The sequence below is a fragment of the Bicyclus anynana genome, chromosome 4 (assembly GCF_947172395.1).
Source record: "Bicyclus anynana chromosome 4, ilBicAnyn1.1, whole genome shotgun sequence".
Classification (NCBI taxonomy): domain Eukaryota; kingdom Metazoa; phylum Arthropoda; class Insecta; order Lepidoptera; family Nymphalidae; genus Bicyclus; species Bicyclus anynana.
In genome coordinates, this window is record NC_069086.1 from 12,239,709 (window position 1) to 12,370,183 (window position 130,475).

At 35.8% G+C, this 130,475-nt stretch overlaps 6 protein-coding genes across 10 annotated transcripts; 3 read left to right on the forward strand and 3 right to left on the reverse strand.

Moving 5' to 3' along the window:
* Nucleotides 1-19,462: 19,462 nt before the first annotated feature.
* On the forward strand, nt 19,463-26,884 carry LOC112046599 (1-acyl-sn-glycerol-3-phosphate acyltransferase alpha). Its single transcript, XM_024083292.2, has 5 exons — nt 19,463-19,745; nt 20,350-20,483; nt 21,358-21,539; nt 22,654-22,825; nt 24,805-26,884. The coding sequence occupies exons 1-5, from the start codon at nt 19,555-19,557 to the stop codon at nt 24,981-24,983; spliced, it is 858 nt and encodes a 285-aa protein (XP_023939060.1). The 5' UTR covers nt 19,463-19,554; the 3' UTR covers nt 24,984-26,884.
* A 1,880-nt stretch (nt 26,885-28,764) lies between these two features.
* On the forward strand, nt 28,765-45,289 carry LOC112046600 (1-acyl-sn-glycerol-3-phosphate acyltransferase alpha). The gene is made up of 5 exons (XM_024083293.2): nt 28,765-29,384; nt 29,517-29,650; nt 34,519-34,700; nt 35,582-35,750; nt 37,572-45,289. The coding sequence occupies exons 1-5, from the start codon at nt 29,194-29,196 to the stop codon at nt 37,742-37,744; spliced, it is 849 nt and encodes a 282-aa protein (XP_023939061.1). The 5' UTR covers nt 28,765-29,193; the 3' UTR covers nt 37,745-45,289.
* A 1,121-nt stretch (nt 45,290-46,410) lies between these two features.
* On the reverse strand, nt 46,411-73,182 carry LOC112046601 (1-acyl-sn-glycerol-3-phosphate acyltransferase alpha). Of its 2 annotated transcripts, none has more exons than XM_024083294.2 (8): nt 72,950-73,182; nt 65,309-65,418; nt 64,268-64,356; nt 63,768-63,901; nt 59,875-60,053; nt 50,801-50,966; nt 48,398-48,561; nt 46,411-46,542 (listed from the first exon to the last, which is right to left on the reverse strand). In XM_024083294.2, the coding sequence occupies exons 2-7, from the start codon at nt 65,396-65,398 to the stop codon at nt 48,410-48,412; spliced, it is 810 nt and encodes a 269-aa protein (XP_023939062.1). In that variant the 5' UTR covers nt 65,399-65,418; nt 72,950-73,182; the 3' UTR covers nt 46,411-46,542; nt 48,398-48,409. The 2 variants fall into 2 exon arrangements, with proteins under 2 accessions (XP_023939062.1, XP_052737198.1); XM_052881238.1 differs by lacking the exon at nt 72,950-73,182 and adding an exon at nt 65,926-65,944.
* Nucleotides 73,183-74,558: 1,376 nt separating this feature from the next.
* LOC112046597 (leucine-rich repeat-containing protein 57) lies at nt 74,559-75,798 on the reverse strand. The gene has a single exon (XM_024083290.2). The coding sequence runs from the start codon at nt 75,625-75,627 to the stop codon at nt 74,914-74,916; it is 714 nt and encodes a 237-aa protein (XP_023939058.1). The 5' UTR covers nt 75,628-75,798; the 3' UTR covers nt 74,559-74,913.
* Nucleotides 75,799-76,880: 1,082 nt separating this feature from the next.
* LOC112046596 (uncharacterized) lies at nt 76,881-91,059 on the forward strand. The gene is made up of 11 exons (XM_024083288.2): nt 76,881-77,222; nt 79,050-79,262; nt 80,903-81,196; nt 82,645-82,790; nt 83,537-83,629; nt 84,658-84,740; nt 85,580-85,775; nt 87,289-87,456; nt 87,945-88,054; nt 88,969-89,827; nt 90,539-91,059. Exons 1-11 carry the CDS (start codon nt 77,207-77,209, stop codon nt 90,929-90,931), a joined length of 2,571 nt encoding a protein of 856 aa, XP_023939056.1. The 5' UTR covers nt 76,881-77,206; the 3' UTR covers nt 90,932-91,059.
* Nucleotides 91,060-94,118: 3,059 nt separating this feature from the next.
* LOC112046598 (bromodomain-containing protein 3-like) lies at nt 94,119-121,224 on the reverse strand. 4 transcript variants are annotated; one of them, XM_052881241.1, is made up of 21 exons: nt 120,728-121,224; nt 116,473-116,550; nt 116,231-116,377; nt 115,464-115,520; nt 114,792-114,962; nt 114,156-114,350; nt 113,044-113,313; nt 111,967-112,065; nt 111,356-111,505; nt 110,284-110,460; nt 108,990-109,237; nt 108,025-108,359; nt 107,367-107,636; nt 106,749-106,907; nt 106,259-106,381; nt 105,622-105,738; nt 99,045-99,112; nt 97,932-98,969; nt 97,713-97,855; nt 96,857-97,040; nt 94,119-95,456 (listed from the first exon to the last, which is right to left on the reverse strand). In XM_052881241.1, the coding sequence occupies exons 3-21, from the start codon at nt 116,273-116,275 to the stop codon at nt 95,391-95,393; spliced, it is 3,915 nt and encodes a 1,304-aa protein (XP_052737201.1). In that variant the 5' UTR covers nt 116,276-116,377; nt 116,473-116,550; nt 120,728-121,224; the 3' UTR covers nt 94,119-95,390. The 4 variants fall into 4 exon arrangements, with proteins under 4 accessions (XP_052737201.1, XP_052737200.1, XP_052737199.1 ...); XM_052881240.1 differs by having other exon boundaries at nt 105,622-105,735; nt 111,350-111,505; XM_052881239.1 differs by having other exon boundaries at nt 111,350-111,505.
* Nucleotides 121,225-130,475: the final 9,251 nt, after the last annotated feature.

Below are 130,475 nucleotides of genomic sequence, written 5' to 3' on the forward strand. Positions count from 1 at the left end.
GGTGGCCTGGCTTGGTGGGCCATAATAATAGGCGGATAATGATGAACTTCATCTTCTCTATGTGGAGACGTGTTAGTAAAACTCAAGTATTGTGTTGAAAAGTTGAAGTCTTCATAGATTATCGATTTTCTGCTATCGGAATTGGTTGGACGGGTATAGAGTAATATTTTTATAATATCCCCATCCATTAGACAGGGAGGGCCCGCACCGCACGTGAGTGAAATTTGCGAATAGAGGGAAAATATCGCGTTATCGTGGTCCGCTGTCAAAACAACGCTATAAATATTATGTACACGGCTTTTCCCGTTTTCCCCTTTCTTAAGACGGTTTTACTTTACATTTTTGCAGCCTGTAGCCTTAGTGCGAGTTCATGTATTGGCGATAACGATCACCGTAACCGTGAGTTTCGTTCTTCAATATAAAGATATTTTTTATTTTAAAATAAACAGACTGATACTTGAAAATTGTAAACAGTAATCTTTGTGATCGCGCATATTGTAGGTATAAGTCTAGAGCCATATCCACCACAGATTGCTTAAGCCCTCAAATTGAGGCCGTAGCTGCGACCAAAGTCACAAATTACAACAAAACTTTAAAATAATTTAAGCTGGGACTTAGTCCTAGGACCTTGTCCCGAGAAATAATAAAGCTTTATTAGATTCCATAAAAAACTAAAAACATCGTAAATACTAAGTACATTTACGTATAAGTATAATTGTTTTTTATATTTTAAATTTTTAATTTTAACGTGTTTTTTTAAGCTTTTTAAGGGCACTATATGTACCTAGTGCCCTTAAAAAGCCTCTTCGAAAGATTTCCACTTTTTCCTGTCTTTAGCTGCATTTCACTTATGTTGTCGCAGCTTATCATTTTACTTATGTTGTTTCTCTATTTAATTTGCCCATCTAGCAGCTGGACGGCCTCTCGCTTTTTTGCCTATTGGACCAGGCTATTTCAGTACTCTTTCGGTCCATCTTCTGTCTGTACATCTGACAGGTGACCTTGACTACTCAGTAATAAATGATATCGTAGAGTAATCTTAATTCGATTTCGATATCATCGACGTGACTAATTCGTACTAAATGTAGGTGTTATTGAAGGTAGAAACTGCAAACAATACGATAATAACATTTTCGCAAACACTATCCAATGTGGAAATAAAAGCAATCATAGCGAAACGTTAAATCCCTTGAAAGTATTACTTGACTGGATATTACTGGATAATAAAGGCCGAATGCTCACGAACGTAAGCCTTCCCGGGCCATAGAGAAGACCGTTTTACAAAACTACCTAACTAGAACCCGCAACGAAGGCGTCGCTAGATACTCAGAGACGAGTGTTATTACAAAACTGACTATTACTGACGTGGGAAATATTATTTTTTATAGTAGAGGAAACTAGATCGTACAATAAAAATTTCATTAGATTTTCAAACCGATATCAACCGTATTTTTACGATAAAATCGCCTGAGCCTAATAATAGAGCAACATCAAATAATATGTGAATTGTACCTCCGCTGTCTTTTATAATAAGTGTTATACTTTGCAGTCATACCCACAGAATATAAAAAACGCTTTAGCAAATCATGCCCTTTTATCATCATCATTACAACCCGTATTCGGCTCACTATTGAACACGAGTCCTCAGAATAAGAGGGATTAGGCCTCAGTCCACCACGCTGGCCCAATGCGAATTGGCAGACTTCACACACGTAGAGAACTAACAAAATGCGCAGGTATGCAGGTTTCCTGACAATGTTTTTCCTTCACCGTTTGAGACAAGTGATATTTAATTTCTTAAAAAAATGCACATAATTGAAAAGTGCATGCCCCAGACCGGATTCGTACCAACCGAACCAAACCAAAAAATCATATCCACTGTTAATAATGTTATTATTTGAATTAATAATAGGTATTTGGGATAGCTTGGTTGACTGACATATCTCGAGAAATTTCATAGCTTGCCATCGAATCAATGTTCCGGACGGACATCAGCCGTATTTTACCAGACGCCTGCGGTTTTACTCGCGTAGTTGTCGCCCCGAGGGAACACGGGAATAAAATATAGCCTAGGATACTGGAAAGTCATAAATAAAAATTTCAAAATCGTTTCAGTAAATCCAAATCTCTAGAACATCACAAACTCACTAACACCTTCTTTCCTCCGTGAAACGAGGTAAAGATCACGCGCTTGAAATGTATGTAATTTATCTTAGTTTCTTGTAATATAAAGAGATAACTGAATAATAAAGAAATTTCTGGACTTTCTGTGTGAGTCGTTATTATTTAATTCAAATAACTAGCTTTACAGTCTCAATTAGGATAAGTTAGGTTAGTTTATTAATAGCGTACTAAGACCAGGTGAACTGGCACCCAGGACTTCCGGAACTGGACGCAAAAGATAAGTTACGACAGATTTCTTTTGTGACGTTCGTGATCGGTCGTAGATAATTTTGCAAACAATTTTAAAATATATGTTTAACTCGTATCAGACTTCTTATTGTTATGTCAATTTAATTAATTACGTAGAAAAATACGAACATAAATTGTTTCAAAACTTTGCAATGGCATTTTAACAGAATTTTTTGTGTAACAGCTTTATCTCACACGAATGCCAACGTTTTAAGCGTGGAAAATATTTTGTTACTTTCTTTTACACTGAAAGCTTCCACGAAGCTTGATACGTGATCCCTGGAGAATATAACATAATGGATAATGGACTTAGCTACGTCACTCGTGTTAGTATTTACGCATTAGGTTATACGAGTATCGACGTCAGTCATATTTCGCGAGACCATTCTACGAGTATGCCTCTATCATCATCAACCCATATTCGGCTCACTGCTGAGCTCGAGTCTCCTCTCCGAATGAGAGGGGTTAGGCCAATAGCCCACCACGCTGGCCCAATGCGGATTGGCAGTCTTAACACATGCAAAGAATTAAGAAAATTCTCTGGTATGCAGGTTTCCTCACGATGTTTTTCCTTCACCGTTTGAGACACGGTCTTAAAATGCACATAACTGAAAAGTTGGAGGTGCGTGCCCCAGACCACGGACCGGAGGCAGAGATCACATCCACTAGGCTATCACGGCTCTAAAAACAGATAAGATAGAAGTATATCGTGGTAAGTATCAAGTTTAACACAATACCGTACAAAGGAGTAACTTTTAATAGCGGTGCGGTAATGATCGTTAATGTGCTAAAGCGGGAAATGGTTTCGCGTATAATTAATACTCATTTCATTAAAACCCGCCATTAAACGGAAGTTAGTGTATAATAATAATAAAGATTCATCCGTTACTGATTTACTTTAATTCAGCTACGTCTTTTACGATCGTAATCTGCCTTCTTTACGATCTTATGTTACGTAAAAGTAGTATGAAAATCTGAAAATGATTTTTTCAACTGAAAATTTCATTCATTTTAAACTGTCTCGTTAGTACAGTGGTTAACCTATGTGGCTTCGGAAACCTAGGTCGTGGGTTCGTTCTGGTCATATGTGGCTTCGGAAGCCGAGGTCGTGGGTTCGAGTAATTGGTCAGGTTGTAATATATTGAGCTTTTCTTTTATAATTTAATCCTATTATTATTATAAAAGTTTGTGTGTTTGTGTTTGTTATTCTTTAACGCTGCAAATACGAAAACCTTATGATTTTGATGGTATGAGTGTTTGTTACTCTTTTACGCCTCGGCTACTGAACTGAATCGCCTGAAATTTGAAGTAGAGATAGATTATAGTCTAGATTAATAAGACATTTTTTCGGGATAAAAAGTAGCCTATGACTTTTTATCCCGAAAAAATCCACGGATCCCGAGGGATTAGTGAAAAAGTAAATTCCACGCGGACGAAGTCCCGGGCGTCCGCTAGTAATAATAATAATAATAGATAGTAACTCGCCGGTCCCGGTGATTATCATTAAGATCTGAGATGATAGTCATTATCGCCCTAAGCCCGCCAACCCTCATTGAAGCAACGTGGTGGGTTTAAACTCTATATCTCGTCTTATATAAAGAGCAAGGCTTTTGGCCCTTTATTAACTGATAACGATGATATCAATTATAACTATTCATCGTTTTTATAGCATTGGTCCACTGTTGGTCTCTTATTAGAATTATACATACAGCTAATTAATGATATAGTATTCTACATCTCGTTATTAGAAATAAAAACCATCGAGCTCATATGATCTAGTATATTATAATAGTAGTTTTCTAGAAATAAAAGCATGTATGAATTCAATAAAATTTCTAATGGGTGAATTACTGCCTGACCTACACATGAGAATACTTATCGTAAATCAAAGAAGACCTTATCTTGAATGCGGATCTTATCATAATACAAATTTGGTTGAATTTAATGAAGTACCTTTGTAGGTAGGTACGTAATTAGAGATTAAGTTCAAAGTTCGTATAAATAACTAATAAATCTTTACTAATTGTTGATAATGATGGTTCATTATCAACAGTGACTTACCATAGTTAAGTTAATAGCAACAACAGGCTTATATACCTACTTTGAAACGAGTTTCTCAGGGATCAATCTTTAACTACCTTAGTATAGTTTTTAACACATTCGCGTACGAGGTCAATTGACCTCGTACGTCTAGCGTCTTTAATAGTTAGGAGGTCAATGGACCTCGTGCCGGACCACATAAAGTTCTAGTATGAGGTCAAAAAACCTCGTTTCGCACCAGAGGAAAGTACAGAAAAATCAGTGCTGCAGCGAACGTGTTAAGGGTCCAGCAAGACCTGCACTCGTGCAGATGTACCTAACAGAGGCGTAGCTACCGCCGTATCAGCCGTATCAATGATACGGGGCCGCCGGTCTGCAGGGGCCCCTTACGTGTGAAAGTTAAAATTAGTAAAACTAGTGCCTGTAATTTTGATACAGGGCCTCTTCAAGGCACGCTACGCCACTAGTACCTAAAGCGTTTTTTTTAAATATTTTCTTTTGAAGAGTCATCATCATCAACATTATCAGCCGACGGACGTCCACTGCCGGACATAGGCCTCTTGCATAGACTTTCAAACAAAACGGTTTCGTGCCGCCAGCATCCAGCGGCCCCCTGCAACCCGCTTGATGTCTTCTGTCCACCTAGTTGGGGGTCGACCAACACTGCGCTTTCCAGCACCTTGGGACCCCAACGTCAATCGGCTCTTCGAACTATGTGGCCTGCCCACTGCCACTTCAGCTTCGTGACCCGCTCAGCTATGTCAGTGACTTTGGTTCGTCTGCGGATCTCCTCATTTCTGATTCGATCACGCAGAGAAACCCCAAGCATAGCTCGCTCCATCACCCGCTGAGTGACTTTGAGCCTTCTAATAAGCGAAGCCTCTTTTGAAGAGTATAAGAACTCACATCCCTAGATGCCAGTCACTTAACTTCGTGTCAACCCCTCGAAGACCAACGTTAAAGATTAGACATGACAGTCTCTACCACAGAACAGAAAACCTTAAAGCCTCTACTAAGTACGTATGAATTGCAGCAATGTCCCCCGGTCCAGAACATCGCCTTGAAGAAAATCTCCAAAAGTATCAAATAAATATTCTGTAGATACCTCTTTATGTATTCACACAAAAGATTTATCATAGGTCTTATTCCTAGTGTGGGCTCACTACGTGGGATCCGCTTTCCCGCATAGTCTCGCCCACTTTACCCGATGCTGGGCATCCGACTACTTGATTTTATTAGCTCTCAAGTCGATGTTTACAATGTCAAACATGCACTTTTACGGCCTTGGGGTTAAGCACCAGGGACTGCGATAAGAGGAGATGGGCCTAAGAATAATTATTATAGACTAGCGGACGCCCGCGACTTCGTCCGCATGAAAATCAATGTAAACTTCAACCCCTATTTCACCACTATAGAAGCAGAATTTTAAATTTTTTTTAAATTACATTATATTTTGTATTTTTTTCATAATTTATAACCAAATTTTTTAAAACTATAACTCTAAAAATGAAGGACTTTCCATACAAACTTTCAACCCCTATTTCACCCCCTTCTCATTTTATTCTCGCAATAAAAAGTATTCTATAACCTTCTCCTTATTATGGTCTTAAACCTTGCCAAGTTTCATTTGAATTCATTCAGTAGTTTCAGCATGATGAGCAATAATAAAAAAACTCAGACAGACAAAAAATCGAAAAAGAATATTTTAAGCTTCAGTGTCGATATATATAAGGCCCCTAACAAAAATTTTCGTATTATAAGTATAGGTTCTAGATGGCGTTATCCCACGCTAACGTTTGTTGTTACAAATTGTATAATAAAATCTCAAATTGCGAAGAAATGTTTAGAATTCGACCAATTTTATTATAAGTATAGATAGATATAGATATAGATAGAATAGATATACATAGATAGATTATTTAAAATGGCTGAAAGAGAGTTCCGTCATGACCATCTGTCAAACTAAAAGGGTAAATATCTACCCAAGCAACTTTGATTGGAAAAAGTTTTCGAATCGAACTTTCGATTGCATCAAATGGGATCCGGCGGCTATAGGTAAGTAATTGTTCTCTCTGCTCTAACTGAGCTCTTCCGAATAAAAACTTGGATATTTTATTGTAAAAAATTGTAAAGTCTTTTAGAAGCTTTTTTTAAATTGCGAATAGTGTTTCTCTAAATTGGAATTTTAGTTGTGTCCCTGGATGTACAAATGTCAATGAAATGTTGACGGCTCGAACGCCACGAGCACACTGAAGCCAACCGCACGACGAGCGCCTTATATCGCAAGTCGTTATTGCCAACCGATCGGTACCCCTCTCCAACTCCCCACTCTTTACGGAAACACATCGCGCCACCTGACGTCATATTTGTCTCAGACTACTATTTCCTACGTTATTGATATTCAGATATTCACTAATTTATTACTCTTAGGTACTTAGCTGTGATTTTCTATGATTGTAAACACTTACTACTCGGGTTTAATCTCAAGCATCACGGCATCAATGTGTTCAGAACTTTATAAAAAGCGATAATACCTACAGTATAATGCCGTAAGGAAATTGAGAATTATATCAGTCGGGGGCTATATTGCAGATGGCACATTCCCATGGGTATTACTGCTAGTAATACCTATAGCACTACAGGGACGTCTGCTGCAAAATATTGCTCCTTTGTAAGCCAATATTCATTCGTAACGCTAGAGTAAACTATATTTTATTTTGACACAGTACTGGAGTACTGTGGTCCGATGGCGTAGTGCCAGGATTAATGCAAACTTGTATATACGGTAACTGACTGACTCAATTAGCTATAGGTAAGATTTACACATGAAATTCCAATAGGTATTGCTCAATTGAAATACAATTAATTACCTGTAACTATAAGCCCTACAAAATCTATGTGACTATCATGGAAATACGGAAAACATTGTCATTAAAATAATGTACATCATTGTTCGTCGTTATTAACTCATATTCGGCTCACTGCTGAGCTCGAGTCTCCTCTCAGAATGAGAGGGGTTAGGCCAATAGTCCACCACGCTGGCCCAATACGGATTGGCAGACTTCACACACGCAGTCTCTGATATGCAGATTTCCTCACGATGTTTTCCGTTTGAGATACGTGATATTCAATTTCTTAAAATGCACACAACTGAAAAGTTGGAGGTGCATGCCCCGGACCGAATTCGAACCCGCAACCTCCGGAATCGGAGGCAAAGGGCATATCCACTGAGCTATCACGGTTCCATCATTTCATTATTCCATCATTGTTCACATCATGTTAAACATTCTCTTTTGTGTATTTATTGCGATTGATAAAATTATTTAATTATAATGAGAATCATTTTATCAATAATTATTATTGACAGTATTTATATCTGACTTCCTTCAATATCTCAGGATGCAGACAAATCGTACATAATAATTTGTATATACCAACATAATCATTACATGTAGAAATTTAATACAATGAAAATGTCCTTTTTAGGGTTCAACTTTTCAGGGTCAACACGGAACCTTAATTTCTTCATTTCCATGCGTCCATAAGTCCGGCTGGTTTAGATCAGAAACTATAAATACTATAAAGCTCCAATTTACGAGTAGTATGGATATGCACATTGAACGCCGACAAAGTTGTACATAAAATAAAATTTTAAGAGTGTGCAATATGTAATTTGGTGGTTACAAATGGTTTTGGATCTCAGATTCTGGAAAAGTTAGGAGCCTGATATTTGGGTAAATGATATTTCAAAGTGTTAGCTTCGTTATGACTATACAAAATAAAATTTGTAAAACTTTTCTCGATAGTTTATATTTTTGAAAAATACATGTTTTTATTTTTTATTTTATTTTTAATACACTTTATTTGTACACCACAAAAATAAAAGAAAACAAGCAAAACAGAAACACAAGAAAAAGTAGAATACAAAAGGCGGCCTTATCGCTTAGTAGCGATCTCTTCCAGGCAACCTTAGGCTTAGGAACTTATTAGGACAACTGTAGGTGGTGTGTACATTTGTATGTATGTACATATACATACATACAAATAACTACACACTAATACATAAACCATAATACACAAATTATATAATAATTATAAATATCATAAAATAAACTAATATATAAATATATCATTATGTCGTATGATAAATATTCTAATAAAATAAAATATGTAACTAGTGACTAAGATAATATGTCTTAACGGATTTTTTAAACATGTCAAGGGATTTGGATTTCCGAATGTCGACTGGGAGTGCATTCCATAGCTTAATAGCACGAACAACAAATGAACACTTATAAAATTTACTCCTATGGAAAGGCATACACAGAGTAAGAGCACGACATGTTCTTAGCTCTGATTGCACTCCCAGAAATGTGAATTTCTCCTTAAGATAAGGAGGATATTTTGGATTAAAGAGCACACAGTACAGAAGAGAAAGTACATGCAGATCCCGGCGACGGCGAATAGGAAGCCACTTGAGTTTCTGACGAAATTCAGATATATGGTCATATTTGCGAAGGCTAAATATAAACCGAATTGCAACATTTTGAAGTCGCTCAAGTTTATTAAGATAGTCCTCAGTCAAACTGGGATAGCTTGCGTCCGCATAATCGAGAACAGAGAGTAGGAGAGAATTTGCTAACATAACTTTGGTAGGAATTGGAAGAAGAGAACGTAGGCGTCGTAACGAACTCAACGTCGCAAACGTCCTCCTACTCAACTCCTTGATATGCATGCACCACGATAATTCCTTGTCCATAACAACTCCAAGGTTTTTAACCGAATCACAATACGGTATCATGACACCGTTGTAAATAATAGGTGGTACGTCGCCCCAAACAACTCTTGAGATTAGACTAGGACTGCCAATAATAATTGTTTTTGATTTAATAGGGTTAACCTTAAGCCCATACTGTTTGCTCCATACTGAAATTGCATTTAGATCTTTATTAATAGCAGACACAGCAGAGCCAAGGTTCTCAAGAGTTGACGAGCGATATATTTGCACATCATCTGCATACATATGGTAGAGAGAAGTGAAACATTGAGTGATAGAATTAATGAATATGGAAAAGAGTAAAGGAGATAACACGCCACCCTGAGGTACCCCGGCCGAAACATCGCACCAAGATGAGAAAGAATCGTGAACGCGAATACGCTGTTTACGGCCATTGAGGTAACTCCGAAACCAGTCAACCACCGATGGAGATATGTTAAGAGAGCATAATAAACCCAACAAAATGTCATAGTCAACAGTGTTAAAAGCATTACTAAAATCTAGCAGAACTAAGACTGTGAGTTGTCTATTATCCATCGCCCAGCGGATATCATCAGTAACTTTTGCTAAAGTTTTTACTCATATTTTGCTTTCAATCTCAGGTAAAGCAAACTTATTTTCTTAAATTTTTGTTTTGTATAGAAAATTAGGTATATATCTTGGACATGGCCATTTTGTTTTTCGTTATGTTGTTGAATTTACTTGCAATTAGGTAAAAATGGTTTTGGCGCTCACGTCATAAAATTTGCGTCGCGCGTCAATCGCTCCGTGCTTTTCACTCACGTGAAAGTCATAATTCGGCGTCTCGTTTGCGATTCGAATTTTATCCATATCGTACCGACATTCTGCGCGCTCATAAGGCTCGTGCCCTACATATTATGTGCAAAAGTTTGAGTCATGTATTGGTCTCTATCTCTCTCTTTCTAACATGATATCGTTCATAGAGAGAGAGTTAGAGACGAATTCGAAACTCACATAGATCATAGATTTAAGAGTCGGTACGGAGTAACTAACGAGATAAAGTACATAAATTTGCAGAATAGCGCTACAGAGCTTCAACAATGCTGTTTTCCGAAAAAATATAAGAATGACAGAATTAGGTACTTCCCTGGACAAACTTTGGCCAAAATAGAGAGCTTGTATAAAGATTCCAAGATTTTATATAAAAGCAATATTATGTTGTGCAACTTCATTGTAAGAGTTTATTTATTTATTTATTTATTTATTTATTTATCTTGTAAGAGTCTATCTTGTGTAATGCAAAAGCCCGCAATTCCATTCGCATTAGATTCTGTTTTTCACAAGTTTACTAGAATTGTGGATTTATTCAGGAAAAAAGTATGTTTTACTCCAACGTCTGATTTATTTCTATACCAATATTCATGCGGCTTAGTCGTGAAAAGATACTAAAAAGACAAACGGACGTATTTATAATATTCCGATGGTTTTCCTATCTCATATTTTATCCTAAAGAATATTACTCGCAGTAACTACACGAACTTTTGATGGGGCTTCAAATATTCCTTTTAAAAACGATTTGTTCTCGCTTATTATGTTACCTGCAATAAAATAGTTTTGTAGTAAAACTGCACAGAATAGAAATGCGAAGAAAAACTTCGCTACCGTCCAACTTTCTGATCCCAAAGGGGGCAGAAAAATTGCAGATTGGGAGGAGTTATTGGTCTTTGGAGTTTAATTCCTTTAAAAAACCGTCCTGAAACCTGGATTTCTAATGTTTATACGCTAGAGCATACAAAGATGTTTCTTTAAAGAAAGGAAAGTCAATGTTTCAAGTTTTTCGTTATAACTTCAATGTTCATATAATAGCATTGTCGTGGCTAGAAATAAAGCAATTTGCAGAGATGCACCTAAGTGTTGTGAAATGGTATTAAAATGCAGACTGTAAGCGAAAACAATCAATTGCTATTCGCGAAAACTTGTAGGTACGTTTTACATTACTATTCTTGCATATGCAAATTCTTACACTGCATGCAAATAAACCATAAAACAGATAGGAAAACATCAATTTCATTCAAACTTTCATTATTTCAAAACAGAGTAGTGAACCTTAAATAAAATAATAGTTGTTTATGAGTATATAATACATGTTGACGTAAAAACATCGTGAGAAATCTTGCATACCTGAGAATTTTCTCAATTCTCTACGCGTGTGAAATCTGCCAATTCTCATTGGGCCAGCGTGGTGCAGATTGGAACCTCTTATTTTGAGAGGAGAATCGTAGCACGAAATTCAGTTTGTCATAAATCCTGCGGGAAACGTGGACTTTTCCGGGATAAAAAGTAGCCTATATGTTGCTCTATAATCTTCTCCATCTACCAGTAAAAGTCCCGTTTAAATCAGTTTAGCTGTTCCAGAGATTAGCCCGGACGAAGCCAGATAAAGATTAGGTAAAACTTATTTCTCCTTGTCTCGAATCCTGAACAACGAGAACGTATTTTCTATCTCTTAAAGTTTTGCTTTTCAACTCAACATACGTTACACGATCAATACGAATGACGTGACGTCACACAGAAGAATAACTGAAAATTACATCTTGCTGTCATTCATAACTAACTTACTCGTATGAATGTGTTGAAGTGCAGGAAAAATGTAGATATAAGGTCTTACATAAATTAGGTATATGTGTGTACAATGTCATGATCATCATTATCAACCCATATTCGGCTCACTGCTGAGCTTGGGTCTCCTCTTAGAATGAGAGGGGTTAGGCCAATAATAGTCCACCACGATGATCCAATGTGGATTGGCACACTTCACGCACAGAATTAAGAAAATTCTCTGGCATGCAGGTTTCCTCACTATGTTTTTCCTTCACCGTTTGAGACACGTATTTAATTTCTTAAAACGCACAGCTAAAAAGTTGAAAGTGCATGCCCCGGACCTGATTCGAACGTACACCCTCCGGAATTGGAGGCAGAGGTCTTATCCACTGGGCTATCACGGCTCTCAGTGTACATACATATAATATACGGATTTTCATGCTAATACTTCTGAAAAAAAATGTCAGAGGTCACAAATGTTTGAAATGTCAGGATTGTGAATTTATTTGTTTGCTTGGATGCGGGCAAACCGGATGTCATTTGGCGTGAGCGCTGACAGCGTTGTTTTTTTCATATTTCACAGTTTTTCCTGTACGAAATTCCGTTATAGTTGTTTTAAAACAATACATAAATGGACGATATTCTAAATTGGGACAGACTAATGTAATGAATCTAGTTATTATGCATAAGTAATCCGTTACAGCTGATTAAAATAAAATTCTAAATATATATTTTGTTAATTAATCTTTTCTAACGCATTGCAAACATTTGTTCTTGGAAAGAAAACAAGAGTATTAGGTACTATAAAACCTCCTATGTAATTAAATCAATCTAAGCATGATCTTGATGATGGGCAGGACACATAGTTCGAAGAGCCGATAGACGTTGAAGTCCCAAGGTGCTGGAATGGCGACCCCGCACCGGAAAGCGCAGTGTTAGTCGACTTCCCACTAGGTGGACAGAGGATATCAAGCGGGTTGCAGAGAACTGCTGGATGCAGCTCGAGAGCGTTGTGCTTGGAGGTCCATGCAAGAGACCTATGTCCAGCAGTGGACGTCTATCGGCTGATAAGGTAAGCATGATCTAAACCAGTGATTCCCAAAGTGGTCTATATCGACCCCTAGGGGTCTTGACAACCTGCAAGGGGTTTATGTCAGCAAAAAAAAAGTTTGGGGTCTACGACAACCTGCAAGGGGTCAACGTCAGCGAAAAAAAAGTTTGGGGTCCATGAAATGAAAATGGGGGTCCACGATAGCGGATCTCAACACATACACTGATCGTACCTATTTACTTAGATCATACTATCTTATATCTTTATTATTAAAGCATCAGGTACATCCTTCTCACTAAAAATATTGACTTATTGCTTATTATTATTTTGTTTATAGTTTATTTTATGTTTATTTAATGTTACTTATATTTTACATACCAGATACAAAATTTGATTTTGAGTAGTTTTAATTTAAATTTAATTAATAAACGTATAAACTAACATGTGCTTTTATTTTAAGTTTTTAACACTAAACTTCACTATAGTTAGAAATTTACAGGAAATCAATATCAGGTAAGTAGGGGGTCTACTAGTAGGGGGTACCCAACACGGAAAAACATGGCAAGGGGTCTACGACACAAAAAAGTTTGGGGAACTCTGATCTAAACCTTAGATTTCAAATCTCAAGTTGGATCAACAATCACATCCCTTATACATAGGGCTGCCAACCGTATATCTCGTTGGTCGCATGTAAGCGACACATCGAGCTATTGAGGTCTCATACTTTACATACCAAATGCAAAAACAAAACCAACAATACAGCATTTATCACAAAATGTACATGAGATATTATTTTAAATCAACCGTTATTTTTCCTCTTACCCGCGAGATTAATTTTTGCGATTGTTTGTTTTTCATTACCTACGCATGTGCTATCGACAATTTTCTGGGTGGCTTCATCGGTCGTTATTAAAATTTTATTGGTGTCAATGTAATTAAAAATACTTACCATTTGTTAAATATTTATAAGGTTCAAATTAGCTAGGATCGAAAATTTAAACAGAACATATTACACGAGTAATTTTCAATTGTGGGAATCAACGAAGTTCATACCCACTGGGCCAATTTTCAGTTCAGTTAATTTTAGTATTGTGATCCGAGACTTGGTCGCTGACAGGGCCTTATTAGAAGGCTCAAAGTCTCGAGACCGTTGTGCTTGGAGGTCCATGCTTGAGGCAGTCCAGCAGTGGACGTCTAACTATCTAGGAGGAGGACGAGGAGGACTGTTTGTGGAGTTGACCTAGTAGGAAAACGGTGACCATATAACCACGCAACCAAACGACATATCTCGCGAAGAGAAATAGACAAATGTCAACCAATAGGCCGCAACGTAGGGCAAGGGGTGGAAACTCATTGCGTTGGAACAAAAGACATAGGACTGGGATTACTCCACCATTGGTCTACCATTGGTCAATATTGTCTATTTCTCTTCACGACAAATGCCATTGGTCACATGCTAGGCCCGGATGACATCGGGTAACGTTATTCTTATCAACTATCATTTATTGAGTACTTTTCTTTATTCTGATTTTAAGGAACACCTATGCGCTTGATTCAAAGAGGAATGCCTACCGGCTCATATAAAGTCGGCTCAGGGAACCCAAGTATACCCCCGTATACCCGGATCTGGTTAATTTTTTTATCATCACGAGCAAGATGTTCGCTGGTGTACCAAAGCAATGTATTTGAAGCTGTATTATTATTTTTTCTGTACCAACAAGCTTAAAAAACAAGAAAACAAACAAACAAACCAATCATAAGTCTTCAAAAATACTCGCCGGTAAGTAAATTGCTGGATGGTTAAAGTAGTTCTAGGCCTTATAATTCACACAACGTATTCAAATAACATATACAATAACAACATATATTTTAAATAGGCTCAGTATATATGCACTTTTGCAATGTCAATTACATACTCTAGGTTCTACTGAAAAGAGCCAGCAAAAACCTCAATGTACGAGCAAACAAGGAACAAAGTATTACATTTGTACCAATTAGCAACCAAAGTAACCTTCAATCATAAGCTAATAAATTATTTATCACTCAAAAAAACAAATATCTATCATTGTTAAATAAATGTACTTAACTGATAATTTCAAGTAATCTGTACAGATAAAATGTATACAGTCTACTGTACAATAATAATTCTGATGTCATAAATCACTCATTGTTATCAGCCTATTTTAATCGGCCCAATACACATTAGGGCCAGGCCTCCCTCCTTAAAGGGGATATGGAGCTAAACACCACCACGCTGCTCCGATGAGGTTTAACGGGCATAGGGATAATGTTAAATTCTTTAACCATTATCAGATGTTAAATATAATGACCGGGGCTGCTTAATATCCTTGCTGAGGGAGAGTAAGACCAGCAACTAGGTGTGGAGAATTTTAACTGAAAAAGAGAATGTCCACTGGTCAATACAACGTGGGAACCCAGCAAAACATGACGACATCCGTGGCGCAGTGGTATGCGCGGTGGATTTACAAAACGGAGGTCCTGGGTTCGATCCCCAGCTGGGCCGGTTGAGGTTTTCTTAATTGGTCCAGGTCTGGCTGGTGGGAGGCTTTGGCCGTGGCTAGTTACCACCCTACCGACAAAGACGTACTGCCAAGCAATTTAGCGTTCCGGTACGATGTCGTGTAGAAACCGAAAGGGTTGTGGATTTTCATCCTCAAACAAACTCTCAAAAAAACTCCTTGATCAAACAAACATATTATGTGTTCAAAAAATATCGTAAAACTCGGGCTGTATGGTCATCGATCTTTGCCGTTGGAAATAAATTAAAAATGAATAAAAGAGGACGTAAAACGTTGTAGCAAATTTATTTTCCATAAAGTAAAGATTTCATTATTAAAATAGAACTATGTATTATGATTTTTTTAAATAAAGTAAATTGTAGGGTTAATATAGGTCAGGGCGGGGATGGGCATTCCCTTTTCTTAGTAGAAAAAACCTAGGATCGGACCCAGGACCTCCTTATCCGAACCCAGATAACCTAACCACTGGACCAGCGAGGTAAAGCTTTTAGCGATGGCTGTTCTGTGCCTGCAATAATAATTGGGATGTCATAAATCACTCGTAACATTCTAATTTTAAGGAATTCTCGCAATTGTAATCGTCTTTTATCGAATACACCGCTTGGGCTTGATAATACCTACCAGTGATAAGTCTTATCAATCAAAGCTGTCGTGACCGACACGTAATGAATCAGGAAGCGTTTAGCGTATAATAATACTAGACAACGTAAATTCCTCACTAAAATATTTACAGGCGGAAGCTAGCAAATAATGAATAGCGGTCGCCCGCAACATGATAATAGTAAAGCAATTTAATAGAGCTAGTTTTTCAATGAGACCTGGACGATCAAGTCAGCTGATCGGCATCGCATAGACGCTTTCGAGATGTGGTGCTGGAGAAGAATGCTCCATATTCCGTGGACAGCTACGTGCTATATATCGGTATATCCAATCCATCCAATATATACCAATGTATCGGTGCTAACACAACTTAACATCTCGAAGAGGCTGTCCACCACCTGTCTTCAGAGGATCCTCGATTCACTGATCACTGACAAAATGGAAGGAAAGAGACCTCGAGGACGTAGCCCGATGCGTTGGTCAGACCAAATCCGCGCCACTCTCGACACCAAAGTACACGAGGCTCTGCAAGTCGCGAAAAGCCGAGACACATGGTGCGACGTCGTCAAGAAACAAGCTTGGGTTAGGAGTCACGACCCTCAGTAATAAGGAATACGACGCAAGGAGGAGTTTTTTAATTGTGGTTCTTGCTTTACTATTATCATATACTGGCTGCATTTCCCACGCTGGAAAGCCAGGTCTTGTCGCAAATAATGAGCCAGTCCTTCTGTCACCAGTCGAGGCAACTAGCTGCGGTGAAATGATTCGGAGTAATGGGCGTTTATAATTTTACTAGCGACCCGCGAATATAGTAAAAAGCCTTTTAATTCTTTAATTTTAATAATTTTGACAATAAATGTCAACCATTTATCTGTATCAGAAACACAAAAATATTAATTTACTTATTTATTTAGTAATATTGGCTTATTTTGGTGCATTTGTCAAAAAAAACGCTGGTTTGCGCACTTCATTATCTGTGCAAAAAATGAAAAGCGTATCAAAATGTCTTCAGGACATAGAGTCTAAAATTATCATCATAAGCCAGCCTACCAGCATTGAAGCAGCATGGTGCATTCAAGCTCCAAATCCCCTCATAATAGACTGCAAGCCCTTGGACAAAAATTACCTGTGAAATGAACCAACGTGAATAACGCTTAGAAGGCTGTTACTATAATATCAGAAAATAACTCTAAGCACTATGCCGTCATTTCTGAGCGGTACAGTGGTGAGTACGCGAGTGAATGGAATTTCTTAGGTACAAATGATGAATTACTACTAATTATTAATGTACGGCTTTGTTATAGTGTTAAAGATTAAAAATAAATGTCGAAAATCCTAGTGCCGTACTAAAATGGTGGTGCTGGAAATCAGAACAAATGTTAATTCGTCGACAACTGCAGAAGCAAAATAGATCAGTTATTACTGTACGGCATTTGTGCAATTCCTTTTGTACACATATACAGATACTTTACCCGTAAACGCCGTTTGCTTTTAATATAGGTTTATGTTGCCTGTTTTCGTGGTGGCACTTAGAACTGGGTCCTAGCTGAAAATCAGCGCTGTATGTTCTTTGTTTATGGGGAGCATACAGCAATATGCTGAGCTAGGACCTTTTTCTAGGTTATGCCACATATCGCAGGGTATTATTCTTAAATAATTGTGATGTGTGGCATAATGTAGTAATAAATATATTTTCTTTCTTTCTTTCTTTCTTTCTTTCTTTCTTTCTTTCTTTCTTTCTTTCTTTCTTTCCGTACATATTTCCAGCGCAGGAGTCGAAAGATAAGGGTCACAAGCCTTACTCTTCACTCGCGTACTCACCTGTACCGCTCACAAATGACGGCATAGTGTTCAGAGTTATTTTCTAATATAGTAACAGCCTTCTAAGCGTTATTTATGTTGGTTCATTTCACATCTAATTTGTTCAAGGGCTTGTAGTCTATAAGCCATGGCTCCTAGGCTAATAATGACAGTTTACATGACCTTAGTCGGTATATAATACGTGAACACAATATACCTATTTATATTAGCGCCAAAACTGACTGGTGTTAATTGATTTATGCGTATGTGTACACGCATTAATAATTAGCACAATTTCATATTTATTTTTCATGTTATGGCCAATACCTACTAGTAGTAGTATGAAATCGTAGTTGACAAAATAATTAATATCACAGTTTCAATCGATTTGATTATCTATAAATATTTTAGATTGGTTCCGTGGTACAGTGCCTATGTTTTATGCATCATCATCATTATCAACCCATATTCGGCTCACTGCTGAACTCGAGTCTCCTCTCAGAATGGGAGGGGTTAGGCCAATCCACCACGCAGGCCCAATGCGGATTGGCAGACTTCACACCGCAGAGAATTAAGAAAACTCTCTGGTGTGCAGATTTCCTCACGATGTTTTCCCTCACAGTTTGAGATACGTGATATTTAATTTCTTAAAATGCACACATCTGAAAAGTTGGAAGTGCATGCCACGGACCGGATTCTAACCTACGCCCTAAATCGGATGCAGAGGTCATATCCACTGGGCTATCACGACAAAAGCCTAGATATAATAATAAAGCCATAAATTAAAAAATTAAATGTTACCAAAAATAAATCACAATTGTATTTTCAATTTCATATTGTAATGTCCATTACCACTTTATTCGCCGTACAGTCTAACCGGAATCCAATATTGTACCTACTCTACACTTACCGTTTTTATCTGTAGGTTAAAAAACCTACAGAATAAAACGGTAAGTGCAAGTGATGATGAATTACGCGCAGCGACCGAAAAATTTTGAACGAGAATAAAATGGTAACTGGTCTTATTATAATCAAGTCTTAAATTTTGACCAACAGAAGATAATTGTTATGGCTGCTTACAGTACTAAGAAGTAGGAATACATCATGGTGATATGTATTATATTACCATTTTATTCTCATACCTTTCTGCCAGTGACTATAACTTGGAAAACTATTGTAATATTTTGTAACTTCGTTAATAACTGCAGAAAAATTACGAAAAAAATTGAGCAGATGTATTATTACCTATTGATTCCAGTAATGAAATAACACTAAATAACCATTTTATTTTCCGGGAACGGCGATATTATCCACCACGCTAGTATTATAAACGCTAAAATTGTAGTAATTGTATATATTATGGATGTATATTACTCTTTTACGCCAAGTTACTGAACAAATTTTGCTGAAATTTGGAATGTACATAGCTCATACTCTGGATTAACACACATACTACTTTTAATCCCGGAAAAAGTCATGATTCCTGTCATGAATAACAGAATTACAAGCTTAGGAATGCAAGGGTGTCTGCTAGGTACTTTAACAATTTAATTAAGTAGTTGGCAAAAATATAGATAAAGGTAGGTTGAATCATCAATGACAAAGATTGTTGCAGTATCGATTATTTCCTTTTTGATAATATAACAGGCCAATGGAACCCAAACGTTTTTACTACAGATAGGATATCACAAGCAGTGCGTATACAAACAACCAGTTATGCGTGTAGATCGGTAGTGTTATAAATTGTTATTATTTACCTTGAAACATTCACAATGTGGGATACAGTGTGTTTTTTTGTCGCTATATTATTATTTACATATTTGTTAAAACAAATCACTAGCAGTGAACCAAATAAAATAAAATTCCATTCTTATTTCATCGTCTATTATTTGTATGGATGTTTCTTCGCGGCTTTCCTTTGGCCCGTTTTTTTGTTTAGACCAAAAGACATTAGGAATGCAAGGTAAGTGCTTAAAGCGTCAACTTTAGTGCTTTATACCATCATTCATCATTATCAGCCGATGGACGTCCTATGCTGGACAGGCCTCTTGCAATGTACTTCCAAGCACAACAGTTTTGAGCTACTAGTATCCAACTCCCTGCAACCCATTTGATGTCCTCGGTCCCCCAAGTGGGGACACCTTGCACCTTGGGACTCTAACGTCCATCGGCTCTTTGAACTAGGTGACCTGTCCATTACCACTTCAGATTCGCAACTCGCTGAGCTACATCAATGACCAAGTCAAGTGTTTTATATACAATGTGGTTTTCAATAATTTATCGATGAAAATGGAATCATGTTTTAACTTTACGTCATGTAATCCAATGCAAATATTGTGATCAAACGCAGCATTTGAGAATGACAGACTTACTACTCACATATTTTTTTAATACATAGATACATTCGTACGTTACAATATCCATAACTATAAAATTGCTAATACATCATCCATGTACAGTTTATTTATACAGTTTCTTTATCAATTGACTGCATATATCTACGAGTATAATAATCAAACAGTTTAATCATTATTTTCAAAAAACAGACTTTAATTTAAATTTTTCAGATTTGGAGCGTCTCTTTTTATGCCAATAAACAAACTCTATAATTTGAAATGGGAACTACGAAATGGTGAAATTCTATCGGAAGACCGTGGCGCTGTTATCGTCTCGAACCACCAATCATCATTAGACATCTTAGGTGTGTTATCTATGTGTATTTAATCTTCTTTTTATCTATTAAAATACTCAGACTAATTACATAAGGACCTGCCCCGCTAGACATTACTCTTCAGTCAAAGTACATGATCAACGATCTAATGCGATTATAAAAACTGTCTCTATAGATTCGATGTTTCGATGTTGTGGAGTTGAATGGATACCTAAACTAAGCTTTGACAAAAACTCTAAAAATCACAGACAATTTTGTTCGTTAATTTGGGTGCGATCTTTATGTAATTAGTCTCAGATTAAAATATTATTTATCTATAACAATTGCACAAAGAGAAATATAAATACAAAAGAAAGTGGGACTTCTATACAAATACGTTGATATTGCGATCTCTATTCTCTTGTGTAATTTTTATTAAAGGAATTTATTATTAGGAGAAGAATACCTCTCCTTTAAGGAGGGAGGCCTAATTCTGTAGTGCGACGTTAAAATAGACTAAATAGAAAAAGTGATAGGAAAATATACAAAAATTTAAATCGGTTAAGTATTTTATTTATACCTATAGATAATAAATGACCTCAACGTAAACCTTGATTTTGAACATTCAGCCGTTGATTAATTAGATTAAAGATAGTAATTAAGATATTATCTGTAGGTATATTATCTTTTAATTGTTTGGATTTAGTGGGGTTTTAATACTGTTATTTAGAAACTGTTTTTAACTATTTTTGAGTAATTTTAAGTTTTTTTGGCGCTTGGCGATTGGCGCCAAAAATAAATATTATATCACGTTTACATTATAAATAAACGTGATATTATTGTTATACTATTATATAATATTTATTTTTGAAGTGTTTTATATTACTTTTTATTTGTGATCATAAAGTATATTAATTATTTTTAGGAATGTTTACTATTTGGGATGTCATTGGTAAGTTGGCGCCCATAGCAAAGAAGGAAATATTTTATGTGTGGCCATTTGGGCTGGCAGCATACCTGGCGGGGGTTGTATTCATTGACAGAAATAACGCGAAAGCTGCATACAAAACACTACAACTTACTTCAGAGGTTATGGTCAAAAAAAAGGTAGCCTACTTAGTACCTATCTTTGGCGATATCTTAAAGCTCCTGCAGACATGCGATTGCAAGTTAGTCGATTGAGGGACCTCACGCACTAGACGACGCGACCACGAGTCTTGGCGGTAGTCGCAGATGCTACCGTTTCGCTGCAGCGAAATTGGCAGCCACGACCACGATCGGTCGCGTAATACTGACTGGTATTACGCGACCGATCCGAAGCCCGCAGTTAACGTCACTGAATTACTACATGAACACTAATAGCAAACTATACGTAGCTTGGGGGCAATTATAAGTCGTGACGGCCCAGCCTGCAGTCAATTGGCCATTCAGGCCAATGATCATAATATGGTTTCTTTGGTTAATCTGGTCGTTGCGCAATTGGTCGTGGGCGTCGCCGCCTGGTGAGTTGTTCAAATCGCAGAGTATACTAATAAGTATAGTGACATATTTATGCTATAGCCCGCAAATCTTTATTGTCTTACTTATTAAGTGGACACCAATTGTTTCAGAATCTAGATTAACATGCGACTACGTAGGTACAATTAAAAATAGTTCTCCAATTAACTTATAAAAGTGCGGAATTTATTAGTTCGATAGTTAACCATCTTACAATTGTATGTCTGCTGGAGCTCTTATAATAATTTTACAACAACAATTTATTGTGCTTCCTGTATTTGCGTACGATCATTAAATGTAGATATCCCCAGTCATTGACTATACATTCTGCTTAATTGCTAAAATTGGATCTCATCATCATTGGCAATCCATTTTCGGCTCACGAGTTTCCTCTCAGAATGAGAGGGGTTAGGTCAATAGTTCACCACACTGGTCCAATGCGGATTGGCAGACTTCACACACACAATAGATAATTTAAAAAAATTCTCAGCTATGCAGGTTTCCTCGCCATTTTTTTTCCTTCACCGTTTGAGACACGTAATGTTAAATTTCTTAAAATGCATATAACTGAAAAGTTGGGAGGTGCATGCTCCAGACCGTGCATGCTTTAAGAATCCACCTCAAGCTTTTAACTCTCGATATGTCATTATCCACAGCTGTATTACTTATATGGAGAAAGTTCAATGACGAAGGTATTCTTACAAACGCACACATTTCGTTGCAGGCAAAAATATGGATATTTCCTGAAGGCACTAGAAAGAAAGACAGCGGTACGAAACTTTTACCTTTCAAGAAAGGAGCGTTTGCTATAGCAGTGGCTGCGCAGAAGCCTGTGATACCTTTAGTGTACTCACCTTACTACTTCATAGATGAAAAGAAATACGTATTCGATAAAGGTAGATATGTCATAAACAAGTCATACAGTCAATGATTTTATATTATTAGATTTGGCATTTTTTGGAAAGTTTGTCAGCCCATGCTGCTACCAGGTTAGGTAGGCAACTACTTACTTGTTTGTTGTTCACCAACATGATTTTCGGGGATACCAGGAGTCTAGACTCTCAACCGTCCAAATCTAAAGCATATTTTGCCCGACATACTGTTGAACACGAAGGCTTAGGCATTACGAGCTCAAAGCGAATTAACAGACTTCGCACTCGTAGAGAATGGGGATGATGACTAGGTTTGAATATATTGATTTTTATGATACATTCGGGTAAATAAGGTCAATGTTAACTAATTTATACATGAAAAGCAAAGATTGTCTGGATATTTGCATAATAAATAAGATTATAAAATTTCAGAGAGAGTGAGACGAATATCTTAGCATTCCATGGATTCACCGTGCAGGTGCCGGGTCCATCGCGTGGTAGAGAGAAAAAATCTATTGAAAATCTTTTATCGTAATTAGTTGCTAATTCATACAGTTTTAGCTTCCTTACATTAAATGTGACATTTTTAATATATGAACTATAAACATAAACGCACAAATAACAAAGATATTAGTAATTTGAACGCCCATACAAATCTAACGATCATTATGTACCCCACCTACGACGTCATTAATTTATACCGTTTTGCATGGGACGTTTTTCAGAGAGCGGCAGCGCCGCAAATCTGACCCTTTAAATCCCTGTAGCTCCGAAAGTAATGAACGCAGATACCCTGTTACTTTTACAAAATTGCTTTACTATTAGCATACTCTTAAATATACAATTTAAAAAACTGTCATCATCCCTAAGTTGTACCTACATAATGTGAGAAATAATTTGTTACGCCAATCACTTAGCTTCATGGTAACCTTTCAAGAACACTGTTGAAGATCATGATTTTTCGTATTATCCAGTGAGTTTTCCCGGCAAATATAATAATTATGTATATTGTATATCCACGTGGATAGTTCACACATCACATATATCCGTATTGATAACTCCAGAACCTTTAACATCAATTTACATTCGAATTATCACTTAGGTAATACCTTCCTACGCAATTTATTACATGCATCAATCAACCGAGATCTATAATTAAAACCGGAGTAGGCACTTACAATAAGTAAATCCTGTAATGTAGATACATGATTATCTATATTATTAAAAGTATTATTAATGTTATAAGCATCACAATGCACCTAGGAATGCTTTATAGAAAATTGATCTACTCAGTTGCCAATTATGACAATTTCTAGGGTTATTATACTATTTATTTATTTGGTCCACCAGCGACTGTTGCAGCATTTAGACAACTACAATCTAAAAAAAACACACAAACACAAGGCTCTGCACAATCAAATGAAGGTAGACACACACACTATATCTAGATATATGTGAAACCGGAGTTTGTATCACGCAATATTTTTTTTTTTGAGATTTTCTTTGGGACGGCTTACCTTCATCTAAATTCCTTGCTTCGCCACTAGTAGGTAGGTACGAGTATACCTAATAATATGTTTCTGGGGAAGTATAACAGCCTTTAAAGTAGCTATAAAACTAGGTACCATGAAATGCATCTAAATAAACGAAATAAATAACAAAAACCCCCATTAAATCGCAGCTGTAGTTTTTGGCGAAAAATCGGACATAGATACATTATAATTATTATCGATCACAGAACCTCCTATTTTAGGACTCCGTACTCAAAGGATAAAACGAACCCTAATACTACGACTCCGCTGACTGTCCGTCTGTCACCAGACTGTATCTCATAAAGCATAATTAGACAGTTGAAATTTTCACAGGTTTAGAATGTATTTCTGTTTCCGCTATATACAAATGGTACGGAACCCTTCGTGCGCGAGTCCAACTCGAACTTAGCCGGTTATTATTTATTAACTTCATTCCGTCTTTACAGCTATACCAATTTTTACCACTTTCAGGACATGTCGTAATCCAATGCTTGGAACCTGTCAAAACTGAAGGCTTGACGATGGAGGATGTGCCAGAACTAGTAGAACGCATACGAAACCAAATGGAGAAGGCATACAAAGAACTTACAAAAGAAATTTTGACCACCTTACCGCCAGAATACTCACATTCATTAGCCATTACTACGTAAATTAATTAATAAGTTATAATTACTTGTAAAACAAATGGATATTTTTATAACATGCATATAATATAATTGTTAGTTGAGACTACCTCATATAATTTAAATAACAATAATTTATAATAATAAAATTAATTCTGAATCCAAAAACCTGTTTAATAATAATTAATAATTTGTCTGAAATGATTAGTTATAGTATTAAAAATCACCTGACGCCAAAGCATAATAATGCTTCCGACCGAATTGAGATTAACTATGTACGTAGGAGGTATTATAGTGCACAAGTGTGTGTTCAAGAACAGGTGCACTCTCATAGTCCGATGGGACGGCAGACCAACACGACCAGTAAAAGATCAGGCGCTGGACTGACTTTGTTGGCCTGACCCGGGATTCGAATCCTGGACAACAATGTCGGTAGCTGAACCGTGGGACCAATGAGGCAATTGCTTGCGATGATATGCAAAAACATATTAAATGCATGTCAGACTACCTAAAAGCAACGAATTTTATATAATTTTTTTTTAATGAGCCTTTTCTGAAATAATCACGGGAAAGAACTGTCTGAAAATCCTAAAACTGTATGATTTAAACGGCTTGAGTTAATGCATCACTGTGTTGGCACCGCCTTCAAAGTGATTAGTAGATAGGTAGATGTTATTTTTCGCTTTTTAGTTTTTATTTGTGATTTTGAAGTCTGTTGATTTTTTTTTGTAAAAAAGATTATATTTTTCTGTTTTAAGTGTCCTAGCATAGTGAACGAAAGCGCCACAGTACGGGAAATTTCGTTATTTTCATTTTTACACAAAATTACTGATCCGATTTTTATGAAACTTAAATGGGACCAATCTTTAAGTATTATACTCTTTCAAACAAAAAAGAATTTTCAAATTTGTTTAATAAATGATGAAGTTATGAGGTAACAAACATTTAGAAAAAAACATACGCGCCGAATTGAGAACAAAAACATCTAATTTTAATATGTAGGTATGTTTACTTGGTATGTATGTATATAATATATTTTCCTTTCGTATTAATTAATAGTCCAGTCATTTTAGGCATTTTATACCCCAATCTGGGGAAAAATTCCTAGTGAGCTGAATTTTTGTATACACCTTTATTACGGCGTTATTATGAAGTTGTGAAAAATCGACATCGATATCGTGTCGGCTAAAAAAATTACAGAGGTCAAAAGGTCACGAAAATCAGTTTTTGCAAATATTTTGCGACCTATTGCTCGGACGTCAATAGAGGTCATTATAAAAATTGTTTCTCATAAAATTGTCTACAAAAAATGTCTCTTATAGTTTTTCTGTAAAATTAACGGTTTTCCGATCATAGTGCTGAGAAAGCGGCAAGAATGCACTCACATACGGTATCGTACACCAAGGCGTAAACTCTATTGCTTTTTAGTAATGTTTGTAAATGTCTCTAAATCTTTTATTTTACATTTAGATGTTTCCAGAAAGATATATTTATCGTATAGGGGTTTATGTTTTTAGTAAGACGTACTATATCTCATTCTAATGACCTTCAAAGGCAGATGTTTCGTATTTCATTGTTCCGAGACCCGTCCCTTTATACCTGCTACTGCCAGTCAGACTGAGTATACTCATAGCACGCACTCAAATACTTGATCAATCTACATAAATTTTTTTCAAAAAACTAGGAAAAAACAATGCTGAAACAAAAATATACTGATAGCCTCAACAAGTATCCACATTGCAAAAAAAATATTCTGTTTCTGCATGCCATGACCGGATGCGATACAACTTCAGCACTTTTTGGGAAAGGAAAATTGAAAGTCATGAAGATGTTTGAAAAAAGACCCGATTTAAACAATTGTACAGAAATATTCCAACAAGAAAATTGCTCTCGAGATGTCATTGTCAATACTGGAATACATTTTCTACTAGCTGTATACGGTGCTCCAAAATCAGAAAATTCAATCGATAATTACAGATAAAAGCTACAGCTTTGCTAAATTAACAAGACAAAGTACAGCTGTAAAATTTCCTTCATTACCACCTACTTCTTCAGCTCAACAGCATATTTTTCGAGCATATTACCAAATACAAACCTGGCTAGGAAGAGACATCGATCCAGAACAGTGGGGTTGGGAGTTAAAAATGATATGCTGCATCCAATAATGACTTTATTACCACCAGCACCCGATGAACTACTGAATACAATCTTTTGTAATTGTACAAAAGGTTGTGGCGGCAAATGTGGATGCAAAAAAATTGGATTGAGATGCTCAAAAGTTTGTGGGCATTGCCACGGCCAGTCATGCTTAAACGCAGAGTCAACGAATGATGAAAATGATGAAGATGTAGATTTAAATCAAGAAATAACTCCACTTGACATTTTGTCAGTAGCCAATAACGATAGTGAAGCTGAAAATATTGACAATGAATAAAAAAAAAAAAATTCGCAAAAATTTATTTTTTTCGGTATTTTTCAAAATTTTGATAAAAAAATATTAATTGTTAATTAAAATAAACTTTCATTATATATCATGGATTATGCCTACGGGGGAAACCATGTAAAAAACGCGCCTTGCATTCTACCTCGAAGGTGGTGAGGAAACGAGTGCATCGTCACAATATAGTCGCTTTCTCAGCGCTATGATCGGAAAACCGTTAATTTTACAGAAAATCTATAAGAGACATTTTTTGTAGACAATTTTATGAGGAACAATTTTTATAATGACCTCTATTGACGTCCGAGCAATAGGTCGCGAAATATTTGCAGAAAACTGATTTTCGTGACCTTTTGACCTCTGTAATTTTTTTAGCCGACACGATATGGATGTCGATTTTTCACAACTTCATAATAACGCCGTAATAAAGGTGTATACAAAAATTCAGCTCACTAGGAATTTTTCCCCAGATGAAACCTAAAATAACTGGACTATAACGTAAGCTATAATATGTCTGGAGTTTATTGAATGGGTTCCAGAGGACAGATTGTAGTTGTAAAAATATTTCGAAGCTAATATGATTTTCTTACTACACGTGTAGGTACACAATAAAAAAACCATTACCTACCGCAATATATCGGTTCTGTAAATATAATAGATAATATTAATAAATATAAAAAGGGTAGCACATATAAAAAAAAAACAATTATATCGTCATCATCAACTTTTACTACTAATTTTAACGGTCCATTAAAGCAAAGAATATATTATGCTCTCTACGAGCAATCACTAGAGGGAAAGTAAGCGTAAGCGTAGAGTGTGTTTGGGTAATATGGTAGCTGATTTTATCTATACTTTTATATACTACTTAGAAATACTTATATAATAATAAATAGACACACCCAAACACTGGAAAACACCCATGTTCATCACACGTCACACGAGTATTTTTCAGTTGTGGAAATCGAACCCACGTCCGTGGATACAGAACGTAAGGCCACTACACTCTACACTACTACACACTACACTACGTCACGCATTCATGCGGCCGTTGGATAAAAACCATGATTAATGTAGTTCTTAATAACAAGGTGAGGCTTTGCAATATTCGATTACCTTCCGGTAATGATAGCCTACTCCTTTGACAACCTACTCTAATGACAGGATTAGACCGCGACAATTCTATAAATTATCGGGTATTCGTAGGTAATTTGTTAGTTAATAAAATTATGCAATCTCCTATAAGAGAATATAAAAATCAACAATGAATTTTAAATCCTCCAAGCTCAGAGAGGTTCGGTCTCTTTGAGACTAATATCTTCTGTCGCATTCTCGTTTATTATCTATTGGTTTGTCAATGTCAGTGTCTAGTGTTTACTTACATTTTGCTTTTAGTCTGTGATACGACTTACAAGACGCGCTCGCGGGAACGTTTTGCTCTTGTTTGATTATTATTTTGATTGCTCAAATTAAAGATCCGTAAAATATTATTCTTACTGAATACAGACATAAAAATATCAAGTCGCTTTTTAAATAAATATATGTGTAAAGTGAATCGTATTCGTAGTAGTGAAAAATCAATGAAGTTTACGAAAGAGCATATTTTTATTGATTTCAAAATAAATTTACGACAAAAGTTAAACATATAGCATATCGAATCAATTGCGGCTACAAATTGAATTAATTGAGCAGATTAGACCATAAAATTGAAGCGGGCAGTTGAGTCATGCAGCATTCGATATAATTTAGATCATTGTTTGAAGAAAAGACCCGGAGACTGCCCGCCAGCCCGCAAACATCATGTGGGACGTAATTGTTTACGTTTGTGTTATAACAATGGCAACGTATATTTTAAAACAACTGTTTTCAGAAACGCCCAACAATGTGAAATTTCAGTCAAAGTTTCTAGTCTTTTATATTTGGACATCAGTCGTTGCTTTAGTGATGTTACCATTCTTTGTATTCAATCAAAAAAACGTGAAGAACTCTCTGTAAGTGTTACGTAGCGTATGATTATTTAATAAGTACTCAAAGCATATTGCTACTTGAACAATGTTATTGTACAATATTTTCTTTTACTACAGTTGATAGTGTTTTGTCTATAAAACTGCTGTTGTTTACAGGTACGGAGCACAAATAATCAAACATATTACTAAACTAATAGAAATTAAGTGGCATTTAAGAAATGGGCAAATTCTGGCAGAAGACAGGGGAGCTGTTATTGTATCAAACCATCAATCTACAATCGACATTTTAGGTAAAATCTTAATTAAGTAAAGTTATTCATAAACTAGCAGAAGTCTGCGGTTTCACTCTTGTAATTCCCATTCCGGTGGGAATACGGGGATAAAATATGGCATATCTTATAACCTGATAATTTAGCTTTCCCTTGGTGAAAAAATTTTTCAAATTAGTTCAGTAGTTTCAATGTATACAAACAAACAAATCTTTCCACTTAATAGTAAACTTAAATAAATGAAAAAATATTTTTTTATTGGCCACAGCTTATATTCCCTGTTTCCCTATCACTAACAAACTCCCTGCGCTAGGAGTTGATACCACATAATATTGCAACAGGTGAAAATCAAACCCGAGACCTTCAGTTCAGAGTCAGGCTTCTTAATCATAGAACTATTGACTGAAACATGTTAATATGTAATAAATCATTCAGTATATAAAATGTCTAATTGAGTAAAATATATTTACACTAGCTGAGGCCGCACTGTTTCGCCTGCGTGGTTCCAGTTCCCGTAGCAATACGGGGATAATATATAGCATATAGCCTTCCTTTATAAATGGGCTAACTAACACTGAAATGTTTTTGTTCAATTGGACCAGTAGTTCCTGAGATTAGCACGTTCAACCAAACAAACAAACTCTTCAGCTTTATAATATTAGTATAGATATGTAATAAATCATTCAACATTTAAAATGTCTAATTGATTAAAATATATTTACACTAGCTGACGAGTTTTACCCCTGTGGTTCCTGTACGAATATGGGGATAATATATAGCCTTCCTCGATAAATGAGCTATCTAACACTGAAATAATTTTTCAAATCAGTATTTCCTGCCTGAGATTAACGCATTCAACCAAACAAACTCTTCAGCTTTATATTAGTATAGATAATGTTATTAAGTTTGTATAAAAGAACAATTTTTTTAATCTCTGTAGATAAAGATAATCTCATTATTACACTAATAAAATTCAAGTTAATGGTCCTGTTAAATATTATAGTTGTAATCAACATCTTCAATTAATTATCTTATACTGGTAGATTAATTAGCAAATCTGAGTTACGTCATAAAAAACTTAATTACATATGAAATTTTCTAGGATCGAAAGATATACTTTTTTTAGAAAAAGTAGTGACTACACAATATCTAACTTTTTTTTTTGTTTAGTTAGGTCCATCAGTTATCAGTCAATCGACTATAAACTGATTTTTTGATAGAAGAGGATTTTTTTTAGGTTGGAGGTCCCTACATTAAGCGCCTCTTTGTGTTATGGTCATACATTGGTTAGTCCATCACTCTTTTGACGACCTCCGTGGCGCAGTGGTATGTGCGGTGGATTTACAAGACGGAGGTCCTGGGTTCAATCCCCAGCGGGGCCGATTAAGATTTTCTTAATTGGTCCGGGTCTCGCTGGTGGGAGGCTTCGGCCGTGGCTAGTTACCACCCTACCGGCAAAGACGTACCGCCAAGCGATTTAGCGTTCCGGTACGACGTCGTGTAGAAACCGAAAAGGGGTGTGGATTTTCATCCTTCTCCTAACAAGTTAGCCTGCTTCCATCTTAGACTGCATCATCACTTACCATCAGGTGAGATTGTAGTCAAGGGCTAACTTGAAAAAAAAAAAAAAAACTCAACTCTTCCACAGTGGATCGCTTTAGCCTTTTCATCTTACCAGGCGTTTTGGCAAGACTGTTTGTGTGCTCTAACATTCTGCTTTTGTGTTTTATTGCGTTTTTTGTTATTTCTTCCATGACTGTCGGCATTTCAAGATATTCATGCATGTCTGCTGTTTTAGTGAACCAAGGAGCGTTTAGTATTGTGCATAATACTAGATACTGGTATCTCTGGGGTATTTCTATATTGGAATGACTGGCTGTGCAATATCTAACTTAAATATTAACATTCTTATAGGCTCTATAATAGGGAAGTTGACTCATATCAAATTTAATAAAAACAATATTAATTTCGTGTAGCACATGGAATAAGGGTCTGAAATATATTGATATCAATTAATAAATATAAAGTTGATGTACTAAACTTCAAACTAATTGTTAACTAATAATTTTGTCAAACACTCTGTTAGATATAGGATTTGTTAAAGTGACGTCATGAAACAAATAAAATGTAAACCATCAAGCATTTGTATTTTGGCTTGTATTGACAAAAAATATTTAAAAATTTAAATTTTCATGTAATCACATCTCGAAAAAATTTTATATATCTTTTTCAATCTAGTAGAATGATAAGGAACAATTTAAGACCATTTAAAAAAAAGTGTCAACTAGCCTATTATACGGAAATTGTAAATCCTAAGTGGTAAACAATATCAAAGGTCAGATAAGCTACTTAAGGTTATAGCCCCATTTATCTAAATTAAAACAATAAACATGTTTGAATTGACCCACCCATAGTTCATTTATTGTCATCAATATGCTTTGAAAATCAAAATATTTATGTTTATATAAGGAAAAATAGATTAGACTAACAATGGAATAGTCTTGTAAATATGTAAATCATCTGATATAAAACTCATGATTAATGTTTGGGTTTGCACGCTTCTGAAACAGAATTTTGGCATAAAAAAAAGATGTGGCAGAACATGGTTGGGTCCTAGTATCTTTACAATCTTGATCAATTTATCCACCACCACATCACCACAATGTGGACATAGCCATGTTCAGAATTGATCTTACTTGGCCCATAAAGTCAAATTCTCAGGAAACACCCCTTCTTCTGTCCCCCTAAATTCTTTTTTTTTAATACCTGTGCAATTAAAACTCTGTTCTTGCCCAAACCCCACAATGAAGATTCTGTACCATTACATAGCAAACAAAAATTTAGATAAAACTGTTTTTGTATTTTAAACATAATTATAAACTTGTATTATACACTTAATTATAAACTTGTAAAAGATGATTAAAACAATGTTGTTGCTATTAAAAGCCCATGTATATTATAATCACAAATTAAAATTTATGAGCTGTAATGCATAAGAGTATTAAAAAAATTAACTGTGAATCTGCTTCTAATCAAATAGGTATATAATTAAGACTTTTATTAATTAGCAAAGTAATATAATACTTTACTACAATCTCACCTGATGCTAAGTGATGATGCAGTTTACGATGGTGTATCATTAACTTGGCGGGGTACGGTTTATTTATAACCCTAACTAGTCAGTGTATTCATGGGATTGTGTTGAAACACTACATCATTGAGGGTATGTTTTTGCCAATAGCCAAGCCAATTTAGCCAATTTAAAATTGCAAAATCCTATGCCATGCTGAAACCAAACCCAGGATCTCTAGATTTCATGTTTAGACTGTTTATTGGGCGATTTCAAAAAGACTTCTTTTCTGGTGGAATATTAATTTGTTGATCATTTAATTATGCATATCTTTGTATGTTCACAATTTTCTTAAAACTAATTATCCAATTTAATATAAGCCATTTGTTTTTTGGTACATGAATAAATATTTAATCAGAAGATATGTGTACATCATTTTATTTTAATACTAGCGGACGCCTGCGACTTCGTCCGCGTCGAATTCACTTTTCACGAATCGCGCGGGAACCCTGGATTTTTCTAGGATGCAAAGTAGACATAGGCTACTTTGCATCCTAATTTTTGTTAATTCAAGGTATTATCTATCTTCGTTTTAAATTTCGTCAAAATCGGTTAAGTAGTTGCGGCGTTAACAAACATCCATACCAACTTTCGCGTTTATAATATTAGTAGGATGTAAATGCTAAAATTAACACTAAATTGTTTTTATATCATTGTCCTTGTTTTTTTTGCATTTCAATGAATTTTATATTACTAGCTGTGGCTTGTTATTTCATACACCATTAATTTGAAATAAACATTAAAATTAAAAACAAATAAATAATTGTTAATCGGCTGTTAAATTTAACGATTGATTAGTGAAATACAAAAATACTTTTTTAAATCTGACTAAGTAAGAGTCAGTGTCTTGTGGTGTTAAGATTCTGCAAACTAAAGTGTTTTCAGACAGCTTGGCTACGGTGACTGTTGCCTTATGACGTCCATATTACGTACCATTATCGCGAAACGCGGCCAACTGTCAAGAGCGAAACGAACTGTCACCCGCTCCATGCTATCTGAAAAATACTTTACCCTTTGTGCTATACCAGAATACAATCTAAGAGACTAATTTCATAATTTGACGGCCTCGGTGGCGCAGTGGTATGCGCGGTGGATTTACAAGACGGAGGTCCTGGGTTCGATCCCCGGCTGGGCAGATTGAGATTTTCTTAATTAGTCCCTACCGGCAAAGACGTACCGCCAACCAACCCGACTTTGTTTTATATTTACCTTATGTAATAGCGACCAGCCTCGGTTTCGCAAAGATATGAAAATTTTTGGCTAAATAAAACAATATTTGAATTACTTATTAGACTAACAAAGTACAATGATCCTCCTATTTTTTATTAAACTACGGCAAACTCTGATGTCAAACGGTTTAATGTTTAACACACATGTTGCACATCTTACGTCAGACACTGACGATCAAGTAAGCTCACATGTCTGTAGCGGTATAAAACTGATCGTGTGTTGGTCGCAACCGACGCATAATCAGTTTTATCGGCTGTCAATCGTCAGTGGCTGATGATTTGAGCCAGTGGATATGACTTCTACCTTCGATAGCGAGGGCGGGGCATGTACCTCTAACTTTTCAGTTATGTGCATTTTTAGAGACTACATATCACGTGTCTCAAACGGTGAAGGAAATCTGCAATCTGCATACCTGAGAATTTTCGAAAAGTCTGTCAATCCGCATTGGGCAGCGTGTTAGACTATTAGCCTATATGATGATGATGATGATACGATGATGATGATGATGATGATGATGATGAATTTTCAGGCCTCTTCAATATATGGCACGTAGCGGTCAAAGTAGCAGCGGTCGCGCGAAAGGAGCTCTTCTACGTGTGGCCGTTCGGTCTGTCCGCGTACCTCGCGGGGGTCGTTTTTATAGACAGGAACAACTCTAAAGACGCATACAAAACCTTAGAGGCGACTTCCGAGGTCATGATCAAGAACAAGGTGAATATTTTCCTGTCTTTTTTTTTTGCGAGAGGTTAAAACCACGGTCTCTTGGTAATGGGTCCGACCCCTTCACCATTGAGCTGTTGAGGATTTAACTATATTTATTAAGACCCCAGACTACCAGATCCCACAATTTCACGTGTAGTTTCAAATCCCGTGCATAGGCGTATATGGGGGCAGGGGATCCTAGAATGGTCCATTGCCCACCCTGAACTCTGGGCTACCGATTTAAAATTCTATGATGGACGCTTAAACACAAAATATACAAAGAAAAATCAATATAATCAGTAGACCCGTCTCAGGGGCCAGCGTCCATAAACATTGTAAACGATATTTGTACTATATTGATTGCCCGGTGTTGACTCTCCTCAGCGGCTCGTCAAGGACCGGACCCACCCTAGAAAATAATCCTAGATACGCCAATGATGCCGTGGGAATACGGGGTCAAAAGATACATGATAATGTAGCTTTAAATTGGTAAATCAATTTTGAAATGTAAAGTTTTCAGTTCAGAGTTTCAGTTAAGGAAAAAATCAAATCTTATACCTACTTATTCTTTTATAATATTAGCTTAGATTGAATTTCAATTAGCAATTTGACGACCGAGTATCACAGTGTTGTCGTATTTATAAAGCGAAAGACACGATTGACGATTCACAGGAGTCCGATGCGCAAATTCTAATGACGTCAGAATTTTAATCAGGTGCTATAATCATTTAGATTGACAAATGATGGTATTACATATTCACAAGTATTTAAACGCAAAAAAACAACTAAATACTCTACATGAAAATTTTAATTTTAATAGCCTTCTATAGATTGGAGTTCGTAAGCTATTGTTTGGGTATTTTTTTTAATCACACGATGTGAATTTTCAGACAAAACTATGGCTATTTCCCGAAGGGACGAGAAACAGGGATTTCACAAAACTGCTTCCTTTTCGGAAAGGTGCGTTCAACATAGCCGTCGCCGCTCAGGTGCCGATCCTACCGGTCGTCATATCGCCCTACTATTTCATCAATAGAAAGAAATATATCTTCAACAAAGGTCAGTATACTAATAGTTTCTGGTTTGTTGGTTTGGGTGTACTCGTCTATAACAGGAGGCCCAAACTGTTATGGACCTGTCAATGCATAACATTAAGCAATGTGTTAAAAATTGTTTGCTTAGTCGAGGTTACTACTATACCATTGATGAATTCCTTAATGATAAAGGTGCTTGGGGGCTATCGGATCACGTAAAAAAATAAGAAACTGTAATGTTTTTATGAATTATTCTAAATTATAATAATGTTTGATCTGTTAAAAGAACAACTGTTGAATTTTTTGCCGGCTCTTCTCAGCAAATCCTGCCTTCCGAACGATTACCTTCGTTCGGAAGGCAGGATTTGCCTTCCGGTGGTAGAGTCTTTGCAAATAGTCAGCTGACGTATCAAAAGTGCTTGTAAACTGAGCCTACTTGAAATAAATGAATTTTGAATTTAGAGTTTTTCTTTAGACCCCTACACCGGGGAAGAACTACCGCTATTGTTAATACTGCCGCCAAGTAATTATTTTTTTAAAGAATGTTTGCCATACCTTTAAAATACGACCAATATTAGCGTCATCCCCCAATAGCCTATAGCCCATTTAGCAGCAATAATTTTGCGCTAACTCAGTAAATGAAATGATAAAACAATGATAGATTACAGATCGCATACCATATCGATATAAACACTTAACATCGATATTTTTATCGTATGTTAAGTTGAGTATAATCTGAAACACTAACATTCAGTGTCACACATGTACACTGATTATTATCAAGTAGGTATTTTTAGAGTTCCATACCTTAAAAGAATAAACCGTACTACTTGTGAGATCTCTTCATTGTATGTATTAAAATATTACCTACACATATTATGAACCTCGCAGCGATTGTACTAATGTTGAAGTTTAGCAGTATGCATTATTTTATGGCACACATATTTTTAAAAATCCCGGCCAAATGCGAGTCGAACTTGCCAACTGAGGGTCCCGTACGTAGGTTCATTATAAATACATAATTCAGGAATCAAATTGCGCAGTGGACCGAAGACCTGAGTGTACAATAGGCCAGTTGACACTTTGTTAAATGGTCTTAAATTGACCATTATCGTTCTGCTAGATTGTAAAAAAATATGATATTTTTTTAAGACGTGATTACATGAAACATTGAATTTTTAAAATTTATTTGGCAATACGAGCCAAAACGCTGTCGGCTATGATGGATATATACTTCAACTGTTTCATGACGTCACGTTAACTAATCCTTTACCGAACGGAACGTTTGACCAAAATATTAGTTAAAAATCAGCGTACGAGTAAGTTTAAGCCTAAGTACGTTTAGTATATCAAGTAATATTGTGACGTCACAAAACGGACAACAGCGTTTTTGACGTTTGGAAGTTTTTTTTTTATAAGAAATTCATAACCTTTATTAGGTAATTTATATCGATATATTTCGGACCCTTATTGCAAGTACTATACGAAATTAATATTGTTAAATTAAATTTGATATGAGTCAATTACCCTATCTAAATTTTAACTTGATACCTCTACGCATTCCCAAATTAAAAGGTCTTGACAGACAGACCGATTTTTCCTTTTGAGATACAGATCCCTAAATACTCACACCATAAGTATTTCCAAAGTCCAAGTTCTGAACTCCCCTTGGACAATACTCCCTTGTTGGTTGCCTACAAATATCAATGGTAAGCGCATGGACTGAGAATTCAACTTATACACTATGACAAAGATCTGGCCAACGCAGACTTTTAAACCATAAGCTCACCTAGCTAACCTACTACGTACAAGTTAAAATAACAATGTTTTTAATCCAAAATTTCAGGGCACGCGATAATCCAGTGTTTAGAACCGATTCCTACCGCCGGTCTCACGATGGATGACGTCCCAACACTCAAAGACAAAGTCCAGAATATAATGGAGCTCGCTTACAAGGAACTGTCCAAAGAAGTACTGAACGCTTTACCACAGGACTATCCTCTCGCTACGCAGGACTGAATATGGTAGACATATATCTCAGACTAATTACATATGGACCTGCCTCGATAGACATTACTTTTCTGTCAAAGTATATGATCTACGATCTAATGCGATTATAAAAACTGTCTCTGTAGAATCGATGTTCCATAGTTGTCGGCTTAAGAGCTCCGTAAAAATATCTTTTTGTGTAGTTAAATTGTGTAAAAAACGGTCAACAACTTCAAGTTTAGTAAAAGATATATATCTTATCTAAGCTTGTTTTCCTCGAAAAATTACAGACAATTTTGTTCGTGAATTTGGGTGCGATACTAGTCCTTATGTAATTAGTCTGAGACATATAATCTTTGTACTGTTTCCATTTTGAAAACCTTAAGTTACTAGTGGACTTAAGTATTCGTTTTTTAACGTCGTATTATTTCGTACGCCATTTTTTACCAAATATAAGTTCTACATAGAATGTATTAGCTTTAAAACTCTCGCTAAGTGGATATGTCAAACAAGTTGCCATACAGAAATAGTCTTAGAATGGTCTGTAGAAATGCCTAGAAGAGTCCTGATGATAACACATAATATATAATGGGCAGCTACTACTACTCTAATTAAATATGTTATATATACCTAAGATAATAAATTCAGAGTGTCTTTAAATTGAATAAATTTAATAAAATCAAAAATTCACCATGGGCAAATATTAATTTACAAAACTGGTGAACGAATTTTCTTTCGGCTTTCACAGGTAGAAACTAAGTCTAAAGATCAAAAGCAGACGTAAAACAAACATCCAAAAAAATATAAAACTGATGATTTGCTTTTTAAATTGAGGAACATTTAGTTCCTCAAAAGTCTTTTTCGTTGAGACAGGAAAAGTTTGGCCAACATTCTATGTTTACCAAATAGGTTCAATTCTGTTCGACATAATATTTAGAAATTGTATTAATCTTTTAACTAAAAAAAACAACGCAGTTCTACCGAACGACAAACATTCCTTTTTTATTGATTTATAGAGTTCTCTATCAAAACTGTAACATTTAATATTATTTAACAAATACAATTGTATTTGTTTCCAGTTTGTTGGTGCGATATGTAAATAGGAAATGCCAAAAAGTAAATGTGCGTCGTTTACTCTAGTTGCTAAGATAGATTGATGACTTAACAACACAAAGAATCAATAATAGCTTCACGGTTAGAGAACCTGAATCCAGGTCCGTATCCATTAAAGTGGATTCTTTTCTGGCAGTTTTTTGTTTGGAATCCCCTGAATCCCAAACAAAAAACTGCCAATTATGGGGGGTAATATTTGGTCATGTTGAAAAACATCTAAAATTATTTTGTAAAAAAAAAAGAGTATTATACAAAATATTTTTTGTTCGGTTTTACGACTTTAGGATAGTGTCCACATTTTACACAAGGTATTGCGCAAGATTTGCAATTTTAGATAAAAATGGAAAAACGTTGAAGATATGATCTATGAACTTAAATATTCAATACAACTGAACAAGCTGTTAGCTCACCAATCATTGCTTGATGTGGACAAATGGAGAAAAAATCTAGTCAGAATTGGCAACTACAATTATTTTAGGTACTAAATATTTAAGACGAAAATGGATTTTCAATTTATTGTTTCGTATCCTTGTGACGTGACCAAATTTTTTTGAAAAAGAATATTTGTCATATCTTTTAAATATGACCATTCCTATTCCCCTCCAGCTAGTCGGGAAATACTGTATTAGGAGTGGGTATGACAATAGATCAACGGGGCGGGGACTCCCAACCTTGGAAATGTAAACTCAAAAAACTAAAGCTACGTTTGATTAAATTTTTCGATGGACTTGTAATATTATAAACTAAAAAAATCTTCGTATATTTTATTTGAAACTTCTAAGAGTTGTTGAAATCTGAATCAAGAAAGTCTTAAACAAAATAATTATGCAAAATACATCACGACTCAGGTCACGACACGAATTCAAAATAGTTGAGGGCAGAATTTAAATGATTGTTAGGTCATCGGTTTATTTTGAACTGAGTCAGTATTTAGAAAGTAAATTAGGCTGTGGAATAAATTATAACGAAATCGTCCACGTGGACTGATTTCTGATATTCAAATGTATTAAATTGTGATTTTTTCTTTAATTAGGTAATCCGTTAAATTAATTGATTGGCGCCAATGAATATTATTTTTAATTTAGTGTCTTATTTTAACACTTGATTTTTTGTAAAATTTGTTTTGTTATGACATTGAGTTTAAAAATAAAATATTTTAGAGAGTAAAATGTTTGCATATATATACTTGTGAACTATCTTATCTATAAAGTACTTGGTTATGCTGCTATAAATATGGCCGACTGAAGTGAAGGGAGATTATTATTAAGTCTTTCAATGCATTCGTTTTGGCCCAATCGCCAAAAGTAAAAACTAAATGGCGCAAACAGTGATATTATTAATTTGGGGCACTTGATTGAAATACTATGAGGTAATAATTATACTAGCTATAGGTACCATCTATAGTTGTTTTTCAAGTCTTAGTCTATAAGCTATTTAAGTAATAGGCTAGCTGACACTTTTTTTTTAACTGGTTTTAAACTGTTCATTATCGTTTTACTAAATTTGAAAAATTATCTGTGCGTTTTAAATTATTACAACTTTTATTCATTATTTCTTTGTACAGTGCCCGCCACGAGATATTGCGTTTGTGAAGTTAGCAACAAATGACTGCGCAATGAATCAATATCACTATAAATGGCGCGGGCGGGGAGCAGCTGACCGCGAGTCTTTACTCATTCCGCAGCTAACTTCACAAACATAAAGATCCGTGGTGAGCACTATAGTTTACTTATGGATGAGGGATGGGAATATATTCTCTTAATCCGGCATTGCCAAGTCTAACTTACGAATGCATTGAAAAACCTATGATATACTTATGTTAATTTTTGATTCCTTTAGAACTAATAATAAAAGTTAATAACTTTTAAGTATCCCAATGTGCACCGGATGTCGTAGTGGTTGTATAAAGTTGCACATTTAGTATTATTTTTCATGTTCTCAAGTGCCATCTACTCGTAGTATAGGGGGCATCATACATGTAATAAAACTTATCTTTTAGAGGTGTTATATTAGGCTGTAAAGCACATATTCTTAATATGGAATATATTCTTCAACTCATACCTATTACTGGATATTAGTCAAATATTAGTTGATATGAATAATGTGCTAAATACAGTCTCATGAATTTTAGTTTCGGATTATAATAATTAAGCAGTGACAAATTTTTCCTTCTTACTTTAAGAGTTATACAGGAAGAAAATTTTTTTAGTGCGGATATTTTTATATTTTGTACATAAACAAAATTTAATGATCACGTATTTTTTCTTTTTTTTTTTAACTCAAAAATAACAAAATTATCGTTAGCTAAAGTTATTTACTTTTGAACAGAATTTTAGGGTCACCCTATTGTGCGTTTATTTTATTTTCGTTTGATACCTAAAGGACGTCACCAGATCACTTTTAAGCTGAATATATCTTGTTTAGTAATAATATGTACATTATTTTGTTATTTTAGAGACATAAATTAAAAAAAAAAAATTACATAAAATGTATCGAACTGTTTGTAGATTTATATTCTATTAATGATACAGAACCACGAAAAAAAATATCCGCACTAAAGACCGAATCACCCTGTATAGGTATCACACTCTACTTGTAAGATATACTCTTGCGCAGTGGCGTGCACTTAATACAAGTATTAAAGCACTGCATACCCTAACAAATATTTTGTAAATGCTTACCCAATGCAAACTTTCCCGGTTTTGTTAAATTGTCTAACTAGAGCATACCCTGATCAACAACCTTATGCACGCCACTGCTCTTGCGAGTAAGCGTGATATTTTAGTGGCAATTGCTATAGACCAGTGTTCTGTAAAAGCAACGGCGATATGAATATGAGACTAATATTTGACAAATATTATATTCAGTGTTATTCTTATATTATAATATGAATATTGATAGATTGCATTAGGCCCATACCTGTTACAAATATATATATTTAATAAAACCTCTATTATTTTTGTATGAACTAAACCAAAAATAATCGGTATGATTTATAATTCCGCTTTGTAGTTTTATATTTAATTACTAATCTATAAAATGCAATCTATAAGTACTTTTTTTAGAATGAGAATTCAATATTTTATGTAAATAAATAAATCTCTGTCTGTCATTGGGGACTATATTTTAGAGAGTTTTGATTCAAAAGCATAGAGTTTTATATTTTTGTATTATTCTCTCTTTCTTAAAACATTTATGTAATATATATTTAATGGTATCATGTATTAATCATGATTGTAAAAACGCACATATTCGTAAATACCTATTTACTAAATTTTTTAATAAAACAATGTGTAAAATAAAATAATGTTACATATTAATCGTTAATTATAAGGTCAAGGTGAAGAAAGCCAGTTTTCTTTTTGTATTATTAACTTTTAAAGCAACAAAATAAAGTCAAATCTATTATCGAATAATTCGACATTATTATATAACTTTATACATATTTCTTAATCGATTTATAATTTAAAAATCTCCTTCTCCTGGATAAAATACAATAAAATATACCCTAATGAATCTGACAGACGTACGTTTCAGTGGCGAATAATGGAATTTAGATGAAGGTAAACCGTCCCAAAGAAAAGGAAATTCATTTATCATGATACAAACTCTGGTTTCTCATATATCGACATACAGTATAACAATGAAAATGCATGGATTTATAAAGATAACCCCTAAATCGGATTGCATGAACTCTTCGTCGCTGGTACCTATTAATTTTAAAAATTATAAAAGTCGATTAAAATTGGCTTAGGAGGGTAACGCCGAGACTAGAGTCATTAACGATTAATATCGTCATCTATATAAAGTCTTACTCATGTAATTAATATAAGAAATCTAAATGTGTTATGACATATATCAGTGTTTATATTAAGGTATACCTATTGTATTTAATTAAAATACTTTTAGATCTAAGGTGCATGTATTTTCAGCGGTGAACTCACTATCGAATTGTATCACTGATGTCAGACCGGCAGGACTATTCTGTAATGATTCTCTGTATAATTTGCAAGAGCTAGTTTCTAATTTAACTCATCTTTCTCCTTCTATATTATCGTGTTAGGCCATAGAGGAATTAGATAATGGAGATGCATCACACTCAAATTCACCAACAAAATTGGCTGTCGTTTTTTGAGGGGGGCGAGGTAAACTCACCCATCGAAAATATTCAACACCATTAAATATACTCTGTGTCCATACACTACACACAACTAAAAATTTGATTCGCAATACAAACATGCGTAATTTTTACACAGACTAACAAACGCATCGCTTAGACTATCCACAGAATATATACCTACATAAAATATTCGATTACTTGATCGATGTTTTGCGTTTCCGTTTAGATATTGTTTTTATTACAAATTTGATATAATTAAGGTACTTACTAAACTACAACTTGTCGGCCGTTTTAACATAAATTTACAAAAATACATTTTTTGGGAGCTCTTTACACGACGAAAACGATTACAACAATGAAACATCGATTCTATAGCAACAGTTTTTATAAACGCGTTAGATCATTGATTTTTGATCTTTGCCAGAGGAGTAATGTCTAGCGAGGCAGGTCCTGTTATTAATGGTCGAAGTGTTAGACAGAGAGAGATAGAAATGAATTCGATACTCGCACTTGCGAGACAAAACATCGTTTCAGAATAGTACTGCTGCAGGGTTATTCTGTAACGATATTTTGTAAACTCGCAAATGCCGATTTCGAATTCACGTCTATCTCTCTAACACGATACTATAGAATGGGAAAATCACATTTGCAGAATAGTACAGCTGTAGTAGATCAATCGGATCGGATCAGAGATATTATAAGCGATAAAAAATTAGGTCAGATTAGATATTGCACTATATTTTTTATCTATTCGATATCAATATCCAGTTCACATTCTATAAACCACTTCGTACAATGTTATACTTATACTGGTGCATTCATTGACAGCCTGTTTTAACGACCCACTGCATGATTACGCCTCCCTCCTTTTAGAAAAGGGGAAATATTGTTTAGACCCTATGTTTCAATCCAAAATCCATGGTAAAGTTTGATTTTGAAATGATTATTACTATTATCAGATGATGATAAAAACTGCTTAATGTCCTCTCCTAAGCGCTGTGTAATACAACCAAATTTTACAACTCTTAGCTAAGAATTGTTACTGAAAATTTCTTGGAAAGAGGAGCTTAATATTTCATAGCTCGACCCAGGAGTCGAACCTCGGACCTCGTGATCTGAAGCCACATATCTAACCATTAGAGCAACAAGGCAGTGGATGCGTTGCGACGTATATATTTAGTATCATACACTAGCTGTGACAGATTTCGGTAATTCAACGTTCAGCCACCAACATCTGTCAAATGAGGAGTTTCTTTTGTTTATGAAACGCATTCTGGTCTATTTATGAAAGGTTGAATTCGACACAGCGGGTGAATGATCCCCTAGGGGTGGCTCTACAATGTCTTTAAATTCCACTGTTAAACCCGTTAAAGTTTATATGTACTGTAATGGTTACAATTCGACTAGCCGGCGCCCCGCGGTTTCACCTGCGTAGTTCGCGTTCCCGTTAGAATACGGAGATAAAATATAGGCTATGACACTCGCAATTACCGTGACTTTTTAGTTTCAAAATCGGTTCAGTAGATTCAGAGATTACCCCCCACAATAGCACAAACTTTAACTCTTTATAATATTAGTATACTCGTATATATAATAATTAAATATATAGATACTTAATCTAATTTAGGTCTGATGTATCAGGTGTGTCCAAGCATTTATTTTCCTTATGACAGCTCTATCTAAATGTTACTGATTCGAGTTTGACTTATTCTATTTTAGGAAGACTGTTTGGCTTTTTTTTTAAGAAATAGAATATTTGCCATATCTTTTTAAATATGACCAATATACCCATTCCCTTCTAACTAGTCGGGAAAGACTGTGCTATTCAATTTCAATGGCACACTCACACACGCGAGCGTCTCCTGTATCGGTATAATTTAACAAAACGTTTTTTCCATAGAATTATAAGTACCTTGTACCGACTCGTAAATCTATGGTTGGTTCTATATTTTAGTTTACACACAACAAGCTTTGAGGCCAAGCCGTCTTTCTGAAATAGGAAATTAGCATTATTATTACTCTTCCCTTTTATTTTTTTCGATTGAACAGTTAATAAAGACTAAGTAAGTAAATGTAAAAAAAATGAAACTATTTTGATAGGATAAACCAAGTTGTCTATACTATTTTATGTAATCATTAGGATAATTCATTGTACTCTATATTATATTGTAAAAATAATCTTCTTGCTTTCTTGAATTTTGTGATGTTTTTAAAAATATATCTACACTAGTATTATGGTGTACCTACTCTTATTCAATGTAAAGAGAAAGTGACAAAATATTTTTCATATATTTTAATAGTACTTATGTGAATTCTTAATAAATGTTTATATATATATATAATCTAAGTTTTATTTAATGTTTAGATGAGGTTTCCCGTTTTATTACCTTATTTTGATAAGTAAGACGCTGGTAATCTAGAATTACCATCAATATATTAGGTATTATGCTTATAATGTAATTTCAAATTATACTATAGGTTTCAAACCAATATAAAGATCAACTTATCATTATTCATTATAATTAGCAACCCATTTTCGGCTCGCTGTTGAGCACGAAACTCCCCTTAGAATGAGAGGTGTTTGGCCAATATTCCAGCACACTGGACCAATGCGGATTGGCAGACTTCACACACAATAGATAATTAAAAAAATTCTCAGCTATGCAGGTTACCTCGAGTAATTTTTTCCTTCACCGTTTGAGACACGTGATATTCAATTTCTTAAAATGCACATAACTTAAAAGTTGGAGGTTCTGGACCGAATTTGAACCTACACCGTCGGAATCGAACGCAGAGGTCATATACACTGAGCTATCACATCTCAACTTGTAGTATAATATATTTTTATTGAATTTCAAGTTAGGCACTTGACTGCAATGTAACGTTATGACGGTACAGCCTAAGATGGTATCAGACTCACTTTGATAAGGCCCACTACTGATCCACACCACCTGATTTATCTGTGGCGTGTTTCTCTGCTTTTATCTGCGATATTCCTGATCCCCCTCTAACTAAATTTAAAAGAGTTTGCTGGCGGGGATCGAACCACGACCGGTCTGTACCTAAGGAGTCCGACCCCTATACCGTTGAGCTATTGACGCTTCTTAATTAATTCGATTTCTACTTTCTTTTTATACTTAATTAATTGGTCGTACCCATTTTAAAGAGCCAAAATGAAGTTAAAGATTAGTATATAACTAGCGGACGCCTACGACTTTGTCAGCGTGGATTTCAGTTTTCCACAAATCCCGCGGGAACCTTAGATATTTCCGGGATGAAAAATGTCCTATGTATTAATCCAGAGTAAAATCTATTTCCAAATTTCAGCCAAACCGCTTCAGTAGCGGCAGCGTAAGGAGGAACAAACATACACACTGACACGCACAAAAACTTTCGCCTTTATAATATTAGTGTGATTTGTGAATGTTGATTTTTGGAATTGGGAATAAATACAAACGATCAGTTTAAATTTTATCAATATAAATATATTGTATTTAATAATAAAATGTACCTAACACATTGTTTCAACAATAATATTTTAGTACCACGAACATTTGAAATTATCACAGCCCCGTTTTACGTTTATCACTACTACCTGAAACAAAATTATTTAGTTTAAGTTATTTTTACATTAATAACTAAATACTAGGCTCTAGACTGTCACTCAACAACAAGTTACTCATGTAACTCGCGATCTCGGGGGCAACCGGACTGATTCACTCAGGTCACGGTTACACCCTCCCGAATGGCCCTCTAAGCCGAGCTCCGAGTCTCATAGGAGACGTCCTTAGACAGCCGTTCCGTCCTCTATCTTTATTTCTGCCTTCGGGTCTCATCAGGCGATGCTTCTGCGCTCGCCCAAACCCCCCGCTGACGCCGTAGCGGTCCCACATGGAGCCATCGGCACTTACTCAACACGAAAAAAAAAAGCTAATCACTCCAATATTGAAATACTCCAGAGATACCAGAACCTAGTACTCCGCACAATACTAAACGCCCCCTAAACTAAACGTCTGCTGGTTCACCGAAACATGCATGAGTATCTTGAAATGCCGACAGTCAAGGAAGAAATAACAAAGAACGAAATAAAACCATAAAACACAAAAGCAGACTACAAGAAGACACAAATAGTCTTGCCAAATTGCTAATCACGCCTAGTAAGATGATGAATTGTGTGGTGGACAGTAATACCCAAAAAAAAATTACCACAACACAATGAGTCGCTTAACGGAGCTTCGTGTGCGACTGGAGAATGTATTCGTTTTTGAATTTTGTATTTGGAGTATCTACGACACCGTCGTGTTCCGTGCGCTCCGTCTGTCTATTATTCTTAATCTGTGGTTTTTATAAAATGTTATTCAAAATATATTAATAAGTAAATACTTATATCTAATTTTGTAATCAAATTTATTTTCATTAATTTAAGAACAAGTTAATTATAATTATCGATTTGTACCCTCATTTTTATTAATTTGTTTGTTGGTAAACAGTACACATTGAGTATGGCGTATGGTATAGGTTTTATATTTAATTCTATTACTAGGTAATTTATCTGAACAAAGCCTTGAACAAATCTAATTAGGTACTAACCTCGATATAATTTAGTGTTTGTACGTGTTGGTATTGCAACAGGCACTACAATTTACAACTAACCTTGCACCTTCGCCATGAAGTTGCGAATGATTGGTAAGTAGACGGCACTTATCACGGCAATTAACATCATTAAAAATTCTAATGCAATATACCTACCTGTATGAATCTATAGTTAGATAGGTACCTACTATATACCTGCGATATAGCTAACTTTATAGTTAAGTTAATTGGGCTATTTGTACAGACTTATACCTAGTTCGGACTACTTTAGTATTTTAGCAGCCAGTATTCTTGCCACCATTCCACGTGGGTATGATTTGTATAGTTATTAGGATAAGTTAGCTTAAATTCGTTATTGTATTCTTTCTCAAAAAAAAAAAGTATTTTAGTCGAGTAAGAACGATTTTTGGGCGGTAAATCCAAAAATTGTTTGTAGGTAATCGACTAAAATACTAAGGTAGTCCGAACTAGGCATTAGACGAAATAAAAACATTAACAAGATTCGGTAGCAGGTATTTTTTTCAAGTACAAATAAGTTTTTTATGTTGATAATTAGATATTAACAATAACAATAAACCAATTTCGTGGGTAGATTAACAAAGTAATACACCGATGTACTTCCAACGCGCCCTCCATGAAAATTACCTGACGATATGTCAAATTGAAAACTTGCAGAAAACAAGTAATAATATTTTTATATGAGCGTGACGTCATAATTCATATTTTTTTTTCGGTATTCGACAGTCTTATGAACTTCTCCTAAGAAAAGCTATACCAATATACCATTAATATCTATTGGGCACGTTCCTATACTATCGAAAAAATAAGCCCATAACCATAATAGGGGGATCACCAACCTTCTATCTTTTCTAGTGCATAGAAAACCTCGGAAATGTCTCCTCGGACGTTCTGCTAAATTCTTCTTGCATTTTGTTTTGCGCAGTCTCCACTAGTGTAGAAATATCGTCTTTGTTTGTACCCTCGGTTTCGATTAACGGCATTATCGTTATTATTATTTCTCCTGAAACAATTGAAATAAATTTATTAATACTACATAATTATGACCTACATAATAAGGTATCTCAGCAGGTACTTGGGTAGTAAGTAGGTACCTACTTTGGCTGTGAGAAATTCGGTGTAAACTTTTGTTTTATTTAAAAACTTGTTTGGAGTTGAATGAAAATCCACACCCCTACCAGACCGTTCTATCGTACCGGAACCACAGTACAATATGAATGCATATAAATCGTCTTTGCCGGTAGTGTGGTAACTAAACTCCGGCCGCTCAGAGATTGCGTTTCTGACAGGTCGTGATCGAATAGGCGATGTAACAGGAGAGAGAGAGACAGACAAAAAACGAGGCAATTGTAATTGAATATGTTTGTCCCATTCGCACGAACTGTCAGAAACGCAATTTCTGATCGGCCGGACTTTAGCTGCGCCACGAAGACCATCAAAATTTTCCCTCTTTACCCCCATTACCTACAGTAGGGCTTTCGCCTCTTTAGTCCAGTAGTTAGCCTATTTAGTATCGGATCACGAGGTCCTGGGTTCGAACCCTGGGTCGGGCTATATGACATACTCAATTTTTCTTCCTTCTAAGAAATTTTCAGTAAAATTCCCCGGAAGTTGAATGCCACTAAGCAGCACTACTGTTTTCCGGTATGGATAGAATATATTTATTACCTGAATAATGTTATGGATAAATCATACATTTCCTTATTTAATGGAATTGGATGAAGATAAATACAACGGCAGCTTAGTGTACAGTTTTGGATAAGTTTGTTCTGTTCATTTATATTGAGTTGGTTCAATAGTTGAAATACTTAAACGAATTTTGTATTTTTATATGTAATCCATCAGGAGACTGAAGTATTTACTTAGGTAAGCACTTTAGGAAAATGTGTCATAGGAATCAATATACATGGACATACCTACCTACTCTATATACTGATAAAAACAGTGTAATAAGAACACCTGTTATAAAGTAGGTACTATGTATTGATTGGTATAGTATAGGTACGAGTAGGTACTACACACCATAGCACTATCTCTATCCACATAAAATCGATACAAAACTAAATAATACAGCAGCTAAGCATAGGTCCCTACCGCTTAACTACGAGTATGTGGATAGTGTAGCTATTCATTATAATTTCAAATATATATATAGATAGGTATATTAATTGAGCCTCATATTAATTACATATTTTAAAATTGTGGTTTTCTATGATCCTGACCTACGGATCTGGGATCTGAGACTTGGTCGCTAACTATGGGCCTTATTTGAACGCTCAAAGTCACTCAGCGGGCGATGGAGCCGAGCTACTTGGAGTTTATTTGTAAGATAGAGTCAGAAATGAGGATATCCGCAGAAGAACCAAAGTCAATAGCTCCGAGTCGCGAAGTTGACGTGGCAATGGATAGAGCATATAGTTCAAAGAGCCGATGGAAATTGGGGTCCCAAGGAATGGGGACCCCTCACCGGAAAGCGCAGTGTTGGTCAACCCCCACTAGATGGACCGAGGACATCAAGTGAGTTGAGATTAGCCGCTGGATGCTGGCGCCTCGAGACTATGGTGTTTGGAAGTATATACAAGAGGCCTATGTCCAGCAGTGCCGTCCATCGGCTGATAACGATGAAAATGACATCGAAATAATCTCATTTTGAGCAACGTTTCTGCTCGGTTGATAACAGTGAACGGACAAGTGGAAAACTATCGCCTAGGTACCTACCTAATACCTAAACAGAGCAATACTTTGCAGGACATGCGGCAAACACGTCCTACCTACAAGCGCCACCCCATGTCTATCAAACTAAGGCAAAGGTAAACTTAACATTCTCGCCTTAACAATTACGAGCATGTGAAGGCTCATCTGTCCATCTATCAAAGATGGATAGATGAGGCGGCAACCTTGTCCTTCAGACCGGAATACAGCAACTCTGCTTGGCGGCAGAAATAAGCAGTTTTATTTGTTTTGTATTAGTTGCTATTTGTTTTTTTTTTTTTTTTTACGACGCTAAGAATGGATTCTACGACCCTGTCGCAGAATCCATTCTTAGCGGACGTCTAATAACTATAAACTACCTCCCTGCCGCATGGCATATCTTTACTTCAAGCGGTTTTCGAGATTTCTCGATTCCGCTTTTAAATAATTTAAGATTTAGCGCGTCGCTATGTATCAACCTATGTACCTACATATTATTTTAATGTTTTGCTATTAGACCAGTGTATTTGATGATGATAATAGAAACTGACCAGAATTAAATCTACGATTCTCGGAATCCAAGAAGTGGTACTTAGACACCACGACCGGCTGAATAGGAGCTCCTGCGTCCAACGCCACGTGGAAAGCACCTTTTCTGAACGGCAGTAACTTGTCTCCACCGTGTCGCGTACCCTCAGGGAACAGAAGCAGTTTACGCTGAAAAGAGAATGGCATACGGTCAGTTATGTGCACAAGGACTATGGTAAGTATACATCGGAATATTCGTTCTGGCATGTAGCCAAGTTATCCATAAATTCTTTCTCCTCCAACTCCAACGATACAAGAACTACTAAATGTATGGGGGTGCCATCAAAGACGTATTACATGCCACCCTCTCATGGACTTGCCTTTGCAAAAAGACGTAAGTGTAGGGAGTAGGGTAGGTGTAGGGTGACAGTAAAATAGGATAAGGAATAGGGATAGGGAATGAGTCAAAGGGAAGCATGACCGGGCTTACGCTAGTAATGTGTATAGAGCCTCGGGCAGGCAGCTCTCTCGCGCAAAGAAATTCAATCGCAATTCAACGCAAGCATGCTGCCTGCGTGTTAAGCAGTGAGCACCCAACCAAATATTTATTATTTTTAGTTTTAATTTCATAGATATTTTCTATAATTTATTTTAATACATGCCAATTTTAAAAGTTAAGTTGTACCTTTTGTGTTTTAATAAAACCTTTTTTAATAATGGTCTAAGACCCGTTACCTATTAGAAATATATACCCTCATCTGACATTTCATTGTGATTAGAAATAAATGATAGATAATATTCACCTTGACTCATTGCACATAGGTTGCCTATTTAAATCGTGACCAAACAATAAAAAAACCATTAAATTTAAACTGAATTTTTTTGGTTATCTCATTTGTTATTTAAAAAAAATCGTTCACTAGTTATAATAATATATCAAACAGAACTGAAAACACATAGGTTGCCTACTCTCAAGCTGGTATAACTGTAGGGTTGTTATTAAATACACACACATTAAATAACAGATGAGGGTAGTTATATATTTCTAATAATGGATCTCGTACTAAAAGAGGTAAAGTGAGATTGAAGGGGTATTCTCTGAACCGATTCTGAAATTCTGTTATTAATTGAAAGTCATGTTATTTGTAAATGGTTATATAACCAGGCTAGGTAGATGAAATTCAGAATCTAAGACTAAGACTATTCTTCTACTGATGAGTGTTGTGTATTCTGTGCTATTTTATAACTGTGACTCGTGCTTTTAACTTGAATTTATCGAGACAAGTATACAAAAAGCATCTCTTTAAAGTAAGTAGGAATAGATATAAGTTACTTATACCTATATTATAATTCAATATGTCAATGGATGTTGAGAGAATAAAGATATCTAGAGGTCATCAAGGGCAGGTAGTTTTACTGGACTTAACATTGCATAAACGCGTGCTTACGAGTACTGCGTAATCATATTATTTTAACTGTAGGTAGGTAATTTGATAGTATTGTCAAGGGGAAAGTTTCTGGTACCTCGTAAGATACGTGAAGCAATAGAAATTAGTCGTCACCCGAATTTTAATCGTGATTATGGATGGTTGTTGCTTGGACACCGCTATTTCATTCCATGTCGCAAATAACAAACTTGGAACAAGATAGTGTTCGTTCGGTTTGCTTACAAGAAGACAGATATAATCAAGATGACGTCCATGAACCGTCGGAGAGTGTAACGGAACTGTCACTACCCACTCCTCAGCCCCTCTCCCGATGCGCCGTGTCGCAATTTGGGTCGACATGACTATGGACCCCGTATAGGTCCGAAATTTGCCCGAAACTAGTCGGGCTTACTCCGACGTTGTATCACGCGAGTTTTAACCGTGTTTCATAATCAATTAATAGGTAGTCATAAATCAAAATTCACTTATTTCAAGTAGGCTTAGTTTACAAGCATTTTTGTAACATATAGTTTGAATATTTGTAAAAACTCTATTATCGGTTAGAAGGCAGGTTCTGCTGAGAAGAGCCATTTAAAAAAATATACACTACGTATTACAATAACTTACAATTATTAACATCATTATAATTTCTTTTAGTTTTACTTCCTGTGTGAAAGTAGAAGCTGATCCCATAGCCTCCATGCATCTCTATAATTTATGGAGTTTATCAATTGTGTGGTAACCTCGACCACGGATTAAGTAAACATGTGCACTGTTAGGTCCATAACTGTCTTGGGTTATAACATAGTCATAACCCAACGCTCTACGAAAGATTTTTTTACTCTTTTCATACTATAAGCGGATAAGACGGGGGTTTAGATCTCCTTTTCGTTTGTACATATTGATATTTTGTCTTACGAAGACTATATATTATTATGTATTTATTGACAGGCTAATATTTCTTTTTTCGATACCTATTTCTTTAAACTTTTCACGAAGGGACTCGCGTGATTTTAGTTTATTTACAACTCAAATTGTTATTTTCTGAAGTAGGTATACAATTTAAATATTTAAATCACCAACACAGTATACTTTAACTGACATCACACTGTCTTAGTTTTCTCACTGCAAAAGAAACTCAGCTAAATTTAGCCAACAGTTTCTCTAAATGAGCACCCTACTGAAGTTTTCAATCAAAATAAATTTTTTTTTAATTAACCAACGAGGAAGTAAATACATTTCATTAATTTAATCATTTAAATTTTTTTTTTTTTTTTTAACGCAATTTAACTTGACACTCTATTTGCAATGTATCAATGTGAATAGTTTGTATCATTTGTGTATCCCATATGAATAACAGATGAGGGTATATATTTCTTGTACTATTGACTCAATCCGCGGAACAAGAAAATGACTAGAACACATCCAATGCATTGCATTATGTATGGTATCTACTATTGTCGCCTTTATTTACGGCATTTTTCTATATGATTATCTATCCTAGTATTCCTAATCTATTGATAAGTTGCCTTACAACGTGGTCTGTTGATAACTTACATAAATTACACTAATACAAAAAATAATAAGAGATTCAATTAATTTCCAGAAAGCTAATGAAGGAGGATAATGTTTTTCGAGCGTATGTATGGGTGTATGTTTGTATGTTTCTATGTGTGTATGTATGTGCATTTCTTTGGCACGCCCTACAGCCCAAACGGCTGGACGGAATTTCACATGTGAGGAGTCATTGAGTTTGTCAGACCTCTGGTAGTGACATAGGCTATGTAAATTTAAATTTTCAAAATGGCGCCCGTAAATGAAAAAAATGTGGGGGTGTATATAACATAACCTTTGTTCGACATTAGTTTTCTTATATTTGTAATCACTTTGGAGTCCCATAATAGTATGTGTTGAAGAAACTAAAAAGATCGAAAAAAAAAATTATAGAAACAAAAACCCGACTGCCTAAGCGTAATGAACTGAAAAGAGAAAAACAAGTATTACAATATAGATATACTCGTAAAGTTCTGACTAAATTATTATTTGTGGTGCTGCAGGCGGGAACAAATAAGACTAGGATCTGGATTGGCACCGCGTTCAAACTGATCTGAAGGAAGCACATACGATGTTATTTATCGGTTTTTAAATATTGGATAGAAGCAGGCGTTACTTTGCGGAAGTTCATCATGATTATATAATGATTTATTTATTTTGCTATCATTAGCGAAAAGTCGACGAACCCATGCGACAACGTCACCCAGGTCCGACAAAATAATCTCTACGTACGTTTCACCCCGAAACCGGAGCATCCTCAGGAGACGTTGACTCTACAACGTGCAATTGCAATTGCACGTTGTAGAGTCGCTTTTTAGTTTAGTGGTTATCGCTTTTTAGTTTAGTGGGTAATTTTTAATTTTTTTTATAAAAATTTTTGATGATTCTTTTATGTTTTTATACCTACCCACATTAACGACGAACGCGATACCTACACAAAGTTGCCTTGGTAAATATTTATTTAATAGCTATAATATAAACATATTATTGAAATGAAAAATAAATTGTTTGTAATGTAAAAATTAAACCTTATTTCCATTGGTCACGCCATAACTTGATAACGGCTTATTTATCTTTTTTCATATTTTCTAATACTTTGTAGAAGGTTCTTACAAAACAATCAGTTCCATGGAAAAATTTAAAAATTTTAGAAACTTAACGACTATTTTATGGATGTGTGTTAATGTCGCCACACACAAGTATTGCCAGACATCCTGATTTTGGCGGGACGTCCAGATTTTTAACTCAAAATTAAATGTCCCCCGCGGTACAGGCTCAATCCCGCTTTTCAGGAATAACTCGACATTTCTCAGTACTCTGCACACATTTGAGTGTGCAGAGTACTGAGAAACTAATAAAAAACATAACATAAAACTTCAAACTTATTTATCTTTAATTTCAGACTTGACATAATACTATAATACGAATAAGGTTATAGGATTTTTTTTTGTCACGAAAATAAAATCAGAAGGGAGTGAATTAGGGGTTAAAGTTTGTATGGAAAGTCTATTATTTTTTAAATGTGTATTATTATTTGTTTAAATACTTAAAATAATGTACTTCAAGATTTTTGCAAAATTCTACCCCAAAAGGGTTAAAAAAATTATCTGTCTGCCTGTGTCTCTTTGTCCGGGTTAATCTGTGAATAGACTGAACCGATTTAAACAGGGCTTTCACTAGTATTGAAATTTCACTGGACTTAACAGAGGAGTTTATGAGCAAATTTTTATCCCGGAAGAATCCATGGTTCCCGCGAGATTTATGAAAAACTGAATTTTACGCTAACGAAGTTGTGGGCGGCCGCTAGTATTTTAATAAAATTAGTAATGCTATAGAGCAAAACTAACTCAAATATACCCTGTACTCGTCATTACAATAATCGGTAACTTTATGGAACTAACGTGATAACATTTTTGAGGTGGAATCAAAGTTTTTATACTGTTAGATTAACGTGTCAAAACTGAGGCGACCAAAGGTCTTAATTTCATTTAGTCGATAGTGAAAAAGTTATTTGTCTAAAGAAATAATACCTGAATATTGTCTACAATGTCGAGTTGAGTGCTCAGGAAGTGAAAATACTATATATACAAATGTAATTTAGTTAAACGCAAAACTGTGCATGTGTGTGGAGTTGCAAAATTCGGATCACTTTTTGCGTTGATTTTGTAAACGTAACAATATCTAAGGTATAAAATATCGTTGGTCGGAATGACGCAATAAAAATTAAAAATATAAGAAAGCCTTTTATTATTGCTCATTTACATAAGACAATAATTCTGAATGACGCAATAGAATAAACAAAACTTTACTCAAGTAGGAACTAGGTACCTACATAACGTGTTTACTTTTCATATCCACTTACGGTTTAAAAGTGTGCTAATCTAATATTTGCACACCATAATTCCTGAGTTAGCTCAATTTGTTATGCACACTACAAAGCAAAAGTGTTTAAGGTACCTAACTACCTAGGTACAAAGGTAGTTGCAACCTACATATTGTCAAAACCACAGAACAGACATCGCTAAAAGCTAACGCTGTTACTTCTTATATCTGTAGTCAAAACGACCATATATTTCGGAAGTTTCCTGTCATTTATACTAATAATATTAACTTGAAGAGTTTGTTTGTCTGTTTGGTTAAACGTACTAATCTCAGGAACGAATGTTTTTGTGATTTTTTTTTTGTTGGATACATTTTTTTCCCCTTCCGCCTCTCATTTTTCAGTAAAATGTTGTAATCGAGATTGCCCAATGTTTTTACTTTTTATTTGAGGTATTTTAATAATACAGCTAAACACTTGATACACAGGTTCATTGAGTAGGTTCCGTAGGTTCCGAGGTTTTACCATTTATATGCCTTACGGAGTTTTAATAATATGTACATAATATACCCAATTTTAAAAATTAAGCTATATCTTATTTCGTTAGTTAGTTTTATATAAAGTTATAGTAGGATAATTTTACCAGCCTGATTATAAAATAAGCTGACATGATTGATTTTGCAAAAGCTTTTAGCTAAATAAATTAGGTAGGTTAAGTACATAGCAATGAAGTACAACGTAAGTTTAAATTTTTTTTAAAGCATTTTTTATTTTATTGTTTATACTAAAATATAAAATAAAAAATTGAACATTAACCCAAATTCACTTACCTATGACACAGGAAAATAAATATTGGCAAATCCAAGGTCACAGGACAATAATTATTATGGCCACAGGAAAACAGCTGATAGGTAGCATATGCAACGGATGTGTGTCAATCGGCTTTGACACACATCCTGTTGAAGGAACACGGTCAATGTCAATAAACGAATAAAAGCCTCATACCTACATAATTATAAGAGCTGCCCAGTATCGCATTGCATAAAAATAAATAAATATATTACCTACCTATAATTTATCTTTCTCAATTTTAATAATAAAAATATAGCCAAGAAGTGGCGTAGCTTGCCTTGAAGGGGCCCTCTATCAAAATTAGTGGGGGGCCCAATAGACGAGCGGCAAATCCTGAAAAATCTCTTTAGTTTTTGATTTACCTACCCCTAACTCTTTCACCACAAAGTAAAGTTCACAAGATGTACTTAATATTTTTTTTGTTTGAGTGTAGGAACATTGAAATAAACGAAGAAAATGCCTGAATATCAAATTTTTAAATTTAATAAACTTAGGGGAAAAAAAAGATTGCCTTTTAGTTTTTTTTTACTTTTGTACTTCTAACTTATAAAGTGATTAATGCAGTTAATCATTAAAGCATTATTTTATATGATTTTTTCCGTGTATGATAGCCAAGCCTAATGATTTTAACTGACTTTCAAACTAGTTTCTGATTATAAATCGATATGAAGATCTCTAGACAATTAATATCTCAAAAAAATCTAGTTCGGTTATTTAAGTTTAAATAGATAGGTGGGTAGGTAGGCAGTAGGTACCTATTTGATAAAACCGTTAAAATAGACTTATAATGATGACTGGGCAAAAGCTAGTATTAATATGTACTCGTATTCTGTGGTATTACCACGTATTACATACTCAATACTTCACACGTAATTATTTTATTCAATGCTTTGTTCGAAGTAACATTGCGTGAGCTTGACATCAAATAGCACAAAATTACATAATAATTACCTACTGATTTATAATAGAATAGGTACATCCAACATTTATTGTAATTGCACTTTGATATATAAATAAAATTGCTGCACATTCATACAAGAACAACGTAATACGCCTGAAGTTTTGACCTCGGACTTCTTCTGTTTCAGAAGGATGTATCAAAAAATAAATCTTATAAAAAAGTAATTCTTTTGAGTAATTTTAATTCTTTTTTTATTTTTTCAGTTTACATGCTAAGTGCTAAGTAAAAACTACTTATCTATGTTTATTTTATTACTTAGCCTCCGATTCATAGATTCATCACCCTATCTCTCATTCGAATTGGATAAATGGAAATGTAGTTTTTATTTGTACTTTACAAGTTAGTCCTTGACTACAATCTCACCTGATGGTAAGTGATAATGCAATCTAAGATGGAAGCGGGCTAACTTGTTAGAAGTAGGATGAAGATCCCCATTTCGGTTTCTACGCGACATCGTACGTGCGCTAAATCGCTTGGCGTTACGTCTTTGCCGGTAGGGTGGTAACTAGCCACGGCCGAAGCCTCCCACTAGCCAGAGTTGGACCAATTAATAAAACCTCAATCAGCCCAGCCCGGGCTTGAACCCAGGACCTCCGTCTTGTAAGCCCACTGCGCCACGGAGGCCGTAGTTAGGTATACATATATCTACTCATCCTCATCTTGTAGCTGAAGGATAATTTGTTTTAATTTACTCATAGTAACCAGAAGTAAACAATGCGTCAATTTATAGTTATGATTATGATTATGACTAATGGGGCAATCTAGTAGGTACTTATACACGCTGATTTCTATTAATATAATCATTGGATCTATGCACTTTGCTCATTGTGTTGCGAGTGAAGTCGCAGACATCTGCTAATTCATCATTATCATCATAACCAAAGTAAACAACTCAATTCGGCTCACTGTTGAGCACGAGTCGCCTTTCAGAATGAGAGGGGTTAGGGTAATAGTCCAGCACGCTGGCCCAATGTGGATTGGCAGACTTCACGCACATAGAGAATTAAGAAAATTCTTAAAAAAAAAAAAAAAAAGGTTTCCTCAGAATGTTTTTTCCTTCACAGCTCGAGATATGTTGACACGTATCAATTGTCTTGATTTCGGAATGGAACCCAGGACCTAAAACAACTTTTGCAACAAAAAATAACGCATCACCAACGAGTTTTTCCTTCCAAAATAGGCTCAAGGCTTCAAAGTCTATATGTCTCCGCCAAAATAAACGCTTTATTTAAATGGCCGAACCGCTATTAAACTAACTATTCAGCCTCGGTTGTAGAATATTAAATGTACCTATTTAATAATAGAAGCCATGATAGCCCGGTGGATATGACCTTTGCCTTTGATTTAGAGAACGTACGTTTGATCCGGGGCATCCACCTCCAACTTTTCAGTTATGTGCATTTTAAGAAATTAAATATCATCACGTGTCTCAAGCGTGAGGGAAAAACATCGAGAGAAAACCTGCATGCCTGGGTATTTTCTAAATTCTCTGGGTGTATGAAGTCTGCCAATCGACATTGAGCCAGTGTGGTGGACTATTGAGACTGAGACTCGTGCCGAGCTGAATATGGGTTGATAATTATGATGATGATGAGACAAAATATCGTGCAATGGCAGTGGAATAGTCCCAGTCCCATCTTTTGTCCCAACGCAAAAGATAGCGGTATTTTCGGTTGCACCGCCATGGTTAAATGTCTACTAGCTGACGCCGCGCGGTTTCACCCGCGTGGTTCCCGTTCGCGTAGGAATACGGGGATAATATATAGCGTATAGCCTTCCCCAATAAATGGGCTATCTAACACTGAAAGAATTTTTCAAATCGGACCAGTAATTCCTGAGATTAGCGCGTTCAATCAAACAAACAAACAAATAAACAAAATCTTCTGCTTTATAATATTAGTATAGATTTCTCCTCACGATATCTCGTTGGTCGCATGTTAGCGCCACTGGCCTTGTGGGCTGTAATAGGCTGATAATATTTACCTTATGGTTTTTCACAGCTTCAGACTGTTTATTGAGTACAGAGCGCGCAGAGCTCGCGCCGCGGTCTATGAACACTGTCCCCCACATCCAGGTGGCGGTGCCGAATGGCACCAAGTACTGCAGGGAGCGCTTCGACACCACCGTACACCTTGCCATTAACGGCCATAGCACTGCCAGCACTGCGGACAATTAAGACACTTCTTCACAATTCTTTTTTTTTTTTTTATTCTTTACAAGTTGGCCCTTGACTACAATCTCACCTGATGGTAAGTGATGGTGCAATCTAAGATGGAAGCGATCTTACTTGTTAGGAGGAGGATGAAAATCCACACCCCTTTCAGTTTCTACACGACATCGTACCGGAACGCTAAATTGCTTGGCGGTACGTCTTTGTCGGTAAGGTGGTAACTAGCCCCGGGCAAAGGCTCCCACCAGCCAGACCTGGACAAATTAAGAAAACCTCAATCCGCCCAGCCGGGGATCGAACCCTGGGCCTCGTCAAGTAAATCCACCGCGCTTACCACTTCGCTACGGAGGCCGTCAAATTCTCCAACCAATTGTTAGCCTGTGAGGCTTCCGATCACGAGGTCCTGGGTCGGATAACGAAATATTGATCTTTTATTCCAGGAAATTTTCAGTGAAGAAATGATGGTAAATGTAGATGTGGCCTAAAATTGAGCACGCTTGCCTAAAAGATGCCTATTGATTCTTGCCTTAAAGTAGGCTTAGGTTATTACAACCAGGAAACACAGACATCGGAAGGGAGTTCCATACTATAAAAAACTACTGGCCTAAAAAAAATAACTTATCTTTCTTCCAAGAAATTCACAGTAAACCGTAGATCGAAGAACATGTTATGCCATCGATTCCTCATTCCTGTCATTACCAGTCATAACCTTTGGGCGATTCCAGATAGGTTCAGGGTGTAAGTATAATTGTAAACTATGATTTATTTTTATAGATTGTAGTCTCCCAACTCAGTTGTATATCAATATGTATTCTTACAAAACACACATTTAAATATCTGAATTACGCAATAATATGGCATTATGTACCAATAGAAGAAGAATCAGCATAATAATTTTCCTATGTAAATATCGTGCGGATAATACCTACCTATCAGTGATTCTATTGTATAACAGCAAAGCAGTCGCTTACTCTACGAGCCTACTTACTTTTATTCTTGAGAACTGTTAGACATTGGACCCAATGATGAGACTTTGGAAATTACGTACTTATGACTTATAAGCCTTTGATTATCGTATATATAATCAAAGTTATAAGCCTATTCTACTGACTGCAACGTGATCCAGTTATATGATTTATGTATGAGGCTGCATACTGCATATCGTGAGGTACTGGGTAGGTTAGGGTGCCTACTACCTACATATTATAGTAATTTACTTGCAAGAAAATTTCAGTAGTATCCCGCAATATGGGAAATTGGTGGAGGTGGCCTCAGAGAGCTTCAATCCTGCATATTTTGCCTTTCATTATCATAAGCAAGTGAGTCAATCACATATCAAGTCACAAAAATCATATATTTATCAACTCTCAAGTCAACTCGCATTGGAGCATGTTAGTGGGTCTCCACATCCCTCTCCTATAAGTGGCACATCGATTCTCTTTCTACGATTGCTAACGCTTGGAAAACTAGAAAGATGTATGGAAATGGCATTTGCTATCGACAGGTCACGTAATCAAGATCTGTCATTCCCATACATTTTTCTAGTTTTCGAAGCGTTAGCGATCGTAGAAAGAGAATCGATGTCCCACCTGGCTAGGGGGGCTGGTCCAGTAGTGTGGTCTTGAAAATAGGCTGATAATGATAACGATACATATAGGGGCGCAGCTAGCCGCTACCGTATCAATGATACGGGGCCCCCGGACAACGGGGGCCTCTTAAGTGTGTAAGTAAAAATCCACAATCTTACTTAATCTGGTGCCCCGGGAGAATAAAACATATAATAAACTTCTTAAGAGATTTTCGGTATTTGCCGCTCGTCTATTAGGCCCCCCAACTAATTTTGATACAGGGCCCCTCTAAGGCAAGCTACGCCACTGGATACATACTTATCTAATCAACATAATCATTATCAGCCGATGGACTTCTACTACTGGACATAGATCTCTTGTATGGACTTTCAAACACTACATTCTCGAGCCGTCGAGGCTTCCTGCAACCCACTTGATGTCCTCAGCCAATCTAGAGGGAGGTCGACCAACACTGTGCTTCCCGGTGCTGCGCCGCCATTCCAGCGTCGTTTGGTAACGTCTTGGGACAACGTCCATCGGCCTAATCAATGCCACTTCAACTGAGCTATGTTATAGGTGACTAGTTCTCTTGTGGATATCCTCATTTCTATCTAATCTATACTATCTAGGGTAAGTCCAGGATAGATGCCCCACTTTTCGAAAATGCTAAATAACACCGAATTTTATAATCTTAGAGCATTGCGTTCTTTGGGAGATATTAAATATATTTCTTAATGTTCTATATTATCTAAATCGTTCTGATATAGACTGTGTAGATTTTGTGTAAATTGTAATTTTTTGGACCTCTAAAAAATGGGATAGACGCCTACTGTGGCGGATAGATGACTTATCATGAAATAACTTCTGAGGATAGGTGCCCTTAGTGGAGATTGGCGACTTAGTTTGAACATTGTAATTGGTTTGTTCTGAAATCAAACAACTATATTATTATAATCAGTCTTTATGGTGTTTTATATAACTTTCATTTTCATTTCTTGGCCATCTTTGTCAAAGTTATGCTTTAGCTGTAGCTTTTTAGCAAACTGGTATTGCTATTAGTTCCAGCGGAAATTCAGCTTCTCCTAATTTGAATGTAAGAGCCACGAGTCGTTTTTTGTTATTACAGCATGTTTTCATAAAACAAATAAAATAAATAAATGCTGGATATATATAATTTTTTTCAGTAATAATTATGCCAGACAGTAACTACAATGATATGATGCAATACAATACAAAGTAAAAGTAATTCAAATTTAAAACAACAGTACACATACATTAACTTTGATAATAAGAATTGCTGTTAATGGCAAGACTTCGTCTTGATATTTTAGATGGTATTCCTTATATTCTAGAAATCTGATTTACGCCTTTCTCTCCTTTTTTCATCTCTTCAAACGCTGCTAGCATACTGTCTTCGGTCTAGGTTACAGTACGAGGGACAACACTCTGTTTCCTTTTATATTTACGAGGCATTTTGCTCTCCTGCAACAACACAACACTTATTATAAACAGTCGGGGATAGTTGCCCTTAGGGGCATCTATCCTAATAAAAAACGGGGCAACTATACTTTTTGTAGGGGATAGATGCCCTTATCAATAAAAACAAAAGTTGAGTTCCAATTACTATAAAATATATCAGTTTACATAGGCTAATCTTCAATGCAAGCAGACAAACAAAAAAAAAATTGACATTATAAGCGAGAGAAAAAATACACTGTTGAAAATACTTACGAATCTTATTTTGGCGCCTTTTGTCGTCTCACCGCGGAACATTTTTACTCACACAGACGAAGCGCATGCACTCCGGTCGAAATTCCTCCCGACACTAAGGTTTGCAGGGGGAGGACTCGTTACTTACAGTAAAATTTAACTCCTACAGTGCTCCTAACATAGTGAAATAAAAATCAAGTCATCTATCCCACTGGGGCATCTATCCTGGAATTACTAATATTATAAAGCTGCAGAGATTGTTTGTTTGATTGAACGCGCTAATCTCAGGAACTACCGGTCCGATTTCAAAAATTCTTTCAGTGTTAGATAGCCCATTTATCGAGGAAGGCTATATATTATCCCCGTATTCCTACGGGAACGGGAACCACGCGGGTGAAACCGCGCGGCGTCTACTAACTAGTATTTACCATATAAGTCGAGACTGCTCTGATGGTTGAGAAGAACGACAGCCCCTCTCGAGTCGTCAACGTTTTCTAGACCGCGCACCGTCCAACGGATGCCGATCATTCGAGCCGTCATTCGGAGTAATGCCGCTGGGATTCTGTAAAAAAAATATTTAGATACAAATAAGCATGCAAGTGGGTTTGATACCCGTTCCGATTTTTTTAAATCGGTTGTCTTAAATTTAATATTATGTACCAACGTCATCATCATTAACATTTGATAGTGTTAAATTTTACATTATCACTAAAAGCCCGCTATGAATGGTGGGATAAGCTCTATATCCCCTCTCAGTGGAATGCACTCCATAGATGCAAAAATACACTACCTACGCTGAGCAGTCATTACGAACCTGCTTTAGAGAAGGCTTTTGATCAAACAGGACGCTAGCCTTGTAGGTAACTTAAATTCACTGATTATCTCGATTTAAAATTAACTACACTTTTTAAAAACTTTAATTACTTACAATGCATTTTTAGGGTCAAAAGGTCTTAAAAACATCAGCGGCAGGGGTGCAGTGGAAAATATTAGCGATAACACGATGAATAATGTAAACTGGGAAAAAAAAATATATAATTTTAAAATGTAAAACTAATCTCAAAAAGTATACCATACTTTACGGTATACTTTTTGAGATTAGTTTTTAACTTTTAGATATTTATTAATTTGATTAAACATTTAAATATAAACTGTATAAAATCTATACTAATAATACATAGACGAAAAATTTATATTTTTGTAAGTATAAAAATACTAGCGGACGCCCGCGACTTCGTCCGCGTGAATCTCGATGTAAACTTTCAACTACCCCACCTAACTCTACCTCTACCCTACACTACCCTACCCTACCCTACCCCTACCCTACCCCTACCCTACCCCTACCCTACCCTACCCTACCCTACACACTAGCCCAAGACCTTTCCAACGAATGCAAAACCGTGGAAATCGGTTCGTGCGTTTGGAGTTATAGCGTCAGGAAGGAAAACCCGACTTATTTTTATATAGTAGATAAATAAATAAACTCAAAATATACTGGAGTGATTTCAAAAATTCTTTTGCCATTAATAAGTTCTACATTATTACAGGTTAAAATAAAAGAAGGCTATACGGGTATTTTATCCCCGTATTTACATAGGAACCACGCGGGTGAAACGTCTGCTAGTATTGCGAACATATTATACATATTACGCATTACGTACGCTATGAATTTTTATGCGTTTTTCATCTATAGTTATGTATGTATTAGATGCCACACTATGCACAAGTGGATAGTGAGCTATAACGTGAGGATAGTGAGCAGGGAAGTTATGTGGCCAGCTTCCACGCTTTTCGTCCTGCCGCGAATATTCTTGAAATATTCCACGAATATTCGACCGATTATATCCGCGAGGTAACCACGTTAACTCGTCATTTATTATATTTCCATGTGAATGAAATTGCAGCTGTGAGCGACGGACCTACCGTACATTGACATAAAGTAAATATACAGTTAATAAAGTTTTATTACCTTAATATAATATCTGGCGATAGAGCTGATTGTAAATAGTATAATAAGTAGTGCCATCACACACCCAAATATAACATTGATGGCAGCCATTTTCTCTTACATTTATAAACCTGAAAAAAGAAAAAATGTTTAAAAAAAAATATAGGTAAACCTCGGAAACTTCTTTTTATTAAAATTTTTATTGTCATTTTAATTAGGTACCTATTTATTTTTGTAAGTCTTATAGGCTACAGGTATTTTATCCCCGTATTCACACGGGAACGGAAAGTGCGCGGGTAAAGTCGCGGGGCGTCTAGCTGTCTATAAAATCAAATAGATTTAAATTTCATCTAAAGTAAAGCACTGCAAATAAATGTTATAATAAATTAAGACAAAAGACAGCAGGTAACTTGTAAGTAATTTATAATTAACTTTATGTAATTAAATAAAATGAAATTAAAATGAGATGTTTTAATAATTTATTGCATGATATGAAATCATCATGCGGCGAATCAACTAAGTTGACGTTGGCCTGACGACGCCACATTATGCGTGGCCAATTGGCCATGCTTAATAAATTACGCAGCCTGTAGGTTAGGTACACCGCTCAGGTATACCTACTAACCACCAATACATACCAAATATCTTTAACTTAAAATCTGTTTGGTGTCACGTCAGCTTACTTTTAAGCACAAAGTCAAAAACTGATTTTGTGAGATCTTAATTCGGGAGATGTGATCAATGAGGTCAATGCCCTTGCTCGAGGCAAAGAAAGTACGTGTAGGTATAATAGGTACCTCTACTAACTTTCACATGCTCTGTTATGAAACCATCGGAGAAACTAGTGCTACTAACCGGCAACACAGCCTCACAGTGACAAGGACAACCCAAAAAAGGTTTTATAACTACTTATGACAATAAAATATGGACCACTTAAATAACCCTATTAAACCTTCCCTGAGAAATCTACATTAAAATAACGAAAACCCAACCCAAATTCGATTAATAGACCTTAAGGTCTTTGGTTCATGCCCGCAGTTATGGGCATGAACCAAAGGCGTCACCAAGGGGAGACGTGGGGTCAGCTGCCTCCTTAGAGATTCAAAAAAATAGACTTAACCAAATGCAACGCATCCAAGGTCCCAAAACCATTAGTCGATTTGCTTTGCAAAAACAATAGCCGGAGAGTTTTAATGAAAATCTGCAAGCTTTTGTTGTTGACTCTACCTACAATCAATATTTTTTCACCATAATCATCATTAACATCCCATATTCGGCTCACTATTCAGCACGAGTCTCGTCTTAGAATGAGAGGGGTTAGGCCTTAGTCCACCACGCTGACCGAATGCGGATTGGCAGACTTCACTTATGCAGAGAATTAAGAAAATTCTCTGGTATGCAGGTTTCCTCAGGATGTTTTTCCTTCACCGTTTGAGACACGTGATATTTTTCATCATCATTCATTATTATCAACCCATATTCGGCTCACTGCTTAGCTCGAGTCTCTTCTCAGAATGACAGGGGTTAGACCAATAGTCCACCACGCTGACCTGTTTTTCCTTCACCGATATTTAATTTCTTAAAATACACATAACTGAATAGTTTGAGGTGCATGCCTCGGACTGAACCTACGATCTCCGAATCGACAGCAGTTGTCCTATCCACTCCGCTGTGGGGTGTATCACACTACGTTATGGGGTGCATCTCCTACGTACGGATCCTTCTTCCTTAAAATCTTCCTACTTATGGCAGTAATTATGTAGATTATATCAATAACAACAAAACAATTTTGGTACCTACGAGACTGTAAAGTACCTAAGGCTAAGGCCTATAGGTACTTTAGGGGATGAGAAGATTATAAAATTTCAAAATACCTATACATAACCAAAACAGTTACAGTCTCGTAGGTACCAACAAACAAATTAGAAATTAAGGTAGAAAACGCACGTCATTTCATAATTTATTTATTTTTAATCATGTATTGTTTGTAAAATGTTATTCAAAATATATTAACTACTTATATTTCATTGTTCTAAGCTTATTATTTAAATTTATTTTCAATTCTTTATGAACAAGTTAATTACTTATAATTATTGTGTGAACTTATTAGCGATTTACACCCTCATTTTGAATTTGTTGTAAAGTAAACAGTAGGTACACATCGAGTAAGGCTGTAGAATAATCATTGTCTAACTATTTTGGACTATATATTTTCATAAATAAACCCAAATAAAGTGTTTGTTTGGAAAATTAAAACATATTTTGATACAGATACGAGTATTGTATAATATTATAAAGCTGAAGAGTTTGTGTGTTTGTTTGATTGAACGCGCTAATCTCAGGAACTACTGGTCCGAATTTGAAAAATTATTTCAGTGTTAGATAGATCATTTATCGAGGAAGGCTATATGCTATGCTATATATTATCCCCGTATTCATACGGGAACGGGAACCACGCGGGTGAAACCGCGCGGCGTCAGCTAGTAACTAAATAAAATTTAATAGATAAAATAGGCGAAGAAGTTAAGGTGTGTCATTCTTTTGAAATATATTCGTAGGCAATATACCTAATTATATAATAAACTCGGCAGGTAGTTGTGTATGTATATAATAGAATATGAGTGAAAAGTCAATAAGATATGACGTCATTATACAGAATAGACCCAATATACAGATTTATGTCTGTACTGGTCTTCGTGTGCATGCTACGTTTGCATGCTGATGCACCAAATCCATAAAATATGCATCAGTAATTTTTCAAGTAGTTTCGTAAACTTCTTTATAGGTACTGATTCATATAAAACAAAAGACAAATAACAATAGGGTATTGCCTACCAAAGTACCAAGTATTGACACGAATAAGAAATGCCCTACATAATATATTTAGGTACAGTCAGCGTCAACAAGAATAGGCCAGATTATTTTTATAGTAAATAATAATATATTTCTACCCTTTTTTTTTGAAGCCGTGATAGCCTACTGGATATGACCTCTGCCTCCGGAATCGGAGGCAGAGGTATAAAAATAATCTGGCCTTTTCTTGTTGACGCTCTTGGTCATCGGTGAAGGAAAATATCGTGAGGAAAACGGCATGCCAGAGAATTTTCTTAATGGGGATGATGACTAGGTTTGAATATATTGATTTTTATGATACATTCGGGTAAATAGGGTCAATGTTAACTAATTTATACATAAAAAGCAAAGATTGTCTGGATATTTGCAAAATAAATGAGATTATAAAATTTCAAAATCTATTAAAAATATTTTATCGTAATCAGATGAAAATTCATACAGTTTTAGCTTCCTTACATTAAATGTGACATTTTTTAATATACGAACTATAAGCATAAACGCACAAATAACAAAGATACTAGTAATTTTGTTTGAACGCGCATACAAATCTAACGATCATTACATTGCCTATGACGTCATCAAATCGAGCCATTTTGTATGGGGCGTTTTTCAGGGATCCGCGGCAGCGCCGCAAATCTGACTCGTTAAATCCCTGTAGCTCCGAAAATAATGATCGCAGATACCCTGTTCCTTTTACAAAATTGCTTTACTATTAGTATACTATTAATTTATATACAATTTAAAAAACTGTCATCATCCCTATTCTCTGCGTGTGAAATCTGGCAATCCGCATTGGGCCAGCGTGGTGGACTGTTGGCCTAACCCCTCATTCTGAGAGGTGACTCGAGCTCAGCAGTGAGCCGAATATGGGTTGATAACGACGACGGCCCTTATTACATGAACTTACTGAAAAACTTTACAGTTATAAGTACCTTCTAATATTTAAGCTGGCTCGTAGATAATACTTCAGATTAGATAATAAATATTCTGAGGATAATACATAGTTTAAATTAAGTGAATTTGCAGTGAACGGTAGATAGTACTGGTAGCCTAATTTTAGTATCTACGAGTATCTACTAAATTATTGATTAGATACTTAACTACACTTTTTTGTGCATACTGTACCCGTCAATATATGAAATTAATAAAAGGATGGACTTATCTATCGCGAATTTTGTTTTTTATACGATTAGCGGATTTCTTTTGTTATCTATATTAATAGATAATACGTATAATATATTTTTCTAAGTTCTTACTACAATAATAATAATATTATCTAATATCTACACATATTTTTAATTTATGGTCTGATCAGAAAGTATAATATCCTAGCGACATTGCGAAAAAATAAAGCAGATTACTACTATCTACACGATTCATCGGCTAAAAAATACATGTGGAATTTGTATCTAAAACTTATAATTAAAAAAAAACATACATACAGCCGAACGTAGAACCTCCTCCTTTTTGGAAGTCGGTTAAAAGAAGGTGACTAACTGACGTAGCGATCTATCAACGCACAGCCCAAACCACTGAACAGATTGGGCTGACATTTGGCATGCAGGTAGATGTTATGACGTAGGCATCCGCTAAGGATTTTGATCAATTCTACCCCCAAGGGGATAAAATAGGGGATGAAAGTTTGTATGAAACCAAAACAAATTTGTTCATAAATCTTAAAAATAATACCAAATATAATGTGATTTTTTTTTATTCAACCCCTAAAGTGATGAAATAGATGTTGAAAGTTTACATTAATTTCCACGCTGACGAAGTCGCGGGCGTCCGCTAGTCTTCCTATAAATTCACCACTTCGTACTTTGTTTTTTATGATAGAAATCAAGCCTCCTGGGAGATTCCATCTAAAACGCTACCTAATCCTTTAGAATACAATACTTATTCCTTTTATCTGCAAAAAATATGTGATGGCAAATTACTGTACCTATTACGCACCTACCCATTTTTAACTTTCCAAAAAGGAGGAGGTTCTACGTTTGGCTGTATGTATGTATGTTTGTTTTTTGTCTTCTACCAATGATTTCATAGATTTTCTCGCGGAAGAAGTCGGAGACGTCTGCTAATTAAGTTTTTTGCATAATGTAACAGACAGACAATATAATCGTACATATTATCTGTATTATAGAACGTTTGAATACATACTTACTTACATACCATAAAATTATAAGTTAGCACTAATTAAGTAGCTAGGTACCTACCTATGTAAGTATATTTCTATAATTTGAATAAAATCTCGAGTACATATCTAGAGTTATAGATAGATAGGTACTGGGTTAGTTATGTTGTTATTCGCAAACTCTGTGCCCCAGATGATAACTTGATAACCTTCTGACCGATCATCTAGAATTCTAGGATAAACGGAGGACGAACCTATAACTCGGACATAATTTATCTTTATAGATGATAAAACGGCTTGGTGTTAAACTGCACTATACGATTGTGTGCTAAGTTCTAGTTAAGTAAGTTTGTAAAATGGTGGTAAACAAAAAAAATAAACCTTGGTTGAGTTTGTTTTGGGCTCTTCTCCGACCGAGGCGCGTTTGGAACACTCGTAACTTTAATTTTAAGTTTTCGACTTAAATTACCACCATTAAATCATGACATAACTTGACTTTTCAAAAGTGCTTGTAAATTAAGCCTAATTAAAATAAATGAAATTTGAATTTGAATTTTCTTTATGTGCACGCTTAACACACAACACGTCATGACAAATTGCATTAATTAAGTAAGTAGGTAGTTACTTACAATATATCCACTATCCACCTACGTATAATACGTACAATGCACTTTTAAAGTAACGAAGTGCATTGTAGGTACGTCAGTTTAAATTAAAATTATAAGTCTTTTCTCTTTGTCTTTTTTAAATATTTTATAGGTAGTATATTACATTACACAAGCAATAGTTTGTGAATTATTGTGATATATACTTACCTAATTAATGATAATTATAGGTACCTACCTGCTTACTATTCATCATTATCAACCCCTTTGATTATATATACGTCAATCAAAGATCAACCCACATTCAGCTCACTGCTGAGCTCTAATCTCCTCTCACAATGAGCAGGGGTAGTTCAGCACGCTGGCCCAATGCACAATGACTTCACACACGCAGAGAACTAAGAAAATTCTCTGGTATACAGGTTTCACGATGTTTTTCCTTCACCGTTTGACACCGTTTAATTTCTTGAAATGCGCACAACTAAAAAGTTGGAGATGCATGCCCCGGACCGCATTCGAACCTACACCCTCCGGAATCGGAGGCAGAGGTCATATCCACTGGGCTCTTACTTACTATTGCATAGCCAAAATTAAAGTCTGGCAAGTTCATTTTTGACACTCCCATGATATGCGGGCGCCGAGGGGAAAGACAGCACGGGTGTGAAATCGTGCGTGCGGGGAAGTGAGGTGCATCAGTCGTGGGTTGTTCATTATACCTACATACCCAAAAATGTCGACCAGCTCTCGGACTATTATTAGAGATTATTTACTTGAAGTACCTACAGTGTCTAATCCTCAATAGGTAACGATCTCAACTAACAATCTTAAAAACTTTTTATGAAAAAAAAAATATTTTAACTCTAGAGGTCATACCTGCTGTGTCTACCGGTAAAAGTTGTACTTACATGTAGGTCACTTAGTTACCTACATTAAAAGTCGCCTGTGACCTTATTATTAATGCTAATATAGACTGAGAGCCCGCCAAAGTCAGATATACCACATTTTAGGAAGGCTGAAAACTTGTCTGCCCATCCATGCTCCTGGTAAATACCATAGTTACCAAATCAATGGTAACTAAGTACCAACGGTAGCAAATAGGCTAGTTGACAGTTACTAAATAATTAATTGACCCCTTTAAAAAAGTTAAAGGGGTCAATTAATTATTTAGTAACGTTTCTAGATTGAAAGCCGTGATAGCCCAGTGGATATGACTTCTGCCTCCGATTCCGAAGTGTGTGGGTTCGAATCCGGTCCGGGACATGCACCTCCAAGTTTTCAGTTGTGTGCATTTTAATAAATTAAATGTCACGTGTCTCAAACGGTGAAGGTCGTCATCGTGAGGAAACCTGCATACCAGAGAATTTTCTTCATTCTCTGCGTGTGTAAAGTATGCCAATCCGCATTGGGCCAGCGTGGTGGACTATTGGCCTAACCCCTATCATTCTGAGAGAAGACTCGAGCTCAGCAGTGAGCCGAATATGGGTTGATAATGATGATAATAGACTGAAGACATTAATGGTAAGTATATATTTTGTTTCTTGACGTCACATGGGCCTGTAAGGTTGTAAATAAACACTAAACCTTATTCAAACGGTCTTGTGTTTGACAAAAGTATTAATTGATAATTATTCCTATCAAACAATGTTAATAATCGTTGGCCAGGAATTTTTTAGCGTTTAAACAGACACTATTCTTTTACTTTGATCGAAGCCTAATCTAACTTAAAGTAACTTTTACGCAAGGAAAAGCATTATTTGTATTCTATCCTGGATAACGGTTTCCGTTTCTGTGTACTCGTAAAAGTTAAAAAAATCAATGTAAGGGCAACATATATAGATGAACAGGAATTATAAATAAGGTAAGTAGCTGGAAATACATAACTTGTACCTATCTACTCGCACGGAAAATATAAAAGTTCTATTGTAAAACTATTATGTAGGTAGATACATACCTACTAAAGAAAGCTTACGTAGGTAGTCCAAATAATCAAAATAAAATAAAATATATTTAAACACTATGAACAACTAACAGGAATTATAAACACTATGAAAATATAAAAATTTTACTCACTTATAAAAACAAATTCACAACACACACACAGTCCTATTATAAATTATAAAATAAAATAATAGAAACGTTCGCTTGTAAACACGAGCGTCGCACTATAGAGAACTATTCAGTATTCATTTCGTATGACTATTCAAAAAAACCATCCAACCCACACTATAATACAGTATCAGAACAACTAAGTACTGTCAGTAACTCAAGTGCTGAGTACCGAACTGCGGATTATGAGCGCGATTGTCGAGCCGCGTCAGCGTTTGACTCGATAACAAAAATGATAAGTGTGCATTTGTGTTAGGCTTGGGCCCACTTTCGTCATTCGTGTTCTGCGCATTGCTACTTTCGGAGTTTCAATGCCGAAACAGCTAAAATATTATAATGTTTGCAGTTTGACGTCGTGACACCGGTTCACAAGTCTACCATGGAGGAAAATACGCATTGGCATTTGAAACGGAAAATCTCAATAATATACTTGGGTGTTTTTAATCGTGTAGTTAGTAATACGGACCGTGAGGACACAGGTTCGATTCGGGTAAAAAAGTTACCGATTTTTTTTCAGACAAATAGAAATTTATAGAAGATATCCAAATAGATTAAAGAGCACCGTAAACTGCATTGTAAAAATGTATCAAACTTTTTAGAATTTTTTTTGAGGGTACAAACAAAAAATTACGATAAACTACTAAGAGAGCAACAGCCCTGTAATAGTTTTGGTGAAACTTTCCTATGTGTAACTACCACATCGCAATATACACATCGAAAAATTATGGGGGTTATGTTGATTGCAGTCCTATTTATTTACATAGGTTCGTAAGTACCTATGTATATACATTACTCAGTACTTGTTGTAGGTATGTGTATTTGTTCACGAGTCTTCAAAACTACTGATCCGCTTTTGATGAGACTTTCGATATTTATTAGGGAAGGCTTATTTAAGGTATGTATGTGTATTATTTGAAGTTCGTTTTTAAAAACAAAACAAAATATAAAGGAACCAAGGGATTCCTGGAAAATACTGGTTTCTATTACATCAGCCATACAAAAGTTTCTCTATTGTTTGCTTACTTACTACTAATTAGTACTAATAATGATCAGTTCAACACCTACTTACAGAATGGAATTCTGTGTGAATCATCAACAAAACTATAGAAATGATAAACATAGTCTGATAGTTTTAGCAAACAATATTATTAAGCTGCTTTATCAGGTCAAGGTCTCTTTCTATAGTCAACTGAAGATAACAGTCCAACATTTTCTGTTTATATTTTTATAAAACTTTATGTAATGTACTTTGGAGTTTTACGTATGATGTAGTTAAGTACGTAATTTTTTCCTTTGGACTTATATCAAATGAAAGTAATGAAGCATTTTATAAATAACTACACTGCTGTACCTCAAAGAGCATGTTAAGCTGTCAGTCCCAGTTGTTTAACATTAATATATGGTAGTGGTTGTTAAATAATTTAAAATTATCACTGTTAGCCCACCAACCCACATTGGAGCAATGTGGTGAATCCAAGCTCCACATTCCCTATCATACTATGGGAGGTCTGGGGCCCTTTAGTTGGTCATTAAAGTCAGTTGATAATAATGATATTTTCTAAATAAAAAGTGCTTTTTTAATTTGTGTATAAACTTTATTCAATTATATAGCTATAGCTCCATTTAATTATAAAATATTATTTGAAATAATTTAATTTATAAGGTGAAGGAACAAATGACTAAGCTATGCAATAAAAATATTATTTAATTTGAAGTGCACCACAATTCAGGTATATTATTATTATTATTGCTTAATAATTACAGTAATACAATTAGTGACTACTTATTTTTAACAGAATTTGTTTTACCTATATTAGTAGTTGTGCAACATTCTAGCATTTACATAGCACAATGATTATTATTGGTATAATTTCGATATATACAAAAATTCTTAAATTACTTGAAAAAATTAACATCATATTATTTAATCAAAACATTTTCTTTTTAATTGTTGTGTATCTCTCAGAATATTCATTGTACCCTTCGAGTGATGTTAATTGCTTTGGCTCAAATAGATTGCCATCAATGGTGATAGTATGAATTTTTGAATCTCTCAGTAAGCTCGGCGTAATTGAGTCGAGGCCCAAACAATTCTCATCTAACCTCAATATCTTCAGTCGGGGTGCTTTATGTAAATCCTCACCTAATGAAGATATCTCATTTTGACTCAAATTTAATTCTGCAGCAAACATATTTGCCATTCCGCTTGGTAACATTGTCAACTTATTATTCGAAAGATCAATCACTTCAACGTTGGTGAGTCCAAGAAGTTGTTTGGGAAATTGTTTAAACTTGTTATTGTTTAAATAAATTTGCTTCAAATTACTTAAATTCGAAAAGGAATCTGGCAAACAATGAATCGAGTTAAATGATACGTTGAGCATTTCCAACTTTCTCAAGTTACCTATTGAAGATGGCAATTCTTGGATAGCATTTGTGCTTACGTTTAATTGCTTTAAAATTTTTAACCTGCTTATATCGTCTAAATTTACAATTTTGTTCTTGGATATGTCCAAATTTCTCAAATGTTCCGATAAACTAAAAACATCCTGTGGAATTTCCTTCAATCTATGATCAGATATTTGTAGAACGCCCGTTTTCGACGCGGTTTCATAATGTTGTTTTAGACCGGAATTGCCCATTTATTTCCTTACTCTCGTGTAAAAACAAAATCACAAGTTTAAAAACCAAATTATGAAATTCAAAGGTTTTTTTCACCAATTATTCTTTTCTAATAGCTCTTTTTCTTTTTTTCTATTATATACCAATAAACATTGACAAATTAAACACTATGACATTTCACATTTCACAATTCACTTTTGACATCTGACACATGCCATGGGAATTACTTAGAAGAACGTGAAATCTTTATGAAGCAGCGCCATCTACATCCTAGATTTAAGATTCCAGGACAGTAAATTCAATGTGTGTATGTAATATAAGGCTTTTTAGAGATTTAAACCTTGTAAGTACGGAAAAAAACTGAAAAAAAGAATTATTTATCCTTTTAATTTTGACGCGTAATAGGAAGAATGTGTTTGTATTTCTAAAGCAAAGGGATTATTACAGAAAGACAGTAAGTGTACATTAATTTCAACGATGTTCCACATAGTCATTTGGCCTTGTAGTGCATAACAAGGGTACGATCTAATAATCCTGAGTTCGAGCCCGGGGTATCAATGGAAAACTTTTTGTCTTTTTTTTTGTTTTTCCCATTTGTTTCTTCAACTATTACAAAATCAAAAATATATCTCCTTTACAAAAAATATGCATTATTATTTTTATAAAATAATGGATACTATACTAAAATTACCGTAGCTAGTTACTAGATGGCGCTATCACAGGCGTTCCGAAAAAAGTTAGAGTAGCCTATCTATTTCCAATAATACACTGTAATCTTTGATCTGACATTGATGACAATTGAATTTTTATTGCCTTATAGAAGAATTGAATTTGAATTGACTTTTTGTTTTTAAAATACGGCTGTGGGTTCTAAGCAAGGAACATGACATACTCAGGATGAAGGAATAGGCTACTTGCCTCTTTTGTAAACAATGTTTAAACTGAAATTATGGAAGTATTTTAAGCTATATTTTATTTTGAAAATTTTTATTAAAAGATGTTTACAAGTTTATAATTCTGACAAAAAGAACAAAAAAAGTCTTAACGGGGGCCCATTTAGCTGTACCACCCTAGGCCCTCGAAGGGCTTACTCCGCCACTGCGCAGTTTGTATGAACACGCTATCTTAAAGTTTTGACAGAGAGGTAAACTCTAGCGAGGCAGATCCTTAGGCTGATTAGTCTGAGAAAGGTCTGAAATATTATTTATAGTCTATGATTTTAGTTACTATTTTTTAATTTTTATCTGTTTATGTCAAGTTCATTTCTCTTCTCTGTGGTCACAGACTTTTTTTCGTATTCGACTTGAGAAATAGGCGAAATTTTACATAATTTTTTACATAAAATGCTAGTTTTTATGGAAGTATAATATTATATTTTTAATAAAATGAAATTTGAAAACCATAAAATTTAATGAACGTTTACGTTCAAATAATATTTAATTGTTTCAATTTTGTTACCGCGGGAAAACGGCGATAGGTTTGACTACTATAATGGCCGCAATAGCGCCAATGCTTTTGGTGTTTGTTCGTAAAATATGAATTCTGATATCAAAATAAGGTGGTTACATCCTGCCTCCTATATTAAAACGCAGGTTTAAAATGGATATTAACGCTGGTAAGTTTCGAGTTTATAATTAAACTGTTATTTAACAAGTAGGTTCATGATAAATTAATTTCAACAGTTCGTACACATTTTACCGTGATGTTCGTTGTAAATGTATCAGAAAATATACGTAAAAACGCTAAAATTGAAGTCGATCTAGCATTTATTGTCATTTTAGTTTTATTACAGTTGCATGGTAACAAATTCAGACTTTTACCTCGTTAACACGTCGACCGTGTTACATGTAACCAAAAGATAGCTTCAGTGTACCTTTTCACAAAACACTTCATATTTTAGAGTTCTCGTCGCCTAAATACAACGCCGAGTATTCAATACATTCTATACTCAAATAAACTTGAATACAAATGTACTCAATGATAGTATGGTATTGGAAACAATTCATGCTTGTAAACTAAAAATAAAATAGGTTTGTTTATAAGTTTAATTCAATAGTGGACTAAAACGGTTCTCAAATGTCTTTGATTATGAGACATCTTGGTCAAGGTAACATAGATTCCTGATTTGCCTGTCCATCATTCATCAAGATTCTTGATAATAATTATTTAAATACTACCTTCTCAACCAGATATTTAGATCAATAAAGTATTATGGAACAAGAATGTATGTATTCAACTATTTGAATATTAAAAACATTAGCCACAATGAAGACATTGTATTATTGAGACAAAGCACATCACACAGTTCAATTTAATTTGACAAAGTAGTGTGAATACCTATAACATATTTGAAGCATACATAATGCAATCCAATGCAACAAGATTGTCAGTATTTGGATTCAAATGTTTAGTGAGTAGCACAAACTCATTAAAATATATAATTATGTTGAAGAACAACCATAAAATAACTTTAAAATTATTAACTTATAGAGAGTCAAATCTAATGAGGTTTTGAGATATTATGGTGTAATAAACTGTGTAATATCAAAAATTTAAACAACTCATAGTACCTGTTTTGTTGAAACTAATAGGGCTTTATTTACATATTTACATTGACAAGACTAATGCAAAAATAACATAAAAGTAATTTGTTGTTGTATTAGTAGTAAAGCTATATCACAATTTTTATTACTTTTAACTATTTCTTAAGATTAACTAGCATAACAAGTTGTTTTTATGCAATGTTTACAAATTATGTATCCATATTTTGCTTTATTTTATTGAAAAATCCAAAAGACTCCCTTTTTAAAGTTAAACTATATTATACTAAAATATAGGTATACCATTCTAGGTATACCTATATTTTAGTATCACTATTATATGTTTTAAAAATTTCATAACTGTTTAGTATGTACATTTGTTCTCATATTTAATAAACTGTTTTTCTGTTGCTGTCTTTTTGGAAATATGATATTTCAAGTGAGTATATTTTCAAAACTACACTAACCTAAATCTACTATATCATAAATCTATAGAAATGATGTTTTGTCGTATTTTATCAATAGAATCTGTCTTTCAAACCAGTTATAGAGTCACAACTCAAAACAGACATACAAACTTCATATTTCAAAAGTACTTGTAAACCAAAACTACTTAAAATAAATAAAGTTGATGTAAAGGTGCAGAAACAACACCATTCATCAAATTGTTATAAAACTTGAGTGAACCAACTGTCCATTTGACTAATAATTCAACTATTTATTTACATTTCCAATTGTTTCTTTAGAAATGTAAATAAATAGTTGAATGGTTTAATAGACAAATAGTGAAAGTTTTACATTGTATGAACTCATGAAATGATTGAATTACCTACTAAATGATTATAGGATGAACTAACAAACTGTGTATAATCTTTGTAATATAATAAATTATTCTTTCATAGAGGTCTCAAGGCAGTTGTCTCTGATCGATGCCCTCCTGAGCGATTTTGACAAAACAATTACACCATGCGCTAACAAAAAGAATGAGAAAAAAGAGGAAGAAACACAGGATGCCATGCCAGACTCTACAACCAACACGGAAAAGAATAACGGAAACCCTTTCCACTGTGGTGATGATGTACTGGTGCCCAACAAGGATGGAAAATACTACTTAGGTTTGTTATTTCGACATATTATATATCATCATTGTCCCATTTTTAATGCTTCTTCTGCTGGACTAGATTCCTCATGAGTGAGAGAATTGTAAATCCATAGTATAGTGCATATTTAAATTAATCGAAATTCCGATATTTTCGTAAACATAGCTCTCGCAGTAGTCGTAGTGGGATGGAAGAGAGGTGAGCATTGTAGGCTCACTGGACATGAAAACCTTATATTTCTTTAATTTAATATGACTGGGATCTTTGGAAATGCTAAATTGCTTGCTGGTACTAGTACAACTAGGCAAAGCCTCCAAATGAGTACTGAACCAGTTGTGAATATATAAAATCCTAAATTGACCCAAACTTGGAGTGGGACCTAGGACCTACATTTATGTCTTCCATTTGTTTCTATCTATTATTCATCAACTTTTAACTTATTATATGCTTTAGGCAAAGATTTTCTCTCTGCCACGCGATGGCCACAGCACCCGCATGGTGAATCCATGCATTGGCTAAGATAATTGTCTCACACCTTTTACACAACCTCTTTCATACTCTCCAACCATATATTTTTGGTTTTGCTCTGGTAACATGACTTTTACAGCATTACATGTCCTTGTCCAAGCTAACCTTTACTCCTCAACTTTTCTGTCACTGGCGCCATTTTCGGAGGTGTTATATATACTATGAGTATATTATAAGAGGAGGATTCCTTATTTTGTCCATTTCTGTCACACTACACATCTCAACATGTGCATTTCGTTTGCATGCATTCTTCTATTATCTGTCCCTTTTACAGCTGAAAATGACAATAATTGTTATGTATGTACCATACAGTACATATAAGAGACCTTTTCACTTTGTATAAAATAAAGTAAAGTAATTGAGGGTAGGCTGATAAATATAGGTCTATTCCATTCAGGAACTCAAGTGTTTTAACTATCATATCCAATGGCAGATTTACCATTAGGCACAGTAGGCCCGGGTCTAAAGTGGTCAGGTGTAAGGCGTGGCCATTTGTGTTAAAAAATGTGGGAATGAGTAGTGAAAAAGAATTTCCACTATGATTAATTATAATATATACTATGACTAATTATAATAATTTTGAATTTTATCAGATACTTTCTTTTTTCTTGTAACCTAAAACTGTTTTGTATGTTTTATTTAAATCCTGAAAACCTTGGAAAATATTAGAAAATATTTTAATATATTATGATTTTGATAAAATAAATAATATAAAATAGTCATTGCACTCAATGCAAATGCATCATATTATAATTTTTGCAGTTAGGAGATAGGGGTGGCTACGACTACAAATCCTCCTTTGATGATATCTCACACTTAGTATTAATGTGTAGTATGATGAGAGTAGTACCTGATATTAAAGTCCCAAGGCTGTGACTTCCAAGCAAGTGCTGGAATGGCATCCCTATACTAGAAAGCACAGTATTGGTCAACCCCCCAATAGGTGGACCAAAGTCATCAAGTGGGTTGCAGGGAGCTGCTGGATGCTGGCGGCTCGAAACCATTGTGCTTGGAGGTCCATGCAAGAGGCCTATGTCCAGCAGTGTATGTCCGTCGGTTGATAATGATGATGACGATGAATGAGAGTAGTAGCAGTAGCAGCACACTAACGCAGGCACGCTCTGCAGGGACTATAGTAGAGCTGAGCACCAGCAATGACAACGACTCGTGCGAGGTGGGCGCGGGCGAGGCGCGCTGCCTGGTCAAGTTCGGCGACGGCACGCACGCGTGGGCGGCGGTGGCGACGCTCAAGCTGCTCAGCGCGCCGCCGCCCGACGACGGGCGCATCATGTGCGTGGTGTGCAAGCGGCGCGAGGGGCCGGCCGCCGGGCCCGCCGCCAACGCCATCGTGGCCTGCGACATGTGCGGCCGCGGCTACCACGCCAAGTGCCACACGCCGCCCGTCGACGCCTGGATCACGGGTACGAGCTCAGACCAATTATAAAAGGACCTGTATCGCACTCATAGTCACGAACACAATTGTCTGTCATTTTCTGAGGAAAACGAGCTTGGATTTTGTATATGTCTTATACTAAACTAGAAATTTTTGCCCGTTTATATACCTTTTTGTGTAATTGACTTGTTTTACACAAGTCAATTACACAAAAAGGTATTTTTACGAAGCTCTTTAACCGACGAACACGATTACATGTATTTAACATCGATTCTATAGAGACAGTTTTTATAATCGCATTAGATCGTTGATCATATACTTAGACAAAAAGTAACGTCTAGCGCGGCAGGTCCTATACAATAATTGGTGTGAGGGTACGAGACGTACACATCTTTTTTTTTTTTTCTCTCTTGTTTCTTGGTCTATCGGAGATCAGTCTCTGGTCCATAATCCGATCAAATGACTTAAACACATTTATGTATCTAAAAATTAATCCATATATCCCTTGGTAACGAGATTATAACAAAAAATTTAAAATATTGAAGGGGTATGTATGGTAGATAGTTGAAAGTTTTCATCAAGTTCCGCGCGGACGAAGTAGCGGGAGTCAGCTAGTTCCTTTATATTTATAGTAATGCTCGTTCGTGGAAAACACTTACCCTTCGAATTTTAAAAAACCAGGACAGACAGACAGACATCTCAATAAAAAAAAAACTAGGGTTCTTAATGGGACCTCAACTGCGTCACCGAAAGTTTTGGGCGAGCGTAGAAGCAGAAGAGATGGGTGGAACGACTCTAAGGGCATCTGTTTTGAGACTGGTACCTTGGATGATAGGCCGTTCAGGAAAGATGTTCTGGGATGAGTGTATCAGTCTTGAAGCCTCTGTGACCGTGGATTTAGCCCAAATCTGTTAGAAAAAATGTTAACTGAGAAGCGTTGTCAGTTGGCATGTTGTCAGGTTGTCATTGAAATCTTAAAGGATTTTTTCGGGCGTCTAGAGCTACAATCGTCGTTGGGATCAGGGTGTAAATGCAAGCCTCAACCACTGGTTGTCTGTCCTGGGTGATAGCTGTATTGGGCTATAATATTGGTGGGTGCGATTTAGGGCAACTAGCACATCAGATTAAGATAAGGTGAGTTGATAGCTAAAAGGTGCCCATTTCGAAAATCTGATGATTTGAGCGTAAAGTAAGGGAATGGGAGGGTTCCAAAGTTACAAAATAACCTTTATATTTCTGTTATCAAGCCACTATTGCTGGTAAATTTTTACTTATTTTAAATGAAATAGTCTCTTAAGTAATAAAAATTGTCTTTTAAGTCTGTAGTTTTTATTCCCACCGCTGAAAGCGAAAAAAGTATATAACCATTTATTCTTTCTATCATGTAAACTACCAAATCTAATCGATTCTAATGACGCTGTAGTAACTTCAAATTTAGGATCCCGGGCTCCCTTTCTATTATGTTGTATCTCGCAGGAGCGTCGTGGCACTGCAAGCGATGCGTGGACCAGCGGTACCGCGTGGCTGCGGCCGAGAACCGCGCACTGAAGCGGACGGACCTGTTCCGGTTCAAGGGCGGCCAGCAGAGGCGGCAGCAGCAAGAACTCACGGCGCCGTGTGACGTGAGTTTATTTTTTTAAAGTAAAACACGCTATACACACACTTTAGTTTGGGGAATAAGCTGGTGTATTTTTTTCTGATTGCGTAAGTGGCATAGGCTCATTAATGGGACTTTAGCGAAGTCACCGGGGGTTTTGGGCAAGCACAAAAGCATCGCATGGTGGAAACAACTCTCTCAAGAGTGTCTCCTCTTAGTCTCGGACCTCGGCTTAGAGTGATGTTCTGGAAGGATGTTTTGGCCTGACAGTATAATAGTGGAGTAAATGAATACATAAAACAAGCATATTGTGGAGGTCTTCAGAAGCAGCTCCGATTTTGATGATTATTTTTTGTTTGGAGCTGTTTCTGAGGAGTTTGAGGAGATATCTCTACTGATTCAACTCAAACTCCGGGCGACCCTAAGATTGTGAGTTAAAAAACCCACGTCTGGGTGACGTCAATTATCTGGGACCTCATCTTCGCCGACGAAGACGCTGTGTAGCTTATGCTTGTGTTGCTTGGGAAACGTTATGGTCGTTATCTCATCACTTGTAGAGAATTAAGAAAATTCTCAGCTATGGTCGGGTATCAGGTTTTCTTTCACTTGAGACACGTGATATTTAATTTAATTCCTTAAAATGCACATAACTGAAAAGTTGGAGGTGCATACCCCGGACCGGATTCGAACCTATATCCTCAGAATGAAAGGCAGAGGTCATATCAACTAGGCTATCAATGTTCAATGAAACAGTTATGTTAATAATTTCAGACTGCTTCCACGACGTCGTCTACCGCATCAGAGGCTGGCAAGGACCACGAGGCGCACTGCTACTGTGGCGAGAAGAGTGATTGGCTAGCACAAGTATGTACTCGTAAACAGTAACACCCTTAGAGATTCGAGTCATAGCCTCAATAGCTCAACGGTAAGAGCGATTGGACTCATCATCGAAGGGTGGTGATTCGATCCTCACTCCGTTGTATTCTATTGTCGTACCCACTCCTTAAACTGTCTTTCCTGAGTTGTTGGAGGCCATATTTAAAATAATATGGCAAATATTCTGTTTTAAAAAAAAAAACAATTACTAGGCCGGGCAAGAGGTATGAGGCCCTTTTTATTTGTGAGGCCTGCTTTGAATTCATCACGGAGGGGTGGTGGATCGATTCCCGCCCTGTTAGTCTATTGTTGTACCCACTCCTAGTAGTCTTTCCTGACTAGTTGGAGGGGAATGTGAATATTGGTCATATTAAAAAAAAGATATGGCAAATATTCTTTTTTTTTTTAAATAAACAAAACTACAAAAAAAACAGGTCAACAAAAAGCTTGCAATATTTTGATGCTTGTCTTTAGAGTATAAGGATAAAAGAGAGTTTTGATATAAAAAAAAAAATTTTTTTTTGGGTTTCTGTTCTTGACGCATTAATTCATGTTATGTTATAGTATGTTGAGTGGATATTTTTAGCAGACTCAGAAGTGGATTACAAAAACAAGAAAACCAGTGTCAAACAAAGTTTATGATTCACAATATTTGTCAGGACAACTTAATTAACAAATCAAACTGTAACCAAAATAAGACCCTAGAATGGCTGAGAATGACCTTGAGTGGAATTATGCACTTGTAAACGTTGTTTGTAGGGTTAAAGGATTGATTGACTTTGACTGTTAACAAACACTCCCCTTTTCCACTCAAGCCACTCTCCCCGCCTATCCCAAGTAACCCATAAAGAATTACACAACAAGAGATGTGGATGGCTCGAACTAACAAATTAAGAAAATCTCAATCTGCCCAGCCGGGGATCGAACCCAGGACCTCCGTCTTGTAAGTCCACCGCGCATACCACTGCGCCACGGAGGCCGAAAACTATAATACTAAGCAAATATAATTATTTCAGATGTTACTATGCTGTCGATGCTCCCGCTGGTTTCACCAAAGATGCGTGTCGAGTTTGCAGTATCCACTCTACGCAGGGGATAAGTAAGTTATAATTTATTATACAGCTTTTAGAAGACCAGCTTCTACATGACAATGATGACCATCCAATTTTTAGTTACTGCCGATAAGAATATACTACACAGATATATTATTTTTGAGTCACTTACCTTATCTTATTTAATAAATAATACAGTAGAGTTTATTTATGGAGCGACGCATGACGTCATATTTTTTCGAGCAGCCGGCTCCATCGAATTATAAGACGTTGTCACGTCAAAAACAAAAACGTCAAGCGTCTCCTTGACATCCGCATATACAAACTTTTTTCATAATTTGTATTTTATATTTAACACTAATAAGAATTACATAAATTAATATAATAATCAATAATTACTAATAAAAAAGTACTCCGTCTCATTTCTTTAGTTTTTGTGAACAGTTTTTAAAATATTTAAAAACCCAAAACGCCATTTTTCTTGAATAACATTGAAAATTACTGATCAAAATTACTGATCATCACCATCATCATCATCATCATCGTCATCATCATCATCATCATCATCATCATCATCATCATCATCATCATCATCACCATCATCATCACCATCATCATCATCATCATATCAGCCGATGGACGTCCCCTGCAGGACATAGACCTTTTGTAGGTACTTCCAAACATCACGACAAACAACACACTAAGCCGCCTGCAACCATCAAATCCCTGCAACTCGCTTGGGTTCATCAGGCTTCCTGGTGGAGAGTCGACCAACACCGCGCTTTGTAGTACGGGGTCGCCATTCCAACACCTTGGGACCCCAACGCCCATCGGCACTTCGCTCATGCACTCTATCTGCCTATTATTGTTTAATCTGTGGTTGCAGGTTGTATATATTCGCGTGCGCCAACTGCAACGGCGGCGTGGAGTACCTGCGCCGGCTGGAGCTGTGCTGGCTGGAGCTGGCGCACCTGGCGCTGTTCAACCTCACGGCGTACAACGCACCCAACTACTTCGACTTCGACACCGTCATCATGCCCTACATCATGGACAACTGGCACGCGCTGCAGCTCCCCGAGAAGGTGCGTGACCTCAGACTAGTTACATAAGGACTAGTATCGCACCTGGCGCTGTTCAACCTCACGGCGTACAACGCACCCAACTACTTCGACTTCGACACCGTCATCATGCCCTACATCATGGACAACTGGCACGCGCTGCAGCTCCCCGAGAAGGTGCGTGACCTCAGACTAGTTACATAAGGACTAGTATCGCACCTGGCGCTGTTCAACCTCACGGCGTACAACGCACCCAACTACTTCGACTTCGACACCGTCATCATGCCCTACATCATGGACAACTGGCACGCGCTGCAGCTCCCCGAGAAGGTGCGTGACCCCAGACTAGTTACATAAGGACTAGTATCGCACCTGGCGCTGTTCAACCTCACGGCGTACAACGCACCCAACTACTTCGACTTCGACACCGTCATCATGCCCTACATCATGGACAACTGGCACGCGCTGCAGCTCCCCGAGAAGGTGCGTGACCCCAGACTAGTTACATAAGGACTAGTATCGCACCTGGCGCTGTTCAACCTCACGGCGTACAACGCACCCAACTACTTCGACTTCGACACCGTCATCATGCCCTACATCATGGACAACTGGCACGCGCTGCAGCACCCCGAGAAGGTACGTGACCTCAGACTACTACCGTAAGGACTAGTATTGCACCCAAAATCACGAACAAAATTGTTTGTCATTTGGTGAGGTAAACGAGCTTAGATTAGGTATTATATCTTACTAACGCACGCCCGCGGCTTCGTCCGCGTGGAATTCAGTTTTTCACAAATCCCGCGGGAACTATGGATTTTTCCGGGATGAAAAGTAGCCTATGTGTTAATCCAGAGTAAAATCTATTTCCATTCCAAATTTCAGCCAATCGCTTCAGTAGCCGCAGCGTAAAAGAGGAACAAACATACTTACACACTTACACACTTTCTCACTTACACACAAACTTTCGCCTTTATAATATTAGTGTGATAGTAAACTAGAAGTTGTTGACCGTTTTTTATACCATTCAACTACACAAAAAGGTATTTTTACGGAGCTATTAACCCACCGACACGATTACAACTATAAAACATCGATTCTGTATGGGTAGTTTTTATTATCGCATTAGATCGTTGATCATATACTTTGACAGAAAAGTAACGTCTAGTAAGGCAGGTCCTATACAATAATTGGTCTGAGACCGTAGCGTATAATTATAAGGTTGACGATCAGGGTATTCACTAGTAAGAAAATTAATCTAACTGCAGCATTAAGAAGACAACTCTTAGGGTTAGCAGTACTTTAATGCATGTATGAAGTGCACGCCACTGGTCTCAGTGATGCTTTCGTCTCGAGATGTGTTGGTGTCACCAGTCCATCTGGTGGTGGGGTATGTTTCTTTTTTTTTCTTTTTTTTTAAATTTATTTTACGGCCTTTGGTACAAGTCCTTGTAGGCCCATGTGGTATGTTCAGTGGGTACAAGTCCTTATATATATTTATATATTTTATGTGGTATGTTGAAACTGTCGGTGTACTCAGATGTGGCGGACGCCCGTGAACGAGCGTCGCGAGAAGATCCTCACGGCGCTGACGTCGTCGCGGAAGCGCTTCAAGTGCGGCCGCGAGATGAAGAAGCGCGCCACCATCTGGGGGCTGCGGCTGCGCAGGCCTCCGCCCCCGCCGCTGCAGCTGTCCGCCCTCGAGCAGGTACTTAGCACCAATCATTATATTCGGCTCACTACTGAGCACGAGTCACGAACCTGGAAAACCTCTTCTCTTAGACCTAGCCAAACATAGTTTTTTTTTTTGTAAGGGCATAATGTTAACCTATTCATTTGCATAAAACATTTTAGTATCTTTATTAAATAAAATTTATTCACCCATTAAACCAATTGCTCATTTCGCGAATAGACAGACATTCCAAAACAAGTGATCTTTTACCTACATTAAAAAAAATAAACATAAACGTAATGTATACGTAAACTAGCTTTAGAAATTTAAAGAGTTGATATAAATTGTAAAGTAGTAGTGATAATGTTTGATTTGATTACTTTAATCATTCTAATTATTTAGGAGAAATATTATAAAGTTTAATCTAAAACATGTTGCAGCTATAATTACGTTAATTACCGTTTACTTAATGAAATGAAGTAATCAATTAAGTAACAAAGTTGTTTAGTGTAGTTTGTTTACAGCTAAAAGAAGGAGAGCCCCTGACTGACAAGCTGGTGAGAGAGTACGCGCCGCGGCTGCGCTTTCTGTCCAGAGCGCCTTCACCACACGTTGACGTTTCACCTGACGATAGGTAATTTTTTTTTAAGTTTTATAAAAAATCATCATCATCATTATCAACCCATATTCGGCTCACTGCTGAGCTCGAGTCTACTCTCAGGATGAGAGGGGTTAGGCCAGTTGTCCACCACGCATAGCATTAAGAAAATTCTCTGGTATGCAGGTTTCCTCACTGTTTTCCTTCACCGTTTGAGACACGTGATATTTAATTTCTTAAAATGCACATAACTGAGAGTTGGAGGTGCATGCCCCGGACCGGATTCGAACCTACGCCCTCCAGAATCGGAGGCAGAGGTCATATCCATTGGGCTATCACGGCTCATATAAAAATTGTTTTACCATAATAACTGAATTTTCAAAAATCTATCAGACCTGGTGAACTAAGCAAAACATTGTTTTTTTTACCTTATAAATTATTTCCAATAATTATTAAAGAATTCTGCATCTTTGACACAGACTTTTTCCCTGTGCGACGGGATCTGTGCTCGAATTTGCATTCCACTCTTATATATTTCTAGAGGGGACGTCCGACGATGCCACAAGCACTCAGTCCTAACTTGGAATATTTCCACCCAATTCACGTGGTATATGGCACAGATTCACTGGTGTCTCGACAGTGTTCCCTTCTTAAATATTCTGGACCATCCTTATCACTTAGGGGTATGAAAAATAGATAACAGCCTATTTTCAACCCCTATTTTTCTCACTGCTGAGCTTGAGTCTCCTCTCAGAATGAGAGGGGTTAGGCCAATAGTTTGGCAAGCTGGCCCAATGTGGATTGGCAGACTTTACACATGCAGAGACAACATTTATCATACCTATTTTCTTTTTAGTTTACAATATAAAACTTCATCAGAATCGGTGAAGCCGTTTCAGGAATATGTCAACTGACATTAGAATTTTATAAATTCACAAATTTTGTTTCAGTTCACAACCTTCGAGTAGTAACAACGACAAAAGTTCCTATAAGAGTAATAATCAAAGGATGATAGTTCCAGTAGACGGCCACTGGCTCAATCTGATGATGGGGAAACGGTTCCACGAGAACTTGAACTCCAACTCCAACTCCGAAAATGATTCAGCCAGCTCCTACGAATCGGCCAAAATCGACGAGCAACCCTCACCCACCTGCACTTCCACCGCTAGGAAATCCGATGCCAAAGATGATATAGAGAAAGTGACTGAAGTTAATGAAAACGAATGCAATGAAGCTAAATCCACCTGCGAGGATATACCCTCCCTCCTCCCTTGTTCGGTCAAACTGGACAAGATCCCCAAAGACACCGAAGACATCTCGAGCAACAACGTCACATGTAATCTAAATATCACCACCTCGAGGATAGCCACAATGAATCTCGAAGTATCCAAATTATCAACCAAAAACATTATAGAACATTCCAAAATAATGTCTCTCCAACACATGGACAGTTTACCACCGTACAGTTTCACACCGGAGCTCGAGTCGTCGGGAGACGAAACCTCGAGTAGAGGCACTTTAGATGCTATAATACCGCCGCTTAAAGATTTCCAAGGGAAAAACAACCCGTTTTTAATGAACACATATCCATCGAAAACACCGTTTTCGTCAAATATGAATCTGTACAATAAACAGAATGGGCGCAGTCAGTACCATTCTCGGTTCTCGTTGCCCAACCATCCGCCTCTCTTGGGCCCCACGATTAGACCTTTGAAAAGGAAGTTGAGCGAAAAAGATATCGTGATCGGTCCAAATGGCGAAGTGAAGAGACGGAAGTATAGACGGCCGCGGAAACACCTACAGTTGCAGGTATTTTAGATAATTTACCTAATGTAAATGAATATTGTGGCAGTAATTCAACTTTATTAGATAGTAATTACTGCCACAATATCATCGATCTCCTATTAAAGAGTGGATGCACAATCAGCAACCAAAAAACGTCCCCACTCAAATGAGTGCCAAACACAACTTCTTGGCACTCAATTCAAGTAGCCGCATTTGCAAATTCAACCTTAAACTCAATTCTTAAGGTTGAATTTGCTCTGAATTTGGGATTTTATTGAATATTGGACTGTATTTAGGTATAATTTTCTTTACTAATAATTCTGAAAGTGTCAACGCAAAATTAGCCAGTTTTAAGTGAAATTTTTCTACATGATTGTGCTTCCTTTTATTATAAGAGGTCAATGCACATTATTCGTTAAACTCTAAAAAAAAGTTATGTAAAATCATCAAACAAAAACTCTTTGTTATCACATGCATATATTTTCTTCATCATAAAAACGTTTTTACGTTTAACTTTATCATTACAAAAAAACATTATTGTCAATGCTTTGTCAATATGACACTTATGGTAATTAAAATTATTCATTATTGACGTAATTGATAATTTTGTCCAAAAAACGGTAGTATGAAGTAAAAAAGGTACATCAGTCCTCTAAACAAGTTATTGTGCAAGTTACTAAACAACAACTATCCATTGAATATTCTATCATCTATTAACTATCCATTCTATTCCAGCTGAACAAATCCTGCCCACTGCCCGACGACGCTGCAAAGTCGGCGCAGACGCCGACTGAAAACGGCGACGTGACTCCTCCCGCCGCGCACAACATGAATAACGTAAAATTTCACGGCAGGAGATTAAGACAGAGGCCGGAGAAAAATTACTACGAGAATGCGCGAAGGAATACCAACAACACGGCGAATAGTAACAACAGCGTGAAGAGTTTGCAGTTGAGCCCGCACAAGGCCAGCAGCGGCGCCACTGAAGTCGACGCGCGGCAGCTGTCAGCGTTGAAGTCCAGCGTGCAGTCGTACTTCAGAGCGGGACAGACGTACCGTGTTCTCGCGCGGAGAGTCGCGCCGGGACACTCCCCAGCCTACCTCATAGAGTGGGACTCCGCTTCGTAGTGCGAGGCGAACAAGAATTTATTTAATTATACATATTAATGTAATTTTTTTTTAATATATAAGTGCTTGTCTGTAGCCTAATTTAGTTGTACAGTAAGTTGAAGGAATGTGATATATTATTATTCCAATTTGGTTTGGTTTTATTTTCATTGTGTTAACCTCTCTGACACTTCTCTGACACCGAAAACATCTCGAATCATCCATAGATATACAGGATGCTCGGGAGTATCACACTAATATTATTAAGGCGAAAGTTTGTGTGTAAGTGTGTAAGTATGTTTGTTCCTCTTTTACGCTGCGGCTACTGAAGAAGCGATTTGGCTGAAATTTGGAATGGAAATAGATTTTACTCTGGATTAACACAGGCTACTTTTTATCCCGGAAAAATGCATGGTTCCCGCGGGGTTTGTAAAAAACTGAATTCCACAAGGACGAAGTCGCGGGCGTCCGCTAGTTTCGCAAAAGTTTAGGGTTATATTCTTTAAGGAAAATTAATTAAAAATGTCTAAGAAACGTGTTCTAAAATGAATATTTTCGGAGTAAAAAATGATTATTTTGTAAATAGATCTCGAATAGTGTCCCTTATATCGCATCCTTATATTGTGACCTAGCCAAACTTACTCATTGATAAATGTCATGAAGTAGCTTACTAGTGAAGTGCGGAGTGCCAGTTGCAATATCTCGTCGATATCGACAGTCTGACCACTACGATTACGTATTTAAGATAGATAGATAGAAGGCGTGTGTTACATGGATAGTCTGAATATTCGAATTACTTTGTATGGAATCATAAAAAGTGTTTTGTTTTAGTTGAAAAAAATGGTTATGTAGTTCGACTCCTATATGTGGACTTGTCAACACCTTGAAGTTATGGGAAATCTCCCGATCACCCTGTATTATATGGAGTCATCATACTAAGCCTCATCTGTTATTTATTAGTGATAAGAAATAAATGATAGATAATATTCAGTGACACATTGCAAATAGGTTGCCTATAGTTGAATTGCGGCTAAACACATTTTTCATACAAAATCTAGGAAACCATGAACTGTAACGAAGGCAACTTAATACATTTGAATTAAGCGTTAAATGTATGCTTTCATTTGACGTGTTTTCAATTAACTATATTTAATTGGTATAGTATATTCTTTTAACTAGGGTAAGATTATTTTTAAAAACCTATGAGGGAACTATTTAAATAATTAATGTCATAAAAACAATAATCCGGTCGCAATTTGCAAAGTGTCACTGAATATTTTCCATCATTTATTTCTTAATCCAATTAAATGACAGATGAGGGTATATATTTCTTATGCCGGATCTCGAACTATAACAATGCATCAATCATCATCATCGTCGTCAATTCGTCATTATCAGCCGATGGACGTCCACTGTTGAACATAGGATAGGCCTCGGCCTCAAAGTCCTAAGACAAAAAACACTGTTTTAATCTGCCTGCATCCAGCGGCTCGCAATGAAGAGACGCTATTCCAGCACGTTGGATTCCCAGCATCCATCGGCTCCTCGACACTCACTGTACGAAGACTCGTCTTCAACCACAGGGGTTCAAGTGAAAAGATGTAGTTTCCCAAACGTTGCCCAGCCGAGTTGTATTCACATGTAGCACTTAGCAGTTCACCTTTCTACCTACTCGTAGCTACTAATACCACAGAAAACATATGTACAAGTATTATACCCCACTAATATATACCTACCTGCCTATAAGGCCCACCTGCTAAGAAACTGCCAAGATCATAGAGTACGGTACTAAGCTCCTCCAGAATCTGCCATAACATTTTTAACATTTTTTTATTCTTTACAAATGATAATGCAATCTAAGGTTTACGCGGGCTAACTTGTTAGGAGGAGGATGAAAATCCACACCCCTTTGTTTTTACACAACATTGTACCGGAACGCTAAATCGCTTAGCGGCACGTCTTTGCCAGTAGGGTGGTAACTAACGGTCGAAGCCTCCCACCAGCTAGACCTGGACCAATTAAGAAAACTTTTATCGACCCAGCCGGAGGATCGAATCCAGGACCTCCTTGTAACTCCACCGCGCTTACCACTGCGCCACGGAGGCCGTCATAAGCTACCCGCAGTTGAATAATTTACCCTTTAAACATATCGACCAGTGACCGCTGTGTACTTAACCGAAGCCACAGCTTTTTTCAGTTTATTAAAAAGCTGTAGGCTTGCAGCAATCATTATCAGGTGGTTTGGGCAGCACGCAAACGCAGCGCAGAACCTCTGCCAATGTAGAGCCCCTAGAACATAGGAGGATGGAACAGCTCTAAAAGCGTTTTCTGTGAGACTCCCAACCTCGTATTACAATTAGAGGAACTTTCGGATACGATGGGGTTTGTGGGCCTTGAAAACCCCTTCCCCCGTGATAATGTTGGCATTGTCTATGGTTGTCATAATATAGACTAGTATAGTCAAGTCTCAAAACTCAAGAGCCTTGATTCTTGGATTTGTTGCAGTTTGAACTCCACAATTACCATACTTACCTATAATAGGAGTATGGGCTAAAAGCCTCTCTGCTTCTATAAAATGACGAAGACAAGGCTGATACAAGCTCTTAGACCACTTGAATTCTTACTAAAATGTTTACTATATGAAGCGTGGTCTACCCTCAATGGTTGTCCCTTTTTTTACCTACAAAACTAGTCCGTTGTTTTTGTTACATAAGTACGATCAATTATATTGACTTTTTAACAGACTTCAAAAATTGGAGGTTTTCAATTGGAAGTGTATATAATTTTTTTTTTGCTTGAAAGATTCCCCATTTCATTTTCATGAAAATCGGTTTAGTAATTTTGTGTTAAAATCAAAATACGAGTAACTGTAGGCTTTGAAGTCGATTCCACTTTCATGTTTAAAAGGTTATTGTTCGATTCTGTTTGGAACATTGTTGACAGAACCTAAATCGGGCGTCTTCCCATTTTAAGTTATAAGATATGGGTTAAACAGTGGCGTGCACTCCATAGATGCAATAATGCATTGCTTACCCTGTAGTCTCATTGCAAACCTGCATATTGGAGAAGACTTTTTTATTTTGTATAATTTGTATCTACATACCCTACCCTAGTTAAAACCCCTATGCACGCCACTAAGGGTAAACGAAAATTAGCATTGCAATCCTTGGGATTTAGGAATACTTATTTACACAAGAAACACAACATGTAATGACAAAAGGCTTGCTGATGTGCCCAGCAGTGGTAGTTTTATTAATCAAAAGTTGATTTAAATGAAGTTTCCAAAAATGATCTCTCCAATTTAAAAATGTAGTAGACATAAGATTTATTCATTATTTAGAATATGATGTACGGATCCAAGTAGTTATACATGTCGTTTGAAAAAATTATACATTAATTTAAACAACACAGTACAATATGGAATGTCAATATATTTTACTTTTATATCTACATTTTTAATTAATTAGTCTGAAGATGGCTGAAATTATAATTTGCTTATTATAATACAATTGTCGTTAACGGGGTGGTACCGTATTATTACTTACTCATACCATAAACTTATGAGTATGATTGATTCCAATAATACTTTTATACATTTTCCACTGGAGTTATCTAACTACAAAACATAAAAAGACAAATTCCAATGTAAAATAAATATATTTCAAATCAAATGTATGACATTTGATCTGTTTTACTGTTGACAGACTGATAAAAAATCTACTAACATTAAGCAATATTTATCGAAAATCGAACATGTAACAGAATACCATTCACTATTAAATACATAACGCACGCTGCTACTGCACGCGGCGCCACAGCATGCTACAGCACACCACAGCATACTACAGCACGCCACAGCATGCTACAGCACGCCACAGCATGCTACAGCACGCCACAGCATGCTACAGCACGCCACAGCATGCTACAGCACGCCACAGCATGCTACAGCACGGCCTACAGGCCTACAACACGGCGCAGCCTACAGTGTCGCAGCACTTGAATAAATCCATGGTTTAAAATTGATTGTCTAATTTATCGTTAAAACAAAATATTTTTTGATTTTCGCATTTAAAATTCTACCATTTTATTTAATTAGTATATACTATATAAAACAAGTTGGGAAGGTAGACAATCTTAGAAGAAAAATATAAATATATCATAGGCTTACGAATGTAAAGATAGTTTACATCAAGAACTTGCATACAAACTTATTATAATACAGTTTTATGTTAAAATGCAACCCCCTTGTAAAGGCCTATAGCACGCATTCACGATGTCAAGATTGATGATACAACAGTTTAATTTATATTAAGTATATCTATTCACAGCACTTAACCACATTGTTAGTCAACAGTTCACACACAAAACGATCACAAAATCACTCTGGTGTCTTACTATCACTATATGTATAGATTGCATTGACATTAAATTTACTTTATATACTCATATGTACAACTAAATATAATGTCCGCGTAACGCATTACAACGACTCTTCGAAGGCTGCCATCATGTCGCTCTGCATATTCATGTCAATCATGCCCGCCATCTGGAATTAAACATAATTCAATTAATACTGTGCTTTATATAATTTAATTAATAAACTAATAAAAAATGGAGAATTAATTGAAAGTATAAAATGTGTTGCAGCAGGTCGGCGCAAGTTTTTTATTTGTTGTATTTCAAAAGTAAAAATTTGTAGCTGTGGACATCCATCGGTTGACATGATGATGATAATGATTAATCAGGACTCTTTTATTGACATATTGGTTTACAGGATGATTGCCAGAGTATGCCAGACTAATTTTGAAACCCACACGGGTTCCTTGGTCATGAGCCTTTTGATTATACAAATAAACAGAGTTTTACTTTTTTAATAATATAGGAAACACTCGCAATAGTTTGAATTCTATAAATACAAATAATTATTCCTACTCCTATTTCTCAGTTGGTCCAGTAGTTTGTCAAAAAATTAAAAAAAAAGTTGATTATAAAACATTTCTTTTTAAAAATAAGGCGTACTGTAGACCACACAACTTTTAAGTAAAACTTCTTTCAAAAATAAAAAAAAAAACAAAACGCCATCTATGAGCCTCAGACATAACTGCATCACAGACAGGTTCTAGAAGTGTACAAATAAGGAATGTTTCAAAATTCTCTAAGAACGACATCTACTGATAGTTTAAAATAACTGTTTCACCATTCCTATAGAATGCAACACAGATCGTCCGATTACAATTTTCGTAACACTTACTCCTAACTCAAGCGTGCATAAAGAAATTTTACTTATTGGGGGTACACCTCTTGCCTTGGAGAGCACGTTAAGCCGTCAGTCCCAGTTATTACCATTACGTTTAGATAGTGATAATTGTAGTCTAACATTATCACATTTTTATGGCCACTTTCTTCATCGCAAGTAACAGTCAAAGTAACGTCATAAATCAAAAGTGACGGTCTTATTCACTAAAAAATAAAGTCTTCTTTACTTATTAGCTTTACATGAAGAAACTGGCTGTAAGCCCGCCAAATCGCATTAAAGTAGCGGGTGGGTTTAAAAGCCTGAAACCCCTCGCTTTAAAACAGTAAGCTGATGATGACGATGGTGATGATGGTGATGATGATGATGATGATGATGATGATGATGACGATGATGATGATGATGATGATAATGATGATGAGGATGATGACGGCCATGATGATTATGATGATGATGACGATGATGATGATGACGGCGATGATGATGATGATTATAACGCGATGATGATGATGATGATGACGGCGATGATGATGATGATTATAACGCGATGATGATGATGACGGCGATGATGATGACGATGATGAGTATGATGAGGATGAGGATGAGGATGAGGATGATGATGATGATGATGATGATGACAATGATGAGGATGATGACGATGATGAGTAATATGTTGGGAGAGAGCTAGTTACCGCTTCTCGCCGTCTCCGCTCCTGCTCGCGCTGGCGCAGGCGCTCGCGCTCGGTGGCGGGCGGCTTGTCGGGCGCGGCGGGCGGCGGCGCGGCGGGCGCGGCGGGGGGCGAGCCGCGCGCCACCGGCGACACGGACGGCGACGACACCTCCGCACTCTCCGCCTTGCGTGCGCTCACGCCCACTCTGCAACACACACGTTTACCAGATAAGTCAATCCAAGTATATTGTTGTTTTCCTGATATGATGGAAAAAGATTAGGTTTTTTTTATTATTATTTACAAATTAGCCCTGGACTACAATCTCACCTGATGGTAAGTGATGATGCAGTCTAAGGTGGAAGCGTGCTAAATTGTTAGGAGAAGGATGAAAATCTCACCCCTTTTTGGTTTCTACACGATATCGTACCGGAACGCTAAATCGCTTGGCGGTACGTCTTTGTCGGTAACTAACCGCGGCCGAAGCCTCCCACCAGCCAAGAATTTAGGTAAAGGTAGGTATTTAGGTAGGTAACTAGGTATTCTAAGTAATTTCAAGACTGTTGGGGAATTTTGACTTGCAAAATCAAGATTAGGCTTAGCTTCTGATAAAAAGATTATAGATGTGTTTGTGTGAAAAACTAAAACCGCAGAAAATTTACAGAAGTAACTGATTTTAATTACTTAGTTCTGTCACAATAAAATGTTGTAGCAAACTTTTGTATTAGGTAATGATTTCATTAATCAAGTAGAATTAACAAGATTAGTGTAACAAAATTGCCGCCTAGCGGTGAGTTAGGGTAGGCCAGGGCCGGGGATGGGCATTTCGTTTTAAGCGAATTGTACCTATATTAAAATTCGTATGTATCAATTTAGTTACCTCATTTTATCATCTTCAGGATGCCGCCTTTCTGTTTCTTGTCGTTGTCTCTCTCTCTCGGCTTGTTCTTTCTTCCGTAACTCTTGCTGCTCTATTAGTGCTCGCTGCCTGTCTATCTTTTCACGAGCCTGTTTCTTAAATGCCTGTTGAGAGGAAAAAGTATTAAACAAAGTACATGTTAAGTGACAATTATTATAAACTTGTAAAATTAACACTCACTTGAAAGGTATCCATGACAGGTTTCTGCTTAATTTGATTGTTGGCGCCCACGTTGGGTATACTCTGTGGACTGCCGGCTTGGGCCAGCGACGACCAGGAGCTGGCGTTCTTCAAATTCTGTTCCTGTTTCAGTTTAAAGGCTTGAGCAAAATTAGAATTCTTGGTGTCTTCAAGTTTCTTGTCCATTTCGTATTTGACCCGGTCCGTCATATTGTTCGTCACCACGTTCGGCCCCATGAGATCCTCGATAGGCTTGGGCGTCAACAGCGGTTTGACTTCCTCCTTTTTGACGACCGACGGCATCACGTTGGACACGTTCATGTTCATGCCGGGGTGCGCCTGCGCGCCGGCCGCGTGCGCCAGCGGCGCCGCGTACACCGGGTCGAAGATGGAGGTGGCGGGCGCCGCCGTCATGCCGGGCACGTTGGTGTTGATGTCCGCCCTCAGCGCGTCCCGCTCGTGCTGCAAGCTCTTCTCCACGAAGCCGTTGTGCGGCGGCACGTACATCTCGTTCTTGATCTGCTCCGCCACGTGCGTCATGTCGGCGAGCCCGCCGAGCTGCGCCATCAGCGTGTGGTGCGCCTCGTCGGGAACGATCGGCGGCTTCGGCAGCGCGAAGTCGTCGAGGCGCATCGCCGGCTCGGACGCGCCGACGCTGACGTCCATGGGCACGTCCGCTTGGAGGCTCCGCTCGAGGCTGGCGAGCGAGCGCTCGATGGGATCTATGTACTGTGAAGCGTCCACTTTGTCGAGCCCGTTCCGCGGTTCCGTTTTCAGGGGAAGCTTCTGGTTCTCTAACTCCCTCAGAACCGATACGTTGGAAGAGTCGGGGACGCTGACGGCGGGCGGCGGCGCGGGCGCGGGGCAGGCGGTGGCGGGCGGCGCGGGCGGCGCGGGCTGGCTCTTGGGCGCGGGCGGCGGCGAAGGCGCCTGCTCCGCGAGCGCGGGCTTCACGTCGGCGGGCGGCGGCACCTCGACGGGCGCGGGCGGCGGGGCGGGCGCCGCCGGCGCGCTCACTGTCACGGGCGCCACCGTTTTCTGAACAAAAACCATCACAAATCAATCACGATTACCTAATGTCGTTAAAATAATACAATAATGAATGATATTTACAGTTTGTGATGGAAGTGCATTAGCCTGCTTTTTGACCTTTTTCTTGGATGGCTTTCCCAAGCCCGTGCCTGCAAAAAGAAATTATTTAGTATACAACTTATCTTTTGATGTGCTCAAATTATATTATATTTTTTTATTAAAGTAATAAAAAACATACGACCTACCTATGTAAATGTCCACTCGACTGCTACATAGCTTCAATAGAAAAATCTTCAGGCATACATCACACTTTATTATAACGTTATGGATATCTACTCTTTTGAAAAACAAAATACTTGTAGCTCAATTTACCAGTAATCAAATATAAACTTAGATTTTACAAGTTAAAAATTGTAATGTTAATATGTTACACAATATGACTTCATGAATTAGATAGTTTAGTAATGAAGAAATGTTACGAAATTTAGATATTTCAGAGTAGATATCGAAAACACAACACGCTGTTTGCGGTATTGAAAAGAAGGCGACTTGTAATACGTAAAATTCCACAACCAATCTTGGAAATACCTTTTCACACTTGACGCTTCGGAAACTTCAGATGTTACGGGGTTCAATTTAAAAATAAAATTCATAATATATTACTTAAAAGTTTTACTTAAATTTTTGTAATATGTTGAATTATATACAAAGTTTTGTTTATTACCACTCAATCTTATCATCTAGTCAATTTTAAGTCATGAGGGTCGATTAAATAAATCTTATATAAAATTTACACATGGTGTTTCTGTTTACATACATAAAAATCTACATCAACATATTATGGGTTCATTCAAATTAGCTACTATACGTACTGACACGTTTAGCGAAGTAACAACGTGTTCGAAGCTTTCGTACCGCGTTTTGATTGAAATTACGACATGAATAAGCTAATTTGAATGTGCTCAGTTTAATGTTGTATAGTACTTCACTGTACCGAATATTTACTAAAAACTTTAAAACTGATCGAAAATCTATACATGTTATTTCAGCAAATCAATATATTTTCTACATTTGACAATGATAATCTCCGTAAAAGTTGTATTTGCAAAACGCTAACAAAGTATAGAATCCACTAATTTGTTCTTTCATACTCGGCCCTTAAAAGCGCGCTCGCTTTTATACATGATATACAAAAAAGGACAAAGGCGACAAAATACCCTCCAAATGAAATAATACGTGCAACGAAAATAGATTTTGAAATATACAAACAAAAACAAACAGTAAAACATTGTTTTTTGTTAGGATAGTTAAAGAGAATACGTATAGAAATATATATATAAAAAAAACATCCACCTTTGTCCTCTCTAGTAACATGTGTTGACTAAAGCCTAACTAAATAATAAATAAAATATTGTACTTGTATGAAAATTCTATTGCTTCATTAATTTATCACTAACATAATTCCTAAACTTTCTTAGATATCGTCAGGAATGTACAATTGTCGATTTTCTTTAAATTTTTTTTAAAACTTACATTAAAATACTGTTAGCCCAATTTTGATTATTCTTACAATGAATAAGGTTCAAATAATATAATACAAAATTTAATAAATACTAATAAAATCATCTAAAAATGAAATAAAACAATCATAGATATTTAGCGTAAAATATCAAGACAACTCAAAAATCACAATATGTGGTGTCACTTGCTTTCAGTTGTGTCACTTGTCTATTTACAGACAGACAATTCATTAATATTAGGCCTACTTGTACATGATGCTTTTCAGAAAACACCTCCCGTTTTAAAAATCGATTGAAAGTTTAAAACGCGCTAAAATTCACAAATATTTTGTGTAAATCAGATAAAGTTGTATTTATTTATCAATGAAAAAAAATAAATAGAATAAATTGAGATATTTATATACTCTATAGTACATCTATGTATATATTATATACTTATAATAAAACTGTACATCGACGACATTTTGAAAAAAATAATAATTGGAGGGCACTGTACAATAAAATCTGAAATAGTAGTTTTTCATTTAATTTTTTTGTTTGTCTGTCCGTCCGTGTAATTATTGTTTGCGCATTATGCCCGAACTACTTAATGAATTGAAATGCAACTTGGTACGATTTTAGTTCATACTACGAGGTAGGACAGGATACTTTTTATCACGAAAATAAGCACGGTTCCTTTGGTAGAATAAATGAAAAGTCAAAATGATCATGGTTATAATTGATTTTGATTCAATTTGTTCCTTTTATGTTAGAAAAAAAATATTTTTTTAAAAGAAAGGTTTTATATACATCAGGGCCTGTAGCCATGTGGCACGGCGATTCTCTTTCTACGAATGCAAACGCTTCGAAAATTAAAAAATGTACCGGAATGACATATCGACAGGTCACGTGATCAAGTTGTCGATCGGAGCTGTAATTTTCATACATTTTGTTAGTTTTCGATTAGCGTTCGTAAAAAGAGAATCGACGTGCTACATGGCTAAGGCTGCAGAACCCTCAGTATCAGTAAATTCGTAACGCACGGGAATCTTTGAACGTCGGATCATCTTATATTGGCGTATGCACTCTTTTGCATAGACCTAAGGGTTCATTTACAAGACTGCAGCCAACGGCAGTCGACTGCCGTTGACAGCCGCCGAGATGTCGGCGACTGCAGAGGATAGGCTATTGCTTAGTTAAATCACCCCAAAGGAGTCAAATGTATTTCATTGTCTCATGTAAAGGTAGCTTGAGATTCGTAACGCACTGTTTTGTGTAATCCGAGGCAGTCAGTAACGCCACCCTGAAAAAATAATTTTGAAAACTAAATCTACTCCCTGTTTGATCACGAGAAGATTAATAATTTTGTCTCGTGTTTATCTGGTGTGATAGATGATTTTTAGTCCCAATTCCTAGTCGTAGACCTAGAAATTTTGTGGCAGTGAATGAATGTATGTGGTTGACGTTTAAACATTTTGGTTTTTGTGCAATGAGCATGCTTCGATTCTATGAAAAGTGCACTGATTTTAAAACTTATTAATGAACATCATGCGTGTATATTACATGAATTACATAAATATTAATATTAGAATTGTTGTTGGATGTTCAGAAATAGTGAATGTTAGTGTACTAATTTTTATAGATAATTGTATATTATATGATGAACAATTCTTGTTTAAGTATGTTTTATTAAACACTAATAATTTCGCTTATTTTTATTAATTAAAAAGATATTTTTTGTATACACTATTTGTATAAAATAAATAATGCATGTTACTAATTCCGATAATGTACTTTTCAGAATGGAAACAACATAATTTTTTGGGAATAATGAGCTTGATTTTTGCACGAATATAGCGTTTAAGTAACTCCAAAGGTCCATCGATTCATATTATGCATAAAAATTTATTTATTTTTTTGAAAAACCAAGAGTTTTGATTCTAAATGTTAGAATGTGCATTCTAAAATAGTATGTGTTGGTATGGGGTCTGTGTTGAAATGTTCTAATTTTTAAAAACAAATGTATGTTTTGTAAGAAATCTCAATTTTTAAATACACTCACCACTATGTTATATACACGAACCATTCCAAGCTTTTTCTGACCCCCATAAGTTATTGATAAATGTCCGTGAAAACGTTTTAATGTTGATTTGTAAAATGAGAAATTTAAACAAAAAATCATTATATTAATAAAAAAACAAATCTATCTCTGTCGTAATCAACTTCTCCGAGCGTAACAGATATAGACAGACTTTTCATGACTTAATTACAGTGTAACGGTTTTGCGGAAGCATACAAAAGATTGTCAATGCTCTAACTCTTGACAATTCACAAGTAAGAACAAAGATTTAACTGCAAATATTAAAAGTCACGAGTATAAATAAATAAATAATGTATGTCATGAGTGAAAAAGCGAACTCAGGAACCGCGCTTTCTTCGACTTTATAATAAAATGTCAAATTGGGTATCATTCTGATTGTTCAAGCATCATTGACAGCTCATGCATTTTTTGCGGCTTGATCATAAGTAATAAGCTTGAAGCTTCGGACGTTAGGAATATGGTAGGTATTATTAAAAATGAATTCCACGCGGACGAAGTCGCGACGTCCGCTATATATAATAAATTTGCATCTTTAGACCTATGTATCTTAAATATTCTGTATCTTTTAAGCTAATTAAAATAATATTAAATTATATAATAATAGTTTAACCTATACTCCAGTCACAATTATGATTTCTCATATCGTAAAATGTTAAAAAGAATCTTGTCGTAAATCTCAAAGAGGCTTACAGATTTTGTTGGTTCGTTAAAATAGATAATTTTGTTTACAGTGATCAATGTCAAAGCTAGACCGGATGTCTGCAATTTGACACACTTTGCAAACAAACAAAATCTGGTATACATCAAAAGCATGTGTTCTGCCAAGCACCTGTGGTGACACACAACAGTTATTGCACCATAAAATTCATCTCCTTCTTCCTTCTGTTACGACATCACACAAAGTACAATTTAGCTAAATTAAAACGAGAGCTGCCTGATATATAACTATGGGAAGCTACAGTCAGCTATAGTCGGGCTACATTTCGTTAACAATCATTACAATAATCAATCTGTACGGTGAACAATTTTACTATCACAATAGTATGGTAGATTTAAAGTTTGCAAACAATTTGTGGAAGGAAGGAGGCCAGCTTTGGGTGATCATTCGTCGTGATACACTATTTCGTCAACGAGTCGTTTGAATGTTGGGAGCAAGCATCGAGTAACAAGCGTTCAACCAATAAACCATACCTTTTCAATGAATTACATTTTTAACTACAACATGTCACTAAGTACATCCTCATCGTAAAGAGAACAAAGGGTATGAGTGTAAGAAGGGTGTATAAGTTTGCTTGCTAAGTAGGTATCCGTCCTTACACAATTGTTTGCATTACGCGAGTAGCGGCTGGCTCCTCCTGGCGGCGCGGGTCTACAGCGAACAGTACCGTAACATCTGAACTCTCCGATAGCGATTCCACGTTGTCATTTCAATATTAAGGATGCAAATGAAATAACGTCGCACTCGAGGACATGATATAGTTAAAAATATTATAATGTGAAAAGGTATTTCCTATTGGTTCAAGCAAACCAAATAATATGACATCTTACCGGCACCAGTTACGAACGTCATCGAACACCGAAAGCTGGCTTTCCCTCCGTACGAACGGTTCAACTGTTTTGTGCCTTTACCAACATTTCTTACGTTCGACAAAGTTTACATCTCGACAACTGTCAGATCGTATATAAAGGGTATCCCTCTTTCCAATATCACAGTAATATAAACCATACAGAACTACTTCTGCAACACACGCCACGCATACATGCACACGACTACAAACCCTAAGCAGTTTAGGAGATAAGTACTAACATACAAATAAAACATTGCGAGGTGCTTCCGCCTAGACGTTGTCATCGTAGAGGGATTCAAATAATAAAAAAAAGTACAAAATATCATCTGATTAAAATCGATTTGACACAAAACAGTGCTCAACTCGCAACCATTCCATCTTTCTTGTCACATATTATTCACACTTTCCTCCTATTAAAAATAATAATTATCAGCGAATACATACATAACTTCAAAGATGAAGTATCAATAAATAAATAAAAATAATATGTAAAAGTGTATCCATGTATTGGACATAAAACATATCAATGCATCCACAGTTGCATTCAAGTTTACATCTTATTTGAATTAAAAGGGAAAGTAATACCAATTGTATTCAAATTTGTTTTCAAAGTCCTACAAATCAAAAGGCAGTTGGGCTAACCCTCTATGATTAGTAGAACATAGGAACATAAACTTGGTGACTTTAACTTTAATTATTCATTATGATAGACCTCAATTGAAAGTCCTGTAAATGGTAAGATGTAGAACGCAAATTGAACTGCATTTGAACACATTGAGATAGCTTTTAACTATGAATGTAAATCTCTCGCTAAAACTTTCTTTTTTTTTTTTCAAGGAAATATTTCAAGCTAATAAAGTAAATATCTGTAAATCCTCGCCATTCATTCAGTAGTCGACACACTCAGACTAGAATTCAATCAAATATTCTAACAAAACGGTATTAGCGCCACCCCACGTATATTTAAAAAAGGAGTACCGCGATCAGTCACACTTTTCAAAAAAAATACTGGCAAAGGGTACAAACCTTTGAAAAGTCAGCACAGTTACCGTCGCAAATTGCGAGAGACTGTCCTCGAGCTTTTACTTTAAAAATTATTTTTCATTTATTAATAGTATAAAAATAGGAATAAATGAAAGAATCAAAGATAGTGAAATTCTATCTCACACATTTTTTAATAAAATATTTTAATAGGCGAAAGGTTCTAACAGTAAAATGCTCAAAGGCAATCTCGCAGTTTGCCGAATCTCGCAGTTTGCCGCTCGATATGCACAGACCTTACGACTTCATTCAGATATTTCATGGTCATATCTGAAATTTATATTTATTTCATATACATTTCAGATATGAACAGTCGGCTTTAACCTAACTTATCATAGATCTCAAGCGTCGAGAACGTGAAGGTTCGCCTTAATTAAATGCAAGTATGATTATCACTAAGACGCAATGTACACGGCAGGGTGCGGGAGCGGACGAGAGTAGTGTCTAACCTGCTTCGCTGTCGCTGCTGTCGGACGAGCTGGTGTCGGTGCTGGACGACGAGTTGGACGAGTCGGACGAGCTGGATGACGACGACATGCCGCCCCCGAGCCCGTCCTTGCAGCCTTCTGGAGCAATCACAACATCTATTACCATACTTCTGCCCCACCAAGTTTTGCAATGCACTTCACGGATATTGACGCACCTTTGGAATTTACAGGCATTCAACAGTGGCGAGCACTTCATACATGCATCAAAGTACTGCATACCCTAAGAGATGTCTTTCTTAATCCTTATTCAATACTGATTTTCCCAGTTAGTTTATTTTTTTTACTAGTGCATACGCTGATCTACAAACATATGCACGCCACTGAGGCATTGGCATTGTTCTACGAGGGGTGGGACGGACATCTGAACATAGCCTAAGGAAGGATTAATGAAAACGGTTGTATGAAAATCCTTTATATTTGTAGAAAACTAAATTCTATGCACGCCCAGTCTCAGGTAAATAATATAAAATCATTATTAGACGAAGGGCAACAAAATTACTGGTAACCAGTGCAATTTGCTACAAACTATAAAATATATAATACAATACACAACAAGATATGCAAGTAAGTTTATAAAGTTATTACATAGTATACACACCTTTTTTAGGTTGTTGTTTCTTATGTGTTCCTAATTGTCCTGATACATCTTGTAACCTTTTTTCTAATTCTTGTTTCTTTTCAGCTATTTGTTCATCCTTAGATTTGCCTGACACCTTTCGATCTAAAACAAAATTGTTATTCCATGACACACTTAAAAAGCACAGTTAAACACAGCTAAGTGTAATTTTGTATTATTTTTATGTATAAAAAAAATCGGTTGTCTGTAAAGTCGGTTTACTCGGTTTACGATGATTGAACGTGACAACGTCATAAGAAAATACTGACGGAATGGTTGCATTTTTCAAAATAAAATGTTCATATTTCTAAAATACTTCATAAACCAGAATATACTTCATTTCTTGTAAAAAAAGTTGGCAACCCTAGAGCGAGGGAGCGACGCATGACGTCATCTTTTTTCGAGTATACAGCCGGCTCCATCGAATTATAAGACGTTGTCACGTCAAAAAATGATGTATGTAAGAACTTACGCGTTTTCTTCCGAAGACACGACGCGACGTAGCTTTCTAATTCTCTAAGCGTGGATGGTTTTAATGTTTCGAAATCGATCTCGATTTCATCAGGATTGGAGTCCCTCAGTGAAGGCTCTCTACTCTGAATTATGTGAACTACTTTTCCTAGTTTGTCACCTATATAGAAATAAATTTATATTAGTGTGATCAATAACTTGCTCAACAAGTGACAACAAGGTGTATGCATTTCACTTCACTAATCTGGCATTACCATCAGGCCATGGATGTCCACTGCTGGACATAGGCCTCTTGTATGGACTACCAAACACAATGGAGTCAGAATCGAGAGCATTCAGCGGCTCCTTACAACTTGTTTAATGTCGACTTGTGTGGAAAGGCCTTTAAATTTAGTCCAATATTCAATAAAATCCCAAATTCAGAGCAAATTCAACCTTAAGCATTGAGTTTAAGGTTGCATTTGCAAATGTGACTACTTGAATTGAGTGCCAAGCAGTATTTGGCACCCATTGAGTGGGGACGTTATGTGGTCGCTGATTGTGAATCCACTTTTTGATAGGACTCCATCTTAAATCTGCACGGCCTGGGTATAGTTCTCATGCTAAGAATGCAACTGACCAGGCAGTTTGTTGATGTCGAGCGAGAGCTGCCTCTTCTCGTCGTAGGACATGGGCTTGGCGAGGTCCTCGTCCTCCGAGTCCTGGTGCGCGTGGTGCGGCGGCGGGTGGTGCTGCGGCGCGGCCGTGGGCGTGGAGCTCTTCTTCTTGGCGGGGGCTCCGCGCGCCGCCGTCTTGCCCGCGCCCGCGCTCGCTGCCGCCGCCGCCGTGGCCGTGGCCGCAGCGCCGCCGCCGCGCTTGCCGCCCGGCTTGCCGCGCACGCCGCTCGTCGCTGCCAAATACACTTAGTTAAGGCGGATTTAGGCTGGTTTTAGAGCATCGATTCCCAAAGTGGTCCAGGTGGACCATCAGGAGTCTACGGAAGACTCGGCGGGGGTCTACGTTGATGTGACATAAAAATGGGGGTTCACGATTCGTAAGCGGGGGTCCACGAAAATTTGTCAACTGTTAATTCGTGGTGGCTGTTCAGCTGTGTGAATCAGCTGCAACGAAAATTTCCATAGGTGAATCTAATCACGTTTTTTGTCGAAAATGGACGACAGCGTTTTTGATATTTTAAAAATACATAATTTTTAAATTGAGTTTTATAAGAAAATATAATTTAAAAGTTATTAAAAAGAAAATGTTATAACCAGAAAATACAGTATAAGTATAGTTACCTAAATTTTCACCAATATTATTTGCTTTAGCGTTGTATGTAGCGACAGCGTTTGTTTTAGGAATTGCACTGTTTGTGATTTGTTTGTTTTTCTGTTTATCTTTAACTTTCTTTTTCGCCTTCTTCTTGTTGCTCGACTCTTCGACAAGTTTCCTCATTTTCTCCTGTAGTGCGAGCAATTCCTTTTCTAACAATTTGACTGCTCTATTTCTTTCTTCCTCGGAGTCATCAGATTCTGATTCTGACTCTGAGCCTGATTCTGAACTAGACGCGGAACTTCCCTTATCAATATGTGGCACTCCTACATGACTTGGTTCATCAGGAATCTTCGCATATCTTAAACCATAAATATTATATTTTAGAATATATTAAATTAATTTAAAATATTAGTTCCAAATTTTTTTATTAAAATGTTAACTTTTATTTAGTGTGTTGTTAAAAACAAGTAATACAGGTCCTTCAATGTAGCCTTTGTATGTGACAAAGGCTACATTGAAGGACCTGTATTTCTGTATGCGTTAGAATGATTGGGATACAGTAGCTTAAATGTTGTTGCAGACTGTAACATATCTCTGTGCTAAGATATCAGCCTATTTAGAGTTATAATTGGGGAACTAACATACATTTTCTAAACTAGATAGTAATAATAATACTCCCGACCGAGTTTTTCGACCACGCCGGCCAATCTTATGCTGCGATAAAAGATTAACCAGTTTTAAAAGATTTTATAGTGTACAAGTGAGTACGCAAGCACAGATGCACTCTCTATTCCCTCACTGGAGGACGCAGGACTGACGGCTTAACGTGCTCTCCGAGGTAGGCTGTTATTAAGATTTTTATTGTAAGTCTCAATCCTGGGGTTTTAAACCTGGTCGTCAATGTTCATAGCCGAAGCAGCTTACCACGGGACAAATGTGGCAGTCAAGGAGGTTAATTGTATAATATGTACATAAATGTAGGACTCACCTCATTTCAAAAACGTCTTGAAGTTTCCTAGCCATCGCGACCACGTCGTGGTCGGGCGGGTTGTATTTGTAGCAGTTCGTAAATATTAAACGAACATCGGCTGCGAATTCCGCAGCCGTTTTGTAAGCTCTAGTGTCCATCTTTTGTTTGACAGTTCCAAGGTCCATAGGTTTCTTAATAATATCAAAATAATCATGTAGACCTAGCAACTCTGCATCCACAGGTTTATAAAACGGCCATGCATAACCCTGTCGAAAATCATTACTTCTGAATTGGATATAAAATGTAGACAAACTGCGCTTTAAAACTACACATCCTGTTACTGTAACGGGATGTGTAGTTTTAAAGCGCAGTTTTCAGACTTTGTTCTGTTGTTGACAATATGACACAGCTCCACTAGTTTTTTTTAAAATTATATTTATTGTAATTCGTCTGGTAAAATTATCCACAATAAAATATTTCCACAATGATTTAAATAATCTGATAAAACTATCAATAATGGTTGGTTACTCTATAATGACAGTAAATGTGGTGTTGCCACACAGTGAATATTTTAGTTCTATTTTTATTAATTTCTACTCTTTTATGTCGCACTATACGTCTGTTCGTTCGCCTTTCCCGATGACACTTTACATAACATTCACCAGCTTACTCCCAAAGTAAGTCGATCGTGCATAAAGAAGTTTTACTTCAAAAACATAATGGCGCCAGGTCGATTACACCAGATGCGTTCAATATTATTGTATTTTGTTAAATAAAAAACAAATAAATATAAGCAAACTAGCAGACGCCCGCGACTTCGTACCCAACTCTAGCCCTACCCTACCCCTACCTTTTCCTGAATTTTCTTTGCTATAAACCTCACGGAGCCCAAGACCTTTCCAACGAATGCAAAACCGTGGAAATCGGTTTGTGCGTTCTGGAGTTATAGCGTCAGGAAGGAAAATCCGACTTATTTTTATATAGTAGAAGACTAGCAGACCCGGTCAAGCTTCGTTTTGACATAAGTGCACTTATTCTCTATCCCTACTCTACCATTCTATACCTCTACCCCTACCCTACCCCTACCGCTTGACTCTTAAACGTTTGTATGGGAAATAGAAAAGGGCAGTATTTAGGGTTTTCCCTGAAATTATTTGATTTTTTCTCACCTTTTAAACCTTCCCTATACCTCCACGAACATTTCAAGACCAAGATAAGATAAATCCGTTAAGCCGTTCTCGAGTTTTAGCGAGACTAACGAACAGCAATTCATTTTTATATATATAGATGAATACATATAAATAAGACTCACCGAATGTTTCTTAGAGAACAGCTCCTTGAGTATCTCGTTGCAGCTCTTGAGTGCGTCCGACAGTTTCTCCTTGCCCTTGGCCATCTGCGGCGTGAGCGAGGCGTGCGACGCGCCCGCGCCGCCCACCACCGGCGACAGACCGTCCATTTTGAACCCGTCTTCAACCACTCGACTCGCCTGTGGAATTTATATCATTTTAGATTTATAACCACAGAAGAGACGTGATAGCCCAGTGGGTATGACCTACGGGGCATGCACCATTCAACTTTTTAGTTCCCCATATTGGGCCAGCGTGGTGGACTGAGGCCTAACACCTCTCATTCTGAGAGGAGACTCATGCTCAACAGTGAATTGAATATGGGTTGTTAATGATGAACCACAGAACAGTGAGGCGCTGTAAGGGGTAGTCATAGTCATACATTGTTGACATTCAGACAATCCACACCAAATTCCTTATTTGAACTGCTAGAGTGGAACGCCCTTCTGGCGTCCGTTTCCTGTCACCTACAATCTAAACACCTTCATGGCAAGAGTGAATAGCCACTTTCTAGGCAAGTGCATCTCATCTTCTTAATTGCTCTCCATAAGGCACTGATTGTAGAAAAGCACCTGATCAAATTGACCATAAAAAACCACGAGTGAATAGTTACTTTCTAGGCATCTCATCTTCATCATCAGACAGTATTGAAGTCAGGCTTTTGGTACTAAACTCCCAATTCTGTCTCCTATGAAGAGTGGCCTAGCCTGGTTCAAATGTGCTGATAATGACGATATTAGTAGTAGAGAGTAGTAGCAAATTAGAAGTACTACTGCCATACTTTTTTCTGCTACCAAGCCAATCTGGTGCCATTTTCGAGTTAAAATATTATGTTATTGTCATGTATATAATCTACATAAATTATAGTTATGGAATCTAGAGGGATATAAAACACTAATTGCTAAATTTTTAATTCTTTTAATTTGCCTGCTAAGATCAAACCTTTTTCCTGGTATTCCAGAAAACATTAAGGGAAGAAGGATTCAAGTTTTTTTTCTGCAAGTAAACTTAAACTTTGTTTGTTCATACCTTTACCTTTTTTTGCCTTCCACTTTCCCTTCTTGTGGAAATTTTGGCAGGCTTGGGTCCGCTCTGTTGGTCGATGGTGGGGGTTGTGTAGCCACCTTCAAACGAGCTGCCCATGGGCGTTGTTGTGTCAGCTTTTCTTTTAACACCTTTTTTCACCTATGAACGATCAATCAAATATTTAGCACTTTCCTTCACTGCTCTGATCCTATCGATCATAGCATGATAAAAAGTATACTATAACCTGCCCAGGAGTATGAAGAATAATTGTACCAAGTTTCGTTAAAATATGTCGAGTAGTTTTTGTTTTTATAACAAACATACAGACAGACAGACAAAAATTTTACTGATTGCATTTTTGACATCAGTCTCGATTACTAATCACAACCTGATAGTTATTTTGGAAATATATTTAATGTACAGAATTGACCTCTCTACAGATTTATTTTATGTATAGATTTGTAGATTATAAAAGCATTTTTTCTAAAAAAAATAAACAATAACTGAATAAGTTTTATCTGTTACATTGTATATACTCTAATAGAAGGCAGAGTTTAAGAAAATTGTCATCAAAATACAATATTATTTATTTACATAAATAAGTAAACACAAAGACTCACTTTAGCGGGTTGTGTCTGTGACAGTGTGACCGCCGGTATTGTCGGCACCGGCTGCGCGGCCGCTTGGGTCACGTGGAAGTTGGAAGGTTGTGTCGCTACCTAGTAAGAAATATCAAAATTATTAATATTCATTATATTATATACTCAGAGACACAATTATCCGCCCACTTTAATATACTCGCGTCATATTAAAGTGAGCGAGTAATTGTGCCTTTGAGTCTATTTAGTATAGTTTTAAAGAGGAATCCTGTTGTAAACATACACAACTATAAAATGTGCATCTCGAAAAACACAATTTTATATGTGACTATTTTTAACTTCGAAAAAAAATTCGTGTCAAAACTAACGTGTTTTTTATGTATTATAATTTTAAGATTTACTTGGAACAAATTTATTTAGTATTAATTTAGTAAATATAGAGATATCGTATTATTGAAGCAAAGAAATGAATTACTTGTTACTGAGGAAGTGCAAAATCAAAATCAAATCAAAAATCATTTATTTCAAGTAGGCTCAGTTTACAAGCACTTTTGACACGTCAGTTGACTATTTGTAAAGATACTACCACCGGTTCGGAAGGCAGGTTCTGCTGAGAAGAAACCGGCAAGAAACTCAACAGTTGCTCTTTTAAAAAAAAACATACAGTATTATAATTTACAATTGATGAAAACATTACAATTTCTTATAGTTTTACTTCCTGTGTGTAGGTGGAAGCTGATCCAATGGCCTCCAAGCGTCTTTATCTTTAAGGAACTCATCAATGGTGTAGTAACCTCGACTACATGTTTAATGGGTTTACATGAATAAAACAATCAGCTTAAGGTGTTTAGGGGTTAACAGTGCTCGCCACGGATCTTTATGTTTGTGAAGTTAGCTGCGGAATGAGTATTCGCGTCGCGACTAGCCGGCTTCCCGCTCGCGCCGTTTGTTAGTTAAGTCCATCAGTGATCAGTCAGTCGACTATAAACTGATTTATTGATAGAAGAGGATGTTTTTGGTTCTATGCGCAGTCATTTGTTCTTCACAAACACAATATCTCGTGGCGGGCACTGTACATGAACAAAACAATCAGGTAACCTGTTGCGGCAGGCCGGTGTGCGTGGCGGGCGGGGTGGCCTGGGGCGCGCTGAGCGTGGGCGTGGTGGTGGTGTTGGTGGAGCCCACGAAGGCGGGCAGCGGCGCGGGCGCGGGCTTGGCGGGCGCCGACGGCGTGGCGCGCGGGCCCGCGGGCGCCGGCGCCGGCGTCACCGCGCCGCCGCTCGAGCCGCCCGTGCGCTTCTTCACCGCGCTCTTGTTGCTGTTCGACGGCATTTCGATCTCCTTCTCCTCCTTGTCCATTTGCGCTATCTGTGGAATTCAATGTGTTTTGAGCTTACATCAATTTTAGTAGAGCTTTTGACATGTCATGACTAATGCTCATGTACGGCTCCACCCAGTAACTGTCGAGGACTCTGCATTCGAAATTGTAGACGAATATAAATACGTAGGACACAGAGTCCAATTAGGTAGCTCCAATTTCGAGAAAGAGGTGCATCGCCGAATCCAGGTTGACTGGACAGCGTTCGGGAAACTCCGCGACATCATCATGCTTGAAGACGAATGTTTTCGAACAGTGTGTTGACAGTGATGACCTACGAAGATACGATGATCCGCGACTTGATCGCTGACTTATTAGAAGGCTCAATCATAATAAATGGTATGGAAAATGGAAGCTGGCAAAGCATGTAAAATCTATGCAGTGTCTATCTTGATATTAAGACATTTAAATTTAAAAAATCATTCATCATTTTTTTTTTTATTCTTTACAAGTTAGCCATTGATTTGATGGTAAGTGATGATGCAATCTAAGATGGAAGCGGGCTAACTTGTTAGGAGGAGGATGAAAATCCACAGCCCTTTCTGTTTCTACTCGACATCTCGTCGGTAGGGTGGTAACTAGCCACGGCCAAAGCCAGACATGGACCAATTAAGAAAACCTCAATCGGCCCAGCTGGGGATCGAACCCAGGATCTTCGTCTTGTAAATCCACCACGCACACCACTGCGCCACGGAGGCCGTCAAAACCACACCACAAAAGGAACACCCATAGCAAAGCTTAAATGGGAAGGAAAAACTATGGTCATTTGCGCCATGAATTCAAAGCACATATTACAGATAAATATCATAGATAGATTACCATACATTCTTACCCGATTTAGAAAAAGTTTTTCTAAAGTCTGCGCCATTACGACTACATCCTCGCCAGGTTTGTTGTAGACGTAACAGTTTGTGAACATTGTATTGAAGTCCTGAATACATTCTTGAGCTGAATAGTAGTAGTTTGACTCTAATCGCTTCTTGATGGTGCCCAAGTCCATGGGCTTTTTGATGATTTTGTGGTAATCCTAAAACATTGAAATAATTAGTGTAATATATCACATAGACTTTAACTAATACTTATATGACTGTCCATACATTCATTTTCAAGGTGTGGTGTTGAAATCTGAATGAATGAGCTCAAGTTGTCATTATGGAATGCTTGCTTGAATTAATGTATGTAATAAATATTGGTCCAGTGGTCGGTTTGAATCCTGAGATGACTATGAAATATTGAGTTTTTCTTTCTTCACCCCTTCAGAGAGCATGTAAAGCTGTCTGCCCCAATTATTATCATTAATAACATCTGATATAGGTTGTTAATGAATTGAACATTATCACCTTACTAAGCCCACCAACTCGCACTAAAGTAGCGTGAGGGGTCTAAACGCCATATCCATCTCCTATAAAGGAGGGAGGCCTGGCCCTGAATCTTTAAAATATTCTGATATTGGTGATGTTATACTCACAGGAAGATTCAATTTCTTTGCGTCCACAGGTTGGTGAAAAGGCCATGCGAATCGATGCTTCCACACAGCCTTAATCACGTTCTTCTGGAGGAACTGGAGCTGATTGGTCACCCGCCCTTGTCGCCGCGGAGCCTCCTCCGAGGGCGTCCCGTTCACGGGTTCCGCCGACGGCTAATTGGAAAACACTAAGTAAAGCTCGCTGCAAACGTAACAGGGCTAGAATGTGGGCGTTAAGTACACTTTGTAACGTTACGTATGCAGCGAGCTTTATACTCCTAACTTCAAAAGTAACACAAGATTACAAGTTTCTTCTAGTAATAAATTTGTGGATTTAGTATTACTAAATTAACATGTTACTGCATTCCATACAGAGTTGTTGGTGTGATGGTTAGCCTATATAGCTTTGGATCATGTCCTGGGTTCTGGCTGTGGAATATAAAACTTATTTTTTCCTAGAAATTCTATTATAAGCAAAAATTCTCAGCCCAGTGATTAGAATTTGGTGGTATCACACACCCATGCACTGAATGATGTATTTAAGATGACTCAATTTCCTATATATATTACATCTACTAGATTGAAAAGCATTATTAATTTAAGCAAAAAATACATATAGTTTATTTTTGCTTAAATTAATAATTTTTTGTTTTTAAGTTATATTAAACAACTTACAGTGCTTGTTGTAGCAAGAGGATCGACTGCCTGCTGCATTGTGCTGGAGTCTGCAATCTACCTGCCAAAACCAAGCAAATACTGTAGTAACTGCAAAATTGGCGAGCACACCCAACACAAGCTCTGCCTCATCTGCAGATAATCGACATGTTGAACCTTTTTGAACAATGAATTATTCATTGGACTACATACATTACTTTACAAAGAATTATTCTTATCAGCTACAGAATTGGCTGCTGTATACACAGGGTGTTCAGCTCCCAATTATGACAAGTAAAATGTAATGATGCGAGAATTTTGTGAAACCAACAGGAAGACCTGAATAATTCTGGGTACTGTGGCCTGACCACATTTACCATTATGTATCATAAATTATCTTCTAGTGCAGGTAACACTGTTAAAAAACATATATATTTTTTTTAAGAGAATATTTGCCATATCTTTTATAATATGACCAATATTCCCATTCCACTCCAACAAATAGGGCAAGACTGCTAGGAGTGAGTACAACAATAGACCAATGGAATGGGGATTGAACCACCACCCCTCGGTGATGAGTCCGACCGCTCATACCATTGAGCTATTGAGGCTGTAAAATAATGTCCTGTTATAGTGCATTATTTATTATTTCCTATTAATTCAAAGATACTTCTCTACAACATATATTATGCAGCATAAATATATTAACAATATATAAATATTTATAATACAAAAATGCAAAATAATGAATCCCTTCAAAGGTAGTGAGAAACACGCAAGACACTCACCTCAATTGTAACAAGTGGCTCATCCAATTTCTGGCTAAGAGGCATCAGCTATACCCTCTTATAGCATTTAACCTTTCTTTCATAATATATTGTGGTGCGTTTGCACCTATGTGTACTGTATTCTATTCATTTCATTATTTTTTAGACCTGGAGAAAATTATAAGTAACAATTGAGCAATGTTAAGTTTTAACCCATATAGGGAAGAAATTTACTATATATTATAATAAATATACAAGATTACCTTGCACATAAATGCAGGACTCTTGATGTCTGTTGGAAGCTGAACAAATCGCTTGGTCACCCTGAGGCTAGTCCAAACCTAAAAATAAAATATTAAATATAAATATAACATTTCACATTCAATTATTTTTTATTTTTCACATTTACAGTTTGCATAAGTATGTTTTACACTTTGAAGTTTTGTTTTTTGTTTAAAAAGCAGTGGTTCAAAGTTGGTCCAAATAAGTGTGCAATACTATTAAAACTCAAAATAGACAGCAATGTGTATTACTAGTGCAACTTTTCATAAATCTAACTCGGAAGCTGCAATTATTTGAAGCAAACTGTAACCTGTATAAGACATAGTATAGTATTTTGCATATGAAACAACTCTGAAGCACAAGGCACAGCAGTATCATCAGTGTATAATCAAATGTTTCTTGAACAGTGACAATGAATTTTAGATTCAAAAATAAGATAAACAACACAATGACTGTAAATGCTAAGTTATCCAGGATCATCATAGGTATGGAATATTCTAGAAACTTTTATATATTTATAATTTTTCATACTAGTTAAATATACATTTTACAAACACTGTAGTCCAGTTGTTAGTTATGCTTTGCGTAGGGTTTTTTTTATTCTTTACAAGTTAGTCCTTGTCTACAATCTCACCTAATGGTAAGTGAAGATGCAATCTAAGATGGAAGTGGGCTAACTTGTTCAATGGAGGAGGAAAACACACACCCATTTCCGTTTCTACACAACATTGTATTGGAATGCAAAATCGCTTGGTGGTATGTTTTTGTCCGTAGGGTGGTAACTAGCCACGGCCGAAGCCTCCCACCAGCCAAAAAGTAGGTCCCAGTAGATATATAAATTGTAGAGTTAAAAGCATGCAATTTTAAATTAATTGTAGTATTATAAAATTATAGTGATTTTTATTGCAAATAAAGTCAACTTTTATAGTTCTTCACTTATTACTCTCAGCTTTCTTTGTTTGAGGATTAAAAACAAATTATGTAGTTCAAAATTCATTTATTTCAAGTAGGCTCAGTTTACCAGCACTTTTGAAACATCAGCTATCTGTAAAGATTCTACCACCAGTTTGGAAGGCAGGTAACTTTTGTTACCTTGTAAATTTTTTTTTTAATTATTCTTTACAAGTTATCCCTTGGCTACAATCTCACCTGATGGTAAGCGACAATGCAATCTAAAATGGGAGAGGGCTAACTTGTTAGGAGGAGGATGAAAATCGACACCCCTTTAGTTTCTACGACATCATACCGGTACGCTAAAACGGTAACTAGCTACGGCCGAAACCTCCCACTAACCAGACCAGGACCAATTAAGAAAACCTCAATTGGCCCAGCCAGGGATTGTACCTAGAACCTCCGTTGAATAAATGCACCACGCATACCACTGCACCACGGAGGTCGTCAAAAAAAAATAATTTTTACTATGAGAGTGTTTCAAAGACATTCAATGCCTAATATTCATATCAGTGGTGTAGTTGATGAGTGAAGGGAGAAGGGTTCTTGACTCTTGAAAATTTACATATTTTAAAAGTCAACAGGTTAAAATGGTAGGTACTTTTGAGAAACCTCAGACAGTCATGAATTTAGCTAGAATATCAACTTTTATGTCAAAAATAATTTCCATTATATTATGGTTTAAGATCAGGCATTACAACTATATGCCCTACTCTATTGGCGTGCACAGGGTTTTCAACTAGGGTATGCATTATGCATAAGAATTGTATGAAAAGAAAATATCTTCTCTAATGCAGGCTCATGTGACCTCAAGGTAGGCAGTCCATTTTCCTATACGAAGAGCCCTTATTATTATTTATTATCGTGCCCTACTATTTATTAGTGATATATACTCAATGATAGATAATATTTAGTGTCGGAGTGTAGTCAGTTAGCCATACTCGTCCTAAATGGCTTTATTGATTTTGATGAAGTTTTATATTATGTATACTTGGTAGATCTGATATGAGCTTTTTCATATGGTCTAAGATCCTGAATTGGAAATATATACCCACATCTGTTATTTATTAGTGATAAATAATAAATGATGGATATTATTCAGTGATACATTGCAAATAGGCCTAATAAAATTGCAGCCAGACACATTTTTCATACAAAATGTATGAAATTAACTGGATCAAAGACAACTTAATACAGTTAAATTAAATATAAATTAAGCTTTTAATTGAATTATTAGACAACTAAATAACTAATATAAATAACTGGTTATTGTACTATTAAAAGACCAATATCTTCCAACAGGCTTATCAGATATAGCTAAGAATCTTATCAGATATAGCATCTCAAAAACACCAGGTTTAAAAAAACTGCATCTATAACAGGCCCATTCTTTTTTAATTTAGAAGCTACAAAGTCATAGACAGACACCAAAATTTAAAAAAGAAAGTAAAAATATTGTAGTTTGTTTTCTTTTTTGTGTTCTATTTAATCTATGTGATCAGTTGCTCAACTATAAACTGTTTTTTTGATAGCAGACAATGAAGTTGAAGGTCAATACTTTAATCAATGACATAGATTGTACCTACAGTACAGACTAGATGATCACTGTCCTCTGCATGGCTCACGGTACTGAAGAAGATTATATGACAACCTGTCAAATAGTTGCTGCCCGCTTAGCATTGGGAACAAAATTTATGCACCATTTTCATGAAACAAATGCAATCTATACAATATAATGTCGTTGACTTTAATCAACTCATGTTGTTGGAATTTTTGAGTGTTACTGTTCACCACACAACTCTCCCACAGTGGAGTGCTTTAGCCATTTTGTTTTACTAGGAGTAATAAGCAATTTGGCAAGACTTTGTCTGTTTGTTGAGTCTGCTTTAGTGTTTTATGGAATTTTGTGTTGACTAGTGAATTTAATTGTACAACTTCATATTATGTCAACAACTCAGATTATTGAACAATGAATATGATTCTATAACATTTATCAGATCTCCCTATAACTGCTGTTTTCAATGTGTATGTGATTTAGTAAAAATCCATAAAACAGTTTATATGGTTTAGGCACACTGTTGTAAGTCAAGCTGAATGCCAAATAGATGTTTTTGTAAATTAAAAGGTAAACAGCTAAAACTGCTGTGACAAAAAAAAATTGACTTTTTGAATTACTTTTCATTACTAATTTAGAAATGTTTATAAAATAATACAACAAATTAAAATAAGGAACAAATTTATTTAAAGATTTAAGAGCTTTACAATTCAACAATTTACATTAGCAGAAAATCGCAAAACTATTCCCATTAATTTAATTAATCATACAAATTTTCTTTTATTACCAATAATATAGTAAAAAATTATGGTGATCAGTCCTATAATAAGTGCTCTACATGGCTACTTTCCATTATGTTTACTAGAAGTAATCGAGTAGTTTTATCTCAGTAGAGATTTTATTAAATTGATTTCCTATGATATAATAATTATTTTAGTTTTTTTGAACTTATTATCAACATTTTGATTTGTTTGGCCTGCATACTAAGTGATACTTCTTAAAAATAATCTATTTTGAAACCAAGCATCATGCACTTTCACATTGTTAGTCATGCATTATAGCAATTTTTGAACTATTTACACAAATTTTATTTCAATGAAGTACAAACAGTAAAATTGGATTTAAGCACTGATGACTTATGTTTGTCTGTCAAAACAAAATTGAGCAGTCTAAATATCTTGCATTATGTCTACTATGTATGCATTATGGAGAGTGGAGAATGTATTTTCAATGCAAGATCTAGAATATTCCTTGACCCCACATTATTGAAAACGATTAAGGGTGTGAGGGTTGTTAATTTAATAAAAGTTGGCAACATGTATTAAATTATTTATGTATTTCTATTAAAAATTAAGTGACAATAATGATTTATACAGTAATTTTACAGAATTAGTACAAATGATTCATGAAATTTTATAATCGATTACCGCTTAGAGCTAAACGTTTTTAAGCAAGCAAAAGAAATATTATCTTCTGAATACTATTTTGCTTATTCTTAACTAAGTACAATTTTGTAATAGAACAAAACTAGGTATATTACCCATGAAAGAAAATGGGTGAAATCCACTAGCACAGGGACCAAACCAAAAGTGTTGAAATATTGCTCAATACTCGCATCATGCAATCTCTACTATTATACATGACATAGACCAAATAAAGTTCTAGCAAAATAACAAAAATATAATGCTTAAATTTCGCTACAAGCTAAGAAATTACGAAAAAGGACTTACGAAGATATATTAACGCCAATATGGCGGATGAACTAAAAATACGATGTTGGAGTAACTTCTGCAAGAACAAATTCTATCGATTTGCTCGTCTACGTAAAACACTCCACATTTGACAAAGTTCATAGTCATTAAGTATATTACTAATTCATTGTCTACCAGCAACAAAAACCACTGTCTTTTTTATTACAACAAAGAATAGCACAACACGAACTCTCAAAGGTCCAAGCGAGCTTCAGACATGGCCGCCGAGCATGAAGCGAGTAACGAGCGTCTCTAGTCATACCTAAAATTCATTTAACACTTATTCCATTCTGGAAATTAAAATAATACATTAAAAGCATAGAAAAACGTGTAGAAAATCAGTATTTCGAATTTTTGGTCGGCGATGACATAAGGTTTCATAGTTATCATGGGATTCAAAAGAATTCACTACGAAAATTAAATAAGGCCATTTCAAGGAACCGCCAGTGGCGCCGCCAAACAGCCTACATGCCGCAAAACAAAGTTGTTTTTTTTTTCACGTTGCCGCGTCTTTAGTGTTGTGTTTGAATCAAAGAAATTGTTAGACATATGTATAATATCGGGAATACTACTATTTTTATTTTGTATACTTTTCCTATTTCTTTGCTAATGGATTTTGGCGCTATCTTCCTTTCGTCCTATTTTGGACGTATCAAAGTATAATCTATATATAACTAGAATAAATATGTACATGAAATGTATTTCCAAAATAACTATCAGAGAGGTCACTTCTGTACATGAAATGTATTTCCAAAATAACTATCAGGGAGTGATTAGTGATCAGCATCGATCACTAATCACCCCCTGATGCAATCCGTGAAATTTTTGTCTGTCTGTCCGTATGTCTGTCTAAATGTTTGTTTTAAAAACAAAAACTACTCGACGGATTTTAACGAAAATCGGTACAATTATATAATATAGTATACTTTTTATCACGCTACAATCAATAGGATCAGAGCAGTGAAGGGTAATGTTGGAAAAACAGGAGACGTTACTTTATTGTTACAGCGATACTACAGTACGGTGCTGTAAGGGTATTGTTGATTTGTGACTTTTGCCAGAGAGGGCGGGGGGGGGGGGGGGGAAGTCTATTAAAATAAAATAAATTACAAGTTCGAAGTACTTAGTGTACTAATCTCCTTTTGAATACTCGCAGTCGCCTGTATAGATCAGCAGGCACGAATACGACCGAACCGAGACCAATTAAAAAAGGACGCGATTCAATAGACCTTATAACTCTGTCAAAGATCAAGAATCAACGATCTATCTAACGCGAACAGAAAAACATCGAAGTAATCGAATATTCTGTATATATCTTTTCAGTTAATTAAATAGTCGGGTTTTTTGTTTTTATAATAATATTTTTTTTCGAACTTTTTAGTTATTTCAAGACATACCTTTAATTTTAAATATAAGTAAGTACAGACAATGCCGTTCCTGACTTGAATACTTTCTAGTTAGTAAATCTTACTTCGATGGTCCCAATATAATTGTTACGCTTTTTTTGATAATTTGTGTCAAATAAACATGATTTAATATAATTATACATTTTTGAAATTGTCTTTTTACGACCTTTCACTTGATATTAGGATAAAATAAAAAAAACTTACCCACCCCCACCCAAAGAAACGGACATACATACACACATATACACAAACACACATACAAATATACATACACATTCAAACACACATACAATTAATATATGGGCTACCAAAGACTTAAAGGTTTTTGTGAAGTTTATGTAAAACTGATTCTAGTTATTCATTAAATGGAAATCGTTTCACACGGTCGTTTAATATAGTTTAACAACAAACTTTTTTATACACCGATGAGATGAGAATTTTTTTACTTTTTACTTTCTTGATGCTCATTTTACGTTCTTTATTTAAAGTTTTTTATATTTTTTACCTATCGTTCATCGTTAATGAAATGTCGATCGAAAAAGTAAAAAAAAAATAGTGATGATTGTTTTTTGCTATTTTATCTTTTCTCGTGAAAGATATCGAAAAAATATTTTGTACCAAACTAGTAGAACCTGCTCAGACCTACAATTTTGTTTCTTTAATTTTCATTTTGGACGTAAATGCCGAGCTTTCCATTTAGGCGCTCGCATGGTTGTACCCACATCCATTAAAACGGATGTCAAATTGTACAGGGAGTTACTGCAATATAAAAACAAATAAATAACAAGACAAACTAATAAAAATATTTTTTATTTTGTTTAAAATATAATCGCTTTTTTTATATCGAAGGCGGTTTTGCTTAATTTTTTTTTGTCGTTTTGATTCTTTCTTTCCTCGTTCCTCTTCAGTATTTTCCATACGAATACAAGAAAAGTATTTTGTACCTAATAATTAACGTTTACCAATAATTAATACTTAAACTAATAAGATAATAAGCCTACAATATTTGTTTGGTGTAAAGTGATTAGCGGTTTTTCTTTTTCGAAAATTTCAAGTTATAATAATATAAAGCATATTTTGTTGTTCTATTAAACGATATCTTTTTGAATAATATGATTCTAAGAGGTATAAAATAAATCTACGTGAACTTTAAAATACTTTTCTGAGTAGCCAATTATTCATGCATATTTAATTAGATATTTGGTACAAGAATAATCTACTCTTTGTAAACAAACTTCATGACGAACTTAGACCAATAATAACATATTAATGGTCTAAGATGACGAATGACGAATTATTAGAAATATTTAGAATAACCGATAAATTATAAAAATCAGTTACTTTTATCGGTAAATTGCGTCACTATTTACTAGACTTAAAAAAAAACATAGATACCATAGATAAACAATTGATGTCGTCATGTAAAATATTATGTCTAAAGTCTTTAAGCAAATAGTCAAAGTTACGCAATGGCTAAAATATATCTATCTCGCTTTAATAAGGTAGCTTTCTTTAAGTTAGAGAGAGTAAGAAATAATTTTGTTTATTCTTTCAAAAAATAAATTACACCAAATTTGACCCAAAATGCCACAGGTCCAGTATTCTACAGTGATAAAGGGTCCATTTCCATTCCTTTCATTCGATTCCATTCAACACAATGCACTATTTTTTCAAGTAGTTCTCAAAAATGAACATTGGACATTTCAAATTCTTATATGACCGAATTTCTTTCTATTGTTTTTTTAAATTTAATTATTCTGTTAATTCTTATAGTTTGGTTATTAATCGTCTAAGAGTTTGGCTAATGAAAGTAGAGATTGAAATCGACCAGCTTTAAAACAAAATGAAGGGCGTTCCAAAAACAATAGTGCAAATATTTAAATAATTCAAGTTTGTTATTTGCAATTTGATTTATTTTCATTATGTATGTTAGATTTTTAATTATTTAAATAATTATAAATACATAAGACAACATATAAAAACTCCTTCTTCCAGATAAATGTTTTAATCTGTACTGTTTATTAATGATAATGGTTTTATTCTGAGGTTGGTAGGGTATTGTGACATATACTCTATGAAAAAAGAGGGGAACATGCGATTAAGTGGCGTGAAGTTTATTTAATTAATGTATTATCCATCTACCAAAGTAACGATTTGTTTAAGAATGAGTAATAAGTTATTTGAAATACAGTTTATACATTCCAGCTTGTGTTATTTTATTCCTTTGCTTTTATCAGAAGTGAGAGTACCTACGAACACGATGTCATTACCTACATTAAAGTCGATCTACAGAAAGAAAATGTAACGGCATTTAAATGAAGTGTGAATTTGGGAAACAGTGGTTTACATTACGAGAAATGCGATAAAAATCATACGTGTGTACAACCATTAAGTATGTATACCACTGACGGCTATGGGACGCACGCCGCACTGGTCCCGGTAAAAGTATTTATGCGATGTCGGTTGTCGATGCTTACAATATCTAACAAGAATGAAGAAACGTAAACGTAACACACTTATACCATGTTGACGATATTTATGAGCAAAACAGTCAAACAGTCCAACAGCACTCATAAGAGGATATTATTTGAAAAACTGCGAGAGAACAGAGAAGAACGTGTAAATTAATAACAAAATACAAAGATGCATGTGTGGTGTTAGCTGCAGAGTTATATGAGATGGAATCCTGTTGGTTTGACGGATGAGAAATACCAATGATGTCTAAATATATTAAACTAGGTGTCTGGTGAGTTTTATTAGTTTGATTAAACAGCCTCATAAATTATTCAGTTGTGACTAATATGAAATAAAATTACAAAGAATAAATAATCACTAGGTGAAACTAAGTATGGTTGATAGGTTGTCAGTTTGTCTGGCTTATTGTCAAAACATTTTTGTTAGATGACTATATCTAGGAAACCAAAATCATTTAAGTGAAAAGTACACACACACACACACACATACACACTGCTCAAGAAATTAACGTATGAAGACAGACCACTCTAGGGTTGTTAGGATGTAGGACACTGGCATAATGTAATATTGAGAAATCTTAATTATAGAACTACATTACATCCGTTGCTGACATGGGACTAAAATGAATTAACTAAAATATTGTTTTTTTTTGTGCCTGTAACTTCAAACTATACATTTGTTATATGTGAGTTTTTATGACTGAATAACATAAAAATTAAAAATATATGAAGTTTTATGTAATGGTTCAAGTATTATTTTAGGCCTTGATGTAGGTACCTGATAACAAGTTTTGAGACAGCTATTACAATATTTTCAGATAGGATTTGCTTAGATATATCATTATGTAGATTACTGTATGTACTTAATATAAATTTTTTTAAATCTTTTGGGAAATTGGATTGATAGATTTCTTGAAAAATAAATTTGTAGTTATGTTTGAAAACCTATTTAACTATTCAAGCGTTGACAACATGCCTTCAGCCTATTTAGTATAGAACAGTTATTAACAATCTGCAGCAACACAGTAAATGATTCTTATCCATGAATATTATTATATTCGGCTTATCTACAAGAGTACTAAGAGATATTATGATATTCATCTTAATGAAATATTATAATTAATTAAATTGGAGATTTTTTTTTAGGGTGATATTAAAAAGTTACTTGTGTGACAATTGAGTAATAAATAATTAATTATAATAATATCATTGATCACAAATTGTCTTAGAGCCCAGTCTGTATGGACTTCAAGTAAAGAGACACAGATTGCCATAAATAGGTTGTAAAATATTTGTCTAAGACATATTTTGACAGTTTTGTGGGTGGGTGACGTTGGGCTCTCTTTTCATTAATGGTCATGTGCAGATGTATAGATTCTACATACAAGTAAATTAACCATACTATTGCTGTTGTTTTAGATTCAATCAATCAGTTTATTATTTGCAGATACACTAGTGTATTTAATCCATGTCTCATTTGTTTATTTCTAGCATTTTATTAGATTGCAACATTTTGTATAATTATGAAAATTAGTAATTATTATGGGGTTGTGGTTAGAATTATATATTCGGATGGTTACAATGATATGTGCATAAGGTTTTAACTAGGGTATACTAGTACACTAAAGGTAAAAAAAAAAAATTAGAAAATTCCTTGGCCAACATATTAAGTGGTATAGGTTTTGAATATAGATTTGTATTGGGTCCTTAGGTAGTCAGTACATTTGTGCATCTACAAAGTGCACGCCACCGAGTTGTTGGTACCTGCATGCAACTGATGGGTGGTCTGCATCAAGTATGAATCAATATAGAGACTTAAATCATTACATCAGTAAAATAATTAATGGATATAGCCAAAAAAAAAAAAAAGAAATTTAACAGAATTAAAAAAAAAAAGAAATTTAACAGAATTAAAAAAAAAAAAGAATATACTAAAATTAATGAATAGGTAAAACCTCTGATAGCAAACTAGAGGTATATAACAAAGGGGGTGGTCTGGTCTAAGACAGGTTTATGCTACTATTATTACAAAAAAGGGGGTAGTCTGAAGATAATTATACAATACATAGTCAAATATCATCTTTTCTTATCTAGTGATAACTACTAGGATTGGATTACATACTAAAATTATTACAATCATAAATCGCAATATTTTCAAGAAGTCTTTATTATCATTAAAAAAAAAAAGCATTTCTTTAAGAGAAAGAGTCTTTTGTCTGAATTAAAGTAAATTGATAGATTAACACATGTTTAACATTTTATTTCATTTTATGTACCGGGTCTAAGGTTCATTCAATTATAGACTGATTTTCTCTTGGATGCTAGGTATGCTAGTTATGTTAAATTAAATTATTTGTCAAACAAGTATGATATTTATCTGAACGATTAAGTGACTGAGCTATGTGATACTGTGTGAAAATATTTGATTACAGATCCGAGATGCATGGATATTGATTGATGAATATGGGATATATGAGATTCTCCTGATAATCATTGGGTTGAACACAGCCCTATTCGACAGTTGACCCAAATCACAAAGATGAGAGAAGTTACACTATGTATTGATAACACACGATTTAAATTTAGTATTTTTATTTATGATATGATGATATTATAATTATGTATTATATTGAGAGTTATTAGTTTTGATATCATATATACATATATTTTAAATATTTGCTCACATCCATGATGTTATTCATTAATTATGACTTACTGATGACGATTTGTGTTTTGGTAAAATTTTAATATAAGGATAGATGTATTACACAGGCCGACACGATTTTCGTTGTCCAAGATATAATTATTTTTTTTCTACTGATTTTGTAGTGCTGATTACGAAATCAGACCTAATTTTATCATATCACATCAGATTTTTAGTAAAATTAATATATTCGCTAGTTTTGATTTTTCAGTGAAATTTTCGAGTTTTGGCACTCTTTCTTTGAATTAAGCGACCTCTCATGAGAAATTACTTCAGTTATAACAACGACACACCTATTTGTAACGCGTTTCGTGGAAATAAGCTGTTATAGTGCCTTTGTTAAAAAAAAAATATATATATATTTTAGTTAATGGTTTTTTTTGTTGTTGGAAAACGTCTGATAAACATAACGTCTTCTATAAAGTGTCACAATAGTCCAGATATATTTTGTTACATTTGTTGAAACTTTATGATTCTAAGCAAAAACTGAAAAATTTGTGGAAAATATGTATAATAAATATGTAGCTTATTTTGACTTCAAAATACAAATAAAATCGTGGACTCTGCAGTTTGTACTAATCGTGTTGAACAATTAAGGCAGTGGACACTGGACATACAGCAAAAGACAATCTCTACCTTTTGGTACTACCTATGATATAGTGAAAGCAAGACAATCATACAGATATTGTTATTTTTGCTGTATGTTAGAAGCTTTTAAAGTAAAATTTGTTTTCCTTTTTGTAAAAAAAATTGATGTGATAGAGTAATTGTGCAGGTATTTTTGTGTTCAAAATACTATAAATTACTGATAATTTTTACTGAAATCAAAACAACGTTCAAAAAGTATTCATTTGTCGGCCGGTGTTATCGATAATATTTTAGATAGTATTATAGTATAGTAGTGTTATGACGACTAATATACCGTTATTTGTTTTGTGAATGATTATGGATATATTTGTTGTATAATAATTTCTCTATTGATTATTACACAGCAAAATAAAATAAATAAATAAATATAAAAAGATTCCAACGAATTGATAAACTCCTTTTTTTTTGAAGTCGTTTAAAAATGTATGTATATGTATTTATATCTGATTTTATATTTTGATTATCTTCTATCACATGTCATCTGGAAGTCTAACACGATCATGAAGTCCTGTAACTATATTAGTTCTGAACTTGATGGTGAGGGGTTCGGTGCAGATGCAACACATCATCTGGAAGTCTAACACGATCACAAAGTCCTGTAACTTTACTAGTTCTTGACTTGGTGGTGAGGGGTTCGGTGCAGATGTCACACATCATCTGGAAGTCTAACACGATCACAAAGTCCTGTAACTTTACTAGTTCTTGACTTGGTGGTGAGGGGTTCGGTGCAGATGTCACACATCATCTGGAAGTCTAACACGATCACAAAGTCCTGTAATCTTACTAGTTCTGGACTTGGTGGTGAGGGGTTCGGTGCAGATGTCACACATCATCTGGAAGTCTAACACGATCACAAAGTCCTGTAACTTTACTAGTTCTGGACTGGGTGGTGAGGGGTTCGGTGCAGATGCCATTAATCGATGATGACGAATTTGACAAATATAAATAATGTTTTGAAATGATGAAAATAGATAAGTTGATTGACAAAAGCTTCACATGAACATTATGTTTATTTATAATATGTATCACTCTTATTCTTATTTAACATTTTTATGATAAAAGTATATAGAAGAAATCAAGAATTTCATTATAGTTTCATTGGATTCTTTTAAATAACTTATGGGATGCTGTGTGATAATTAATTATAAAATTTTATTGTTAACATTGTTCTATTTATAGTTGATATTATAGTAATGTCATAATTTCATGATATTCTTGTGTTGTTTGGGGACAAACTTTTAGTAAGGATGGCCGAATATTAGAAGATAAAGACATTACATTTGTAAATATTACATATCGTCTATGTACTTAATGCTTTAAATTAATCTACTACTCTGTCTAAGTTAATTACAATATTTAATAAGTCTCTGTCTAGAGTAAAGCTCCCTCTTGTCATCTGGAAGCTCAGACAAATATTAGAAGATAAAGACATTACATTTGTAAATATTACATATCGTCTATGTACTTAATGCTTTAAATTAATCTACTACTCTGTCTAAGTTAATTACAATATTTAATAAGTCTCTGTCTAGAGTAAAGCTCCCTCTTGTCATCTGGAAGCTCAGACAAATATTAGAAGATAAAGACATTACATTTGTAAATATTACATATCGTCTATGTACTTAATGCTTTAAATTAATCTACTACTCTGTCTAAGTTAATTACAATATTTAATAAGTCTCTGTCTAGAGTAAAGCTCCCTCTTGTCATCTGGAAGCTCAGACATACATAAGACCTACCTCGCTAGATGTTGTTTTTCGTCAAAGTACATGATTTACTTGTATGATCTAATGCGATTATAAGAACTGTCTCTGTAGAATCGAGGTTTCATAGTTATAACTTTATATTAACATAACTTTTAGTTTAGTTTAGGAATGACAAAATGACAGACAATTTTGTCATGAATTTGGGTAATTGGACTGAATCTGGAAGTGATTAAAGATTGAATTTATTTCAAATTTGTAAAAACAAGAATTAACATACCAGTTTAACTGAATTTAAGTGTTTGGATTTTTATCAATAGAATCACTATCAAAATCTGTATAGGTCTGTATTCACAATTTGTAAATATTGAATGAGAAATCTGTTAAACTATAATTATATAATTCTTAAAGAATAATTAAATGTATTGTAGGGTGTTTCAACATATTGTTAAATCAAGGTTTAAAATTAGAAAATATCTGTAATGACAAAATTGAATTTTACTACTTGTAAATCAGTGAATTTAGCAAGTAGTAATAATAATAGATTAATTGGGACTCACTTTTGTTATAATTAGAAATTATTGGAGAATTAATGAGTTGTGGTAATAAACATAAATTAAAATTTTAAATACTATGAGACATAGTTCAGTGAATCTTTATAATAATGTAATGTTAGAATTTATTTGTGTTTACAAAGTTTGAGGACAAACTTGTAGTCAGTATGGCCGAATGTTAGATTTTTAATTATTTAAATAATTATAAATACATAAGACAACATATAAAAACTCCTTC

Excerpts from the sequence above, each read along its gene's own strand:
- LOC112046597 (XM_024083290.2), bottom strand. The coding sequence starts at position 75,627 with ATGGGCAATTCCGGTCTAAAACAACATTATGAAACCGCGTCGAAAACG.
- LOC112046599 (XM_024083292.2), top strand. The coding sequence starts at position 19,555 with ATGTGGGATACAGTGTGTTTTTTTGTCGCTATATTATTATTTACATAT. Across the intron at positions 21,540-22,653 it reads AGGTTATGGTCAAAAAAAAG|GCAAAAATATGGATATTTCC; the intron begins GTAGCCTACTTA and ends ATTTCGTTGCAG. Across the intron at positions 22,826-24,804 it reads GAAATACGTATTCGATAAAG|GACATGTCGTAATCCAATGC; the intron begins GTAGATATGTCA and ends TACCACTTTCAG.
- LOC112046601 (XM_024083294.2), bottom strand. The coding sequence starts at position 65,398 with ATGGCTGCCATCAATGTTATATTTGGGTGTGTGATGGCACTACTTATT. Across the intron at positions 63,902-64,267 it reads TTTGACCCTAAAAATGCATT|AATCCCAGCGGCATTACTCC; the intron begins GTAAGTAATTAA and ends TTTTTTTTACAG. Across the intron at positions 48,562-50,800 it reads GAATCGTAGATTTAATTCTG|GAGAAATAATAATAACGATA; the intron begins GTCAGTTTCTAT and ends CAATTGTTTCAG.
- LOC112046596 (XM_024083288.2), top strand. Across the intron at positions 81,197-82,644 it reads CGTCGACGCCTGGATCACGG|GAGCGTCGTGGCACTGCAAG; the intron begins GTACGAGCTCAG and ends TGTATCTCGCAG. Across the intron at positions 87,457-87,944 it reads AGCTGTCCGCCCTCGAGCAG|CTAAAAGAAGGAGAGCCCCT; the intron begins GTACTTAGCACC and ends GTTTGTTTACAG.
- LOC112046598 (XM_052881239.1), bottom strand. The coding sequence starts at position 116,275 with ATGCCTCTTAGCCAGAAATTGGATGAGCCACTTGTTACAATTGAG. Across the intron at positions 115,521-116,230 it reads AGCCACTTGTTACAATTGAG|ATTGCAGACTCCAGCACAAT; the intron begins GTGAGTGTCTTG and ends TTTGGCAGGTAG. Across the intron at positions 98,970-99,044 it reads ATGCACTTCCATCACAAACT|AAAACGGTGGCGCCCGTGAC; the intron begins GTAAATATCATT and ends GTTTTTGTTCAG.
- LOC112046600 (XM_024083293.2), top strand. The coding sequence starts at position 29,194 with ATGTGGGACGTAATTGTTTACGTTTGTGTTATAACAATGGCAACGTAT. Across the intron at positions 29,651-34,518 it reads ATCTACAATCGACATTTTAG|GCCTCTTCAATATATGGCAC; the intron begins GTAAAATCTTAA and ends ATGAATTTTCAG. Across the intron at positions 35,751-37,571 it reads GAAATATATCTTCAACAAAG|GGCACGCGATAATCCAGTGT; the intron begins GTCAGTATACTA and ends CCAAAATTTCAG.